This window comes from Bombus huntii, unplaced genomic scaffold, assembly GCF_024542735.1.
Source record: "Bombus huntii isolate Logan2020A unplaced genomic scaffold, iyBomHunt1.1 ctg00000074.1, whole genome shotgun sequence".
Lineage (NCBI taxonomy): Eukaryota > Metazoa > Arthropoda > Insecta > Hymenoptera > Apidae > Bombus > Bombus huntii.
The window spans coordinates 180,953-325,131 of record NW_026099332.1 but is presented as its reverse complement, the minus strand read 5'-3'; the positions used below and the strand labels follow the sequence as shown (position 1 = coordinate 325,131).

Below are 144,179 nucleotides of genomic sequence, written 5' to 3'. Positions count from 1 at the left end.
AAAAGAATTACGTTTAGATTTCATAAGCATATCGCAAAGTGACCGATTTAACCAGCGATCGTACAGAGGTCCCACATGTAGTCCTGAAGTATAACCAATCAGCAAACAACGCTACCTCGTCGTCGACATTATATCATGCTAGCGCATCATCATAGAGTTCAGTACTGTTTAATCTGTTGAGATAAATGTCATGTTGGTATGATCACTAGTTCCTACATGCGAAGTTGGTACGACTTCTAACGACGCCCTTTTGTTTTGGCTTCTGCCACGTGTTAATTATCTGAGAGTATCCGGTGTGTTCATATGGCTGTACATGGTGGTGAAATACAGAATATAAAAACTGAATCTGTGTGAATCAATTAAATATCGAACTCCAAAGCTATTTAATAACAGGGGTAGTGCAGTAACCGAAATGGAAATTATTCTACATGCAAAAGTAAGTCGTAATAACAAATACAGTTTTCTTCTTTTATATTTTTTGTATTTTTACTGCATTTTTGATTTTCATATACATAACCGTCTTTCATTAAAAGAAGAATTTAATTTCTGAAGGATTTTTCATACAAATTTGAATAATAACTGCTATTTTTGTTGTCTTATTTCAACCTTTGTCCTTGTTTGGGCTACTGTATCGCTTATTTCTTTTTAATGTTTGCATTGTTCATAGGCTGTACTAATTTTGTGTAAGTAATTTAGAAATATATGAGGTCTTGCAAATCAAATAATTTGATGTAGGAAATTCTTGATTTTCATAAAATAGTTCTGAACTGCTATGACTGCGTGGAAACGAAGAAGTTCGGAAATGAAATATAGAGTAAGTAAACTTCTTCGCAATCGTATGTTGAGAGAATACGGTACATGTTTCATTTCTCCTTTCGTATGATCTTCTTGTAGACTAATCATGTTTCTTCTAATAATCTTTTATTTCACGTATCTGATTGGCCACAATTTTTTAAGAATAAATTTTTATAAATTTCTTTTTTGTTAAAGTTATTTTTTCTTTTTTAATTTATCTTTTATTACAGACTGTCACATTTCAATAAGAAAAGTTCTATTTATTTAATATTATTTATGTTTATTTCTACATAGAATTATTTATGGCATATTTATACTTAGGCTAAGTCTTTAAATTTGTTGGTTACTGCAAAACAAACATAACAAAGTATTTAAGTTGTTCTTAGATTATTATAATTTGTGAATTTGTCTGAATTGCTATTCTTCTATGATAAAATGATCTTAGCTTAATGCTGCTTTTGCTTTTTAATAAAATTTGTCAGTCCTTGTAACTATTTTTCTTTGTCAGAAAAAAAATCACCATCCTATTGTTGTTTTTTAATGAATTTTGTTGTAAATTCTTAATATTATCCAATATATTTTTCTTACACATATTATACATTTTGTTTTCATCTGTTTTGTATTTTATGCTATTTTCTGCATTCACTGATCGTTCCTGTCTCCCAGCTACTCTAACTTTGATTATCCTTTTAGTTATTAATAGCAGTTTCATATGCAAGAAACTTTAATTATTTTTTTCTATATTTTTAGCATATTTATATACTTCACTATAAGTAGATTATTCTATTCTTTCTTTCTTTTATCCAGCAAGTATTTGTGTTATTTCTTCTATTATTGTTCAGTTTAAATTTATTATTATTTCTGTACCATCGGCTTCATAACTCTATTTGAGTTTATTATGTGTGTATTACTTTTTGCAATGTTTTCCTGTCTAATTATGAGTTCTCCCATGTTTGCCAGTTTTAACATGTAGTTTATGCCTCATTTTATTATTTTGTGTTCCAAGACTATTCCTATTGCTTTTAATCACATAATCTGGCATTACATGGTATTTCAGTATGTATAATATTCTTTTTAGGAAATGTGTTTGTGTTTTATCTATTCTTGTTGAGTAGTGGAGAACCCATATTCTTATACCATATACCTACACTGTGTATGGTTGACTTTGTCTTTATGTCAGATTACCATTAAAGCATTAATTTCTGTCCATAACATGAATGTTTTCGCTATAATATAAGTTGGGCTATATATATTTTTCCACTCGTACAAAATACCAAAAGTTGCCTTTGCCAAATCAATTTATATATTGATCACTACTTGTGAAACAATTGATCACTAAACTCAAAACTGTTATTTTTCGTTCTCATATTCATTTTCATATTCATGAAATAACATTAGAGGATACAAACAATGACCAGAAAAGAGTGATGCCCTCAAACAAAGTTTAATCTATTTATGTTCAATTTCATTTTGGGTTCTTCTACTTTATCTCTTATTTACAACCTTTTTATAATAATAGTTTTTCCTCTCTTTTCTTCTTTTAATTTTGTCTGACTCTTCTATTACCTCACTTTTTTTTGTTAGTTTGCTTCTTTCTTCTGCCCATTTTGCTTTGTTCATCTGCTCATTTTCTTTTCTTTTCTCCTACCTTTTTCTATATTCTGGTATCTTTCTATTATAATATAAAATCTCTCTTAATTAATGATAAATTTTTCTTACCTTCTTTAATTTGTCTTTCATATTCTTTGTTCCCTTCAACATTATATGTACTTTCTGTAGGATTTAAGGTTTGATTTAAAATCATTTCTTCATTTCCTTTTTTGTATAACTTATTTTCCTTGCTCCTACTTGTTATTTGTTTTTTGTCTTCTACTGCTATTTTACACTTTGTAATTTATTTTAGTGACCTTTCTCTTGTGTTTCTTTCTTATTGTTATGGTTACCGCTGCCCTCTCGAGCTTCTTTTATTTTGCTATAGTTTCCTAACGTCTGTTTTACTTTTTCTTGATTTTTTACTAAATTCACTGTCAGAATTTGTATTTTCTTGTTTTCCTTTTATTACACTCTATATTGTTTCCTTAATGTCAATGGCATGAATTTTGCAATTTGGCCAATTGTGGAAATTTACAACTAAACATGAAAAGCAATTAAATAACTCCGGAAATCAATGTATCTGAAATTTTCTTTCAAACCTTACTTTTCATACCATATTCAAGTGTAATTGTGAAATCAATTTTAATTTTTATATCCTTATTTTGCATTATACATCATATATATATATATAATTCTTTGTATCATAATAATATAAAGAAATGACATTTTGATAAATAAACTAAGGAAAATGACTACTATTTTTGATATTTATATATGAATATATATTATTTTGTCATGAAATTCAATGCACACCTCAATTTAAACAAAAAAAGAAAAGGATGTAGAATTTGTTACAAAAGCGGAAATTTTTCACATTTATGCTCCAGGCATGAAACCCATGATATTTTCTCTTCACTTTTTAATTATATTTCCAATTATTTCGATTTTTCTAAATGCCCTTTCACGCATTTTTGCACACGCTATCTTTCCCTTGTTACTATTTCTGTTAGAATGTTAAATTATCTGTTAAAATATTACATTGCCTGTTAAAATTTAAAAAATTGAAAAAAAAGTCTGTTAAAATTCATTTTTTAGGAAATTTGAAGAGTTCTCGTTGCCAGAAATTTAAGGTGAATGGATTTTGTGATATTCAGGCAAACTGACTCCCGAGTAAGATAAAACTTCATAAATTCTTTCCTATGGTGCTTTGGTAAGTTCGTTTCTTTATTCGCTTTTAATTATGGAATGCATTATACCATTTAAAGAAGGTGATAAACTCCATGTATGCGTTATGTTTTCTATGCGTTATTTAAAATTACAAATGAAAAGAATACGTTTCATTTTTGTTTTGTTATATACATATTTGTATTAATGGGATCATAATTCTTGGGATCATACGATACCAATATTCTGTTTTGAGTGAACCCAAAAAGAAAACAGTTTACCTCACGACGTTTATGAGGTTGAAATTCTGAAGGTAGGTCTCTTTTATCTTTTCTTGTGGTTCTTACAGCTGAGACCTTTGGATTTTAACTCGTAAACAAGTTCGCTTAATGTGCGATTTATAAATATTTACATAGAACTGTCCAGTCAATAAAGTTGTTTTCTTCCTGAAAGGATAAACTGGCACGGTCGAATTACGATTAAATTCTTAGCTCGCGTGCTAACGTCGAAATATCTGCACACGCGAGGTTTTTGAATAATTTCTATCGAATTCATTTTCTTTGAAGATTCTCCACCGGTACAACATTTTGGGACCAACATTTATATTTGATAAAATATTACCAACGCTACCGTATAACATGGCTAAGCGCAAAGCAAAGATAACTTTTATATTATCATTGTTTGAATTGTATGTATTGGGAGAAAGATTATTTATTTCCATTATTACCTTCTTCCCTAACCAATGCCTCATTTTCTTTCATAAATACAAATTTAATAGATCGGCAATAAAATATTGACGAGGGTTCAGATTTTGACCACAGCACTTAATTATATTCATCTAAAAAGCAAATACAAACAAAAGCAATTACAAACAAAAGTTCTGTTTCAGATGAACTTTGTGTAAAGTGACTTGGAATCCAGCTTTAACTGGTTTAAAACATGCATGGATTATACTCTTCGCTATTCCTAGGACATTTACAAATTATTGTGTTTGTCCTTCTCAAGTTAGAAATTCCACTTTTTGTGAAAACGCTATTGTAATTATCCGAAAACAGTTTATTTAACATTATTTGGCGTCCTTTAGCCTTGTGCCTATTCGTTTCTATACATGACCAACATATTCTTTCTTTTAAACAACAATGTCTTCGTATGGATTAATGTCTTTATGTGTTTCGCTATCTCCATCTCCAATACATGTACTATACTTGGCATGATGTTTCTTTCCTGATCTCATAAACATTTCTGTGATGACATAAGTTTCCACTTTATCAGCACTGATATGGTTTATAGTGCAATTATCTTTGTCACCTTCATACTAATCATTGTACTGTTCTGTGCCCGTTTTATTCTCCCATGCAACGCTGCAAGATTGGGAAACCTAGATTTTACAATTATATCAAGCACATTCTTACTGTGTTTCCCGAGGAGTGTAGCAAACCCGAACGAAAAATTCAATTCTCTCATTTTCCTGGCGTTCTCTCTTCCGAAACGCTAACTTTTATTCTGTCTTTTTCGGTAGCTCTCGAAATTGGACGATTAGATACCCGTAAGACAACAGAATGTAAATTTTCCGGACAGCCATAGTATCTATTGATAGCCGATCCCTGAAAAATATCCATTAGCCCACAAAATAAATTTATCTTTTCCATTCCGTTCTCTAAAAGTCGCCAACACAATCCTGCGATTTATTTCAGATGACTTTTGGTATGGATTGGCATTGCCAATTAGTGGAGATGAGTTGAAAAATTTCATCCAGTACTCACACTTACTTGCAATTTTGGAACCTAAGCCGCGGTTTCTGGTTCTAGAAGATTGAATTTTCTTTTGCAATTCTTGCAAATAACACTAGTCGCTATCATCGAAAATACAGCAACAAAGTTCAAGATATATTAACTAAGATCACTTGCAAACACTTCATTGTTATCTCTATTTTACAATTTTTTAGTTGATACGCTTGTTATTCGGTTCAGCAACGTGTATCATTCGAGTTACAGTTGATGTACACGCAGAACGCCATATTAGACCTGATGCAATTTTCGTGAACCCATCTGCTGCTATATACGTACTGCAGCTAGTTCTCATTACGAACGCTATCGCTATAAGGTTCATTTCATATCAAGCATTCTGTGCAAAGCAACAGTAATGTGTAATGTTGCCAATATTGAATCGCTTCTTTAAGAGGAAGGCATTCGAGATAGATTGCTTTCATCTTTGATTCTGTTTGGTTTCAGTTTTCTTGAGAAGTACGCAACCGGGTGCAACATACCGTTATCTTGGGGTTGTTTTAAAACGGCTCCTAAACCATCACCATTTGCATCTGTATAAATGAATATTTCTTTGTTTTGCTCATATGTTGCTAGGGCCGGACTTGAACAGACATATTCCTTGATCCTCTGAAATGATTTCTCACATTCTTCATTGCAGATGAATTTGACATTTTTCCTTAATAAGTTATGAAGTGGTTCCAGGAGTTTGCAGGCATCTTCCATAAATTTATAATAAAAATTAATTTTCCCCATTAATTGTCTTACATTCTTTTTTGTTCTTTGGGCGTTCCAGTTCGCCCAAGTCAAGAAATGTTTTTTCGGCTTTCAGCCCTTTTTTTCTCTTTTCCAAATCGCTTTCTTCCTTCCTTTAAATTTTTTAATCCTTTTTTCTCTTTTTCTCTTTTTCTAGCTATCTGCACGATAGGCTAATCATGTCCACACATAGTTTGCTTCTACAATGTTTAATATAAAGAGAATGTCCCGCGAATGTGTACGAGAACATATGCCCAGCGAAGTGCACTGGTACCGATTCTCTAAACTGATAGATTCAAACGGACTTGAAGTGACTTGACGACTAGGCAGATAGAAAGGAGCACGGTGTTATCGTTCGACGCTCTCTTAAAGTAGGCCGCGGGACGACCATGCAATTTCAAAAACTCGTCGTTCTGTCGATCACCCAATGCAATCCATGTCTTCATGACTTCAGCAGTGAGTGTTGGAGTAAGACGCCTTATCAGTGCATCGGTTGGCAAAACAGTTAAAAGACGCTTTATGAGAGATCCAAACATTCTGTTGATGGTGTGCATGAATATATAGGCTCCAAGACAGACGACAACGATACGAACTACAATAAGCTAAGTCTATGAAGGGAAGCTAAACGCCACGATTAAATTTTACAGATAACTCACACTTCATGGACATAACCGGAATAAGTTGCGATACGACGTAAGAGATCATATAATTAATCTAATGAGCAGTGCTAGTTAGTTAAACCATCAGTCCTCAACATTTATGCAAATTTCATGTACCCATGTTCTCGTTCGACCTGGCTTTTACATTGTTCCGAGATGATTGTTACAGTGTTCCCTCTTTTCTTTGTTTTTTTCTTTACTCTTTCCTTTGCTTGGCAGATAGATTTGATTATTATTTGATTATATAAATATAAATGCTGAAGGCTTTGCATCCTTAGACATCACTGATAGCGTTCCTACGTCCTTAGAAGTGAATAGTAGCGTTTCTACCTCTTATGATAATAGGGCTTACTACACAATGTTGATCGCCTGTTGGTCTGTTGGATCCTCTTGTATTATTCTTTTATTTTATTATTGCTTAGTTCGTGCCTTTCGGCTTTGAATGAACTTTCGGTTTTACATCTCTTACATCTCTTTTCCACTCTATTCTATTGCACTACCTTGCTAATTTTACCTCTAAAAACTAAAAATAGAAACTACAAATTAGCAACTAACGACTAAAAAACTATTGCAACTTTGGTCTTTAGCCTCCTTGCTGTGCATCCTTCCTGTCGTTTGCCCTTCTCTTCTCTATTATTGCCTTCAGTTCTGTTAAACCTTCTCCAGTCTCATTTAGCGTTTTTCCTATGTCCTTTGGTCCTCCCGTTATTTCACATTCTTCTATTACATGCCTCAGGTCTTCTTTCCTTCTACATAGTCTGCATCTTTATCTCCCTCTTCTTTCTAGTATTCCCTTGCTTTGATCTCGTTTCCGCATCTGAATCTTGCCAGTATTTTTCTGTCCTTCCACTTCATCCTCCCTTCTAAGTATTTTGGTAATTTTTCTTTGGTTATGTTTCTGTAGTGTATATTATACTTGGATTCCTTTATCTTTTTCTCCCTCTCTTCTGCTTCTTCCTTTCTTCTTTCTTCTATAATTTGGTCTGCTGTCATCTTTTCTTATTCCTCTCCTGTTTCTATCTGTATCCTTCCCATTCTCACATCTTCTAGTCCCTTCTTTCTCTTTCTTGTTCTTTTCCCTTCATGGCCATGAGGTGGGATGTCGTGATAGGTGCGGAAGAAATACTCAGATGTATTCAACAATCAATATTTATTAACAGTAATATTTTTCATATATTCGTCGAAACATTCATACCAAGCTCTTGAACTTTCACGCAATCCATATAACGCTTTTGATAATTTACATACTTTCCCGCTTTTATCGTCGTAACCTATAGGTTGTTTTACAAATACTTCCGATTTTATAGTTCCGTTTAAGAAAGCTGTTTCTACATCCATTTGCATAATCGTCAAACCATATTGACAACAATAAGATAGTAATAACTTCAACGTTTGCATTTTTGCTACTGGAGAGTATAAATCTTCCAGTACTTCTTTTTGTTGGAAGCCTCGAACAACTAGTCGCGCTTTCTTACGATTATCAGATTTATTCGTATATATCCATTTCAAGTCTAATACTTTTTTGTCTTTTGGTTTTTCTACTAATTGCCAGGTCTTATTTTTCATTAAACTATTCATTTCTCGATCCATTGCTTCTTTACATGAACCGCTGTCATCTCCACTTAAAGCTTCTTCATAGGTTTCATAGGACTGTGTGCACTAACTATATTCACATAAATGAAATATGAGCTCGTTTGACCATATCTTTGAGGTTTCTTTCTTTCCCGTCCTGACCTTCTCAAATTACTTTCTGTGTCCTCAAGTTTTTCTTCTGATTCGTTACTTAAATTTCTCTCCTTTTTTATTGCAACCTGCTCGACCTTTTCGTTTACATCCGAATGTTCGTCAAAAACCTTTTCTGTCTCATTGCCTGGTCCATCTTCTCCTCGAAATCCTACTAAATTATCATCTTCACCTATAAATTCTACGTGTCTTGCAATTACAATTTTATTATTAACTAGTATCCTATATCCATTGTTTTCATAATCTACAAGTATCCCAGTGTCTGCTTTTTTGTCCCATTTCGAATTTCTTTTAACTTCGGGTATTCTTACGAAAACTCTACTTCCGTACAATCTTAAATTATTTATATTCGGTTTCCTTTTTAAAAATATTTCAAATGGTGTTTTATTTTCATATGTGTTTGTAACGGTTCTATTTTTTAAGTACGCCGCGGCTCTAACTATTTCCGGCCAATATTTAATATTCAGCTTTGAATCATGTAATAAGCATCTAGCGGAATTCATGATTGTTCTATTGTAGCGCTCAGCTGTTCTATTTAACTCGTGAACATAAGGTGGGCATGGTTCTACGACAATTCCCTTTTCCCTAGTTAGATTGTACATGCTTTTGTTCATATATTCTTTTCCATTATCGTATCTTAATCTCTTTATCTTTTTACCAGTAAGATTTTCGACTTTGTTTATGTAATCAAGGAAGCAATTGTAAACTTCACCTTTTGATTTCAAAGTATAAATCAATGCACACTTACTGTAGTCATCTATAAATGTCAAGAAATATTTGGATCCATCAAACCCGGTATTATTATGAGGTCCATTTAAATCGGTATGTACTAATTCTAAAATCTCGCGTGCTCTTCTACGGTTATTTTGGAAGGGTACATTTCTACATTTTTAGCATGAGATTCTTGCCTTTCAATGTAACTACTTATCTTATATAAACCATGATCTTTGAATGCTATCCCTATCAACTTTCTGTATTTGTTATATATCTTTAAAGTATTTCCTGCTGAGACTATCTTATTTTCATTCGTTACTCTCGCATAGCTAATTAAGTTATTATCCATTTCTTTCACGTAAAATACATTAGACATTGTAATTTTAATCCTCCTTTTGTTTACTTCAAAGTAAGTTAAAATTTTTCCGACTTTTGTTTCTTTTAGAATTCTACCGTCTCCTAACTTCACATTTATCGGGTTTTTTAAATTTTCGTACTCAACAAAATAAGAGTCATTATTTATAATGTGATCTGAACATCCACTATCCAATATCCAATCTATTTTTCGCGTATCGCTAGTACATACCGTAATTTCATTTTTATTATTTTCGCGCTCTACTCTCGTTAGGAAAGATCCAATTTCTTTGTCGTCGTAGCCCTCGTTGTGTGAATAATTTGCGTCGTGTTGACTTGCCTCGTAGTAGCGTTGTTGCCGGCCTCTGCTTTGTCCTCGTTGGCCAAATCCTCGTTGGCCGTATCCTCGTCTTCTTTGGCCAAAACTTCGTCCGCCGCGACCCCTATTCTACTGCGGCTGATACGCACCTCCTTGCTGTTGTGTTCTTCCATTGTTTGCGCCATTGTTTCCGCCTCTATACGTGTTTGTGCAATTTTTTGCCATGTGACCGTACTTTCCACAGCCATAGCACTTTATGTCCTTTTTTTCGGCTGTAAATACATTTGACTTTGTTCTATCACTTTCTTTCTTGCTACGCGTTTCCCACATTATAATTTTATTTTTCAAAAATTCACAAGTCCGATCACTTTCTTTCACTGAGTCGATTAAGTCACCAACATAGCTCAATGATTCTGCTAGTGCTTTCAGCATGTAGTCGAGTTTTTCACGTTCGTTTGCATTTGCACCGGCACTCTTTAATTCATTGATAGTTTTTTCAAATTCCGTGAAAAATGAATTTGATTCTTCAAAGTCTTTCAACCTCATCATGCCTAGTCTACTTCTTATACAAATTTGCACTGCTGTTGATTCCTTCATATACATCTCATCAAACTTTTGCATTATTTTTAAAGCAGTGTCTTGATCACCAACAAATTCTAATTGCTCATTCGTTATACTACTATAGATGTAGTTCATCGCCCATTGATTCTTTTCATCCCACTTATCTTGCGCATCCGTGTCCATTTTCTCTCGTGTAGCCGGTTCATAACATTTTTTACACTTTAGATACATTAATATTCTTTTCTTCCACATTCTGTAATCGCGTCCATCGAATATTTGAACCTTAATTTCGTCGTCCCTTGGCATCTTGATTCGTTTTCTATATTCACACCTTTTTTTTTTTTCAAAAAATAATTCTCTTTATTATCCAAAATCTTTTTATTTGTTCTACTAATAGCCTTTTTATCTCTTCAGAACTTATTTCCAATTTTTTATTCCTTTTTATAAATCGACTTTTATACATTCACTCCCGGTTACACGTGGTTCCATAACCTTAAATCTCGGCAACCACGATCTTCTACCATGTTGAGAATTGTGGATCTTTGAAGCCGAAATAATGTTATAGGAACATTAAATGTATATTGACAGTTATTACTAAAATAATGATATATTTATTACATGAACGATTCTATATATATTTATCGATACACACTTGCACGCGTCTCAGAACCTTCTACACCCGACTCTTCATCGACGACTCTTAACCGACTGACTGTTTACATTCCTTTGTTTCGAGACGCTGCGCACACACACATACTTCCACACACTGATATATACATATAAGTATTTCTACTACTTAACTCAGTCCAGCACAGAAAATTACACATATCTCAACAGCCTTATATTTTGATCTATATCCCGTCTTAGCCGCCCATCGAGGATTGATGAGAAAATGCGGCCTAGAATTGGGCCGATCGTAATTGGTCGCCAGTTCTCGACCATATTTCCATCTTTATTAGCCTTTGGTATTAAGGCTGTCCTATTTTCCTTCCACGCGGTCGGAAAATAGGAACTATACCATAATATATTTGTCGGAGATGAAAGAACACCGGAGCCTTTGGAATTTTGGATAATCCCACAACATTGTAACCTAGAGTCTACTATAGCTGTAATTGAACAATTGTAGTTATTCAATCCGATTGTAATTGTTCGAGAGTTGTGATAATGAGCTTGGGCTCGAGGCGACAGTCAGTCGCCGAACGTAGCCGCGGTCACAGGATGAACGCTTTGTCTAACAAAGGCATGGAATAATTCTATAGCTCTCCTTAAGAAGGAAATAGTTGTAACACTCGACAGTAAACGTTCCAACGGTCCCTGCCCCGTAGCTCGCCACACGCAGACCCTGTTCTTCGAGTAAGATGATCGAGTAAGATCGATCGTATATATATATGTAACTATGCACTAAATTTGAAACGTATGCGATGTATTGAAAGTTTTAAAAGTTTCTTTCAAGTTTCAGATATTTAATCTAAATTAGAGATATATTAGTAAAACATGAAATGAAATATATATATTTACATTATAATTTTTAAACATATTCGTATTTTTAAACATCATTAAGTAAATTTCTAAATAATTAAGAATATACTGCTTCTTATTAAATAGGTACGAAATGTTTTTATTAGCGAGAAGCTATTAAAAGTGATGGTTGACAAATTGTATCGATATACCACAAGTTGACGAAGTATACCAGTAATAATTTAACAAAGCAAATTCTTCACTGCGATCTTCGAGAGAAATTCCTTGGAATTGGAATTGTTGTAACGAACGCAGCTGCATTTATAACATGCGACATAAGTAAACTCTTTTATATACTAAGCTATTTGATTAATGCTAAGTATGTAAGAAATCTAAAAAGCTTTTAAAATCGTATATTTATCATTGTACTATTGATTTTCCTACCATTTCGAAATGTACAACTTTGAGAGTAATTACTATATCTTCGTTCTTAAATAATGGAGCAGCTAGCGAAAAAAATGAAGGAAAGGCGGAGAAACGATGCAGAATATTCATAACGTGCACGTGATTCATCTGCATGTTTCAGTTTTGTTGTATATTTCACAATCGAACATTTTCTTTTCTCTTCTATCGTACTCTTGTATCTTGTGACGTGACTGTTTCTCGTGGGAGATAAGAGCAAGACGAAATGCGGTTTCTAGCATTTCGCAAACAAAAAAGGACGAAACTGTTCGCTTTTCTTCTGTTTTCTTGTTTTTAAATAGAGATGAAAGATAAAAAGACATATCTACAGAATTTATTCTATTTCCATTACACTATTTTCATCTGAATCAATTGGCTTGCTGAATAAATTCTTCTTGTTTACAGGCATAGCTAATAGAGATTTGGATAGTCTAATATGGCTTATTTTCATTCTTTTTCTTAGCTCTAATACTTTCTTTAAATCTTTCTCGCCAAACCTTATAAATTTAAAATTATTCGCACACTGTAATTCATTATTCCAATTCAATAACATTTCACACTGAGTTGCATTTAAAATATCAGAAATTTCTGAAAAATAAAGGAGGGTTTGTACATCAGGATATATTGAAAATAAATTTGGCTGTAATTCTTTACCTATTCCACGTGTATGATATTCTCCTAGTTCTTTCTACTCTAATTATATGTTCCCTCCTAGCATGCTGTCTACTCCTGTTGCTACCTATAGACCTTTTAATAGTAATTTCTTCCATTTCTTCATCATTTCTTGCTACATACCTTTGGATCAAATATAGAACTATAACTAATCACATCTTTAATGTACAATCTCTGTATCATCATGTGTATACATTTTTGTTTTACCTCCGTTTCTAACAAACTTGCAGTTATCTCTGGAGTATAGGGTCACACGCCTGGAATCATATTGTTTCTGATCCACGATATTTTCTCTCCTATTGAATTCTGTTTTATCAAGCAGGACATTTCTGCCTTCTGTCTATTTGATATTCTGAAACAAAACACATTGTCCATTTCCTTCTTTATTACACAAAAGTATTATATAATCATATAAAATAAATGAAATGTACATAACAAAATCACATAATTTAATAGTAATTGTATTTACTTTTTGGCTTTTTTCGTAATAGCGATAGACTTTCTGCTATTTGGGTGTATCATTTTCTTTGGCTTCAGGAATTCTTTTCTCATTGCAGTGGCCTATAAAAGACAACAAAATAAATTAGTTAAAATATTACCATGGCTATGAATTATTTCGATTATCCTAATCATCAAAACTCCAACTCAGGCTATCCGTTTACTCAATGTATAATCATGCACAGGCGAATCGTCGACAGTATCACACGCTTAGAAGCACTAATAGAGTAGACAAAACATCCTACATGCCACAGCTATCGAAACAATAACCAGATAGCAACGGATAGGCGCCTCTGATATACACCCGACGATAACCGCTTCAGAGGGACTAAAACCTCAGTACAAGAAGTCTCCCAAATCAGCGTTCTATACCTCTTTGTTATAACACCCTGAACCGTCACTCTGTTGGATTCATACAATAAATTTTACCACTATATCTAAAGTTTAATTCTTTAACTTATTTGTGAAACGTTCGAACTGCGACTCGAGGAGATCACCGGTGATTTGTCAATTTCGTGATTTGTTGTGTCTCGTATATGATAACAGCAACGACGGCGACGCCTATCGATAGTAAAAGTAATATCGAAGTATACCTTCCTACCATGACATTTCCGGGCTAACAAACTTCAAAATTGGTTTCTTTTGTTTCAAGATATTTTTAGCTATTTTTTTTTTAATCTTATAATGATAACCTATTTTAAAATGTGCAATGTTTGATAAATGTACATTAGTAAAATTTCATACGAAGAAAGTTTTTGGGAATCCGTATTATATTCAGCGAGCAGAAAACGAAGACTTGACGGAAGTTGACAACAATGGAGATAAAAGTCTTTATCGTAATATTGTTTTTATTGATTTTAACGTCAGATGGAACGGGTTTCGACAGAAAACGATCCACCAAATTTCAAAGAGGTAACGAGCAAACTTCAAGTAAAAACGAGCAGAAGTCAACACCCGATTATTATTATTACTGCGACTCAACAGAGTTTGGAGTAGTATTATACAAAAGATTCCGTATTTGCGTTCTTATTTGCCGTGCGACATGATAGAAATTGATTTCTCTTCCGCTTGTATCAGATGCGGGATGTTGGTTGATCCTTTTTCACCGGTCTCGATTATCCTATTTCTCTTTATTCGCCTATTTTTTAAACACAAATATAGATTTTTTACGATTATTTATATTGTTCATGACATCATTTGACGAATTCTTCGAGAACTTCGCAAGGGAACCAAGACATAAATGATATTTAAAATGTTTATAGCAGTTCTGAAGTAAAGAGAAGCGATATTAGTTTGAAATGATGGATCATTTCAATGACTTTATTATTTATTGCCTTAATAGCTATCTACATATTATTTTAGTTGCGTTTTTCTTTTGGATCGGAAATGACTATCCTGTGTTTCGTCAATAATTTGTCTTGCTTCTCTTGGTGCATTTCTAAAAGTAGTATTGACATAAATGAATTTTTTACTGCAAGAGTTAACATCACTTTTTTTCGACTTCTCTTTTAGGTTACAAGAGTACAAAGCTATATATAGGCCAAAACATGTATGTATCTTGCGATAAAAGATAAATTTTTATTCAAAACCTACGAGACTGCACGCAGATATTTCAAATTGCAGCGAATATTATCACGAATACTTCGCGTTAAACATGTTATATCTTTTAACATTTTCAGAGACGCGTAAACATCTGCAAGCTATTTATCACTTTATTCGATTGCATATTGTAGCGGCATATGAGTCATAGGACGATGCGAATCGAGAGTAACTCATGTTGTTGTTTTGCCTCGGGGCATTGATACCGTCTCGAGGTACGAAACTTGATAATAAACAAACTCCGGACAGAACAATATCGCCGCTACGCGCAACCGTCAACCGAAGTCGAATTTAAATTCGTTAGAGGGAGATCGTTAGAAGAGTACTGCCGATAGTTTTAAATACATTTGACTACACCAAATATCAACTCGTCTCATCACTATATACACCAACGCGTTTAATCAACCTCCACATAATCGAGAAATGATTTCAAATTTGACCCACGTTTCTATCGACTTCGCTTTCTTCTTTATTTTGGAAGAAATGCACATTCACTATTTATCAGCTAAGCTAACTCGAAACGAATGAAAATTCCCAACCACCACGTAGACCAAAGCCTATCAGCCTTTTCCGAACCTGTAGGTTACAACGAGATTCTTAATTAATTAATTCGTTTCTTACAGGCTACAGAGTCTGAGAATAAAGAATTTTTTTGACCGTTTTGTTACGACCTATGTTAAAACCACATCATAGGAATAAGATAATAATACAGATCGTAATCATTATATATCGGTACATACTATCAATTTGATTGTGCAATTAAATAACATAATATCAAAAGTAATCAAATGTTGGGATACTTTTGCGCGATAGTGTATATGTGTAAAATAATATGATTCTATAAATTCATTCACAATAAATCAAAAACAATGTTGTGTTGCTTATTCTAGTAAACAATCCAACCATTTAACTGTAAGATATTTGGAAAGTTCATGCAACAAGCATACAATATGCCACCCGGAAGGTACCAACTACGTTCCTCTATGAAATTAGTACAAATGTTTCAAGACTTATATATTATTAACATTTCACGCAACGTTTTTATAAGATACGTTAATCCGTAGAAATGACCCGTCGCAGTAAATTTATACATAGATCAGAGTTAGAAAATACAAAAGAACGATATTTTCTCTGAGTATACGAAGTTAAAATGGTGTTGGACGCAAATTAATTGGTTGGAAAGAGGCGCCTTGAAGCGTACTAAAAGAGGTAGCTTACCTCGTTGAAATACCATGGAACGAAACCCTGTTGGGCAATGGGCATTCTGCTGTAGCCTGGAATTCCTTTTGCTCCCGTATTCTTCTTCTGTTTTCCGTGGTTTTTGTTACAACACTCGCGACGTTTTCATTCAAACGAACACACAACGCATAAACGGAGAAAAACAAACGTTGAAGGTTGCGTCGCGTCACGCGAATCACTGACGCTACACTTATACGTTGGAAACAGGAACGAAACCGACGCAGGTGCAACACGGGGCCCGTGAAATGTAAACTATCGAACTACGTATAATAGCACACGAAAGTATTTCTATTGTTTGTATATATATATGTGTGTGTGTGTTTGTATATTTGTGTGTATATATATATATTTGTGTGTGTGTGTGTGTGTGTGTGTGTGTGTGTGTGTGTGTGTGTGTGTGTGTGTGTGTGTGTGTGTGTGTGTGTGTGTGTGTGTTCATATATATATTATAAATTGGTTATATATGTCGGGTCACGATTCGAATTTTGGGCGCGCGACGACTCTTCGTGTGGACTAGCCATCGTTTCACAAAGCCGAGATTTTATTTACACGTATATACAGGTCTATCACTAAGCTTAACAAATAATAAGTACAACTAATAATAAGTCTAACAAACACTAAGCCTAATGAATAATACGATCTACGAATAATTAAATTAAATAATACTATTAGCAATGTTTGAGTTCAAACGAATCCACGGTCACCGGGATAACTCCTTACTAAGCGAAACTAACTTAGACGCAAATGCGATCGTCGAAAATGCTCGATGTATCACTGCGCCAAATACGATAAGGATAGGTTCGACAAAAACAAAGCTAAAATAGTTAGGTTCAACCTTGGCGATTTCGTGTTACGTAAAAACGAGGAAAGAAACCAGACGAAGTTAGATCCGAAATTCAGGGGTCCATTCGTAATAGCCGAGATTTTGGAAGGAGATAGATATACCCTAAAAACCTTAGACGGCAAACGATCATATAAGGACAGACACGACAGACTGAGAAAAATGCCAGAAGGTTGCGTCCCTGCTGAGTTAGACGTCTGCGGTGATGACAACGGCGGTGATAATAACGATGCAAGTACACTGACCTCAGAGGATCATTAACACTGCGTTGTGGTCATAGTAATACACCGAGTGGTTTTATGTGCTTTTGTTGTAACCCGTTGAGTGGGTTGATGTGTTTTTGTTGTAACCCGTTGAGTGGGTTGATGTGTTTTTGTTGTAACCCGTTGAGTGGGTTGATGTGTTTTTGTTGTAACCCGTTGAGTGGGTTGATGTGCTTTTTGTTGTAACCCGTTGAGTGGGGTTACGTGCTTTTGTTGTAATCCGTTGAGTGGGGTTACGTGCTTTTGTTGTAACCCGTTGAGTGGGCTTACGTGCTTTCTGGGTGTAATGCACCCAACGTGGCAATATGATCCAACAAACTGAGGTTCACCGGTGTACGAAATCGAAAATGATCTGTTGTGTCATTACGGTCTGGCTGGCGACTCACAGAACGCACCTAACACTTTGAATACAAATTATAACATTACAAATTCCTATTCTCTTTTATTTTTCTGTTGTCAAACCTCCGAACGAAACTTTGTTATTGCACTGGACCCTTGACTTACTTGGACATTTAGTTAAATCGCAAATAATGTCAGTTGTATCGAATCTAATGTAAGAAATACGATATTTTAGTTACACACGAGGACGTGTGATAGTCAGGATGGCCGTGTCAGAGATGAAAGAACACCGGAGCCTTTGGAATTTTGGATAATCCCGCAACATTGTAACCTAGAGTCTACTATAGCTGTAATTGAACAATTGTAGTTATTCAACCCGATTGTAATTATTCGAGAATTGTGATAATGAGCTTGGGTTCGAGGCGACAGTCAGTCGCCGAACGTAGCCGCGGTCACGGGATGAACGCTTTGCCTAACAAAGGTATGAAGTAATTCTATAGCTCTCCTTAAAAGAAATATTTGTGGCGACACGCGACAGTAAACATTCCAACGGTTTCTGTCCCGTGGCTCGCCACGTGCAGACCCTATTCTTCGAGTAAGATGATTGCCAGATGTCGATGCGTCTCCGCAGTACATGTTCGGCTAGCCCGAGGGCCCGTTATAAATCTTAAGGTTTAGTTAACTAAAGTCCTTCAAACAGACAAACAGTCTTTGTCCCAACTACGGGAAGATAGGGAAGACATATTTTTCAACGAGCGGCGTCTCCCACTAGCAACTTTCCCTCGAGGGCGGCTAGCATCCTTTTCTAACCACCGATATGGAGATTAACCAATTAGCAGCAACACTTTCTGAACGAAGGCTTTTCTCGACGAATCCGATGATCTCGTATCCTTAGACACACCCCGTTATAGTTTTCCTGTGTGGCATCATCGGGACGGGAAAGGCTTTCTCGCTCGCGATCTCATCGATCCAAGAGTAACGCCTTCGCGATATGTATATATATATATATATATATATATATATATATGTCGGGTTTACATTAGAATTAGGGTTAGGGGCGTGAAACGAATCTTCGTTTGGGTTACACGTTGTCGTTATGCAATAGAGAAGACATTGACTAGTGCAAATACGATTATTATAGAACCGGACAAGTAACCGCGGTAGTTAGGTGCTCGAGATACTAATGACAATGATCCTAGGTTCAATAACGAATCCGCGGTCAACGGGATGACAACAGAACGTACTCACAAAGTCTAAGTCTGAGAGAATAATCACTGATCGCGAAGGCGTTACTCTTGGATCGATGAGATCGCGGGCGAGAATGCCTTTTCCGTCCCGATGATGCCACACAGGAAAACTATAACGGGGTGTGTCTAAGGATACGAGATCATCGGATTCGTCGAGAAAAGCCTTCGTTCAGAAAGTGTTGCTGCTAATTGGTTAATCTCCATATCGGTGGTTAGAAAAGGATGCTAGCCGCCCTCGAGGGAAAGTTGCTAGTGGGAGACGCCGCTCGTTGAAAAATATGTCTTCCCTATCTTCCCGTAGTTGGGACAAAGACTGTTTGTCTGTTTGAAGGACTTTAGTTAACTAAACCTTAAGATTTATAACGGGCCCTCGGGCTAGCCGAACATGTACTGCGGAGACGCATCGACATCTGGCAATCATCTTACTCGAAGAATAGGGTCTGCACGTGGCGAGCCACGGGACAGAAACCGTTGGAATGTTTACTGTCGCGTGTCGCCACAAATATTTCTTTTAAGGAGAGCTATAGAATTACTTCATACCTTTGTTAGGCAAAGCGTTCATCCCGTGACCGCGGCTACGTTCGGCGACTGACTGTCGCCTCGAACCCAAGCTCATTATCACAATTCTCGAATAATTACAATCGGGTTGAATAACTACAATTGTTCAATTACAGCTATAGTAGACTCTAGGTTACAATGTTGCGGGATTATCCAAAATTCCAAAGGCTCCGGTGTTCTTTCATCTCTGACACGGCCATCCTGACTATCACACGTCCTCGTGTGTAACTAAAATATCGTATTTCTTACATTAGATTCGATACAACTGACATTATTTGCGATTTAGCTAAATGTCCAAGTAAGTCAAGGGTCCAGTGCAATAACAAAGTTTCGTTCGGAGGTTTGACAACGGAAAAATAAAAGAGAATAGGAATTTGTAATGTTATAATTTGTATTCAAAGTGTTAGGTGCGTTCTGTGAGTCGCCAGTCAGACCGTAATGACACAACAGATCATTTTCGATTTCGTACACCGGCGAACCTCAGTTTGTTGGATCATATTGCCACGTTGGGTGCATTACACCCAGAAAGCACGTAAGCCCACTCAACGGGTTACAACAAAAGCACGTAACCCCACTCAACGGGTTACAACAAAAAGTACATCAACCCACTCAACGGGTTACAACAAAAACACATCAACCCTCTCAACGGGTTACAACAAAAACACATCAACCCTCTCAACGGGTTACAACAAAAACACATCAACCCTCTCAACGGGTTACAACAAAAACACATCAACCCTCTCAACGGGTTACAACAAAAACACATCAACCCTCTCAACGGGTTACAACAAAAACGCATCAACCCTCTCAACGGGTTACAACAAAAACACATCATCCCTCTCAACGGGTTACAACAAAAACACATCAACCCTCTCAACGGGTTACAACAAAAACACATCAACCCTCTCAACGGGTTACAACAAAAACACATCAACCCTCTCAACGGGTTACAACAAAAACACATCAACCCTCTCAACGGGTTACAACAAAAACACATCAACCCTCTCAACGGGTTACAACAAAAGCACATAAAACCACTCGGTGTACTACTATGACCACAACGCAGTGTTAATGATCCTCTGAGGTCAGTGTACTTGCATCGTTATTATCACCGCCGTTGTCATCACCGCAGACGTCTAACTCAGCAGGGACGCAACCTTCTGGCATTTTTCTCAGTCTGTCGTGTCTGTCCTTATATGATCGTTTGCCGTCTAAGGTTTTTAGGGTATATCTATCTCCTTCCAAAATCTCGGCTATTACGAATGGACCCCTGAATTTCGGATCTAACTTCGTCTGGTTTCTTTCCTCGTTTTTACGTAACACGAAATCGCCAAGGTTGAACCTAACTATTTTAGCTTTGTTTTTGTCGAACCTATCCTTATCGTATTTGGCGCTTGCTTCTATATTCTTTATCGCCTGCTGTCTTACATGGGAGATATTTACCTCTCTTTCTTCGATACTGTCGGGTAGGGATAAGCCGTAGGGTCTCGCTGTTTTACCGATTAGTAGTTCCAACGGGCTTGACTTAGTCACGCGGTTGGTGGTACAATTTAAGGCCAGTTGTGTTTCCCCGATCGCGTCTTGCCAGGACCGCCCGGTGGTTTCTATTGTTGTGAACATGTTTTTTAGCGTACTCATAATACGCTCTACCTGCCCGTTGGCCCTACTAGCTCCGGTCGCAATTAAATGGAGTTTAATGTATTTATCTTGACAAAAGTCTGGAAATTCTTTGCCCGTAAAACATCTTCCCTGATCCGCTATTATCCGGCAGGGACTGTCGAATAAAAATATAGTACTTAAGTGCTTTAACGGTACTAAGGAAATCTACTTTACAAGTATGATGCAGATATGCGAATTTAGTGAAGACGTCGACCAAAACAATGACATACTCTTTCGAACCACTTTTACCGCTTAGTTTGCCCGTTATGTCCACGTGAACTGTATGCCAAAGTATGCTGGTCTTAGGTATAGGATGTAATTCAGCTTGTATTTTACCTGAACTGGCCTTCGAAACTTGACAAGCGTGACAGTTCTCTACGAATTGGCGAACATACTCCGCCATTCCTTCGAACCAGTAACACTCGCACAGTTTCTCAAGCGTTTTATCCCAACCTAAGTGCATAATTGACTGTTGCACATGGTTAATAACAGATCATCTAAAACCTCTGGGGACAATGGACAAGCAGAGAGTTCTGCCTTTTCTCTGTATTTTACGATGAAGGGTACCGAACCGTAACTCATACGTATTCGCGACGTCTTCCGCGAGCTCTTCGTTCTGTAATTTATTGACGATCCTAGAAATTTGGGAGTCGCGACGTTATTCCACTAATAGCTAGTCTTCGGAGATTTCGGTCAGATTGATTTCCTTCTCTATGACTTCGTTGATCGTAAGGTGATCCAAGTCTACGGGATTTCGCGAGACAAAATTTACGTGGGCTATTCGTTTACCTTCCCGGTACAGAATGTCAAAAGTAAAAGTTTGTAAGTAAGCCCACCACCTGTAAACCCTGTCATTTAAATTTACCTTACCACTGGATGCCTTCAAAGGATTACAATCGGAGACGACAAGAAATTCTCGTCCGTGGAGATAATGACGGAAATGCTTGACGGCGTTCACAACTGCTAACGTTTCTAGTTCGTAAGAATGATACCTAGATTCCGCAGGGTTACTTCTTATACTGTAATATTCTATTACTCTATTTTTACCTTCAATTTTTGTGCATTAAAATAACCTCATATCCATCCGAACTAGCGTCGATACGAAGTTCTATCGGGTAGTTCGGGTCAAATACCATTAATACCGGCGCGTAGGTCAGGGCGGAAATTACCTTTTGCCTTATTTTTCCATACCTATCTGTCCAAGTCATGTTTTTATTATCGGAAGTAAGCGCATACAAGGGTTTCATTACCCGTGAAAATTTAGGGACGAATTTTCGGAAATAAAAGGCTAAACCTATGAACTGCCTAAGCTGTGTGACGGTCGTTGACGCAGGTAAAGAACTCAAGGCGTGCATTATACCCGGGTTGGGACAAACTTCTAGGTCGTAAATTACATATTCCAAATAGAGTACCGATGCCTTTAGAAAAGAACATTTTGCAAAGTTAAAGGAGAATCCGACTTTTACAAGGGTATCTAGTACGGTGTGCAATCCTGTTAGGGCTTGATCTATCGCGTCGGCAATAATTAGGACATCGTCCAAATAGGCGACAACGTACGAATGGCACGTCGGCTGTTATACGTGTTTTCAAAGGAATCTCAAGAATGATCTCTCGTTTTGTTTGTTCGCAACATCGAAGTCAGCAGCCGCTGCTGAATACAATGAAGGAAAGTGTAGTACAGATCACTTCGACCAAATGATTTCTTATGTCACCATAATTAAAAAGGGTCAAATGCTACAGAAGACTTGGCATGCCACTACTCCTGAGGATTTCCGTAGTAAACGCTTTGATGGTTTACACAAAATGGTAGCAAGGAAGAACATAAATATTAGAATATTTAGACAAGTATGAGTTGCAAAATTATTAGGGTTGTCCGAAAATATAAGAATCCCCATTTTCGACGGAGTCAGCATAGTATCGCCGTCCCGAAAATGACTTCCGGAAGAAACATTAAACGCGCACGCACTTATGTTATGCAAATAAAGGACATCGAATGGATCGAACAAAGGCACAAAAGAATTCGAAGAAAACAACAACTTATTATCCAAATTGATCATCGAGGGTAATCAAGGCTGTATACTTCCTAGAATTAGGATGAATAGGGGTTTGGAGAAACCCACCGGCCATGTCCAGAATAATAAAATATCTCGCTTTTGCAATCTCGCGACTTGATCCGCCATGAGGGGTAAACGATACCGATCCGCGACCGTGTATTTATTTAGTTCTCGAAAATCTACCTATCATCTATCTGAACCATTGTTCGTCTTCACGAGTAACGCAGGGCTCGCGAACGGTGAATTACTAGGCTTTATGATTTTTGGCTGTAATTAAATCGCTTGTTCTCTCACGTACTATTCCGCGCTCGCGAAGTTTATTAGGACTCCTTGTACGGCGATGTCAGGATCAATTAATTGTACTTCTAACTGGTCTGTATTTTTTTTGTACGAGTACGTAGGGAACCCGTAACGGATGAATCTCTGAATTTTCGAAAAGAAAGATTAATCTACCCTTATCACTACCACGTACCTCATTGTCAACTTCATTAACATCGATCTCGTTTTCGGCGGTTTTATTACAGGCATTAATTATTTTTGTTTTACACATAGCGAGGCTATTTTGTGTAATATTACGTCAAAATCTTGGCTTAAAATTTAACGAGTAATCGCGATATCGTATTGTTAAATAACTATCAGCGAGGACATGAAAAATTTATCTCTAACCACTAACACCTGCAACGGACAAGATTTGAGCGATACGTTTAGTACCAATATCTCTTGTTCCTCGCATTACTACTATATCAATCGTTCTTTTGCCAGAAATTCTCAAGACTACGGATTCTTTGATTAGCGAACACTCGGCTCCGAAATCGGGGTAAAATGGAAACGACTCACCCGGATGGCTTGATCTACCAGTTAGCGCCTCCACTACGTAGAAGTCAATTCGACACTCGGTATTGAAATTATATTCAGGGCACTGCTTTGTAAAGGATCTTCCTCCATAATCAGATTGGAAGCTGCGCACCAGGCAGCGGAGTCGAAAACTTGATAGATTCCACACTCGATTTTTTGTACTAGCAACGGAATTAACTCGCGCACGATGGTCGTAAGCTCTTGCACTGTTATAACCGGCACTGATCCCACTTCTGATGTCGGGTTTACATTAGAATTAGGGTTAGGGGCGTGAAACGAATCTTCGTTTGGGTTACACGTTGTCGTTATGCAATAGAGAAGACATTGACTAGTGCAAATACGATTATTATAGAACCGGACAAGTAACCGCGGTAGTTAGGTGCTCGAGATACTAATGACAATGATCCTAGGTTCAATAACGAATCCGCGGTCAACGGGATGACAACAGAACGTACTCACAAAGTCTAAGTCTGAGAGAATAATCACTGATCGCGAAGGCGTTACTCTTGGATCGATGAGATCGCGGGCGAGAATGCCTTTTCCGTCCCGATGATGCCACACAGGAAAACTATAACGGGGTGTGTCTAAGGATACGAGATCATCGGATTCGTCGAGAAAAGCCTTCGTTCAGAAAGTGTTGCTGCTAATTGGTTAATCTCCATATCGGTGGTTAGAAAAGGATGCTAGCCGCCCTCGAGGGAAAGTTGCTAGTGGGAGACGCCGCTCGTTGAAAAATGTCTCCCCTATCTTCCCGTAGTTGGGACAAAGACTGTTTGTCTGTTTGAAGGACTTTAGTTAACTAAACCTTAAGATTTATAACGGGCCCTCGGGCTAGCCGAACATGTACTGCGGAGACGCATCGACATCTGGCAATCATCTTACTCGAAGAATAGGGTCTGCACGTGGCGAGCCACGGGACAGAAACCGTTGGAATGTTTACTGTCGCGTGTCGCCACAAATATTTCTTTTAAGGAGAGCTATAGAATTACTTCATACCTTTGTTAGGCAAAGCGTTCATCCCGTGACCGCGGCTACGTTCGGCGACTGACTGTCGCCTCGAGCCCAAGCTCATTATCACAATTCTCGAATAATTACAATCGGGTTGAATAACTACAATTGTTCAATTACAGCTATAGTAGACTCTAGGTTACAATGTTGCGGGGTTATCCAAAATTCCAAAGGCTCCGGTGTTCTTTCATCTCCGACATATATATATATATATATATATATATATATATATATATATATATATATATATATATATATATATATATATATATGTATGTATAAGATTTATAAAATGAATGCTCGGTAAAATGTCTGTGATAAATAATAGCAATTAAAATGGAAAAATTTTTAATTGCATTGCTTCGACTATACATATACATATACTTAATGTGACTTACTTTGTATGAGAAAAATTCTGTTTGTCAATTCGATATCGAGAGCTGATAATGCTAACATACGATGAAACGATAACAGAAGAATCCGAATATTCAGAACTTTTCACGATATATGTTAAATAATATTATGAAATAAATTAAATAATTACCCCGCATTGCTTCCAGCGTACGTGTTCACGATTCTCGGCGAAACCGAATATGGCAGCAGGAAATCAACCAATCACAACTTCGGAAGAAAGTAAAGCGCGGGAAGAAATGGCGGCATCCAGCTTCCTGCGAATCTATTCTCGATCTCGATGTAAGCAGTAATCTTTCGATAATCGTTTTGCAAAATGGCGTGTCTTAAACGAAGTGTATAGTAAAATTCGTATTTGAGAGACGCATAAATAAACGATATCAGGCTATTTCCCGCGAGAAATTCACGTTCGGTTGCAACATAACATGTCACGTATGTATTTTCGTCGAAAACTGATTTCGAGGGACGTGTATATGTGCGTATCAAGTTACTTGGCGAAAGTTCAACGACAGACTGTGACTTTAAAACAGTATGTATGCCTATGTTTGTTGTCCGAGAATTGGAAGAATCTGTCATGTTTTGTTTACGTCGGCTGTAATGGAGTGGTGTTTTTGTCTTGTGGTAACTGAATGTCTCAAACAACAAACTCGAGATTTCAATCGATCTTCGAAAAGAAGTCATACCCATTGGCCTTGGGTGAGTTGTGATTTCATTAACTTTTTAATTCATAATTGATAACATAAGGTTATTGTAAGACCGATGAAAATATGGATAGCAACCAATTGCAATTGAATATCTGGCCTGTCTTGCACTATTGAAATTTTGCAAGTCACTAAAGTTACCAGCATTAATATGTTCCCTTGCACAAGTTTGACGATAAAACAAATGAAATTTTACTATTTGCAAGTTATTTGATTATTCTATTTAACGAAAAATTATAAAATCATAAAATAGAATTCTATATAACCTGTAAATCGTAACTTGTCAATCTACTAGTACATATATTATAAATTGGTAAACTTTTGTGTGTGGGGGAGGGGGTGCTAGATGTAACACTGATACGACATTTTGAAAAAATATTTAATTATAATCATGAAAGGCGTTATTGAAATATTGAGTTTTTATTAATGTTCCTTGCAACTTCGAGTTTGCGTACTATATTTAAAATGTACATAAGATATAAAGTATATTGACAAGTAACAGTCACAAAATTGTTTCAAATGAGGATAATCATCCTAATATCAACTTATCAATTGTGATCTGATAAACAAGAATTCAAAATACAGTTAAACTGTGTTCTACATACAATAATCTTTTTCGGAGGAGATTTAAATATATGAACATATTGTGATATTTTGTCCATAATAACATGAATAATATAAAGTTTCGTATTACATATACTCTATTTTTTAATATATTCTGCATATCTCATTTTATGACAACAGACAAGCAAACTATATTCCCATTATAAGCTTCGCTCTAATTTCGCATCGTTTCACCTGAATATATCGTGAAATTTCATCCCGTCAAAATTTTGCGTCAATCTTTTTTATCTTAAAGGATTAAAGACAGTTGCAAAACGCCACGGTGTTTCGGGGTTTGTTTAAATTTCCGCCAAATGAAAAAGAAGTTTCGCGAAAGATGGTAGTTACTAACGGCACGTCTGGTTACAATTTTCGTTTACAATTCTTTTGGCGAGTAAATATGACGTACTGGGTCGATACTAAGTAGTCGGTTGTCCCTGAAATTTGAACTGTTGAGAACGAGGTAATAACAGGGCGACTGGTTTGTTGCTGTGTAACGTATACACGTTTCTGAATAGTTTTCTACTTTAAATGAAATTAACTGCTACCCGACGGAGTTTCGACGTAGCGATAAACACGCCACTGAAAAAAGCGACGAATGGGAATGGAAAATACGTAAAGATTTTTTTGACAAAATAAAGAATCATTTTGTCAGATTTCAAGAAGAGTTTGGGTAAATTCAATTTATGCTCTTTGCTACTTGACTTATGTTTATAACACTAAAAGTTATCTTTACAAGCAGCGAAGTGATTTAGTTTCATCCGTAGTTCGGTTGCTTCCAATTTTTTCATTTTCACATTGTGTAAATTTCGACCAATTGCGGGGAGACGTAATCGCGAGGAGAGACGTCAACGGGGGTCGTAAATCCCCGTTACGATTATAACAATCGACACCACGAATTGATCGATCCCCTGATTTCCGTTGAGATAATAGGGGTGATTGAGTTTGTATAACACTGTGATTCACAGAATTATAAATTATATATTTCCAACACTTAGATTACACTGACGTAGAGAAATAAATAGTTAACAACTTGTCGCACGAAGATGCGATAGATATGTACGCTAGAGCAGGGCTCTTATAATGGAAATTAATGTATTAATGGACTTAGCACTATAATATATTTAGGAGAGAAGATGTGTGTTCGACAACACCGAGAACCGACAAAAGATTTGCGTGAAGTATGCGACTCTCGCGCTATGTGTAGACTGCCGCGTTAGGCGTTAGTTTTTAGACTGTCTGTCGCTCTTTTTCTAATACGGAAGAAAAGTTCGGTGTGGGTGTGCCCCTGTGCCTAAAGAACGCGGATTCGTTGTTCCCACTTTCGTTAGAAAAAGTGAGGGCCACGAACCGCGGTGTCGATTGGTCATGACCTGCACTACTGCTCGAAGGGATGAGTATCGAGTCTCCTACCATCGTGGTGGATAGATGACTGTGTGCGTGAGAAAAACCTAGCTTGTTTTATTACAGGGCTATTCGGATTTTCCTAATGGGTGCATACCCGCTTTCTCCGTGTTTTAAGTGCGACTAATAAACCCAAGGACCTCTCTAAAAACCGACTGTGTTTCGAGAATATTTTTAAGCGTTAGAAATTCTTCAAGACAAACGGATTGAAGACACATGGCGAAACAATACAGGGAAGTGAAAGTTATGGTGGGTCCTTAGGTTTATTGAGGGTCGAAGTGACGTTACGCAGGTCGGTTGTTGTCCGGTCGCGCGGGCTGGCGTGCAGATGTTTTAGGCGGCGTAACACATTGCGTATTACAATATTGATGTTAAAATATTATTATAGAAAAACATGTTAGCAACTTAATTTTCTATTTGTTCGTTTCTCTGTTTTCCTTATTCTGTTTTTGGATTTGTGGTGGATGATTTAAATAATGACGTGACGAGTTGATACTTGATATTGTCAAATATATTTAAAATTATTCTAAATACAGAATTAATCGCACGGGAGACAAAGATTTTGTAACGAATCCTAGCGGCTGCCATTTGTCGTTCACTCGCTGTTGCCGATACCGGATGCGCTAATGTCACGTAAAATAACAAAATAAAAAAAGAAATTTGAGGTGTAAATAAAAAAAGAAACTTTATTTTTTTTCTAACAACAATTCACTTTACAATCCACTTCCAAACTCTAGGCGTGACTTTCCAAGACTGAAGCTCTTATGATTTGACTTTCGATCGAATCCGATTACTTTCTTTTGTCATCCCTCAACATCCCCACCATGCATTTGCATTTGCTAGGCGTCCGCGACCGTTGCCACGTGCTCTTTCTTCTAGAACCTTCGGCGGAAGGACCGTTGGGATGTTGATGGTTCATTAGACACTTCAGCGATATTGCCGCCGATTGTCGCCGAGTGCCGCCACATCTTTATCTCCATCGTCAGTCCATCGGATTTGAAGTATGCCGGTCGTGACACTAACATTGTGGCGTCAGAGACGATGCGTTTTGACTCGCGAAAGGCGTTTTCGGTTTGCTTCGACCACTCGATTCGCCGCGAACAGCTCGTACGTATCTTTGTTCGCGGATCCGCGTAGTTTGTTGCACGAGTATACGTTTATATTGACACCGGTGTTCACAAGAAAAGAGATCCTTGGTGCCCTGTCCGTCACGAAAATGCGATGGGATACTAAAGCCATCGCCACATGCCGCGTTTACGGACGGCTGGTCTCGTTTCACTGGGTCCAGTTGCAAGGGGCCCGGCACTTCCTTGCGCGGTCTCGAAAGGTCTCGTGGTAATAGCAGAGACCAGACTTCTGCGGTCTGTCCTTCGAACTTGATATCAATCTTGCCTTCCGTATGTAGAATAACGATGTGAGGTGGATAGTGGGTGAAGGTGCCCACAAGAAATACTCTTGATGTTCAACAAAAAAGTTAATTAAATTATTAACAATCAACAGTCAACAATTTATGATCAACAATTAACGACTAACGATTAACTGTCAACAACAATTAACGATTAACGATGAACGATCAAAAACAATTAACGATTAACGATGAACAACGATTAACGATTAACTATCAAGAGTCAATAATCACGTATCTCTAATTGTGTTTGCTTCGCTATGACGCTTAACCTTTCGCACTCCGCAGCTCGGGGCAGAATGAATCTTTGATTCGAAACCAAATGGATTCTTTTCTTTGTTGCCCCTCGATATCTCCACTACGCACGCGTTTATTAGATGTCCGCAACGGTTGCCGCGTATGCATTCTTCCGAATATTCGGCGAAAGAACTGTAGGGATATCAATGGTACATTAGGCGTGTCGGCCTTACGCTTTGAAAGTATAGCGCTTTGTGTCGCGAAGCCGTTGGAAAGTTCCATGGTCGAGTGCCACCACAGATGCATGACGATTAGATACAAACGCTTCAAGTATTACAATTAATAGCTGATACAATTGCAACAAAACAGATGTCCTTTATGCAAGACTACTGAAATTACACAGCTACAATAAAATAAGGAATACGTCTGTACTATGGGAAACATAAATAAATATACACATAGTAGCTTATACAACATGTATGTGGAGGACGATTAAACGCGTTGTTGATTAATGACCAGACGAGTTGATACTTAGTGTAGTCAAATGTATTTAAAATTATTTGCAGTACAGAATTAGTCGTCGTTCGCTTAGTGTTGCTCGATATGTGTATACAAGGTAATGCTTACGTTCGTTCGATATTAATTCGCTATAAGAATGTTCGATACTAACTGTCTTAACGATCGTGTTCTTTTATTTATACTCGGGGGAGTATCGAAAACTTTAAATTCAACCTCGGTTGACGATTGCACGTAGCGGCAACATTGTTTTGCCCGGAGTTTGTTTATCGTTACGCTTTGCTTGTCACGTAAAAGTAATGGGAAAATAATAATAAAAAAATGTTGGGTTCTTGAACCAGAGTTCGAGATACCTCTATTCTATAATAGGATTACAAGTGTGCGATTAAACTGTTACCGAAAGACTAAAGCCTCGATCAAGAACCAGCCCTTCTAGATGTTCGTTTATCTTATGCCTACGTGCCGAATTCATAATCCTTTATTTTGGGAGTCGGTGTCGTGTGCAAGGCGGTTCAGGTTTCCTGAGTCGGTTGGAGATATTTGTTGACGTTACATTCCCCCAGTGTTAGAGTGCGGCTGGTCCTCCAGACTCTTATTTTCGGTGTAGTGCCTCCTTTTGTATGCCCTTTTGGAATCTTACATGCCTTGCTTCGAGGATGACTGAATTGGTGTCTTCAGGTAATTCTCGTAATGGTTGTATTTCAGGTGTGGAATATGTGTTTAAAGGTGCGCTCTATTGGTCTAGAGATATTGCTTATACCTGTGTCTTTTTTTTTCTTTGGTTTTACAACATAATACGCGAATACATAATTTGGAAGGTAGGCATTTCCTTATAATATCGAATAATCCTATTTTGTTAAATATACATATGTTCCTAGTAATGCTAGATCAATATAACTAATAATTTATAAGACACTTAGTTCCTATTTCTTAAGACTTCTAATTCTATGTTCATAATTAAGAGAGTTTACTTCGTTGGAAATTTGATTGAGGTGCATTCTATACGATTATACATTATTAATGATTTTTGGAGCGTTTTCAATTTTTGTTAGGATTTCTTCTAGACTGTCAGTTAAGGGTAAAGCTATAGTTTTGAAATTTGTTTTGTAAGTTATATTGGTTTTTAAGTTATTGTTTTCATCAAAAAATTTATCTATATTTTTATTCATTAATTCTAAATTATCGTTATCCAGAGTTACAAATAGACTTCTAGAAATGGATCCAACAAAATTCAATGAGCCTCTTCGGTAACAAGTGTGTGTCATAAATTTAATATGCATGATTACATTGTCTAAATTTCTTTTGCGAGCGCGTGTAATCATTTCATTGGAATACGGGCATTCACTTTTAAAATGTTCTGTTAACATTAGTCTAAATCTTTTAATTTCGCTGAGTTTTGCATATATATCCTTAATGTCTAAACCTATAATTACGTTTACGGATTCGCTATATAAGTATGCATGAGCTAATTTTTCTTGATATATAGAACTACCATTAAGGGGTATAACGTTTAGCTTAGCTAACTATGAAGAAGGTGAAGATCGTCCTGGAAAGTAAGGTTTAATACGGTTACCATGTATTTTCCTAATCGAGTGATTTACTATTATTTCATAATAAGGGGTTTTTCACTTTTTCAATGGTGTATGGCCCTGGCCATTCAGTATCTATCTTGTGTTCTTTATGATCGTTATGAATTAATACTAAATGTCCTTCTTTAAAAATAGATTGAGGTTTGGCAATTTTAGAGAAGTTTCTAATAAATTTTCTATAGTATCCAGCTAGCCCAAGGAATGATTTTACATCTGTAGGATTTTTTGGTAGTTTGAAATTCTTTACTGCTTCTATCTTTTTAGGGTTAGGTTTTACTCCATCTGCTGTCACTACATGTCCTAGATATTCTAATTCGGGCTTTAAGATTTCACATTTATCTGGTTGTATTCTTAGACCTACTTTCCCGAGTCTTTGGAATATAATGACTAAGTTTTTAGTATGTTCTTCTATCGATTGCCCGAATATAATGATATCATCGAGATAAACGAAACAATGATTATTAATCAAACCTCTTAACGTGGTATCCATCATTCTTTGAAAGGTAGCAGGTGCGTTCTTGAGCCCGAATGGCATTCTATTATAGTGGAAGTGTTCTTGTGGTGTGCTAAATGTAGTGTATTTCTTTGAATTTTCGTCCATGGGTATTTGATGGAACCCTGAGGATAAGTCTAAAGAGGAGAAATATTTCTTATTTCCTAGCTGTGATAGTATATCGTCAATGTCAGGTAGTGGATACGCGTCTTGGTCTGTTAGTTCGTTTAACTTCCTAAAGTCAATCACTACTCGCCACTTTTGTTTCCCTGATGCGTCGATTTTCTTTGGAACGACCCAGACAGGAGAGTTATAGGGAGAGTCGGAGGGTTCTATAATCTCTTTGTTTAACATTTCAGTCATCTGTTTATTTATTTCGGTTTTATGATGTTCGGGAGGACGGTAGGATTTTACGTTGATGATCTTGTTAGGTAGATGATACATTTACACTGTACACGTGAATGTGTGTGTAAGCGTCAGAGGGCGTCCAGGTCTCAGTAGAGACAAAAGACGATTGGAGGCTGTTAGGAGAATCTAGAGGAGGTGGTTGACAACAAGCGTGCGTGCAAGAAGGTTATCGAAGTCTTCAGAGTGTAATATATATATGTATAGCTGTTGTGTGCGAAATAAAGTAAACTATTTGTATTTTCGAATCCTCTCTATACCTTAACATGGTAGCAGAGCGTGGTTACTAGTTTTGCAAGCTATTTAGTGCGTGGTTTTTAGTCTTGCGAGTTTAGTAAGGGAAGAAACGTTCAAAGAATATAAAATAAAAGAAAAAATACTTCAAGCACGTAGGAACGCTTGAGTAAAGAATAGGAAATCAATTAAAATGGAGAGATCGGAAATTATGCTATCGATATTCGATGGTGAGGGTTACGGTATGTGGAAGAAAAGAATAACAATGTTTCTGAGATATAAAGAATGTGATATTGTTATAACTAGAGTGAAGACTGAAACAGACAATCCAGACTGGGATAAAAAGGATCTGAAGGCGATAAATATAATTTACAGTGCCTTCTCAAATAGACAATTAGAATATATTAGGGAAGAAAAAACAGCGTATGAAATAATGAAAAAGTTCGACGAAGTGTACTTGAAAGAATCGACGGCACTAGATCGTGTGCAGAAGGAGATTGGAGAAGATAAGTCTTGATAAATACAGTGATTCAGCATCGTTTTTTAGCGATCTTGAAAAATTAATAAATGAATTAAAAGGTGCAGGCGCAAAAGTGAGTGAGAGGGAAAAGCTGAATTACATGATAAATACGTGTTACGTCGCGTAACTCTACCTAGCCCAGGCCACACACCGCGGGCAAGATGGCAACCAGATGTCTTCGGATACTCACTGCGTACCCTCAATAGTCTCAAGTATCTTCCATAAATCTTAGGAATTTCCTAGTCGAGGTCCTTCAAACTGAACAAACGTCTGTTTCCAAAGCATTTCTAAAGACCTTTGTCTACTACGGCTTGACAAGGGAAAGTTGGTTTTTCTCACGTATGATGCAACTTTCCTCCCACGAACCACTTTCTCTCGAGGGCGCTTAAGACCCTTCGTTTAACCAATTAACAACGAAGACTATTTCCCTCACTCCCTTAGTCAAAATCGTCACCAACAAATCCGATGGTCCCGTGCGCTAGACACACCCATCCTTAGCTTTCCTCCGCCACAGCATCGTCTCCGAACATCACTGACTTTACATCCTTCGAACAGTCAACATCCTTCGACCGGGTTTACACCCGAAGATCAGTCAGTCTCAATCAAGCATCTCGTCAAGCGGTCAGCAATTCGAATACAATGAGTCGACAAATCCATCAGTATACGCGATAATCCGTCTAGAGACTCAGGTCGCACTCATTCGTAGTCATCTCATAACAAATATTCATTTTGTGTTACACCGAAGTTGTTGGTTTGTGAAAATATATAATAACCTGTTAGCAACAGCGTTATCCTTCATTTAACTACCCTTATTATCCTAAACGAAATAAGGGATCGAGCGATTCGCGGCGTCGATTAGCAAATCGTAACGGGAATTTACGACTCCCGTTGACGCGCTTCTTCGAGATCGCGTCTCCCAGCGAACGTGCGAAAACAATACGTTACCCGAAGAGTATAGCTACATAGCGGATATAATAGATGCAGTGAAAGAAGAGAAACAAACGGTAGCGTGCGTGAAGAATAAAATAGAAATAGCGGAAAAGAAAGATAAGTCTAATCGAGGAGAAATGAAAACTAATGCCTTTGCTGCAAAAAAGGAAGGATGCTTCAAATGTGGAAGAGTGGGATATTTTGCATGAGAGTGTCAAAATGGCGTCCAAGCGGGAAGCAGTAACAGTTATCGGCGTGGGTCAACACGTGGTCGCAGCAGAGGAAGAGGAAACAAAGGCAATACGAACAGGGGGCGTGGAAACTTCCATCGTCAATCAGCAGCCGGCACGAGCGAATATGGCAACTCAGGAGCAGGCATATGGATGGCAACAGCGCACGCAGCACACAGCAGCGAGATGAACGAGATAAGTGGTAACGAAATAACATACTTATTTGTTAGGGAAGTGATACATTTACACTGTACATGAGAGTGTGTGTGTAAGGGTTAGAGGGCGTCAAGGTCTTAGTGGAGACAAAAGACTGTTGCCAGATGTTAGAAGAATCTAGGATAGTCGGTTGGCGACCAGCGTGCGTGCAAGACGTTCTTCAGAGAGTAATATAGATGTATAACTGTTGTGTGGGAAATATAGTCAATTATTTGTATTCCCAAATCCTCGAATTTCCTTAACATGGTAGCAGAGCGTGGTTACTAGTTTTGCAAGATATTTAGTGCGTGGTTACGATCTTGCGAGTGAGTTTTCAGTAAAGAAAAAAAAACTTTCAGAGAAAAAAAATATACTTCGAGCACGTAGGAACGCTTGAGTAAGAAAAGAAAAAAAAAGAAGAATCAATTAAAATGGAGAGATCGGAAATCATGATACCTATATTCGATGGTGAGGATTATGGAATGTGGAAGCAAAGAATCACGATGTTTCTCAAATATAAGGAATGCGAGGTTGTTACAACTAGAATGAAGAACGAAAGAGACGATGAAGACTGGGACAAAAAGGATTTGAAGGCGATAAATATAATTTATAGTGCAATATCGAACAGACAATTGGAGTATGTTAGGGAAGGAAAAACGGCGTATGATATAATAAAAAGGTTCGATGAAATGTACTTGAAAGAGTCGACGGCACTGCAGATCGTATGCAGAAGGAGATTGGAAAACATAAGACTGGAGAACTACAGTGATTCAGCATCATTCTTTAACGATTTCGAAAAATTAATAAATGAATTAAAAAGTGCGGACGCACAAGTAAGTGAGAGGGAAAAGCTGAATTACATGCTGAATACGTTACCCGAAGAATACAGCTACATAGCGGACATAATAGACGCATTGAAAGAAGAGGATCAAACGGTAGCGTATGTAAAAAATAAAATAGAGATAGCAGAGAAGAAAAATAAATCCAATCGAGGAGAAAGGCAAACCAACGCCTTTTCTGCAAAAAAGGAAGGATGCTTCAGATGTGGAAGATTAGGACACTTTGCGAGAGAGTGTCAAAATGGCGTCCAAGCGGGAAGCAGTAACGGCTATTGGCATGGGCCAACACCTGGTCGAAACAGAGGCAGAGAGAACAAAGGCAATACGAGCAGAGGACGTGGAAACTTTCATCATCAATCAAGAACCGGCACGGGCGAGCATGGAAACTCAAGAGCAGGCATATGGACAGCAACGGCGCACGCAGCAAACAGCAGTGAGACGAATGAAATAAGTAAGAACGAAATAGTGTGGCTATTAGATAGCGGTTGTACCGATCACATAATTAATAATATAAATTATTTCGATAAATCTATCGACCTAAAAGAACCGGTAAATATATATTTAGGCGATAATAGACCGATAAAAGCGACAAAAGTTGGGAATGTTATAAGTTATTTTGAAGCATTCGGAAAACAAAATAAAATAAATATGAGGAAAGTATTTTACGCGAAAGAAATGTCCGCAAATTTGATTAGTTTAGGTAAACCAGCAGACAATAAGAATACGGTTATTTCCAAACGAAATATTGCGAAAGTAATAGATGAGGATAATATACTTACAGCTGTAGCGTTCAAAGAGAATGGGACATATAGAATAAAAAGTATATTGAAAGGGAAGAAGCACTTAGTAAACAGCGCCGAACGTAGTGGTATGAGTAAAAAGGAAAGATGGCATAGGATGCTAGGACACGTAAATTTTAAATATTTAGAGATTTTGGGTAAAGAGCAGCTAGTGACTGGCATACCGAATGAATTTGAAAAGGAACTTTTGAAAAGTAGGGTGTGTATAGAAAGCAAAATGCATAACTTACCTTTCAAAAATAATCGAACTAAGGCTAGGGGAATAATGGAAATTATTCATACGGACGTATGTGGTCCCTTTAAGACTACCGGATTCAATGGAGAAAAATATTTCATTTCATTTATCGATGATTATAGTAAAATAGCTAGGATCTATTGTATAAAATCAAAAGATGAGGTCTTTGATTCTTTCGTACAGTTCGTAAATGAAGCCGAAAATTTAACGGGCAAGAGGTTAAAAATATTAAGATGCGATAATGGTAAAGAATATTTAAATAATCGAATTTATAAATTTGCTAGGGATAAAAGTATAAGAATAAATAATTGCCCAACATACGTACATGAATTAAACGGGACAGCGGAAAGGTATAATAGAACAGTGATGGACATGGCGCGTTGCTTGTTAGCGGAAGCGAAAGTACATAAAAGGTACTGGCCGGAAATAGTTTGTACAGCGGCATACTTGAAAAATCGAATATTAGCGAATACTATAGAAAGAAAGACACCTTTTGAAATATTCTTCGGGAGAAAACCAAGTGTTAAAAATCTACATCTATATGGAAGTAAAGTTTTTGTAAGAAGGCCAGAACAAAAAAGAGTTTCCAAATGGGATAAGAAGGCAGATATGGGAATTCTGTTAGGATATAGTGAAGTAGGTTAGAGAGTCCTATTAGGTGTAAAAATAACAGTAGCGACATGTAGAGGTCGTAGAAACAGACAAAAAATGTATCGGTTTTGAGGAGAATTCATTCGATGCAGTTAGCGATGATAGTAAAGATAATTATTTATTGGACAGCATGAATAAGGAAGAGTTAGAAAGTAGAGAAGATGAAAATGATAATAGTTCTGAAAGCGTAAAGATTCCTAGGAGATCTACACGTAATAAGAAAACTCCAGTAAGGTATCCAGAAAAGGAAAACAGTAGTGAGATTCACGCAAATTATTGTAGAGTAGATATCTTTTGCACATTTGAGGAGGCGATTTGTTGTGAAAATAGTGAAGTTTGGAAACAGGCTATGGATAAGGAAATAGAATGTCTCTATAAGAATAAAACTTGGAAATTGGTAGAAAGGGTAAAAGGCAAAGAAGTATTAGATGTAAAATGGGTTTACACGAAAAAATCAGAGGACAGGTATAAGGCTAGATTAGTGGTAAGGGGATTTCAACAAAGAAACGTAGCCGATGACATATATTCTCCAGTGGCGAGTAATCAGACCTTTAAGATATTGCTATCATATTGTTGTCAAAATGGAGTAATAATTGAGCAAATGGATGTAGAAACTGCCTTTTTAAATGGTGAAGTAACCTCGGAGGTATATGTAAATCAACCAAAGGGATATGCGGACGGAACGAATAGAGTTTGTAAATTATCGAAAGCGCTTTATGGGTTAAAAGAAAGTCCGAGGGATTGGTATGAGTGTTTTGATAGGTATGTGACGACATTGGATTTTAAGAAGAATAACATAGAGTTGTGCCTATATACTCATGGAGAGGGGGAAAATGTTGTTTATTTGCTAATATATGTAGACGATTTGTTAATCTGTAGTAAAAACAAAAAAAGGATACAAAATGTAAAGAAGCTATTACCTGATAAATTTAAAATGAAAGATTTAAGTGAAGTAAAAGAATATTTTGGAATAAATATAGAGTATGATTATATAAAAAATGAAATGAAACTAAGCCAAACGAAATACATTGAATCATTAGCGAACAAATATAAATTACAAAACAGCAAATTGTACTGTACACCAACGGAAACAAATTTAAAAATTGAAAACGCTGAGATAAATAGAAATGACATTGGATACAAGAATTTAATTGGCGCATTGCTGTATATTAGTACAAATACCAGACCCAATATAAGTTATAGTGTGAATTATCTTAAGTAGATTTCAAGATTGTTGTAGCGAGACACATTTTAAATATGCTTTGCGAATATTGAAATATTTGTACCGAAATATTGAAATATTTAATATTAAAGATTTAAGGTTACATTAGAAAAGGAATGAAAAATGTGAAACGATAGATTGTTATGTGGACGCTGATTGGGCAGGAGATCATTTAGATAGAAAATCTACTTCTGGATATGTAATTAAATTGTATGGAAATGTAATCGGTTGGAAATCTAAAAAACAAAGGTGTGTGACAAAAGCCTGGACGTATGCAGAGTATGTAGCTCTATCGGAAGCGGTGAGTGAATTAATGTCTATTAGAGAAATTATGAAGGTCTTCAATGTAAATCTAGACAATAACCCTGTAAAAATTTATGACGATAACTCTGGAGTGATAAGTATAGCAAAGTACGGAAATTTCACAAAAAATTCTAAACACATTGAAGTTCATTACCACTACGTTCACGAATGCTTAAAGGAAAATAAGATAAATATAATTTAAGTAGGTACAGACGAAAATACTACATAGGTTCTCTAAGAGGTTTTTCTATGTGCGATAGTCGAATCAAAGATTTGAATTTTTCGATTTGATCTACAGTGTTTATATTTTTAATAATGTTAGAAATTTGGACTGAAAACTTACCACCATTGATAAAGCATACTGGCGTTGGCTTTCCGTCGAAGTATACAATTTTTTGAACGATTTCTCCCGATGCGAGGGGTGGTTCTTGCTGCAGCAGAAGAGTATTATTATCTAATTTTAATGTTTTATTGGAGAGTTCGAATCGATATTGATTTAAACCGGGTAAGCCTAATATGCCGTCTTCTATGATAGGGAAATTATCATCTACTAAGGAAAATTCTATCTCTTTGTTGAATAAATTTAGTTTAATTTTGGAATTGGATTCGTATTTGGAATGTTCCATGGAGAATTTCTATGTGTCTGGTATTATTGTCCTTCCTGGGTAGCATCCTCGTTTAAGCAAGTTGATTCCTGCTCCCGAGTCAACGAAAAATCGCAATCCTCGTCGTCCTGGTAATTGTAGTCGTATTGTGGATAATCTTCCTGAGGTAGCATTGTTAATTCTGATTGTTCTTGAATGTGGTTTATTCCTGGAGGGGCTTTTGTTTGAGGCGGTATTCGAAAATTTTGGCATTGATTGGCAAGGTGTCCCAATCGATCGCATTTGAAACATTTCGTTTGTGGCCTTTCGTTTAATGGTCGATTTTCAAGCTTTGTAAAATTATTCATTCTTGGTAGAATGTTTTGTGTGGGTGGAGTTTTGTTATTCATGTTACTTGTAATCGTGAAGCGGTTACCTACTGGACGAGACGTCTGGTTACGATAAGATGGTGGAGTGGTTGTTTGTCGTGTCATCCGTCTGCGAGCGTTGTCTTCGCGAAAGTATTTTTCCACGTCCATTGCCTTTTTTTCTGCATCGATGATGTTTGGGGGGGGGGGGGATTAGCCAATAGCACGTGTCCTATTTCTGAATGAAGGCCTCTTACATAGTCAATCACAGAAACCATGTATAGTCGATCGTTCATCGCTCATCGAGTTAGTTCGTCTTTATATTCATTGGTAATGCTGTATTGAAGTTTGTTGAAAACACGTCGAAATCTAATGTTATAATTTTGCACGCTTTCGGTTATTCCTTGCTTTATCACTCTTAACTGATCTTGGTGTTCTCTTACTGATGCTTGAGTAGCTACGTTACGTCTTAATCCTTCGTACAGAGTTTCGAATTCGTTAATATGGATATTGCGGATTGTCATTGCGGCTTTTCCTACAATTTTCTCTATTTTGATCATTTTTAATAATAACGTTTGTTCGCTACACATCATTCTCATTTCTTTTATTTCACGAATAAAATCTTCTACACTTATATCGTTTTCTCCGTTTAGTATCGGAGATACTAAACAGCTTTTAGATTTCCAGAGTTTCCAGCTGTTGGATTGGATGGTTGGACATATGTTGGTGGCTTTTGTGGCATAGGTGGAGGTGGATTAGTATCGTGTTTTAATACTGATATATTATCGTCATCGTCAGTCATCATAGAACCGAATTCAGTTGATTTTACGTTTATTTGTGGTAGTTTAACACGAGAGAGGTTTCTACTTAATATTTCCATTTCGTTAGCGCGTTTTCTATTTTCTTCGTTCGCTAATTTTAAAGCATTCTTTATTTCGTTAAATTGTTGTCGAAATTCTTCGTTCTGTCTCTGTATTAAGTCTAAAATTGCTCTGGTAGAGGAATCGAGTGATCCCGTTTTATTTTGAACTCCACTTGTAGAGGGTAAACTTGTCTCGGCTTTTGTGTCTTTCTTGTTCATATTGTCTCTTCGCTAGAGCTACTAGAGAAACTAACTTTTCGCGTTCTATATTGTTTAAAAGAATTCCGACTTTTCTCACCTTGATACGTAAGTTCGTAGAATGAGGTTCCCTTGCGGTGTTTTCCTCTGTGGCGCGTTCAAATGTGTTGTTTGAGTGTCAAACTCGTTCTGTTGATTTGTTCTATGCTGACAGTGGCCCCGTTGATTTGGTCCACCGTGGTAAATTATTGACAGCAAAGTTCATAACACAAGTAGTTCGAATCCTTCGATCTTCAATAATGTCCGTAGACCGAAATCGTAACTTCGTTTACACTGAAGCGAATGGATCCTGGCAGGATCGCCAAAATGTCACGTAAAAATAATGGGAAAATAATAATAAAAAAATGTTGGGTTCTTGAACCAGAGTTCGAGGTACCTTTATTTTATAATAGGATTACAAGTGTGCGATTTGACCGTTACCGAAAGACTGAAAGACTCGATCAAGACACAGCCCTTCTAGATGTTCGTTTATCTTATGCCTATGTGCCGAATTCATATTCCTTTGTTTTGGGAGTCGGTGTCGTGTGCAAGGCTGTTCAGGTTTCCTGAGTCTGTTGGAGATATTTGTTGACGTTACATGTACGTCAAGACTGTGTAAGTGTCACGAGGCAAAACAATAATATGAGTCGCTCTCGATTTGCATCGTTCTCTAACTCATGCGCCGCTACATACTTATATAGCTATTATTTCTTACAACCTAGCGTATGCAGTTGTGTATGGGGCCTTAAGTTCACTGTTTATAGATACTGCTAGGAATTAATCGAACGAATTCAACGCAGTCGCGTTTACAGAGTTCCGTATTATCGGAAATGCCGAATTCGCGTGGTTTCGCTTTGACGTTCATCCACGTTGACGATTGTTCAAAGAACAACCGAGAGGCCTCCGCGTCGCAGCTACGAAAGACATCGAAGCCGCGACACCCTTCAGTGACTTCCCTATCTTTTCCTAAAACCAAGGATGACGCAACTCAGGCAATCGTTACAAGCGTTCGAACTTCACATTTTCTTACCATACTATCAACAAAAAATGAAAGCTGGTTTTCAATGAGTCATTATATAATTATATGTCGGAGATGAAAGAACACCGGAGCCTTTGGAATTTTAGATAATCCCGCAACATTGTAACCTAGAGTCTACTATAGCTGTAATTGAACAATTGTAGTTATTCAATCCGATTGTAATTGTTCTAGATTAGTGACGGTGAGCTTTGGCTCGAGGTGACAGTCTGTCGCCCAACGTAGCCGCGGTCAAGGGATAAACGCTTTGCCTAACAAAGGTATGGAGTAATTCTATAGCTCTCCTTAAAAGAAATATTCGTGGCGACACGCGACAGTAAACATTCCAACGGTTTCTGTCCCGTGGCTCGCCACACGCAGACCCTATTCTTCGAGTAAGATGATTGCCAGATGTCGATGCGTCTCTGCAGTACATGTTCGGCTAGCCCGAGGGCCCGTTATAAATCTTAAGGTTTAGTTAACTAAAGTCCTTCAAACAGACAAACAGTCTTTGTCCCAACTACGGGAAGATAGGGGAGACATATTTTTCAACGAGCGGCGTCTCCCACTAGCAACTTTCCCTCGAGGGCGGCTAACATCTTTTTCTAACCACCGATATGGAGATTGACCAATTAGCAGCAACGTCAATTTCCCTTACTTCCTAAACGAAGGCTTTCCTCGACGAATCCGATGATCTCGTGTCCTTAGACACACCCCATTATAGTTTTCCTCTGTGACATCATCGGGACGGGACGGGCATTCTTTTACGCGCTCCCGTCGACCAAAGAGTAACGTCTTTACGCTCAGCAATTATTTTTACGAGTCAGACTTAGATTCAGCGAGAACGCCCATCTGTCATCCCGTTGGCCGCGGATTCGTTATTGAACCGGAGACCACTGTCACTAGTGTCGCGGACGTCTCACCGCCGTGGTAGATTGTCAAAACCTGTGTTATTCATACCTGTGTCAATAAATCGTATCTTCGTTACACCGCAACGATGGCTACCTTCAATGAAGACTCCTCAAACACCGACAAGCCTATCCCCAATGTCATTCCGACATATATATCCACCGAAAATGCGCTCTTGTAGACAAACGCTCGATTCGCGTCATAGCTTTTAAAGCTTGTCGCATCTCAATCCGTTGGAAAAAATTTTTCCTGTAGCATATTTTATTTTTACGAACCAACAAGGTCTTTGTTTATTTCCTTCTTTTTTTTTGCTCCAATTTCCCCATTGTTTTTTCAAGGATAGTATTTCAGAGCCACTAGTCAAGTTTATTGTAACAATAAACTTACGTTTCGGAAACATTTTGTGCTGTGAAACAGAATACACTAAAGTTTGAAGGTCACATCGATTTTCGAAAGTTTATAAATGGAGGTGTATGACAGTATCACCAGCTGTTGCTGTCCAAGTAACTCCAACATCGAAATACTACAACGATTCCAATCGAAAACGCTAAGAGCCTTAATAGACGCACCTTGGTATGTTACCAACGAAACCATCCATCGCCACCTCAAGATACCTACAGTCAAAGAGGAAATAGCAAAATATAGCGACAGATATAGCAAAAGAGTCAACAAACACCGAAACCCCCTAATCACTGGACTACTCGATACGACGGACCAGATTCGCAGGCTGAAGAGGCACTACTCGCTAGACCTAAACGTTAGATTCATTTAATTATCCAAATTAAGCATATGCACTTACTTATAATACTTATAAATTATACCTATCTATAATAAGTATTAACTTATTGTAAATAAACAGCCATGTCACTGCGCCACGCCAGAAAAATTACTGAAAATTCTCAACACGAGAATTGATTGTAATTTCAACAAATAAATAAAAACAAAAAAAAAGCTGTTGCTGTCCCCAAGCGCCAAAATACGTTCTGACTACTATTTTATGTATCTCACAGAAGTATGTCTTCATTCATCATCTCCCATGCCATCCACCAACGTGTTCTTAACATGTTATCTCCTAGTAAAATATTGATGTTGAGTCAGATATCCAACTGAATAATCTTTTCGGTGTCTACTATAAGACATTTAAAACCAAGGCTCGTACACACGTGTGCTTATACGTCAGATGTAATACTTTACAGGAAACCTGCTTATATTAATATTAAATTTATGCATAGTAGGATGTTCGACCTTTGTAAAAATGAAATTATAATACATACAGTTTCACCGTGGAAAAGTGAATCTTTCTAGCATGTCCACGCAAATGCAGCGGAGGGGAGGACTGTGCATGCACCAAACAACTTTACGTTCGTAATTTTTCACACAAATGTACAACTGTAGGGAAAAAATTATCTCTGATTTTTCGGATGTTAGGAATCGACAATATCGCATAACGCTGTGTTCTACGTATTCTATTTTTGTTACGAAAGTGGTACAAACGAAGTCCACATAAGAATAGTACAACAAAATCGGTTGAGGTTAGGTTATCGTGCAGATATCGCGGCTTTTGCATTGGAAATCACGCAACTGCCAGTCTCGTCGTTCCTTGTAAACGAAAGAAAGGTATTGTAATCGGTCGGAATTAACATAAAACTCGTCGTTTCATGATAATACTGTGCATTCTGAATATGCTATGATTTGGTTTAAAATAATAAATAGTCCATTCTTGCATACTATTGCTCCAGCTTTACTTGTATTTTCGATATTGGTATAAATAGAAAGACAATTAATGTCGTTCGAGTCTATTTTCGGATCATTTATATTACGTTTAATCCATATAGTTATCATATGAGACATAGTATCGTAAAATTTGGAAGTATAAAACGTTCGTACAGGAAGTACATTTTATAAGAACTCCAACAAATCTACGTGTGCACCTAAAATACAAACTGATAGTGATAGTGATTGTTCATAAGTTTATATACATTATCTAATGTCAATCGAAGGTATCAATTCTTTTTCTCCATAAGAGTACTTTTTCATTTATATGTGTTCAAAAATACATGTGTTCAACCGTGAAGCATATGTCACCTACAACGAAAAAGAGTTTTCCTATACTTAATATTTCCTTTATATACCTATGAAAGTCTATTCTTCGCGTAGTATGAAATTATGAATAAATCTGGAATATTGTTCAATCTGAAAAGAAAAATAACTTATTGACATCATTCATTGATACGAGATTCAGAATGTTTGTTTTGTCTTGCAGAAAAAGAAGGCAGCCCTCCCTTTCTTTTAATGTGAAATAGAAAGCGAAAATTTGAAAACAGATTTTTTGGAAATTTACTTGCAAATATCGTTTTCAATATCGTGATTTTCTTCCCAATGGTACTGTACTTTCAAATTTTCCAGTATCCCTCTAAAAACAAAAAGTCGAACCTCGTTATTGTTAACGTAGGTATTACAAGGAAGCGAAGTATTAGAAAGCAGCTCCTTTTTATTATGGATTTCTCTATAATCATGTAAATAAGAAATTCCGGAAATTTTTTCCTCAAGAATTTAATTCTTGTGTTTTGATTGATAATTATTACACTGCATACTAACTTTTCGCATACTGTTCGCGTCTAACAGTTTCCTAATAATAACTACTTCAAAATTACATATGTTCTTGCACGAATTCAAAAGTACGTATGATACAATTACAATTGATTCTAAAATAATAATTATTTAAAGATATTAAGATACTAATTAAACGTTTCACTGTATTTCAAAATCTGGAACAACAAATTTTTATTTATAAAAAATGAAACTGTCTTTATATATTCTTTGTCACGATGCTATTTCTTATTACCGTGTCGACATTTTTTAAAATTCATTTTGTTATCTCTACGCAATAGGAAAATTCATATACTGCTTAATATTTTTTGCATATTATCCATCCACCGCATGATATCTTCTGAAAAATCAAAATATTAATGTTATATTATTACAATGCTTCTTAAATATCAATTTTTGACAAATTTGAAATCCAATATATTTTGCACAATTATTATTTATCAAAAAATTCCAAGTTAGTAACTTTCTTTTCAAATGGCAAATAACATATACTTTGACTTACCTGTAAGTTTTTGTTCCTAATCATCATTTCCTCTTATAGAACATCATTATTGTTCTTATAATTACTACCAGTGTCATAGATATTGTAGTGGCTACAACTGAATTAATAGAAAATGATAAATAACTGTGTATAACACTAACACATAATTGTGTATAACAATGACACATAACTTTTACTTACATATCTGTCGATAAGGGATTACTTACTGTGATATCCTGTTGATGTTTCTTAAGGCACTTGATTAGGTGCGATACGGTATCATTCCTTATGGTATACTGTAGATAAGTATTTTAGAAAATAACAAGAATAAATCTAAATTATTCAGAGGTTCCAGTTTCGGCTTAGACATAAATACAGGACCATTTGCAAAGAAGAAAGGGTGCGTTTCTACAGCCTCGTTATAGTAACCATGAATACCAATCTCTGAATTACTGGTTACTAAACATAAATATCCTATAAAATTTAATATATTTCTTTAATTTTTAATACATACATGAGTTAGTAGTTCTAAATTATGAATCATCCTACCTGTGATATTACGCTTTTCCTTATAATATCATCACTCGAGTGAACAACATTAAGATCATGTAAACCATGTCATCCTATCTTACTGTGAAGATACTTAGTTATGTTATCTAACATTATAAAAATATCATCAAATTCAAGTCCTTTTATTCACATCACATGGCCACGACGATCTGGTTCTTCGTTATATAATGTTCTAAAATTTGTCGTATATATAGGATGTACAAACCGTGATATCAAGGTATCAGTTCTTCCTTCCCAAGGGACAGTTTCATTAAAATTCTGATAGAATTAAAAATTAATTATTAATATTCTAACAATCATATATGTTAAATACATTATAGTCAACGATATATACCTGAGCGAATGTAGGGGTGATTCCTTGATAATTATAAATGTCATCAGCCCACATCATTGTGCCACTTCTTTGTACTCCAGCCTCTAGATTAACAGCCTAAACAAACATACGAAATTTTATAGAAGCTGTACAAAATATAGTATATATGCGCAATATTGAAGCGTTCAAGGGGATATAAAGGTAATGTACATCACATACACGTGTACTCTCATGCAACAAAATACAATTAGATTTAATAGTATAAGCTCTTTTATTCATCATAATAGATTGGAAATTTAAGTGTCTTACGAGGGTGAGTAAAAAGTTACCCGCTCTGTCGGTGTAGAATTTATTTTAAGCAATTGTCAAAAAAGACATACATCATTTTTTGACATAATCACTCGATTTCTGTATACACTTTGTCCATTTGCCGAAGGACCTTTGTATTTTCTCATTAAAAAATGTTTTGGGCTGAGCTGCGAACCACGAATGCATCGTCGTCTTCACCTTTTCATCAGCTTTTTCGGCATCCATCTCGCACAAACTTTTTAAAATCCAAATCTGTCGTGCACTATTGCATAAGCAGAGCCGTGGCTGATTTGCAAATGATTTGCCACATTATCCAGTGTCACTCGTCTATTCCATAGAGCATAAGTTCATGAGCACGTTCAATGTTGTCATCGTGGATGTGGACGGGCGTCCAGCTGTTTTTTCATAACACTTGTGCGATCTTCTTTGAACTTTTGTGCCCATTCAAACACACTTCGTGACAAAACACTTTCTCCATAATGTGCATTAAATCTTTGATAAATATAGGCATCAAACATAACCTCCGACCACAAGAAACGAATCACAGCATCCTGCAATGTTTTCCTGCAAATCACCATTGCAAAGCGCCATTACTCGCGCAACGGTCACAAACGAATTGACGTAACACAAAGAAACCTGCGCAGCAGCACTGAACAGATATTGACGTCATACGAAGAGTGCAGATGGATCAATACGGTCGACAGAAGTTTTAACTATCTGGAGTGCGGATAAATTTTTACTGAGAGTCGTATAGGAATCTATAATCTGTAAGTACACCTTTGGCTGAATGGAAATTTCTCTTACATATAGTCAAAAATGCTGAAACTGTGTATTGAATTGGAAAGTGATAAAAAATAAGTGAAGTTTCGAGGTTGCATGTGATTGCATGAGTACACAGGACGTTTTTAGCGAATAAAAAATAATTTTGAAAGACACGAGACTTATCTTGTATTTTATGCACTCTCTGTGTCCGAATTTCCAGAAGCTCTCTATCTTATGAGGTGTCTTAGATTAGCCGGAAAATTTTGTACGTACATACAAGAAGTATACGATCGAAGTGGAATATTCCATTATTCTCTTGATACAACAGAAACGAAATTTACAGAACTTCTCAGAAAGTTGGTTTATTATTACCAAATTAATAGAATTAATATACGTTTATCATCTTTACATACCTAAGTTGTGGAGGTTTATCGTGCGTAAAAAATTAGTGTCGTTTCAAAGTTACATTTCGTACATTTTAAGCCTATAATTTGTAACGTACAAAACAATGTAAATTTGAGCTGTTTCTTATCTCCACAATAAGAAAATCCAACTTTACGTTTTTTACACAATGATATTTATGGAACAGTAATATCATATTATTGCATCGCTTGGAGAATGAAGTCAAGGTACGATGTGACCCTAGTGTAAACGCTGGGATACCCAGCTGTGCCGCACTTATAAGCATAAGACACAATACCTATTAAATACGAGGTTAATTCATGTTGTATCAGCAGTGGTCCGCCGCGGTCAGCCTGAAAGGATCGTTAAATTTTTAATCAAAGATACTGAAATATATCGATCGAATTGTATTGAAATTATACTTATATACAGTAATAATCTTCTATTGATTTGTGTATTGAAATACTCCAATTTATAACGTACATGTTATATGTATTTTGAGCAAAACTAAGATTAGAAGGAAATTAGATTAAATACCATAACGAGGTGTGAGAAGTGGGCAAAACTATTAAATTGTGTTTATCTATTATTTTTAATGTTTAAGACGTCGATTTGATGTTAATTCGAATCGACGTGTCTTCAGATACCGTATAGTTTGTAGTAACTCTGTAACTTAATTACCGTACAAGAATCCTCTCCACCCTGAGCATGTTCGGCGCATATTATACCATCAGTGATATCAGGTGCATTAGGAAATTTGGAATAAGCTATTTTGCATTCGGCGTTCTTAATCACTGGCATTTGTACTTCCATTAATGCATTACGTCGTGGTCGTCCTACGAAGAAAATAAGAAAGATATTTAAGACTGGAACTATTTAATTTTATTATAAAATTGATATCACTTACTATATCTTAATGCTCCCGATCCAGCAACAAGGGGGTTATAGCCGACGAAGTTGCTCTTTCGTAGGGGCTCTTTCGTACAAATGGGATATACGTACCCTGAAAAATAAAAAAATAAATGAAAATGCAGGAAACGAATGACCAAAAGTATGAGAAAGAATTATACACGCTTTATGACACAATATATGTGTACAGTAAGAAATTTCAGGATATGATACTTCAGTAATACTCAATAGCATATATATATATATATATATATATATATATATATATATATATATATATATATATTTGAGGACTTACTCGAAAATGGCACCTCCTCCACCAATCTAAGAATGACAATATTATGATTGTGTATGTTTTCTATTCCATCCATATGTGCACAATGTGCTGCGGTCAAAACATGCCTAGCCGATATCAGGGAACCTCCGCACTTCCATAGTGGTTTGTCTGGGTTTCGGGGATTACGAAAACCTAATGCAGCGATCCATGGCCAAGCGCCTAAAATGCAATAGTCATAGTTGTGAATATACATAATTTTTTCTCACATAACAGGTAACAACGATTATTACCTATTCGATATTCGATCATACAGCAGACGATAAGTACATACGTACAAATACTCTGAAATAGAGATTTGATAAAGACAGAAATTAAATTTTTATTCCAGTGGAATACAAATTATTAAATAATTCTATATAATTTCTATTTGAACTATACTGAACTATAAAGTTCAAACGTGTAATTTCTGCCCTAACAGTTTTTGTTCTCTATCCATATTATTACTCCTATATCAATTTTTTATTTCAAGCAAAAAGATACTCTTCCTAACATGAAGTAAAAGAAAGAAATAATTCAAGTTAATAAGTAAAGTTACTACCGATAAAATCATAGCATTATTATTTAGTCTAATTGAAATGTACATTGATGTGCTGTTTAATGCCTTTAAAGTTCATTCTTTGCAGTAAATGGCTTATTATTAATCGGAAAGAAAGACATAAAACGTACCAAGTTCAGCTGGTTTACCATCGACCACCCTGGTATGAGAGACGTTGCTAAAACCACAGTATGGTGGTCGCAAAGCCTTATACTTATACACAGTTTTTATTAAAATTTCTCTCTTCTCTTTGTTTGGATCGTTCGGACAGCAAACGATCGTAACATTGCCCTGGTATCTGCACACTGATCGTCTATAAAAATCGGTGGCTGTACGGTACTGTATCTGCCATATTTCTTGCAGAGGTTTACATTTTCTGTAGTCAAGGCACCTGCCTTCTTGATTGTCCGGTGTGGTACATTCTGGATCAAACAATTTTAAAACATTTATACAGTTCAAAGATGCGTAAGAAAGCGACACCGATTACTCAACTTTCGAAGTAAAAAGCCGATCAAGTCCACCGGATTGCCCTACAGACACGTATTAATCCGTAAGAGTGAGTCATCATGTTGATAATAATTATCTAAAGAAACTTTTCACGTGAAAATATAAAATTTTAATTGATTAGATATTGTGTTAGCCATACTTAAGAAAGAAAATGAAAATGAATGAAATGAAAGAAAAGGACTACCTTCAACCTCATTTTTTAAATAAACACTTTGTCAGTTTTTCGGTAAATAAATTCTTAGGAATTCAGGACAGTTTTTAGTGAATCATTTTGTTTCGACCGTTCGCGGAGAGACGCGATCGCGAGATAGCACGTCAACGAGAGTTGTAAGTTCCCATTACGATTAAATAATCGACGCCACGAACTGATCGATCCCCTTATTTCGATTATGATAATAAGGGTAGTTCAATGAAATTCCACAGAATTAACACAAATAAATTAATGTTTATTTCAACAACTTATTAACTAGAAAGATATAAATGGAACAAAAAAAATGTAACTGCGTTTTGGTTGATAAGTAATGCGCGACATACCACATGTGTTGACGGTTCGACTTCTCGAAAAGTTCTGAACGCCTTTCGATTTTTTTCGTTTTTTCTGGAAGGCGACCCCCACTACGTTCGGATCACGCCACATTCTTTTACGCGAGGTAAAATACGGGCCACGAGTCGACGTTTCTGGAAGTCGCCCTGCTTAATGCACCATGCGCTTGCCACTACAATGTTTGTTTGCCGGGCAGACACGACGATCCGTCTGCGACATTATAGTGCCGCGATCGATAGTTAAGAATATGACCTATGGTAAGCCGCATGGCGTAACATTCTCCCCCCGTTGAGAGGGTACCGATCAAACTAGGGAGGTGTGGTTGAAGTTCCCATCTTATTTCGTCTCGGTGGCTAGTTGTTCGGGTTTCTCGAGATCGGGTTGAATTGGCAGTGGGACAAGCCTTTTGACGCCCCGATCCAAAATGCTTTTTGCCGTCTGAACTGTAGCTGTCCGGATGACACTGTTACGACCGGCATACTTCAAATCCGACGGACTGACGATAGAGATAAAGCACTCGGCGACAATGTATATCGCTGAAGTGCCTAATGAACCATCAACATCCCAACGGTCCTTCCACCGAAGGTTCTAGAAGAAAGAGCACGTGGCAACGGTCGCGGACGCCTAGCAAATGCATGGACGGTGGGGATGTTGAGGGATGACAAAAGAAAGTAATCGGATCCGATCGAAAGTAAAATCATAAGAGTCAGTCTTAAAAAGTCACGCCCAGAGTTCGGAAGTAGATTGTAAAGTGTATTGATGTTAGAAAAAAAATAAAGTTTTCTTTTTTTTATTTTTTACCTCAAATTCCTTTTTTATTTTGTTATTTTACGTGACAACACCATCGGCGCCTGGATGAACTCGGCCCAGAGGCCAATGCATGGAGGGAACGTTGTCCTCTCTGAGGATGACGATTGTGCCCTTTTGGATGCTGTGTCCACCCTTGCTCCATTTATTGCGGTTGGTTAGCTCGTTCAAATACTCCTTATGCCAGCGGTTCCAAAAATGTTGTTTAAGCTGTTGGATATGCTGCCATTTGGAGAGTCGGTTCGATGGAATGTCTCTGAAATCTCGATCACGTAAGCACATTAATGAATCGCCAATGAGGAAATGTCCGGGAGTGAGGGCTAGGAGATCATTTGGATCGGTGGAGATAGGAGTTAGCGGGCGGGAATTGAGGACTGCTTCTATTTCTATGATAAGAGTATTACGGTGTTAAGCTCATATGTTTCTGTTTCTCCACTCGCGCTGCGCCATAATATCCTTTGATATTTCCGATCCTCTGGTCGTACGAGGAATTGCCGATACATTTTCTCGATCTCGCCAGTGAGTACGTACTGATGAGCGCGGAATCTAATTAATATACAAAATAAATTGTGAATTGATTCGAGAATATAGGATTTCCCCATTTTCATGATTATCGTGATTTTTGTATAAATATATTTTTTAAGATACTAATAATTAGGTACTTATAAATTAGTATTATCAATTATTTTGCATTTATAATTCCGCCTCTAGTATAAGTGTTAATTGAAAACTAACTTTATGTTTCAAAAAGTACTAGCAAAGTCGTTGAGTAACAAGCCACTGATGCTAACACAAATAGCATTGTCGTAATTAAATATTTCTAAATATTCATTTTTCATTTTGAACCTGTAGAAACAATTTATTATATATACTATTAGCTAAGTAATTGCATATTTAATTAAGTCGAAATATAAAACTTAGTTATTTTAATAATTTAAAAAATAAAAAACTGACAAACATTTCAATTTAATTTATGGTTGGAACAAAAGACAGTTATTCTTCATTAATTGAAATATTGCAATGCAGAGTACTTTCCAAAATACGCCGAGAGTATTCCTGATGGTGAAACGAGCGTTGCTTCATCGAACGCAGCTAAAGAAAACAACATCTATGTAGTTGGTGGTACGATGCCTGAAATAGAGGGCGCTAAATTGTACAATACCTGTACTATTTGGGGTCCCGATGGAACTTTGATAGCAAAACACCGAAAGGTAAGTAATATATTCCTTTATGGCTTTGAATTTGAAAATATTGGGGTGAAGAAAGTGACTCTATCTAGGAATAATTTAGGAATATACATATGTACATACGTATACTATAACCAATTCTATAATTTACGGTTTATAAAATACGTTATGATACGGGAAACGCCCATTTTTGTTGTAATGTGTTTGTTGTTGTATAAATTTTTCACATACTTAAAATATTATTATACTTATTTTTTCTCCTTTTTAAACATTATTAAATGATAAGATTTTTTAATAAAAGAAAGTGATAAAAACGCTGTCAGTTATTAAATAAAAAATAATTAAAGTTTAGGAGTTGGTAACTTTGATATTAAATTACAAAAGTTGCAGCAATAGAATTAGCGACCACATTTTTATGTTATTAGGTACATCTATTCGACATCGACATTCCTAATAAGATTACTTTTCGAGAGAGTGATTCACTCAGTCCTGGTAACTCCCTAACGACGTTCGATGTGAAGGGCTGCAAAATAGGTATTGGCATTTGCTATGATATTAGATTCGAGGAAATGGCACGCATTTATCGGAACAAAGGTACAGTAACTTAATCGATCAATACTTAACTAGCAAAAAATTAAATATCTTTCTTAAATATATTCTATATAAAATTAATATAATCTGTAACTCTGTATAAAAAGAAGCTTAATTTAAAAAAACCAGTATATTTGCTGAAAATGAAACAAATAAAAGAATTAAAAGCACAATAAGAGGACTGTCCTCGCATATTCAGAAATGATGGAATGTGAACCGTGCAACTACGAAGTTAATTGGTATTCGGTGGCTTCATATTTCCTGCTTCTCTGGGTTAGGTTGCCAAATGCTGATATATCCAGCGGCATTCAATATGACCACTGGACCACTGCACTGGTCATTACTTCAGCGTTTCAGAGCGAATGATAATCAATTATACGTTGCCTGCATATCACCGGCTCGTGTTCCTTAAGCAAGTTACGTCGCATGGGGACATACACAGTTGACCAATCCCTGGGGAAAGATTCTTTACGATTTGGAAACTCAAGAGAATATGGCAGTCACCGATATCAAAAAAAAAAAAAAAAAAAAAAAAAAAACTGGCGAACCGTGTGTTACCACAACGAGACACGCGATGCTATTTGTCGCTTTAAATTGTGCCGCAACTCGTTTTTGAGATCTTTGCCAGGGGCGCGTTAAAACATGCTGAAAATATATTTCTGGCTTTTCTGGGGTTTAACTGAAATATGACAAATAACGTTGTAAAACATATGTACTTATGACTTACAGAGTAATTGAGTGTACAAAATATATAGTATACAAAATAGCCAGCGATTTAGGGCTTTAAAAGATCAAAAGGAAAGAAAAGGAAAGAAAAGAAGAAAGATAATATGTTGTGGCAGTCTAAGTCGATCTAAGAAAATAGATAAAGGGAGGGAGGGGCAAAGCTAGTTAATCTGGAAAGAATCCAAGCGTCAATTTCAAGCATTTACAGAGAATCAAGCGGGCTGGTTAAAGTCGTGAGTTGAGCAATTATCCCGCGTTAGGTTCAATCAGGTTAGTCCCACGCGAAATTGATCCAACCATGCGAAAACGAGTGTATTCTGATTTCTGTCGCAGATACTTCTGGCTAGTGCAGTACCTACACGGTGGTTGTTGAAATAGCCGCTTCTCATCTATTTTCCGCAGCACGGACATCATCCTTTGATCCCTTACGACTAACGAAGTTTTCGAAGATGTACGGCAGTTTGAGATTCTACTTGAAAATGATCATGATTGCGGTCTGTGTGCCGTCTGCTCTTCTTTTTGTCCTTCCGTTAAAGACTGGTAAGTTGATACTGATTAATTATGCGATCGAAACCCTATATAATGGCTACAAAAATGCCGCTAATATAATATTCCTTCTTTCTTGTATCTGTCTGCCTCTCAGGTCGTTTTACTAATTACAATAAGTAATTTCGACTTCTTTGCGCTCCCTTTTAACGCATTCGAGACCGAAAGAAATTCATATCAGTCAGTAGGCAAGAGTATAATATACATATTTTATATATAACTTATGTAGTAATGTATATATCATGTTAATTTCATATTTTTTTCAATATAGAATTATTATATATATATATATATATATATATATATATATATATATATATATATATATATATATATATATATATATATATATATATATATTACATTACTACATAAGTTATATATAAAATATGTATATTATACCCTTGCCTACTGACTGATATGAATTTCTTTCGGTCTCGAATGCGTTAAAAGAGAGCGCAAAGAAGTCGAAATTACTTATTGTAATTAGTAAAACGACCTGAGAGGCAGACAGATACAAGAAAGAAGGAATATTATATTAGCGGCATTTTTGTAGCCATTATATAGGGTTTCGATCGCATAATTAATCAGTATCAACTTACCAGTCTTTAACGGAAGGACAAAAAGAAGAGCAGACGACACACAGACCGCAATCATGATCATTTTCAAGTAGAATCTCAAACTGCCGTACATCTTCGAAAACTTCGTTAGTCGTAAGGGATCAAAGGATGATGTCCGTGCTGCGGAAAATAGATGAGAAGCGGCTATTTCAACAACCACCGTGTAGGTACTGCACTAGCCAGAAGTATCTGCGACAGAAATCAGAATACACTCGTTTTCGCATGGTTGGATCAATTTCGCGTGGGACTAACCTGATTGAACCTAACGCGGGATAATTGCTCAACTCACGACTTTAACCAGCCCGCTTGATTCTCTGTAAATGCTTGAAATTGACGCTTGGATTCTTTCCAGATTAACTAGCTTTGCCCCTCCCTCCCTTTATCTATTTTCTTAGATCGACTTAGACTGCCACAACATATTATCTTTCTTCTTTTCTTTTCTTTTCTTTCCTTTTGATCTTTTAAAGCCCTAAATCGCTGGCTATTTTGTATACTATATATTTTGTACACTCAATTACTCTGTAAGTCATAAGTACATATGTTTTACAACGTTATTTGTCATATTTCAGTTAAACCCCAGAAAAGCCAGAAATATATTTTCAGCATGTTTTAACGCGCCCCTGGCAAAGATCTCAAAAACGAGTTGCAGCACAATTTAAAGCGACAAATAGCATCGCGTGTCTCGTTGTGGTAACACACGGTTCGCCAGCTTTTTAAAAGCGCTCTCCGTCTGCTTTTTCCTCTCTTCCCTGTCTCTTCGTTTTTCCTTAACAAGCGAAACCATTTTCGCGAGGACGAGAGTACGGAAATGACGTACTGGCAATTTTGTTTTGTGATAATACAAGCAGCTCGGTTTCAGTGAATTAAACTTGACCCCAAGCTTCTACTTATCTATCTTCCTTTCCTTTATTTTCTCTTCTATATCGGTTTTGCGGTTTTCCACATTTCCATCACAATAAACCATGTTTTTTCTCGATTTTACATATTAGCCAATGATTCACGGCAAAAGCGTCGACTGTAAAAATATTTGTAGTTGCAATAGCAACAAGTATGTTTTCTCAAATAGAAAATATTTGGAGCGTACACGCTGGCAAAACAATTCATGAATAGCTCGTCCTCTGCTTGTTATTTGTTTCGATACTGTTAGCAAACAAATTCATGAAACATACTGGTATAGCGTAAAATGAACATAAAAGTTTTGCGTACACTTGAGAGCTGAACTTTGGTTGTTATACGTATATTATACATATACGCATACAGTTATGTATATGTATATATATATATATAGAAAATTCCTTAGAACTTTGAGCTTAATAACATATTAAAATCATTAATATTAAGGAGGTGAACTTTACTTACCAATTACCAAAGTTTCTTCCGCCAAATAATACATAAAAATTGAATAAGATAATGTAACTAGTTTTAACTTTTTTTTGTGTTATAATTTGAATCACTCGATTTATCCGACTGAGGATGGTCGATCGCAATCTCAATTTATACGTATTCTCATCGCATGAAATAGATCACACGAGGGATTTTCAAAAGTCGATGGAATATTAATCGCGATTAATTATTTGTAGGTGTATTCTGTGCGGCTAAAGCAATCACCTAATGAATTATTGAGTACCAGGAATGTTAGCGGTAAACAGGATTGCGGCTATGAATGATTCTCTAATGTCTATATTAGAGATGAATTTGATAATTTATCCTCATAATATGCAATCCGCTTTTAAGTGGAAATCATAATTAACAATTTCTGTTTGATTAAATATGAAGAGCAGATAAATCGATACGCTTAAATCAATATTAGAATTTCTTAACATTTTTATCAAATATTTTAGCACTGTAAAAGCGTCGTAGTAGAGAAATATTAGGTTGTTTTAAAAGTTTCTTTCGTTTTATAAGATAGTAATAGATGTACAACATTTTTCGTTTTATATTATTTTATTGAATTACGTGTGATCCACCTTTTTCCAATTTAATGTAAAATAATATAGAATAACATAAAACAAAATATGTTGTGCATCTGTCATTTCTTTATAAAACGAAAGAAACTTGGGACAACCTAATAGGAATTTACTTTTATTATCCATTATAAAAATGGATTGTTAATCCTCTAGGAGATACGAACAATATAATTGCAATTAATAAGGAATAAGCTAGCATAACTTAAACCAGCTTTTGCAGAAAGCTATTAGCTGAAGATGTTTATTAAACAATGACAACATGAATTTTCTTAAGTACCCCATTTGGTACTTAATCTACTTCGTAAGTACTGTGTGTCCTAGCCTTCAAAGGATGCAATTTTAACCAGAATGTTTCACATTACTTACCCGTATTATTTCCTTGTAATATAATTTATATTTACATTATCTACGTTACGTTACATTCTACGCGTTAATGTAATGTGATTTTTATTTCTAATCGAAGTTATTCAAAATTTGTAGTATCTCAATAAAAAATTAACAGCCTGCAAAAACTTCACAGAAGCATTAGTATCTTCGAAACTATTTAATTCAAATGGCTAATATTCTTTAACAATATGCACTCGACGACGTTTATCGAGAGAAGTATGTGGCGTAATAGTTAAACTTTCAATTCATATACATATATCGTTTATGAAAAAGTAGTCATTCTGCTTTTGTGATCTGTGACACACTATAAATTCTCATAAGCTAACTAACGCGTAATCTTCTGTAACGTATTAATATAATATAGGTATGTATATCTCGACTTTGAGCAACCAATTGGTGCTAAATAAGCTTTAGTACATACTTCTTACACGTAACAAAAGACCAGTTAACATCTCTGCTCTTAAAAGAAAAACGAAAGAAGCTCTGAAAAGCTGCAGAGTTCAGGTCGAATAACACCAGCTCAGATAAATGACCCTCTAACTTACCTTTGTCCTCATCGACGTCAGCGATTTTAAAGCTAGTTATAAAGTGCACTTCTCAGCCAGCGTCCACGGCAGTCAATATTATTTAACGGGTCTTAACGCGATGTAAAAAGGGAAAAAGGAGGAAAGAGGGAACAGGGAAGCAAAGAGAAGAAACGAATTTTTCATTTTCTCGAAACTGGATCAAGTTTCAGGCTGCTCGCCAAAGAGTCTGTAGCTAACGAGACAAGATTAGACAAACCACGCTTTAAAATTGCCACAGAACTATAATAATCCTCGAAATCAATACGATTCGTCGATCCATCGCCTGATTAAAAAATGAGATAGGATGAAGCTCACTAGTCGGCCTTTGAACTTTCAATAGCGCTTACGGCTCGTATACTCTAGTTTGAATGCTACAATGTAAGCCAAGTCAGCTGTAACTAGCGTTCGCGTGATTGTCGCTATCTATTATTCACGCGTTACACGTTCACCAGACAAACGCGTCTACCGGTTGACATTGTTTTCTGTCCTGAGTTTCAAAGCAATTATGTTGCTTCGTGTAATCAAATCTCGCCAAACTAACGATAAGTTCTTGTTTGATCTTACACAGTTATTAAAACTATACAAGTTAAACCAATCTAGCCTAAACAAGTAATGTCGTTATATATTCTTTTTTAAATCTATATATTGTTTAATAAATCCTGGTTAGGATATAGTAGCTGACAAAAATATTCGGACAAATATATTTGTAGAAACATTTTAGGAGTGTATTATGCATAGTGGCACTATTTAATACTGTACTGTGACTATCATGGTCGTGTTGGTATTATTCGAAACTAATCTGAAAATCTGTATGGAATTTGTAAGATATTTAGTACGAGTACTGTGCATTACTGATATGTACACAGCCGAGACGAGATAACGAAGGTACTGCTCTCCATCGTTCATCGCTACGCGTTGCTAATAGCAACATATAATGCATATATATCTCGCAAAGACCATAAAAGTACCCAATGGAACCACGTTTAATATTTGATAATAATGTCCCATTACAGTTTCGTCATTTTCAATTAATTAAACACGACCCTCTCTTTAAAAATTAGAAGATAAAATACGTAATACAAATCTACTCGAAATCTTTTAAACCTTACGGACGACCTTACGGACCTTACTTATGGTCTTTAAAAGCAGCAGGGATTAGCAGAATATTAACTGCGGATTTTTCTTGGACCGCAGCATGCAATATGAAATATGGTTATTAAAATGTACACTGAAAATTTCATATCCATAAGATACTCGTGCTTGTAGAACCTTGAAAATGAATTCTTAACCCAAATAGTCGACCGCGATACTCGAGAAATTTTGTGAAGCTGACGTCAATACCAATATGTACCGTCGTTGTGCTATTATTTCGTGATAAACCGTATTGATTGCACTTCCATTTCACGGAATTAATTTTTCCACACAAAAAGTGATAACGATAATCGAAAAAAGAAAAATATACTACCACATTTCGTATCAGCATACACAAGCGCACTCGATTTTACACGAGTATACAATTTGCAAATTCGACAGAACGATCGGATTTAATTATTTTTTCGATATTTCAGGCATCAAGTTCTATTTACATATCGAACGTTGAAATACGGCGAAATACAAAATGTACAAACCACTCTGGACATTAATTAACTTTAAACGTTATTGATTAATTAAAGAAACCAACCATTGTGTTGATTTTTACATTTTGAAAAATTGTTATCCACTTTTGCTTTGTTTAAAAATTGAAAAAAAATACTTTTATTGTAAGTCACGAGTATCTCTTTTATTTATTTAAACTTTAGATCAAATATTACAATTTATAAATATATCATTTATTTAGATATACTTGTAATATCTGTTTTATAAGTTTGTACAACCATTTATCTATTTATCTATTTTATTTGCACATAATCTTTATAGACTGATTTTGTAAAGAATAAAAAATTGTGATTCTATTTAAAAACGATCGTGTCAGACTCAAGTGATAAGCGATATATATTTCAGCGATATATATATATTCAGATTTCACTATCACATAAACGGTGCTATTGGAAACGTTTCACAATAGACGTCTTATAAGCGCCTGCGATGTCCGTCATATGTAAAGCTATACCACTGAATCACGGCCGCCATTTAGTGATTAAGGTCGATCACTTAGAGTTGTTAATCCGACATAATGGCGAGCAATACATCGAAGACATTATTGAAAACACAGTTACAGTTTAATTTCATTGAGCTTATTTGCAAATAAATGTGTACAATATATTTTAGAGGTTTTAAATATTATTGCTGACTAAACTTCGCATCTACGCATCATCTTTCTTTAACTTTTTTTGCATTTTCTTATCGACGCATGAAGACGAAATGCGTAAATTTTATTATTTATTTAAACATTACTATATTGTGCTCAAAGTAGCGGAATATCGTTCTATTATCAATATATGAAGAACTAAAAGAATTAAAAAAGAATTAAAAAAATATGTAGTTCAATCAATACTTCGTGTATTTTTCTATCTCCACAAGACAATATCCGGACCAGTTACGCTTACAGTATCAACAAAGATTTGTCCAGCCATACGGAATAAGTCGTACTCAGTAGTTTAAAAGTATTAACCGCACAAACTCCAGAAACACTTTTGAAGTAACTTTCGAACCAATAAATCCCCGAACTAAGAACTGTCATATTTCGTCTCTATTTATCGAATATTGTGAGAAAATGCAAAAAAAAAAGAAGTTAAATAGAAAAAGTACTTGGAAACTTAAAAGAAAAAATCTCGAAAAATCTCTTAATACTTTTTACTGTCGTCTTGAGACGCACCATATGTTAAGCTTCTTCGTAGTTACAACTTTTACCGCAGATGTAACGAACTGACAAATGCTTCGAATGGCGCGCGCGCGTCAACGCCTACACTTAAATTTTAAATAAATGTTTTTAAATAAATGTTTAAAATAATACATTAAATGTATTAACTTTCTTGCGCAATTTCATTTAATTTCTTACGATATGGAGGGTTTAATTACGTTTAAGATATCTATTTGAATCTTTTAAATTCGAAGTTTTTTAAAAAATTACCTTAAACTTTATAAAATTAAATCGTTTTTCCACTTTGTTGTATCATAAAATAGTTACTTAAATTCAAACCTTACCGTCGTCTTGAAATATTCTATATTTTCCTCGTCTTAAAAAATTTCCCTACAGAAAGAATAAAGAAGAATAAAATCCCATACGTTAAATTTCGCGTGATTGATGGAATACATAACGATAACGAGAACTAACTAGCGACAACAAGCAACCATTAGCAAGGACAACTGGCGACTATAACCGTCGTCTCTACGATGTATGGCGACTAAGGAGAACAGCCAGCAACTACGGATGACATGTAACAACCAACTGCCCCACTTCTAAAAGGCAACTAACTTGCAAACCCTTTGATGGTTTCTGTAGCGTGATATACCCCTTGAACGTGGTTAAAGAATGTGGTCGCCGCTGGACGGCGGTTTGACAGCAAAGCGATCTCGCCAATTCAAAGCTTGACATTACAAACTACCGAGAATCATTAGGCTCGTTATCGAGCATCTAGCTTTCAGAAGGTGCTTTATCATATGATATGACTTCACGATATTTTTATAGCAAGAAGAATGGCCAACCTCTAACAAAACAAATTTTTACTAAGTGCTGCATGTGAGCTGCAGGCCGGCCTACTAGGGAAATTTGACGAATGAATAAACTAAAATATATACGAATATATTCGTTATATCATAAAATGCTCGCATTATGTTCTCTAACACCATAGAGGAAACTAAATTTATATATTAAAAAATTGGAATACCCTCGTACTTCGCAGTCCATGTGTCCGAGCGATGAATTCCCTCCAAACAAGGAAAAACCAAAGGGAGGTCTTCTTCGAAGGACGTGAGAGGGTAAGGGGAGCAATGGGAACGATGATCACGCGATATACTGGCGGTGTACGTATAGAACGGCTGTTGCGAGAGAGTTCGCAAGAAACAAGAAGAAAAAAGGAATCGTAGGCCGACGCGACTATACGCTGTCGACGGACAAACAGCGACTGAGCCTAACTGAAACGAACTCTGTCGCAGTATGAGCACAGGCTACGTTCGCGGGTCGATCGAACACGTTCTGCGCCTTTCCTCGGCACCAGCGTCAAAACCACCCTCGACGAGCGCAACGCACTGGTGCACCTGTAATATTAACCACTGGTCTTTCCTTTTTCGCGCGATATTATATCAGCACCTATGATACCATTTCAAAGACCGCAATCAAAACATTAAATACCGCATTAAAGCCATACAATAATTCGCAATATTCATTCGTAAACGTTATTGTATATGTGCTTAATTAATCGTTATTATGTTTCGAATGATTTACTACCTCATATTCCATAAGCAGATATATGGTTCATTTTCATCTCAAGTACGATATAATTTGTAACAAATATTTATAATTCACAATGTAAAATATTTATAATTCATTGGAAATATTATTCTATCACGGTATAGTGGTCAAATTTCACATAAATCACAAACATATGGTAGTCAGAAGCTATACTCACGACATGACAAATCATGATGATGTCATGAAAAATGGCGTCCGTCCATATATATTCAAACGCAACGAACAAGTTCGAACTTTTCGAGAATAAACGATTTGTTCGATAACATCTGTCGCGAGCTTCTCTTCCTTTAACGATAACAATTGACAACTAAAGCTCGAGAGGCTCGTAAGGATGAACAGCGACGAGTATCTAGAAGCTATGTACTCACCTGGACAAGGAGACTCCAACACCAAGGACGTTGGAAGTTTCAAGAAGCGAAGATGGAAACTGAAGTAGCACGTCAGGTCAACTCTGGCAAAAACTGCTAAAGAAAGAAAAATCCAACTAATTTGTTTCCAACAATAAAATGAAATTAATTTGTTTCACAAATTATTAACTGGATATTATTCAAAAATTATTCAAAATTCGCTTGATTGATTCACGGCCCGAGACACTTGGGTCATGCCATTTTGGTAATGGACGAAAATGGCAGAAGGAAGAACGACCGTTTTTTTTCATATTTCTCTTTCCCCGGGAAACGAAAGAATGCCCGAGCACCTTGTTTCATTTCTTCTCGACATCAATTTCAATCTTTTTAAACGAAATATAATCTGAACGATGAAAAGTTCATTCAAATAATGCTCCGCGCCAGACACTCACGAAAATTAAGAAGAAACACGGAAAATTCGCGAATAAAACGGATTTCTTTGTCCCAGTGAGATAATAAATCTCGTACACGTATTGGTTTTTAAAATCAATATATCCACCAATGTGCACTCGTTTAACAAGGGTGATGGAACGTGCCAAAAATCTCTCAAGAGAGTCTTGGCAACGGAAGAGTCGAAAATGTCACAATTATGAATGAAAAATTCGAATAGTTGCTGATTTTACAGTCGAAACCGATAAAGAACTCCAGATATTCCCCCAATTATTTTACAATAAATTCGCGAAAATGATCGATTGCTGACGTCATTGTATTCTAGAAAGATTGTAAAACGATAAGAATTTATTGAAAAAACTTATATTCGATGATAACACTTCTAATAAGAGTACTAAGAGGAGCGATTCTGTACTCACCTTCCTGCCTCGAAGTACCGAACGCAATTAACCGTCCGCCCAGGATGGAACCGTTCGGAACTTTTGTAAGTCACTGCACGGCCGCTGCTTATGGTGGAAATGTAATAGATATAAGTACAGAGCGCGTGAGCGAACTAAAAACGCGATAGAGAAGTAGAGAGAGGATGTTCCGTCCTTGTATAATGACGCGCACTTGTACAGGAAATATGTAACAGCGGTATACGAGCAGCGTCAGTGTCCACTAGTGTGCATGCCTGATTAAACAAGGACAGGAAGTATCTATACATGGTGTTCTCTTTCTATTTCCATGTTGCATCCATCTTACTATACAGTACACACACTCAGCTATTCTATCATTATATTTGTGCGTTGCTTATGTGTGAACCAAACATTTCCATGACAACAAATCGTTTGTCTCTTGTTTGATGCTCGGTTTTCAACAGAGTTGAAAGAATTTTTTAAGAGAAACGCAATGGACGGGTTGTTTTTAAAGTAATAAACGGAAATTCTCGTATCCATTGAGAAACGATAGGCGATTTGAAAGTGTCACTATGAACGGTGATTTATCGATGCAAGGTAGTATGAATAAGATATTTTATAATCTGCGAAAAAAGGTAAGGAATATTCTAGATTTTAGATTTTAGAATTTCCACGTCACAGACGAGTGTGTTTTGTTATTTGATTTGTAATATTGCTGCAGTTCTCTTAATAGCTGTTCGTTTCATGCGATACTCGCACATAGTATCTATGACTTTTGCTTCTAACAATTTTTATAATTAGGCTGTATCAAATATTTTTAACGTTCGTGTTTCATGAAAAATCATGTGTAACTCGTTGAATTCGCAAATGTAACAAAAAATTACATGAAAAACCTTATATTATTGTAATGAAAAAATAATTATATTAGGAGGAGAGTCGTATTTCGGAACGTCATCGGAACATATTACACCTTGTATGTGATTATTTGGAACACAATGGGTGAGTATATTATAATTAAAATATATTCCTAGTTCCAATTCTTTTGAATAGTGTCAGTGACCAATCGAAATAGAAATCAGTGGACATCATGGAGAGAGAAGGCGAAACCAAATTTGAAAATTCGACATCGGTAATTCAGTAGTTAAGAATAACTCAATCGATTATGTAGATTAACTAGTTATAAACAAATATATGAAGTATAAATTCAAATTATTCTTATCCATCTAAAAATTGGAAATTAAAAAGCAGAAGACAAGAAATTATCTTCGAGGATTTATATAGTAAATACATTCTTTTGCCTGTCTTACCTAGAGATAAAATAGTTGTTTGATGGTTATCTTATAGTGTTCAGTCATTGCGAAAAATATTTTTAATTAGTTAAAAACTATAATTAATTAAAAACTACATTTTTTTATGTATATAGACGTTAGCGATGTATTATTCCGGGAAGCTCGTCTATCTCCCGAACATCGGGTTTGCGACAACATCGATTTGGAAATTATCGTTGCAGAGTATGAAAATTATTACAAGATGAAATTTCAAAAATATCCCATATTGTGTAAGAAAATAACTGGAAGGGAAATGACGAGGGAAGTGACAAATGCAAGCAAAACGTAAGAATTTAAATTATTTAACGATATTAAACGGTATTCAACGTATTCAACGTATCGTATTCAACGTATCGTATTACAATATGATCCAGTGTTTGTAGAAGTATTGAGACAAAAGCCAAATCTGTTAGTAAACAAGCGAGAAGTGAGCCTGTGAAAGAGACGAATCTACAGCAGAAGATAACTGATGACAATACGAATCATATTAATCTCGCAATGACAGTGACGTCAATATTCCCCAATGAGAATGATGGACGTTCATCAGAAGAGCTATTTAACGTCCCAATGGAACAATCCATGCAATCGAAGATATTGAAATGCGTTGAAAAGCTTTATTCAGATAATCCGGAATTACGAAAGATTGCTGAGGACATCTCATGCGTAAGTTATTTTCGATTAATATACGTATCGTAAAGCTTTTAAACGATAAAATTCCCGTCGATAAACCGTCCAACGTATATCGACGATGACGTGATTTCAGTAACGCTTCAAATATCAAATTACGTAACACTTACTTAATATAGAGAAGACGCCATTTTATCTTTGTATCGTCACAGGAGATCATAGTAAACAAATTAAATGTACATTGGGATGACGTTATAGGCCTAGAGGAATGTAAAACCGCTGTTAAGGAGGCCGTTGTGTATCCCCTTAAGTATCCTATCTTTTTTGATGGCCCGTTTTCCCCCTGGAAAGGTATTTTGCTGTACGGCCCACCTGGTACAGGTAAGATACTCGTATTCTTTTCATTTCTGTACGTGTTTACAAGAAATATACAAAACAGGGAAAACGAAGTTAGCGAAGGCAGTCGCGACAGAATGCCATTGCACCTTTTTTAACATAACTGCCAGCTCATTGGTCAGCAAATGGAGAGGCGATTCCGAGAAGTATATACGTGTAAGTTGCTTTGTCTATGTAAGTTTCTTTGTTCCTTTGTCTATGAAGGAGAGATTCTAGGTATAAAAAGATTTGATTTTATTTTTCGTCATTTATATATAAATAGAATAGTTGTTTGGAAAACGAAATGATATCATATTCGTGATGAGGCAATGAATTTAAGGAATTTCGAATATAATATTTAATGAATAATACATTTGTTAAACTGAACAGGTTTTATTTGAACTTGCCTATAGTCATTCGCCTACAATTATTTTTATCGACGAGATTGGCTGGATCGCCACAAATAAAGGAGACTGTATATTGTCTGAACCTGCAAAGAGATTCAGATCAGAACTTCTTTCTAGATTGGATGGATTAGTGTCTAATGAGAATTCTAATGTAGTTCTTCTGGCTACAACTAATTCCCCTTGGTACGTATATCACGTTATTTCAATGTTTTCTAAGTAGAAAATATCGTAATATTTCTCCAAATTCCAAATATGTTATTGTGTTGTTTGAAGTATTCCTTCATTATTATTAGTATAATAGAACGATAATATTTATTGTAAATATGTTATTAGGGGCATTGATGCAGCTTTACTCAGGCGTCTCGAAAAGCAAATATACGTATCATTACCCAATGAAGTTGCTCGACTTGGTATATTCAAATTATACCTTAGCAACCACTTATTAGAAAATACAGATATTGTAAACCACATAGTAAAATGTACTGAAAGATATTCTTGTGCAGATATAAAATTGCTTTGTAAGCAAGCGTGGCTACTAGAAATAAGCCCGATATGGAGGAGACTTGAAAAGAAAGAAACACCTGTTACCACTTTGAAATATGAATTAAAAAGTTATGAAATATTAGCAAAATTGTTAAAAAAAATGTCACCTACAGTTATGCAAATAGATAAATATGATACGTGGAACAAATAAATACGCAATCGTAAGGACAGATATTGAAAAATATAAATAAATGGATTATCGTTCGAGAAATCATTCGTATGTGTGTGCATGTGTGTGCGCGCGCGCGCTATAGGCTAAGTTTAAAATGTTCGGTTGTATTATATCCTTGTATTATATATGTCGGAGATGAAAGGAAAACCGGAGCCTTCCCTTTGCAATTTTGAGGAAGCCTTCTAATGCTTTAGCCTAGATTTTATCATAACTGTAATTAAGCAATTGTCATTTGTAATTGTTTGATATTTGTGAAAGCGAAAGTGGGTTCGAGGTGACAACTGGTCGCCGAACGTAGCCACGGTCACGGGATAAACGTTTTGCCTGACGAAGGTGTGGATCGGTTGTATTGTTCTCCCTAGAAATCACATAGAATTGTACTTTAGAGATGTCGATATAATGGGACACACGTTGTATTAGGAATCAATCTCCAGACAGAAACTGCCTAGTAACGGCGTTTGAATCTTTCTCGATGTTTCCAAAGAGTATACAACAAACTTTTGACAGAAATTGCCTAGCAACAACGATTGGAACCTTCTCGATGTTTCCAGCGAGCATATAACAAACAAATGCAATCGTATAGCGAAAAAGATTTTCATCAGATATTCATTCGTGTGATCACCTTGGAAAGTGATACATCGAGCAATTTACCGAGTGTCTCAGCAATTGTAGTTTGTGTTTAAAATTATTCTACACATAGTAAAGAGTTATCCTGTTGACCGTGGATTCGTTTGAACCCCGGAACATTGTTAATAGCGTTAATTAAATTCATTATTCGTGAAACTTATCAATCGTTAATCTCATTATACGTTAAATTCATTATTCGTAAGACATATTATTCGTTCCTCTTATTGTTCGTTAAACTTATTAATCTTTAATCTAATTATTAGTTAAACTTATCGTTTGTTAATCTTATTATTTATTAAACTCATTATTCATAATATTTTGTAAAACCTTGTTTATTCGCGTAAATATATTCTCTGTTTCGTAAAACAATGGCTAATTCAAACGAAGGATCATTACGCGCCTTAAATCCTAATGATAACCCGACATATATATGTGAGTGTATTTTATCAAAAATATGTTTTTTATGTTTTCTTATCTTAGTAATTATTTTTAAAAAAGTCTTAAAGTCTTATATGAAAATAAAGCTGTTCTTTATTTCAAATAATTGAAGTAAATAAATACAATGAGTTTTATATTTTATTATATCTTATATTATTGTTATATTGTTATTGAAAAAATTGATATAATCAACAGTTCTTCCTGTTCTCTTGATTGTTTCTTGCTTGTTTCAAACCATGGTAATAACCTACAAAAGAAATAACATAGTCCATTGAAAATTTAATATACAATAAAATACTTATATGAAATAATTACCTGTGTAATATACCATGCAACCACTAATATACCATGACATCAACATACTTGAAAGTGCGTCTGTATCATTATCTGGTAATCTAGTACATTTTATTAAAATTTCGTATTTTTTTTCCAAATAAAATGTTAAACTTATTCCAAATTACTTATTAATATTAGAAGTATTCAGCATTCCATTAGAATTTTTAAATTGTACTTACTTGGCCATTAATTGTGGTGGTAAAGGAGGTGCAGGTGGCATTATATCAGTCATCGAATTGAAAGATGGTCCCGGTATGAAGTGATGTTTATACGCATTTGCTTCTTCAGAGTCACAATCCATTTTTTCTACATTATATTTTTTCGAATTTACATTTGTAGAAAAATTAGTCTCACAAGTCTCATCGTTCTCTTCATTGAATTTCTCTTCCAAAGCTTTCTTTTGTTGTGCTATTTGACTTTGCAAACCTTCTGATTCTAAAAGAGAACTCAATTCGACTTTCTGTGTATTACCATAGCCTAAACACAGAGTAAAAGAAATTTTTGTCATTTAATAGAATGACTGAGTGCCATTCGGTTACTGTCCTTACAGGCAATGTATTAGAATTTCCCGTGCATAAATGTATATGTATAAATGTTTGCCTTGATATATGTAGTAATAATCACTCGTCTAATGAGGAGAATTATATTCCAAGCAGCTAATAATGAACAATAAGTAACATGCATGTTTATGGTTCATGACCCTATATCCCACGGGTCTCCCCATAGACATTGACAGGTACTCCTGCCCAGTTAAGGACCTGCTGAATGACACTGTGATAGACTATGCGAAAGCCTTTACTTCATATATATATGTATTTTTAGTACATTTCTTAATTGACATAACCATCATGCTAAAGGTATTACCTACAAATTTTACAACACACGTGCTGTTGAGGTTATTCGGTGTGTAAACAGAGAAAACACGTGGATAAATTGTAAGGTAGAAAATATATTTAAATAGAAGTGTAATAAGTAAAAATACAATTTGAGCTGGTCCAGATCCGCACGCTAGCTGTGTTACCTAATAACTGAAAAACCCCGAAGCCAACGTCGCCTGTCTACTGTTTATGGCCTGACTTCGTCGCAGTCTTTTGTCTACACGCTGTCGATGGCTTCAGTGCTTGAGAAAACTAAAAAAGACCAGATGTAGAGTTTTCTTAGAAGTGAACTTCAACACCCTCCCTAAAACTCTACATCCCTACAAACAATTATCTCAAATTTACAAATTATCTCTTAATATTTTCTAACTCTTGTCGTAAATATCTGAAAATTAATTTGTCAATGCCTTCTCAAGTACATTTGCCAGCCGCCTTTCTCTTTTCCATACAAATTAATTTATTACACAAAAAAAAAAAAAAAAAAAAACTAGAAGACTAAACAGATCATGTAGAGTTTTTCCTCTTTTTGTTTGAGAAGTAATAATCACTTCGACACCCTCCCTAAAAACTCTACATGTTTACAAACAATTACATCTTAATATCTTTTTTACTTTTCAAACCTAACTTTTTCCTTAAATATTCAAATCTCGGTTTTGGCAATGCCTTTGTACATATATCCGCCAATTGCTCTTCGCTTGTTACATACGTTATATCAATTTCGCCTCTATTGTATAAATCTCGCAAGAAATGATATCTTACGTCAATATGCTTACTTCTTTGATGGAATTCTGGATTCTTAATTAATTTCACGGCACTAGTATTGTCTACACATAGCATATACTTAAGGATCTCTAATTTACATTCAAGAAATATTTTCTTTAGCCACATAATTTCTTTCGCTCCTGAGGCTGCACTGACATATTCAGCTTCGGTCGTAGATAAAGCTATACATTGTTGTCGCTTACATTGCCATGTGATGGCCGCATTCGCATACTTACATACAACGCCTGATGTCGACTTTTTTGTTTCTTTGTCGCCTGCATAGTCAGCGTCGCTAAAGGTTTCGAGACTGCCTGCTTTTGTATATAAGAGTCCCATGTCTGCGGTCCCTTTTATGTAGCGCAAAATTCGTTTGACTAATTTCCATTGATACTGGTTTGGATTCTCTAAGTGTCTCGCCGCTATATTTATTGCAAAACTAATATCTGGCCTACTTACGGTTTGTAAAAACATTAAGTTCCCTACGGCTTCTCTGTATGGTGCGTTACAATCATTATCGCCTATGTTACTTTCGTTCCAATTAGTCTCGATAGGTGTAGAAACACTGTTTGCCTCATTCATATTAAATTTTTCCAATATGTTTTCGATATACCTACTCTGATGAATGAATATTGAACCATCTTCTAATCTATTAATTTCAAGTCCAAGAAAACTCTTTACTTCTTTCGAACTCGTAATTTTGAATTCTTTATTTAAATCATCGAAGAATTTATCAATTAAAGATTCGTCTGAAGCTGCTACCAGTCCATCGTCTACGTATATGGTCATCAACATTAATTTGTCGTCTTCTGTATAAATATAAAAACAAGGATCTGCGTTACTCTGATAAAATTTTAAGTTCGAGATAAATTTTGTGAAACGTTCCGTCCAACATCTTGGAGACTGCTTTAAGCCATATAGGCTTTTTAGCAATTTACAAACCCGATTTGTACCATCATCATAACCTTTAGGTTGTTTCATATAAATATCTTCTTTCAGACTTCCATATAAGAATGCGGTTTTAATGTCGAACTGTCCGAGGTGTAAATTATTTTTGGCTGCAATACTGAGCATTAATCTAATTGTGTCAAACCGAGCAACGGGACTATATGTTTCATTATAATCTATGCCTTCTTTCTGTGAACACCCTCTTATTACAAGTCGCGCTTTGTATCGTTCCGAGTTGTCCGGATTTAGCTTTATCGTTAAAACCCACCTATTGCTAAGTACCTTCTGATCTTTAGGTTTTTCTACAAGTATCCACGTCTTATTTTCATGGTGCGATTTCATTTCATCATTCATAGCTGTTTCCCATAACTCTTTCTTTTCGGATCTCATCGCTTCGTTAAAATCCACCGGTAATTTTTCCGCCACGTACGTTACTGGGTTACCATAAAAATCGGTTCGTTTGATCTTATCTCTATCTCTCAATTGTCTCATATTGTCGCTAGTTCCATGAGGTTGTTTTTCATGTTCACTCTCTGCACTTTCATACGTACATGCTCTATCGCTCTGCGCACTCACATCTTCGCGCTCGACAATTTTCGGTAAACTTAATTTTACGAATTTCGCATTTTCTAGTTCAGGCTTAAATATTACGTCACGGCTTAATATTACATTTTTTACTGTTGGCACGTACACTCGATACCCTCGTCCGTCATCTAAATAGCCTACCAAATATCCTTTGTTAGCCTTTTTGTCAAGTTTTGTCCTTTTCTCCGCAGGTATGTGAGCAAAGCACTCAGTACCGAAAACCCTAAACTTTTCTAAATTCGGCGGTTTCCCGTACCACAGTTCATATGGTGTTTTCTTATCTTGTCTTGTCGGCCCCGTCTTATTTATGACATGTACTGCTGTGTTCATGGCTTCGGCCCATAAGAACAGCGGTAGATTTGGTTTCGAATATAGCATCGACCGACCTGCCTCTACTATTGTTCTATTTTCCCTTTCTGCGACACCATTCTGTTCAGGAGTGTATGGGACGTTAATCGTGTGCCTAATTCCCTGACTTCTTAAAAATTCTTTGACTTCTTTATTTTGGAATTCTTTCCCTCCATCACTATGAATTTCTTTAATTTTATCCTTAAATTGATTTTCAACTTCTAGGCAAAAGGTTTTTAGTTTTTCAATTACTTCTGACTTACGTCGTAAGAAGTAAATCTTTGTGAATTTCGAAAAATCATCTTTAAATGTCAGAAAATGCAGTTTCTTGCCTAATGACTCGACTTCCATAGGTCCACATACATCCATATAAATAATTTCGCGAGGTTTAGTCGCCCGATTGATTTTCTCGTGAAAACTCGATCTATGCTGTTTCCCGTACTCGCAACCTTCACAGAAAAAGTTATTATCCTCTACAACTTTCATATTTGAATTCTTTAAGAATTCTTTAACATGTCTGATGTTCTGATGACATAGCCGTTCGTGCCATAACTGCAATGTGTCCGCGTTTGACTCCGCTCTATTGCTAAAATTACAAACTGACGGTATGATAACTCGCATATCTACTTTATACAAATTTCCGATAACAGAACCTCTTGCTATTATTTTCTGATTTTGTAAAAATATGCAATTGGTCCCTTCCTTTGAAATACAAAAATCTATGCCCCTTCTTGCGACAGATCTAATCGAAAACAGATTTCTTTTCATACCTGGTACGTATAGAACATCGTTCATTGTACATGTTACCCATTTGCCGTCCACAAAAGTCTCTACTCTGATTTTTCCTTTGCCGCACGCATCCATGAACGGACCATCGCCGATCTCTATCTTCACCGTGTTATCGAATTCTTCGAAAACGCTGAACCATTCCCGTCGTCCTGTCATGTGATCCGTAGCTCCTGAGTCGATTATCCAAACATCAGCGTTTGCCGTTTGTATCGCTGAGGTACTTCCTAATAGACCAATTCCGCTGTGATCCCGATTTTGGTTTCTAGGTTCCTGGTTGTCTCTATTGTTGCTTCTTTTGTTATTTTTAAAACAGTTTTTGCTGGTGTGGCCTTTCCTTTTGCATATAAAGCATCTAAAGCAATCCTTCTTTAGATGGCCAACTTTTTCACAGTTAAAGCAACTTGGTCCTTGTTTCTCGTATTCACGTTTACTTGACTGCTTCTGCTGTTCCCTTTTATAATTATTACCTTTTGTTACCAGTGCCACCGATGTTTCCTGGTCGTCTTTCTTCCATCTAATTTCTTCCGTCATCAGCCTGGTACTAAGCCTGTCTAAGGTCTTCTTTTCTTCTTCCACGGAATCCCACGCACTGTGAAAATGATCGAATTTGTTTGGTAACACCGATAAAATGCGTGTTATCAGCATTTTCTCGCCAATTTCACTCCCAAGGACTTTCATCTTCGCCGCTATGAGTTCCAACTTTGATAGGTTGTAAGAGACATTTTCAGATTCTTCCCATTTAAAATCGAAGAACTGCTTCTGGACCATATTTAAATTCTCATCCGACTTCATGTCATATACTGTATTCAGCTTTTTCCACATTTCATGTGCCGTCGTGCAACATAAAAGAAGATCCAACGGTTTCTTTCCTACTGAGGTCACGATTAATTTTCTCGCTAATCGATCTGCTTTCAAAAATCTTCCACGAGCGATTTCTTTCTCCGCGCTGTTACCTGGATGACAGAAATTCCCTTCACACACGTTGATCAGGTCGTCATCTTCCTCCAAAAGTGTACGCATAACAAAACGCCACTGGAGCCAATTTCCTTCGCCGCCTAATATCTCGACCTTCGCACTTGCTGATTCCATTTTAGCACTATCCCTTATTTTACTAAGCACAACACTTTAACAATTTATTCATTTCACGTTGCTACCTTGCAATTTACAGCCCTGGGCCCATAACCTGTTGAGGTTATTCGGTGTGTAAACAGAGAAAACACGTGGATAAATTGTAAGGTAGAAAATATATTTAAATAGAAGTGTAATAAGTAAAAATACAATTTGAGCTGGTCCAGATCCGCACGCTAGCTGTGTTACCTAATAACTGAAAAACCCCGAAGCCAACGTCGCCTGTCTACTGTTTATGGCCTGACTTCGTCGCAGTCTTTTGTCTACACGCTGTCGATGGCTTCAGTGCTTGAGAAAACTAAAAAAGACCAGATGTAGAGTTTTCTTAGAAGTGGTAACCACTTCAACACGTGCCATTGTTTTCGTAAATTTTTGATATTATAGCTTCATAAGTTTCTCCATCCTCTGAGTATATTGCACGAGAAGGTGCTCCTATGATCCATTTCTATAGAGAGAAGATGTGTATACAAATAAATATAAGTAAATAGCAAAATAAAATAATTTGCTTCTTAATCAATATATTTAATAATATTCTGTATCAAATTTGTAATATTCTATCAAAATCACAACCTTGTGTAATTTACTTGCGTGTTTAGGCTGCTTAAGATTTTGTAGGTTTTCTTTCGGTTGAGAATTTCCAACATCCATTCCCATTCGCTTGATAACTTCTTCTTTTGCTAAATATATTGCTTTATCATATGCTTCTATTAATGCACTATCATCCCAAACATTATCATTGGCTGAGTCTGTATCTTTTTGAGATAGCAAATTATACGTTATTAATATTGATACAAGTATTTTATTATCAAACTATTGCAAATTATCATATATGTCATTTTTCAAAAATTGACTAAAAGGTAGTGGATACTGTTAATTACTATTATGCTAAGATCTTGTACTAAAATAATGTTAAAACCATTACGTTTCCATTACCATACATACGTTTCCATTTCCTCGTATAAAAAGAACATTCATATCATCTGCCATTTTAAAATAACATCATTTAAATATTGAATTTGCTTCTGAAATATTAATTTGTCTCATTTCTTTAACTCTAACACATTGTAAACAATGATGACATTATACCAACTATAATACTAAAAATCTATTCCCCATTCATTCGAAAGATTATTTTTTGAAGCAAGGTTAACATTGAATGTTCCCAAACTTCAATAACTGTACTTTACTTTCTTTACAATATCTAACAATATATTAGAATACTATAAAAAAATATTGTATGCACAAGAAACTGTTTATAGCGAAATAGCAAAAGAATTAATCACATATTATAACTAAAACGAGATTGTTAAGTAGATTATATTATACTGCATATGCGTTAGTGTTTCAGCTGGTAAATATAGTTTTTATATCTGAAGATAAATAAGATTTAATTCTATAAAATTGCATAATGAATTATACATCTATCTATTACTATTCGTATTTCCCCTTAGTTGTATGTTGTCAATAGCATCAATCACGAACATATAAATAAATATAGAAGAAACCGTTCGGAAATGGAAAGGGAAAAATGAACATGGAAGACAAGAAAGTTTTCTTCAGGTTTAGCGTATGCGTGATACGCTTTGAATGTCTCAGATAAAGATAAAGATACTCTGCTCATTTCTATTTGTTCCGCAGAACGAGAAATTTGTTGTCTTTCATATTGGTTTTTACGATTCAATTTTTGGGCAGTTTTCCCTAGCGAGTGTCGGTTCCTGTTTGATATAACCAGACCGTAATTTATACAGATATGTATTATAGATATATATTTGTAAAACTGAAATCAGATGAAATAAATGTTGCCTGAGGTTTTAAACGTTTAATAAAAACAATATTTCATTTGAAAAAAATGTAAGATATGTAAAATTACACATTGATCATTTTGCTGGTCTTGTATCATAAAACGTGTGGCCCGAAGAGCACGTGTCCGGTAGAGATACGTCACTTGTGTTAGGAATCGTTTTATAACCTATCACAGTAAAGGAACGTCCCAGTATAGCAGCCGAAGAATGCAGTGGAAGTTTTTGTACAAAGTACAATTGATCTACAATTGATATTTTCCGCAATACTTATCTGGTGTTCGGTCAGGGTGTCCCATACTCATGATATTTATGACAGTGGAATGGCGTTAGTAAATCAATTACAAAAATTTTCGAGATCAATTCTCGGTATTGCATCAAATTATTCAAAATATACAAGCAACACAACGTTGCCCTTTTTGCAGGCAACAAGAGGAATATCGACCACGCAACCACTTTCAGAAAAACAAGAGTAAGTGATACAAATTTTCTTGTGCTTTCCTTCTTTTTTTAATAGAATTTCAGTACTTGCCTTCCAATATAAAATTGGTGTCAAAATAATAATGCTAATAATAATGTCTAAGAAATTTTTCTCTTTGTAGGAGTATAACATCTAGAAAAATAACATAGTATTAATAGAATAGTATTAATAAGAACAACATTGACAGTGAACAACTAAAAATATAACACTGTTATAAATATATGATATACGAATTTTATTTATGTATTATTAAGACAAGTATATCTTATTTTTAAATTATTTCTATTATCATAAGTGATACATACAATTAAGGTATAATTAAGAGAAGATTAATTGAAGAAACACAAAAAATAAAGAAAATAATTATATTGAAATAATTTTTATCTTTCATAAATATTATTTTCAGAGTAAATATAACGTTTGTTAAAGCAAGTGGAGAGAGAATCAAAGCAAAAGGGAAAGTAGGAGATACTATATTAGACATAGTAGTAAATAATGAAATTGATTTAGGTGGATATGGTATGTTTTAAAGAAGCATAATTTACTTAATTTAAAATAAATAATTTTGAGGTAGAAAATATTTGAAAAGTTTCATTTTTATCAAGTTTAATATTCTTATTATTTTTAACTTTTGATACTTTATTATATAAGTATGTTGTAATCTTAAAATATAATTGATATAGGTGCTTGTGAAGGAACATTAACTTGTTTAATATTTTCGAAAGAAGTTTATGATGCACTTCCTGACAAACCAACAGATGAAGAATTAGACATGTTGGATTTAGCATATGAATTAACAGATACGTTATAATCAGTAATATTAATAATCAGTATCAAATCATTCACATTATTAATTCTATTACCTTTTAATATTTTATAAAGTGAATTTTTCTATTCAAATTTATGTAAAAACAGGTTAGTATTGGGTATTTCGAAATCTGCATCTCAATGTAGAATTTCAAATCGCTATCTCTGAATACTACGAAACTGAAATTATAATAAATTTTCATAGTTTTTTATTTATGACCCTATAATCATTACAAATCTATGTTGGAATTAGCATATTTACAATGTTGATTTTCAAATGGATAAATAGAAATCTTATTGTGTATTAGTATTAATTTGTATAGCAATAAATATATTTATTGACATATTCAGTTATATAATATTTAATTTCAGGTCACGGCTAGGCTGTCAAATAGTAATGTCTAAGGAACTAGATGGAATTGAGGTAAGAGTTCCATCAACAATTAATGATGCAAGAGCATAACTGAAATTATCTATAGGTTTTTGAAAATTTGTATACAATGTTATACATCTCTTGTTAAAAAACCCTTGTTATAATTATTAAAATATTGGTATTAAAAAAATATAATAAAGAATCTTGTGTTTAAATGTGAAGCTTATATATATACATATGTTATAGTATAATTGCAATTTTGATATTTGTACATTGCCATTGTAAAAAGCCTATCCAATTATGAAGAAAATATATCTTTTATTTTTAATATACAGGGTGTCAATTTTAAAACGTTCATCTAAATTATTTTCGTTACTATTAAAGATAAGAAGAAATTACTAAGGAAGACTTAAATGGTTTTAAGATGTGTACTTGGTTATGATAAAAAAGACTCTTGTGGAATAAATTTTGCAACTTCTGAAAGATTAGATAAAAGCTTAGAACCTAAAAAATAATTTGAAATTAATTTCGTTTAGATATACTGTTTGATTTCTTAGCTATGGGCAAGTTTAAAAGATCATCAAACTCATGGTCAACAAAACAACAGAAATGTACATGCAATGCTTTTTCGTTTCACAACAAGTTATCTGACACTATCATCATTTTCCTGGCACATGCAACATTATCGATTCAGTATAGTAATGTTTTGGATTAAAACAAATGTCTCGACATTGGAGCAAAATATTTCAACTTTTAAGGACTAAAATTAAAACTTATGAGTTTGTTTATAATTTTAATAGATTTTATTAATATTGTGTTTACTGGTTTATTAATTACAAGAAAGTTTGTAAAAGACTAAAGTTTTACGTAAAAAGTACAAATATTCTTTCAACAAAATTAGTCAAATCACATCATTATTTATACATATTGTATATAAATAAAATATGCGGATATATTACTTTACCCTAGAATTAAAATTCAATAATATTGAAGAATCTTATTTATTCAGATTTTGTACATTATCGCTTCTAACCTCGGATAATAGAACAACAAATTAAATATTTTTAAACAAAAAAACTTTGTTCCTTTGTTTGATATCCCTTGCTCGCGTTTCTTAACTACTTAGATATAAAATACTTACGTTTTCGAAAATTCATACTTCACAAGCTACTAAACGCTTTATCTGTTCAGAATAATTTATTGTTTTCTTAACTAGGTACATACCAAATACATCTATTAAGTTGGTATTTCTCATAATTACCAGTACATAAAGCTAAAACACTTTTGTACTATGCTTGTTATACATGGATCTAACAAATAATTTAACTTGTGTATTGTCGTTTGTATATTTTGTTACGTGTAAAATATTCTATTTCTACACTACTTACAAGTTCGATAAAGTGTACATTACACATCGTGAAATTTACATATTTTCACTTGGTTACCCTGCCCAATTCGAATATAATTCAGAACGTATGTGCTATATTTATATATTCTGCATTTGTTTTGTATATTATGTACACTGATCTGATCTTTGTAAACGCGAGTTTTACGATATTAATGAGAAATTTGCCAATTTAATGGAAGTTGTTAATTTTTTCTGGCACGTTTCACGTTAGCAGACATGTTTCTTAAGTTACAGTCGAAAAGTGTTTTTATGTAAAAGAATAGGAATGATCAAGTTATTTTAAGATGACAAGATATTTCACGTCTTCTATTTAAATATAGCGTTAAATTTTAATTCCGTCAATTCGTATATACTCATACATCGAATTTCCTTTTCTCATGTCATTTCTTTTCTTTCATTTCACATTTAATTACAAAGATAAAGTGTAAGTACGTTCCTCATAAAATTAATATCAAATGTCGCAAAATATACAAAAGTAAACTAAGAAGAGGGGTACATATTATTACACAAACTGTCGTTCATATTGCATATGTACATATGCAGTATAAAAACAATACTTTTTAGTTTTTAATCTCTTGTTTAAATAATCCTAATATCTAAATTTGTATCGGTCATTGATTCGATATAACTGCGTTTATTGGAAGTAATTAAGCTATAGCCTGCGCACAAGAGAAGAAGGAACAAACACGTATAGTATACACGCTTAAATAACAAAATTAAGTCAGTTTACGTTCAATGTGAACTTGATCAAAGTTCCAGTCTCGAATTATAGAGTTTCTTACTATCAGTTTACAAAATTCGATATTACGATTATGTACCGTATTTGAAAAACATAAAATGCTTTGTTCAATTTTAAATAAAACTAATATTTACCAAAGCGAATACGAAAAAAATGTTATCATCAAACTCAATTTTCAATTATCAAACTTAATCCAGCACAAATACAAATGTTATTCGTGCTTTTTTACTTTTACTACTTTTCAACTCTCTATAGTTCGAGATTTGAGTTCCGCTAACTTTCTTTCTACTGCGCATGCGCAACAGGAAAACTTGAATTACACGTAATAGTAAAAAATTCGAAAATCTTATCCTTTCGTGGCAGCGAAAGTAACCTAGGACTAGAGGTTCCATAACATTAATAATAATAAGGCAATAATATTAATATTAATAATAATGTAATCGAGTACTACTAACAATATTAATAATAATAATAATAGTATGGTAATGGCAAGATACACGCGGGTATAAATTAATCATTCCTTTCGTAATATCTACGACGTCTTCGGGATATTCTTTAGAAATTACTTTATTTCTGGTCAATATTCATTAACGAGCAACTTTTCTCTCTGTTTCTTATCACGATTTTTTTCACTTCATCACAATTGTACCGTTAGAAATTATTCAAAACATTGTTAAAATGTCCATGAAATATATGCAATTGCCGTATTGAATAAGCGAGTAATGAAGTTGCTGTTTCACTGAATAAAAGTGAAATCTCCAATGCGTGTGCTCAAGTAAAGATTGGTACATCAATGCCTATTATTCTTAATCAATATTCATCATTTAACAATTAGGACCGAATTTTTACAAACCAACTCTAAACCACGACCCAATTTACAAATAAAAAGATCGATGTGTAAATTAACTATCAACTATTAATCTCCAATCCTATGTGAAGATATAATGTTCGGACCAAATTTCTAAACTAACGTGGACAATTCATGCGGACTATTGGTGGTTGCTGCGCTACTTAGATCCAATGTGGCAGCCGGAAGACCAGGACTGACGCTGCCGGTTGCTTCCCGTGGCAAATGCTGCGATCTATTTAGCTTATTTCCAGGACTCGGTGGCGATCTATCTGCTGGTGTATCCGGTGGCGTAACCACGTTTCTGTGTCCGCTCACGTTCAGATGATTGTGCGTCGCCGCGATCGGAGCTGGCGATGAGAGCAACAAGAGCGGTGGAGACATTGACACGTGTCGATGATGATGATGGTGATGATAGTGTTGGTACTGTGCAGCTCGGCCGTGCGTTGCGTGGCTGGTATTTAGTTGGTTCGTCACGGGCCCGACTTTCGTTGGGCAGCCAGCATGGTGGATGGTTAACGGGCCACGTAGTTGTTGTTGCTGTTGTAGCTGGTGCTGGTTCTGGTGCTGTTGCAGCTGCTGCTGACGCTGCAGCTGTACCGCCGCTTCGCACTGTTCGCGCGCTAACGCCTTCACGGCATTCGTCTTCTCCTACGAAATAAGAATGATAGGTTAGGTTGTAGTCAGGGGCCATAACAAATTAAAAAAGTTATAATATAAGAATTTACATTTTAGTTGAAATGATTCTAGTTACGAATAAGTATTAAAGATGATTCAAATCTTTTTCGTTACCGATAACCATGGTGAAAACTCTTTTGGATTACTTTCAGCCATTGTCAATCTTATTGTCAATACTACATGCTTGAAGTAGAAGGAGGGGTACAGAGAAAAAGACTTTTTCTCAGCAAATATAATCGTTACTCAATTATTTTGTTCAACAGTTTTACAAATCTCCCAAAAATAAACGAGAATACGAAAATACACTGAATATCGTGTGTATGGTTATTTATAAAATCCCCTTGAAATAGTTGCGATCGCGGATCACATAAACAAACGAACCTGTCATTCTACAGAGTATCTTTTTCGGTGAAATTATGCAAACGTAAATGTAACTTCGGTAGAACTCCTCGAGAACTTGTAAGCTTATATCACTCTGACCCAACCAGTCCACTCTAAAGTGTATAATTTATAAAAGGGGATTATATTAATACGCGGAGGATGTGGTAGGTGGTAAGTTTTGCATATGAATGTTCGTTGATACAACGAATGGTTAAATGGAGGTTTTCATGAATGTGATAAGGACTAGATCGAATGTTTTAACACTTATAACTAGAATGCGTATTTTTATACAAGTTTGTAGTTTTACGAACATAATCAAGGAAATAAAATTTTAATCGAGATTTGTTTTCTTATATACGTATATTTTAGCGCATTTTATGCATTTTGCGCCATTTGCGTACTTTTCAATTTCGCACGAATAAAATAAAGATCAGCAATATAATTATAACGCTTCTTAAAAATGTGAAAAATCCTGGTTTCCTAAAAGCTTGCAATTGATTTCAGAAAAATTTTTATGAACTCTACCAGATAAATTATGGTAACTCTGAAAACAAAATTTCACGATAAAATGATTTCCGAGTAAAATACACATAAAAGATGATTTAGACGTGTTTTAACGTGTTCGTTTTCTTTTTTAATAGCGATATGTTCTTACCCTCTGCCACACGAAGACGTTATGGACCATTGCGCATCCACAAAACACGATGCCAAGGCCTATGAAAACGGACGTAACGATTGCCGGTGTGACACCAATTACCTCTCAGAGAAAAGACATCGACTCCCGACTGTCGGACGCCAACGCCGCGACGCATCTTAGTCCCCATCAGAGATAAGGCCCCAACCCCGACTTTCGGACTCCTTGGAATCCACACCAAACCCCCCAACATCCCCAAGCCAGGGTGTATATAAGCCGAGACTTCACCCAGCCCGGGGAGTTCTCGTTCTAGTTGCTGTTCTTGTACAACACCCCTTTCTCTGTTCAACGTTATTCTACTGTAAGTGCCAAAGTCATAATAAAGTTCGATAAAAGAGAATTAATAGTTGGACTACGACTCAGCTTTCTTTTCTCTCGCAACCCAAGTATCCATTTTACGTGACACCGGCGTCGAATAAAACTGGATGAATGTATACAATATCATACCTGAAAGCATTGTTAGAGGATCATTATAACACGTATGCCATAACAAGCGGGACAAAGAATCAGCGCAAATACATATTCTCAATACATATAATTCTCGAAGCGTAAACTATATACATATGCTTTTCATTGAAATTTTCAATACTAGTCGCAAATTATTTTTCAATTAATTTATTATTTAAGTCTTTATATATCAATTCTCGACGAATAAATTACTTAAATTATAGAGAATCTATCTTCAGACAATAGAGAATTCAATATTTTTGGTCGTTAAGTAATTTACAAATTTCTAAAACGATTACGTTCGAAGTTTTGGACAGTATTTGAAGTTTCTAACATGACATTAAAAAAAAAATAAATAAATTTTATGATATAATTAAAAAAACGTTGTAGTCTATCATAATTTCTATTCCGTCAAATTTATTAAAACGCAGTTTTCTTCTGAACAGAGTCAAAATGTCCGTCTTGAATCGAGTTCAACAGCTTAACGATCGATCGAGCGAATGATAGCTGTGTAAACTAGCATGACACAACGTAAACTTTAGATTAGATCTCGATCCATCCACCAGCCGTATTCATGCATGACATGAATATTCTGTTTCAGCTCTTTATAAATTAATCTGTTAAAACTTCCCTAAAAGACGATCATTTTTATTTTTCTAAGAAAAATAATGACTATTCGGCGTTAAAATTAACTTTATTTCCATTGGATTTCTAAACTGATTTCATACACTCAGAGATAGTTCACAGTATCTTTTAGATTCATGCCTGAATTCAAGAAAAATTAAACGTATAACTTATGTACTAGTATCTTTCAAAAGGTTAAAGTTGACAGAATTGAAGGAATTGGTTCTTACCAGTTAGAAAGACGGGAATGCTAATGAAAAACCCTCCGACAGCACATATCCGGCTGATGGATGATTTTTGCAGGTACTTGTTACTCCTGAAACAGACAAAATTTGAAGTGAAAGTCAGTTTCACGATTCTATGATAATTGAGCGAAATATAAATGTTAAGGAAATTCGAGGATTTGGGAATACAAATTATTGACTATATTTCCCACACAACAGTTATACATCTATATTACTCTCTGAAGAACGTCTTGCACGCACGCTGGTCGCCAACCGACTATCCTAGATTCTTCTAACATCTGGCAACAGTCTTTTGTCCCCACTAAGTCCTTGACGCCCTCTAACCCTTACACACACACTCTCATGTACAGTGTAAATGTATCACTTCCCTAACAATAAAGGAACCAGTTTTTTGTTTAACAGCCAAGAATCTTTCAAAAATTCTACTGTAATTGATACTTCAAATATATTTAGTCAGACAAAGGATAATCATAATCGCAACGTTAATCTTAACTTTAATTCAAGGATCAAACAGTATCATTATACATATAAAAGTAAACATAAAGTCTATCCACATTATTATTATTATTATTATTATTATTATTATTATTATTATTATATGTTATTCTATAATTGATTTTTATTTCTTTATTATAAATATTATTCTATTTTCTATAATGATTCAATTATATATCTTATTTTTTGTCAATCATATTTCACTGAAAAGATCACTTTGAAAATAATCTAATGGTAAAAAATGAAAAATAATCTTTTTCTACCTTGTCTTCATTTTTTACAAACTCTGTCCACCGCCGTAAACCTATTAAATGCATGAAACGACAAAGCAAAGCTGCTTCACATAATTCCCCGCTCACGCAGTGTCAATCAGCTCACGACCGCAAACGATACTGCCAATTTCCAGCGACCACGAACGATTTCACCGTAATTGCCGGTGTGAAATTTACCAATACGTGCTCGAATTGGTCAATAATGGATAGAGCGCTCTTGCACACACTAATCTACCAACAAATAATATTGACTCAATTGAACAACAGCGCCTAGATTAACGGACAAACCGCATGTTCCAAACAGATTTACAATCACGGCAGAAAATACATGCCGTTATAGATGTTTCCTGGTCAAGACTAATTTCCACGCGTTAAGAACATTGTAACCGGAATCTAGCAAGAACTAGCACTTCCTGGAATAATACTATTGTGTCCTCGATTAATCTTTTCCCACTCATTTTCATCTCTAATTTCTCATGAGGCTAAGATTCCTGCATCTTTTATCATAATAATTTATTAATACTATTAATAAATTGAGACAATTTTACACGTCGCATTTTGCGTTATAAGATGACTTGTAATTTGTAAAATTTACCTGTAAAATTCCTTTGTTTGTTTTACCAAAGCAATAGTTGGCATTTCTATACGACAATAAGAATTTGTTAATACTAATAATTTGTAAGGTTATCAGGTTATCATTCTTCTAATGGATAGTATATTATTGAAACTTTTTTAATATTGAAACGCGATATTTTTTTGGAGAAGAAGTGCATAGTAGTAAAGAGTTGAATTCTACGGATGTAAAAAGTGGACATAACATTTTCTGTACATGGAGTCGCCTGGCCTAAACATTTTATGATTTCCGGGCAAAATACAGACGAATCCAGCGCTGATTTTAAAGCAGCTTCATCCAAATAAGCCACAATAAGAAATTCCCACGAAACAGTTGCGTTCATCCCCTTTCGAGGTCGCCGACCTCTTTGAATGCGTTTCAAGAGCGTCGTACCAATGAAACTTCGAGTTCTAAACTAATTTCTCAGCCTTTTGCGTTAAATTTAACCTTCCGCGTTAGTGTATTTCGGACGAGTTCCTATTTTACGCTTTCGTCGACTTCACCAACGTAACATGCAGCATCCGCAAGTAAAACTGTCTCTTAAATTTGATGTGACACCAATACACGACGAGAAGAATCACAATGCCATTTTTATTCCACTTCGTTAATTTTTCGTCGTAAGGTTTAGCTGTAAATAGGATTAAAAAAATTTAGATTAACGAGGAATTTAAAATTGATCTGTTAAATCAACAATTTCCATTAGTTGTCAATAGATTTTATAAGCTTCAGATTACTGAGAAATTATACTCATTGCAAAATATTTACCATTGGTTACCCACGCTACACGTAAATTTGATCAATCTACCAATGCACTAACACTGCAATAAATTTCTATTGCAACATTCCACGCTCCTTTGCCGCACCTTAAACTCCTCGCTAGATTTATTCCACCTTATAGTGTCACATAACTCCTACGACACCGATATCAAATCTTAAACCCCATCAAATTCCAGAGAAACTTGATTTCGTCGAAAGTAAGAGATTAAACTTAAAAAGCAATTTATTTCATCTTTAAACTATCCCAAACTTCTTAAATATAATTTATATATGTCGGAGATAAGAGGACACCGGTGCCTTCCCTCTGAAACCTCGGGAAAATCCATAAAAACATTGTAATTAAAATCTACAGTTGTAACTAAACGATTTGCCGTCATTCTAACCAATTGTATTTGTTTGAGACTTGTGACAATGAGCTTGGGCTCAAGGCGACAATTAGTCGCCGAACGTAGCCGCGGTCAACGGGACGAACTCTCCATCTAACAAAGGCATTGAGTAATCCTATAGCTCTCATTAAAAGAAAGATTTGTAGCGGCACGTGGCAGTAAACATTCCAACGGTTTCTGTCCCGTAGCTTGCCACACGCAGATCCTATTCTCCGGGCAGGATGTTTACCAAATGTCGACGCGTCTCCACAGTACGTGATCGGCTAGCCCGAGGACCGTCATAAACACTAATATCTAGTTACCTAAAATCCTTCAACAGATACACAGTCTTTGTCCCAGTTACGGGAAGACAGGAGAGACCTATTTTTCCACGAACGACGTCTCCCACTAGCAACCCTCCCTCAAGGGCAGCTAGCATCCTTTTCTAACTACCGATATGGAGATTGGCCAATTAGCAGCAACGTCAATTTCTCTTACTTTCCGAACGTAGGATGTCCCCGACGAATCCGATGATCTCGTGTCCTTAGACACACCCCGTCATAGTTTTCCTCTGGGGTATCACCGGGTCGGAAAGTCATTCTCTCTTGCGGTCTCATCGACAAAAAAAGAGATTAACGCCAGCGACTATTAACACAGAATCCGACTTAGATCTTTGCGAGTGCGTACGGCTACCGTCCCGTTGTCCGCGGGTTCGTTATTGAACCTAGGATCATTGTCATTAGTTTCTCGAGTATCTAATTACCACGGTTACTTGTCCGGTTCTATGGTAATCGTATTTGCACTAGCCAATGTCTTCTCTATTGCATAACGACGATGTGTAATCCAAACGAAGATTCGCTTTACGCCCCTAACCCTAATTCTAATGTAAACCCGACATATATATATGTCGAAGATGAAAGAACACCAGAGCCTTTGGAATTTTGGATAATCCCGCAACATTGTAACCTAGAATCTACTATAGCTGTAATTGAACAATTGTAGTTATTCAACCCGATTGTAATTGTTCGAGAGTCGTGATAATGAGCTTGGGCTCGAGGCGACAGTCAGTCGCCGAACGTAGCCGCGGTCACGGGATGAACGCTTTGTCTAACAAAGGTATGGAGTAATTCTATAGCTCTCCTTAAAAGAAATATTCGTGGCGACACGCGACAGTAAACATTCCAACGGTTTCTGTTCCGTGGCTCGCCACACGCAGACCCTATTCTTCGAGTAAGATGATTGCCAGATGTCGACGCGTCTCCGCAGTACATGTTCGGCTAGCCCGAGGGCCCGTTATAAATCTTAAGGTTTAGTTAACTAAAGTCCTTCAAACAGACAAACAGTCTCTGTCCCAACTACGGGAAGATAGGGGAGACATATTTTTCAACGAGCGGCGTCTCCCACTAGCAACTTTCCCTCGAGGGCGGCTAGCAACTTTCCCTCGAGGGCGGCTAGCATCTTTTTCTAACCACCAATATCGAGATTGACCAATTAGCAGCAACGCCAATTTCCCTTACTTTCTGAACGAAGGCTTTTCTCGACGAATCCGATGATCTCGTATCCTTAGACACACCCCATTATAGTTTTCCTCTGTGGCATCATCGGGACGGGAAAGGCATTCTCGCTCGCGATCTCATCGATAAAAGAGTAACGTCTTCGCGATCAGTGGTTATTTCACGTTTTAACCAGACTTAGACTTTGTGAGTACGTTCTGTTGTCATCCCATTGGCCGCGGATTCGTTATTGAGCCCGAGAGCATCGTCACTCGTGTCGCGAGTGCCGAACCGCCGTGATCAATTGTCGAGACTGTACTAATTCTATCATTGCAATAAACTACACCTGTGTGTACCGTATCAATGGCTAATCCTCGAGAAGATTCCTTTGACGCTCACAACCCCACTCCCAGTGCCAATCCGACATCAGAAGTGGGATCGGAACGGCTTCGAGCGCTGGAAGGGCAGGTCGCTGTCATGAACAACCTAATTCATACGCTAATGCAAAGGCCAAATGCGGGAACCACCAAATTACCACATTTTAACCCAGAAGTCGCAGGCGCCGACCCAGCCGCGTCGTGCGCGGCTGTTAGTAGGGCCATGAAGAACAACCCCCTACGAGATGACGCGCTATACTCTGCCTTAAGTGACTCTCTACAGGGTTCTGCAGCACATTGGCTGGCACGAATGACGGGAGACGGAGAGGTTACTTGGTCTACCGTTAAGGAACGATTCCTTATACATTTCGGTGGCCGAGAGACGACGTCCTCATCGTTAATCAAGGTATCCAGGGAACCGCGGGGAGTGGGCGAATCCACGGGGGCGTTTGCCGGCCGTGTCCGTTCCCTCCTGCAGACGCGGTGGCAACATTCTACGCTAGACGAAATACTTAACGCTGTCACTCTCTACATATTAATTCCACACGACCAACGTCTTAAACGATTGGCCCTCACGAGCGATATCAGAACGGAGGACCAATTTCTGAGCGAAATGCGACCCTTTTGTTACGAAGAAGAGTCGACATTTTCGCCGAGAGATGCACCGGCGGAACCCGAAGCTAAGCGACGCAAGTTATCGGGCCACCAGACGAGGTGTCATTACTGTGGTACTCTCGGACACAGAATAAAGGACTGCCGCAAGAGGATGCAGAACGAACAGCAGAGGGATGCACGACGCCAGGAAGGAAGCCGACCGGCCGCACCGTCCAAGGCGGTTTGCTACAGGTGTCATGCGGAAGGCCATATCACACCTAACTGCCCGGCACGACGGGACGGTAGACCAAGCCCCAAGGATGAGCGTAAAGTCAACTCCTGCGTGGTGGAGTCCCCAGCCGGTAGTTTAAGTCATCTGGGTGAGTCGTTCCCATTTTACTTCGATTCCGGAGCCGAGTGCTCATTAATTAGAGAATCTGTCGCTCCGAAATTCTCCGGTAGGAGAACGACAGATATAGTAGTTATGCGAGGAATAGGAAACACCTGCGTTAAGAGTACATCCCAGATCTTATCTACGGTACGCATTAACTGTTTTACATTGGAGATAACCTTTCACGTTCTGGCCGATAGTCACTTGCATTATGATATCATGATTGGCCGCGAGATCTTAAGCCAGGGTTTTGATGTAACTATTACACGAAATAGTGTCGATATTTGTAAAACGAAGACTATTAATGCCTGTAGTAAAACCTCCAAAAACGAGATCAATATCAATGCGGTTGACACTGACGTGGTTGGTAACGATAAAAGTCGGTTAATTTCTGTCCTCGAGAAATTCAAAAATTCATTCATTACGGGCTTCCCACGTACTCGCGTAAGCACGGGCCAGTTAGAAATACGGTTAATCGATCCTAATGTCACCGTGCAAAGAAGTCCTTACCGACTTAGCGAAGAAGAGCGTAGGATAGTACGTGAGAGAATAGACGAGTTAATTAGAGCAAAAATCGTGAGGCCGAGCAACTCACCGTTCGCGAGCCCTATCTTACTTGTAAAGAAGAAAGACGGCTCAGACAGACTGTGCGTAGATTTTCGGGCATTAAATAAAAATACGGTCGCGAACCGGTATTCCCTACCCCTCATCGCGGATCAAATCGCGAGATTGCAGAAGGCGAGATACTTCATTAGCCTGGACATGGCCAGCGGATTCCACCAAATTCCCATTCATCCTAATTCGACGGAATATACGGCGTTCGTTACACCCGACGGGCAATACGAGTACGTGACTATGCCGTTCGGATTGAAAAATGCACCATCCGTTTTCCAGAGGGCCATTCTCAACGCCTTAGGCGACCTCGCGTATTCGTTCGTTGTTGTTTACTTGGACAACGTCCTAATTATTGCCGACTCAGTAGATCAAGCCCTAGAAAGGTTGAGCACCGTATTAGATACCCTCGTGAAAGCCGGATTCTCCTTTAACTTTTCAAAATGCTCCTCTTTAAAGACATCGGTACTCTACTTGGGATATGTAATTCGTAACGGAGAAGTCCGTCCAAACCCGGGTAAAATACAAGCCTTGAGTTCTTTACCTGCACCGTCGACCGTCACACAACTTAGGCAATTCATAGGTTTGGCCTCTTATTTCCGAAACTTCATTCCCAAATTTTCACAAGTAATGAAACCCCTGTATGCACTTACCTCGAATAACAAGAATATACCTTGGACGGATAGGCACGAACAGATAAGACAAAAGGTAATTTCCGTCCTGACTGACGCGCCGGTGCTAATGATATTTGACCCCAATTACCCCATAGAACTACATACGGACGCTAGCTCGGAAGGATATGGAGCCATTTTAATGCACAGGGTCGAAGGTAAAAATCGAGTAGTGGAATATTACAGCAAAAGAACTGGCCCTGCGGAGTCTAGGTATCATTCCTACGAATTGGAAACGTTAGCAGTTGTAAACGTCGTCAAGCACTTCCGTCATTACTTACACGGACGAGAATTTCTCGTTGTCACCGATTGCAACTCCCTGAAAGCATCCAGTAATAAGGTACACTTGAACGACAGGGTTTACAGATGGTGGGCTTACCTGCAAACTTTTACCTTTGACATTATGTACCGGGAAGGTAAACGAATGGCCCACGTAGATTTCTTTTCGCGAAATCCCGTAGACTTGGATCGCAGTACGTTCAGCAAAATTGTAGAGAAAGAAATTAACCTAACCGAAATCTTCGACGATTGGCTACTAGCGGAACAACGTCGCGACCCACAAATTTCTGAGATCGTCGATAAATTACAGAACGAAGAGCTCGCGGAAGACGTCGCGAATACGTATGAGTTACGGTCCGGCACCCTTCATCGTAAAATACAGAGAAAAGGTAGAACTCTCTGCCTGCCCATCGTTTCGAGAGGGTTTAGGTGGTCTGTTATTAACCATGTGCACCAGTCCATTATGCACTTAGGTTGGGATAAAACGCTTGCGAAACTGTACGAGTATTACTGGTTCGAAGGAATGGCGAAGTATGTTCGCAAATTCGTAGAGAACTGTCATGCTTGTCGAGTTTCAAAGGCAAGTTCGGGTAGAGTACAAGCCGAATTACACCCCATACATAAGACCAGTATACATTGGCATACGGTTCATATGGACATAACGGGCAAATTAAGCGGTAAAAACGATTCGAAGGAATACGTCATTGTGTTGGTCGACGCCTTTACTAAGTTCGTATACTTGCACTATACCCGTAAGATAGAATCCGTTAACACCATTAAAGCGCTTAAGTCCGCTATATTTTTGTTCGGCACTCCCTGCCGGATAATAGCGGATCAGGGAAGATGTTTTACGGGCAAAGAATTTCGAGACTTTTGGCAAAATAAATACATTAAACTCCATTTAATTGCGACCGGAGCTAGTAGGGCCAACGGACAGGTGGAGCGTATTATGAGTACGCTAAAAAACACAACAATAGAAACCACTGGCAAGACGCGATCGGGGAAATACAACTGGCCCTAAATTGTACCACCAACCGCGTGACTAAGTCAAGCCCGTTGGAACTACTAATCGGTAAAACAGCGAGACCCTACGGCTTATCCCTACGCGACAATATCGAAGAAAGAGAAGTAAATATCTCCCATGTAAGACAGCAGGCGATAAAGAATATAGAAGCAAGCGCCAAATACGATAAGGACAGGTTCGACGAAAACAAAGCTAAAATAGTTAGGTTCAACCTTGGCGATTTCGTATTACGTTCTAACGTCATACCATATAACGTAATACGTTATAACGCCATACCATATAACGTAATACGTTATACCGTCATCCCATATAACGTAATACGTTCTAACGTCATACCATATAACGTAATACGTTATAACGTTATACCATATAACGTAATACGTTATAACGTCATACCATTTAACATAATACGTTATAACGGCATACCATATGAGGTATTACGATATAACGTCATCCCATATAACGTAATACTTTATAACGTCATACCATATAACGTATTACGTTATAACGTCATAACATATAACGTAATACGTTATAACGTTATGCCATATAACGTAATACGTTATAAAGTCGTCCCATATAACGTAATACGTTCTAACGTCATACCATATAACGTGATACGTTATAACGTTATACCATATAACGTATTACGTTATAAAGTTATAGCATATAACGTATTACGTTATAACGTCATACCATATAACGTATTACGTTATAAAGTTATAGCATATAACGTTATACGTTATAACGTCATAGCATACAACGTATTACGTTATAACGTTATAAAATATAACGTAATACGTTATAACGTCATACCATATAACGTAATACGTTCTAATGTCATACCATATAACGTAATACGTTATAACGTCATACCATATAACGTATTACGTTATGAAGTTATAGCATATAACGTATGACGTTATAACGTTATAAAATATAACGTGATACGTTATAACGTTATACCATATAACGTAGTACGTCATAACATCGTCCCATATAACGTAACACGTTATAACGTCATACCATATAACGTAATACGTTATAACGTTATACCATATAACGTAATACGTTATAACGTCATACCATTTAACATAATACGTTATAACGGCATACCATATGAGGTATTACGATATAACGTCATCCCATATAACGTAATACTTTATAACGTCATACCATATAACGTATTACGTTATAACGTTATAACATATAACGTAATACGTTATAACGTTATGCCATATAACGTAATACGTTATAAAGTCGTCCCATATAACGTAATACGTTCTAACGTCATACCATATAACGTGATACGTTATAACGTTATACCATATAACGTATTACGTTATAAAGTTATAGCATATAACGTATTACGTTATAACGTCATACCATATAACGTATTACGTTATAAAGTTATAGCATATAACGTTATACGTTATAACGTCATAGCATACAACGTATTACGTTATAACGTTATAAAATATAACGTAATACGTTATAACGTCATACCATATAACATAATACGTTATATCGTCATACCATATAACGTAATACGTTATAACGTCATACCACATAACGTATTACGTTATAAAGTTATAGCATATAACGATATACGTTATAAAGTTATAGCATATAACGTTATACGTTATAACGTCATAGCATACAACGTATGACGTTGTAACGTTATTGAATATAACGTAATACGTTATAACGTCATCCCATATAACGTAATACGTTCTAACGTCATACCATATAACGTGATACGTTATAACGTTATACCATATAACGTATTACGTTATAAAGTTATAGCATATAACGTATTACGTTATAACGTTATAAGATATAACGTGATACGTTATAACGTTATATCATAAAACGTAATATCATAAAACGTAATACGTCATAACGTCGTCCCATATAACGTAATACGTTATAACGTCATACCATAAAACGTAATACGTTATAAAGTTATATCATGTAAAGTAATACGTTATAACGTTATACCATATATCGTTACATACATCGACACTCTGTGTTACCACAGATTTTATACGAAATAGTGAAATTGGAAATTGAATACTGTATTCAGAGTTAAATGTTATAAATTAATGGCTTAAATGTATAAAATAATAGTTCAAATATTGTAAATTAATGGCTAAGATGTTGTAAATTAATAGCCTAAATGTTATAAATTAATAACTTACATGTATAAAATGACAGTTCAAATGTTGTAAATTAATGGCTTAGATGTTGTAAATTAATAGCTTAAATGTTATAAATTAATAGCACAAATGTTTTTGACAATTGTGGATCTTTGAAGCCGAAATAATGTTATAAGAACACTAAATTTATACTGAGGATTAATATTAAAATAGTAATCTATTTATTTCATGGACGATTTCTTATATATTCATCGATACACACTTGCGCGCGTCTCAGCACTTTCTTCTATACCCGACTGTTAAACGACTGAACAGTTTACATTCATCTGTTTTCGAGACGCCGCGCACACACATACATCCACACGCTGATATTCACATACAAGTATCTCTACTACACACTTAACCCAGTCCAACACAGAAAATTATACATATCTCAACAAATGTTATAAATTAATAGTTTAGACGTTATAAATTAATTGCTTATATGTTATATATTAATGGCTTAAATGTTATAAATTAATAGCTTAAATATTATAAATTAATTTCTCAAGTATTGTAAATTAATGACTTAGACGTTATAAATTACTAGTTACAATGTTGTTATTTGATATTTTTTTTTATTTACCTTATATTTAAATTCTTCTTGGATGTTCACTGTCCGGAATTTCAGGCACGAAAGAGCTCGCGCGCGACTTCTCGCGTTCCTTATATATCTTGACAAGGTGTCGAGATGTCAATCAAACGTTAACGATCTCTTGACATAGCAAAGGACGGGTTTTCCATTATAACAAAATCAAATTGAACAATTTCTTAATTTTTATCGTAAATTGGCGCCTTCGACGATTTAATACGGTATCCATTTTTATCATTTTAATAGTTTCTACAAACTAAGACTAAATTCACACCTCCTTGATACTAGTTTTCGACTATCAATTAGTTTGAACAAAAAGGGAAAAGAGCCTAACGGCAGTCGATGACGTTACTGTGAAATATGTTATGGTATTTAAATAATCAGCCAGATAAAATTCATATTAATCATTATATTATATTATCGATATTCGTTCATTTACTCGTGCTAATTACAAAATAAAATGTTCTCTTTTCTTGAATAACACCTACATCACCGTCTGCGATATTTAAATTTCTTATTTAATGCTTATTTAAAAGTCAGGTACCTTTTTAATTCCTCTCAAGTTAAACGAGTAAATTTACTCGTTATAGTTGTAACGTAAAATGGCTATTTTCTTCAATACCACTTGCATCGCTGTACGTGATACAAATATTAATTATGTATCGAATAATATGTACCAATTGGCTGTAATCGCGGTTAGGTATTTCTTCGTTTGATCTATCAAGAGATCTATTAGGCTATTAGCGAAACACTTATTGATTCCTCAAAGATGTATCTTAACTTAAATCTTAAAGATTAACTAAATGATTATATTTGATTAGTATTCGACAGTGTCTATCACATTCAGCCATCTTCTTTTATAATTGATACTGCTCGGATCAATTATTTTATAATAAATTGCAGATTATGCCACGGTATATTATAAGATATTTGTCTATAGCTCTTTTTTTCTAATTCATTGATTTTATTATTAGTCTCGTTGGTTTTTCCTGTGAGTATCTGCTGTACGTACATTTCCATTATGCTCAGATTTTTAACATCGTTGTACGAATATGTGCGTGTTCTAGTAGTAAACATTGGTTTCGTTAAAATGAATGTAAGTAAACTTGGAATTATAATTGTAATTGACAACGATAACGATTAAGAGCGTGGTTACACTTAATCGTGTGCATGATATTATCAGAAATTGTGATTGTAATTAACAATAATTCAAACAAAATTCAAAGAATTGAAATTGTTAGGGAAGAGATACATTTACACTGTACATGAGAGTGTGTGTGTAAGGGTTAGAGGGCGTCAAGGTCTTAGTGGAGACAAAAGACTGTTGCCAGATGTTAGAAGAATCTAGGATAGTCGGTTGGCGACCAGCGTGCGTGCAAGACGTTTTTCAGAGTGGAATATAGATGTATAACTGTTGTGTGGGAAATATAGTCAATTATTTGTATTCCCAAATCCTCGAATTTCCTTAACATGGTAGCAGAGCGTGGTTACTAGTTTTGCAAGATATTTAGTGCGTGGTTACGATCTTGCGAGTGAGTTTTCAGTAAAGAAAAAAAAACTTTCAGAGGAAAAAATATACTTCGAGCACGTAGGAACGCTTGAGTAAGAAAAGAAAAAAAAGAAGAATCAATTAAAATGGAGAGATCGGAAATCATGATACTTATATTCGATGGTGAGGATTATGGAATGTGGAAGCAAAGAATCACGATGTTTCTCGAATATAAGGAATGCGAGGTTGTTACAACTAGAATGAAGAACGAAAGAGACGATGAAGACTGGGACAAAAAGGACTTGAAGGCAATTAATATAATTTATAGTGCAATATCGAACAGACAATTGGAGTATGTTAGGGAAGGAAAAACGGCGTATGATATAATAAAAAGGTCCGATGAAATGTACTTGAAAGAGTCGACGGCACTGCAGATCGTATGCAGAAGGAGATTGGAAAACATAAGACTGGAGAACTACAGTGATTCAGCATCATTCTTTAACGATTTCGAAAAATTAATAAATGAATTAAAAAGTGCGGACGCACAAGTAAGTGAGAGGGAAAAGCTGAATTACATGCTGAATACGTTACCCGAAGAATACAGCTACATAGCGGACATAATAGACGCATTGAAAGAAGAGAATCAAACGGTAGCGTATGTGAAAAATAAAATAGAAATAGCAGAGAAGAAAAATAAATCCAATCGAGGAGAAAGGCAAACCAACGCCTTTTCTGCAAAAAAGGAAGGATGCTTCAGATGTGGAAGATTAGGACACTTTGCGAGAGAGTGTCAAAATGGCGTCCAAGCGGGAAGCAGTAACGGCTATTGGCATGGGCCAACACGTGGTCGAAACAGAGGAAGAGAGAACAAAGGCAATACGAGCAGAGGACGTGGAAACTTTCATCGTCAATCAAGAACCGGCACGGGCGAGCATGGAAACTCAAGAGCAGGCATATGGACAGCAACGGCGCACGCAGCAAACAGCAGTGAGACGAATGAAATAAGTAAGAACGAAATAGTGTGGCTATTAGATAGCGGTTGTAGCGATCACATAATTAATAATATAAATTATTTCGATAAATCTATCGACCTAAAAGAACCGGTAAATATATATTTAGGCGATAATAGACCGATAAAAGCGACAAAAGTTGGGAATGTTATAAGTTATTTTGAAGCATTCGGAAAACAAAATAAAATAAATATGAGGAAAGTATTTTACGCGAAAGAAATGTCCGCAAATTTGATTAGTTTAGGTAAACTAACAGACAATAAGAATACGGTTATTTCCAAACGAACTATTGCGAAAGTAATAGATGAGGATAATATACTTACAGCTGTAGCGTTCAAAGAGAATGGGACATATAGAATAAAAAGTATATTGAAAGGGAAGAAGCACTTAGTAAACAGCGCCGAACGTAGTGGTATGAGTAAAAAGGAAAGATGGCATAGGATGCTAGGACACGTAAATTTTAAATATTTAGAGATTTTGGGTAAAGAGCAGCTAGTGACTGGCATACCGAATGAATTTGAAAAGGAACTTTTGAAATGTAGGGTGTGTATAGAAAGCAAAATGCATAACTTACCTTTCAAAAATAATCGAACTAAGGCTAGGGAAATAATGGAAATTATTCATACGGACGTATGTGGTCCCTTTAAGACTACCGGATTCAATGGAGAAAAATATTTCATTTCATTTATCGATGATTATAGTAAAATAGCTAGGATCTATTGTATAAAATCAAAAGATGAGGTCTTTGATTCTTTCGTACAGTTCGTAAATGAAGCCGAAAATTTAACGGGCAAGAGGTTAAAAATATTAAGATGCGATAATGGCAAAGAATATTTAAATAATCGAATTTATAAATTTGCTAGGGATAAAGGTATAAGAATAAATAATTGCCCAACATACGTACATGAATTAAACGGGACAGCGGAAAGGTATAATAGAACAGTGATGGACATAGCGCGTTGCTTGTTAGCGGAAGCGAAAGTACATAAAAGGTACTGGCCGGAAATAGTTTGTACAGCGGCATACTTGAAAAATCGAATATTAGCGAATACTATAGAAAGAAAGACACCTTTTGAAATATTCTTCGGGAGAAAACCAAGTGTTAAAAATCTACATCTATATGGAAGTAAAGTTTTTGTAAGAAGGCCAGAACAAAAAAGAGTTTCCAAATGGGATAAGAAGGCAGATATGGGAATTCTGTTAGGATATAGTGAAGTAGGTTAGAGAGTCCTATTATGTGTAAAAATAACAGTAGCGACATGTAGAGGTCGTAGAAACAGACAAAAAATGTATCGGTTTTGAGGAGAATTCATTCGATGCAGTTAGCGATGATAGTAAAGATAATTATTTATTGGACAGCATGAATAAGGAAGAGTTAGAAAGTAGAGAAGATGAAAATGATAATAGTTCTGAAAGCGTAAAGATTCCTAGGAGATCTACACGTAATAAGAAAACTCCAGTAAGGTATCCAGAAAAGGAAAACAGTAGTGAGATTCACGCAAATTATTGTAGAGTAGATATCCTTTGCACATTTGAGGAGGCGATTTGTTGTGAAAATAGTGAAGTTTGGAAACAGGCTATGGATAAGGAAATAGAATGTCTCTATAAGAATAAAACTTGGAAATTGGTAGAAAGGGTAAAAGGCAAAGAAGTATTAGATGTAAAATGGGTTTACACGAAAAAATCAGAGGACAGGTATAAGGCTAGATTAGTGGTAAGGGGATTTCAACAAAGAAACGTAGCCGATGACATATATTCTCCAGTGGCGAGTAATCAGACCTTTAAGATATTGCTATCATATTGTTGTCAAAATGGAGTAATAATTGAGCAAATGGATGTAGAAACTGCCTTTTTAAATGGTGAAGTAACCTCGGAGGTATATGTAAATCAACCAAAGGGATATGCGGACGGAACGAATAGAGTTTGTAAATTATCGAAAGCGCTTTATGGGTTAAAAGAAAGTCCGAGGGACTGGTATGAGTGTTTTGATAAGTATGTGACGAGATTAGGTTTTAAGAAGAACAATATAGAGCTGTGCCTATATACTTATGGAGAGGGAGAAAATGTTGTTTATTTGTTAATATACGTAGACGATTTGTTGATTTGTAGTAAAAACAAAGGGAAGATACAAAGTGTAAAAAAATTATTAACTGATAAATTTGAAATGAAAGATTTAGGTGAAGTAAAAGAATATCTTGGAATAAATATAGAGTATGATTATTTAAAAAATGAAATGAGATTAAGCCAAAAGAAATACATAGAATCATTAGCAAACAAATATAAATTACATAACAGCAAATTGTACTGTACACCTATGGAGACCAACTTAAAAATTGAAAAAGCTGAGATAAATAGAGAGGACATTGGATACAAGAATTTAATTGGCGCATTGCTGTATATTAGTGTAAATACCAGACCTGATATAAGTTATAGTGTGAATTATCTGAGTAGATTTCAAGATTGTTGTAACGAGACACATTTTAAATATGCCTTGCGAATATTGAAATATTTGTACCGGACTAGAGTTTTAGGGCTACATTATAAAAGAAATGAAAAGTGCGAAACGATAGATTGTTATGTGGACGCTGATTGGGCAGGAGATCATATAGATAGGAAATCGACTTCTGGGTATGTAATTAGATTGTATGGAAATGTAATTGGATGGAAGTCTAAAAAACAAAGGTGTGTGACAAAAGCCTCGACGTATGCAGAGTATGTTGCTCTATCGGAAGCGGTGAGCGAAGTAATGACTATCAGAGAACTAATGAAAATCTTCGATGTAAATGTAGACGATAACCCTGTAAAAATCTATGAGGATAACTCTGGAGTAATGAGTATAGCAAAATACGGAACTTTTACAAAAAATTCTAAACACATCGAAGTTCATTACCACTACATTCACGAGTACGTAAAGGAAAATAAGATAAACATAATAAAAGTAAGTACAGAAGAAAACACTGCGGATATTTTTACGAAGGCACTGTGTAGAGAGAAATTTGAAAGGTTTAGGTCATGGATGAATGTAAAATAAGAGAAATGTAAATAAAGCGATAAATGTTAAATATTTTGTTAATTCGACAAGTATGTAAATAAAATTAAGTGTACAGTATAAATGTAAGGAGGCGTGTTAGGGAAGTGATACATTTACACTGTACATGAGAGTGTGTGTGTAAGGGTTAGAGGGCGTCAAGGCTTAGTGGAGACAAAAGACTGTTGCCAGATGTTAGCAGAATCTAGGATAGTCGGTTGGCGACCAGCGTGCGTGCAAGACGTTCTTCAGAGAGTAATATAGATGTATAACTGTTGTGTGGGAAATATAGGCAATAATTTGTATTCCCAAATCCTCGAATTTCCTTAACAAATATATATAAATATAAAATTTTCTTTTTCTATAAAAGGTTATTACTATTTCTGATAAACTCGAGAAATGAAAACATTATACCATGATACACTGACACAAAGATACACCACACAGAAGAAACTAACAGAGAACGCTTTAAGCTTGGCAAACTTACCGCCCGACGAATTTGCATACACCATAACCAAAACCCAGGACACATGGCTCTGATCGCAGGAGAAGCGATCCATATAGTCAAATGCATTCCGGTACAAGTAAAGGTACGACATACAACAAAATGCTACTCGGAACTACCCGTTTGGCAAAGGAATCGCACCACAGGAACTCCACCCGGACGTGCGCCAAACGTGGCGATATTCAGCACCATCGTCGTTGGCCACGAGCGGAAGCCACGTCATGTTCCCGGCAGAAAATCTGCAGTCTCGAACGCATTGGCGAGAGGAGCAACAGGAAAAACAATCGTCCCTGGAACAGTAAACATCCTGGGAATGATGGACAAAACACATTAACGACAATAGCGAAAAATACCGTATCAAGCTTATGGACTGGTTTTATGGAATTTGGAACTGTCAGTGCAGCAATATTTGGAATACTCGCAATATTTAAACTAATCAAAACAATAATAGATATAGCCGCACACGGATACCAGTTACGTGAAACTTACGAATGTGGAATCGCCCTATTAGGAGCAATATGCGGCTCAGTCACCCACCCGCTACGATACCTCAAAAGAAGACGAAATATCGATGATCAAACAGCACAACCTCAAGGGATATCGATAACACCGGTAGTCACTCAACTACCAACGACATCTACGTCCGCCTTGAGCGAACTCAGAGATACCATCAGTCAAATTTCCTTTGGAAATTTGAACTTCAAGGGCGGGGGTGTCACGTCCCGCGCTCCGCACACGCCGTAACAAGAACAAGAAAACCATTCTATACAAAACACGCGAATAAGGATTTGAATGCACAAACGAACACACGGCACTACGAAACGAAAGGAAGGATTAACAAAACGAGGGCGATTAACGGATCCAACCAATAAACAAAATACATATACACACAATTCAAAATAAACCAGGAAATAAGAATAACTACAAAAGGGGAAAATAATTGAAACGCCAGGAATATATATATATATATATATATATATATATATATATATATATATATATATATATATATATATATATATATATATATATAGTTCTAATTTCATTTATAATATAGTTCTAATATATAGTAATATAGTTCTTATTTTATAATTCTTTACCGGAATGTAGGCTAGTTTTAAGTATGTATCTTAGATTATCGATTTGATAGAATTCGCACACATATATATATTTCTGACAATGTAACCTTCATTTCTTTAATAATACAATATTGTATGTTTTATGTATTCGTTAAACTATTAGTTTTTGACTTCATGTATACTTTTATTTCATAAATTGATAATATTGTATTTATTGCATAGTATTGGAAGCACTGTCTCTAATATTTACTAGGTTATTACATGTTCGGCATATATGTTTATACTTATATGTAACTGTCCAAATTGATTGATTGAAATATATTTATATATATATATATATGCGTCTAAAAAATTTATTGTAGCTGTGTATGTGGACGACATCCTCGTGTTTGGGACGAATGAGTGGATTGAGATATTCAAAACTAGGATTAAGGACAAATTAGATGTTAGAATGCTAGGCGTAGACACTCAATTTCTGTCCATCCACCTGAGTAAGCCAAACAGCACCACTGTAGTATTCGATCAATCTGTACAGATAGGTCAAATGCTGGATCTGTTTGACATTACTCGTGAGGTTGGGGTGGTGGGAGTGTCGACACCGCTAGCTAGAGAATGCGAGGCTGGTTTTGATATTGAACGTGATGAGCCTCTCGACAGTAAATTATATGAACAAGCTGTGGGGCACATAATGTATGTAGCTACTGTAAGTCGTCCTGATGTTGCGTGTGCAATAGGCAAACTAAGCCACAGATGCGCGAATCCGACTGTATCCGATTGGAAAGCAGCGAAGCGGGTATTCAGATATTTACTAAATACCAAAGACTTGAAGTTAGTATACCAAAGGACCGGGCAACCTCTGAAGGTGTTCTGCGACTCGGATTTTGCGGGTTGTACGGTAGACAGGAAATCCAGGAGCGGGTATGTGTTCATACTCGCTGGTGGTGCGATATCCTGGCTATCCAAAAAACAACCGATTATAGCTCAATCTACGTGCGAAGCGGAATTTGTGGCAATGCAGGAAGCAGCAAGGGAAACAGTGTGGATTTCTTTACTGTTAAAGGAATTGGGTCAACTGTCATATTGCCATCGCCCCTGCAAGATATTCTGCGATAATATCGGAGCTATTTCATGGTCAAAGGACGAAATAATTGCTGAGAGTTCTAAGCACGTCCAAGTGCGCTACTTTTACGTTAAGAACTGCGTATCGAGGGGGATACTAGATTATACTTATGTACCTAGTCCTGAGAATGTGGCTGACATTCTCACCAAAGGCCTAAATAGGATTAAGACCCAGCAATTTACCAAAGCTATGGGGCTTGTAGAAACTAGCGATCAAAGGGGAGTGTTGAGAAATGTTAAGTTGGTATGATCGCTGCTTACTACAAGCTAAGTTGGTACGACTTCTAACGACGCTCTTTTGTCTTAGAAGTCGACCACGTTGTTCTATTGACTTGGAGATTCCTGTGTGGTAAGACGTGTTATAAGACTGAAATATATTGGAGAAAACGAATCTAAGTGAATCGTTATTTTATAAACCCAAAACCTTATTAAATAACAATCAAAGCCATGTGTCCTGGGTTTTGGTTATGGTGTATGCAAATTCGTCGGGCGGTAAGTTTGCCAAGCTTAAAGCGTTCTCTATTAGTTTCTTCTGTGTGGTGTATCTTTGTGTCAGTGTATCATGGTATAATGTTTTCGTTTCTCGAGTTTATCAGAAATAGGAATAACCTTTTATAGAAAAAGAAAATTTTATATTTATATATATTATATTTTTTTTCTTTCCTTTTTTTTTCTTCTTTTTTTTTCTTCTTCCCCCTTTTTTTTGTTTTTTTTTTATTGTTAAAACCTTTGTTTTATTTTAGGTTTTACGTACTTGTTATCAGTGAAAATAAATATTATGAATACTACTTGGATTGTAACTATATACATATATGCGTACAAAATCCACTTCTACATGTTAGATATAATAATATAACAATACTACGTAGATTAATACACAATAAAATATCCTTTTACTCCGGTTATATTTATTACTAACTCTCAATTAATCTATCTTAATTATTTTCTAACCACTTTCTATATTTATCAGCTATTTTATTTCTTTTTGTTAATCTGCGAAATCCATGCATGTACACTTCCTTGTATGGTGATTGATTGTTCACGAGGTAAGTTGCACTTTCACTGTTTTCGTTATTCGTTGAACTAACACGTTTTACATTCAAACAGTGATTGGAACACTCGTAATAAACTTCTTTTCTTTTTCCAAGTTTCCGCTATCTGTGTCATTCGACGAACACTGCCACGCCTCCACAGCACCGTTATAACATTTAGCGATGCTGCTCTTTGCATTAAGGCAATTGAAGTTAATTCGTTCGTTTATTTTCAGCTGGTACATGGTGTCCCGCAAGCAGGGAGCCATATCATATTTTGCATGTAGACCTTCTTGTTTGATGATTACTTGTTTACAAGGTAACTTTCACTTCCCCTCTTTTAATTATTTATTGAATCGACACGTTGTATATTCAAACAATAATTGGAGTACACATAATAATTTTCCCTTTTTCTTTTTAGGTTTTCGCTATCTGTATTATTCGACGGACAGTGTTACACCTCCTTTTGATTTATCCATAATATAGTTATAACATTTAGTAACCTTGTATTTTGCACTGAGACAATTGAAACTAATTTATTCACTTATTTTAGGTAGCTGTCATACATTGTGTTCCACGAACAACGATCCATAACCTATACTTGCACGTACACTTTCTTGTATGTTGATCACTTGTTCACAAGGTAACTTTCACTTTCACTAGTTAATTGTTCATTAAGTTAACACGTTTTATATTTAAGCAATAATTGAAACACGTATAATAATTTTCCTTTTTCCTTTTAGGTGTTCGATATCTGTATTATTCGACGAACAGCACTATAACATATACTACCGCACTACGTTGCCCACTGAAATCGCTTTATTCATTGTTTATTTCGATTATGCGCTAGTTTTAACTTGTTTAAATGCACCGTTCGCGGAATCCCTTTTACTTCGATCTTGACGTTTTGGTTCTGCAAGATTTCTAGCACTTTGTATGGTCCAGTATATTGATCGGAGAATTTTCCTTTACTGGGTTCTTTTAGTAAATATATCGAATCTCCTATTTTAAAATCTTGGGGGTTGATTCGTCGGTCGTAATATTCTTTTGATCTTAGTTTGGATTTTATCAAATTTTCTCTCGCCATTCGTTGTACGGTGTTAATTTTATCGAACAGATCTTCGAGATATTCTGCGTAAGTTGGTTCCATGTTCTCTTCGATTATTACTTCACCAGTAGGTTCTCTGGCTAGATGTCCAAAAACTAATTCGTGCGGGGAGAATTTCGTTCCTTCGTGTACAGAGGTATTATAGGAAAACATAGCTAATTCTACCCATTCGTCCCAATTTTTGGAATTTTCAATGTATAATTTGAGATATTCTATCAGCACGTGGTGAGATCTTTCGATTGAACCGTTACTTTGTGGATGATATGCCGTCGTGGTATATTGTTTGATGCGGAATCTCTTTGCTACTTTCTTCATTAGTGAGGATGTAAAGTTCGTTCCTTGATCAGTGAGAATAGCTCTCGGTGACCCGAAACGACAAATAAATCGCTTTACAAAAACGTCCGCTAAGATAGGCCGAGAGGCTGAAGAGATTCCTCCTAGTGGAATCCCAATTGAGTATTTTGTTAATAAGTCTTGGATAGTTAATATATATTCGTTTCCCTTTTGGGTTTTTGGTAATGGACCTATAATATCCATACTAACCTTATCGAACGCTTTACCTGGTGTGTCTGTAAGTACCATTGGTTGCTTTGCTTTTATTCTTGTGAGTTTCTTCAATTGACATTCCTTACATGTTCTTACGTAATCTTGAATTTCCTTTTTCATATTTTCCCAATAGTAATGTTGTCGTATTCTTTGATAAGTTTTTGTTATTCCTTTGTGTCCTGCTACGCTTGATTCATGTTTTTCTCGTATTATGTTGTTCCACGCTTCCACAGATGGGGTAATTACTTCCCCAGTGCAAATGGTGATGGTTAAGGTTTTTTCCATAAATATTTCCTTTAATTTTCTGATTGTATATCGCCAGGGTATTGTTTCTCATTTACTGCGTCTAATAGAGATCTTAGCGAGTTTACTAAATTTTCTGGTGTTATTGGAATATTTCTATTTTCCTTTATCGGTAGGAATACAATGTATTTTCCAGAATCGTAATTCAATCTTGCTTTTTCTAACATTAAATCTTCATAACGAGGTAACTTTCCCGTTTCCTTCATTTCTAAGGCTCCTTTATCTATCGGATTGCCATGTATATCTATAAATACTACTTTATGGTCATTTACTCTCGCAATTGAGTCTCGGGTTTCTGAAATTCTTAGTTCCGCAATTATCGTAGGTCTCGTGTCCTTTTCTCGTTGTTGAATTAGTTCTGGAATTACAGTGGAGGTCTCTTTTTCGCTTGTTGTATCCGTGCCTTCTTTTTCTCGATTGGTTATTTCTCTATCTGTACTTACATCGATTTCTGCTAATGCTTGGTCTAAATATTTTATGGGGGTTTCTTCTATTGTAAAATGTTTTCGGGTAAAACCCTTTCCTTGATTTTTAGAATCACTGGATTGAGGCAAGACATGTGGTTTAGCTTCGAATATGGGAGAGTCTTCGGTTGACGTATCTATTTCGAATCTTTTTGAGACAGGATAGCGAATCGGTGAGACTTCCTCTCTCTTTCTGATTGGTAAACAAACTTCCGGAGGGTTCCTAGATAATGCGTCTGCGTTTGCGTTCGCCCTGCCTTCTTTGTATACAATATCAAATTCGAAGTCCGATAACTTTAATTTCCATTTCCAAATTCTTGAAGTAGGATCTTTGATAGAATGCATCCAAGCTAAAGGTTTATGATCGGTTACGATGGTAAACTTTCTTCCGTAAAGATACGGTCGGAAGTGCATTGCGCTGTAAACAATTGCCAGACACTCCTTTTCTATGGTAGAGTAGTTTCGTTCGGCGGGATTTAATAGCCTTGAGGCATACGCAATCGGCAAATCCTTTCCGATTGGCCCTTGACTCAGTACACCGCTTATTGCATATCCTGATGCGTCTGTAGTAAGGTTAAAGGGTTTAGAAAAGTCTGGATATTGCAGGATGGGTTTCGTCACTAACGCTGTCTTTAAATTATTGAATGCGTTTTCTTGATTTTCTGTCCATTTAAAGGGAGTATCTTTCTTTAATAGTTGTGTCAATGGTTTCGCGACCTTGGGGAAATCGGGTATAAATCTTCTGTAATATCCTGCTAGTCCCAGAAATCGTTTGATATTTTTCGCCCTCTTTGGTCGTGGAAATTTTGATACGGCTTCGACTTTCTTTGGGTCGGGTTTCACGCCATCCTCACTAATTATATGTCCTAAATAATTCACCTCGTGTCGTAAAAATTCGCACTTATCAGGTTGTAATCGTAATTTAGCTTTCCTCAGTCTTTCCATTAATTTATTAAATTTAATTTCGCGTTCCTGGAGAGACGTGGAATAAATCACTATGTCATCCAGATAGACGAATAGTTCTATTCCTTGCAGACCAGATAATATTGAATTCATCAAACGTTGAAATGTTGCTGGGGCATCTTTTAATCCAAAGGGCATTCTTTTGAATTGAAAATGCCCGTATGGTGTCGAAAATGCAGTTTTGTGGGCATCTTCCTGTGACATACGGATCTGGTGAAAGCCCGATGCCAAGTCAAACGTGGAAAAATATTTTGCACTTCCTAATTGATCCAATATTTCTGTAATGTTGGGTAGTGGGAAGGCATCGCCAATCGTTTTATCGTTCAATTTTCTATAATCGATGACTAATCTCCAGCGCTTATTTCCTTGCGAATCGGGTTTTTGAGCACAATCCATAACGGGGAGTTATATGGAGATATTGATGGTTCCACTACGTCCGTATCTAGTAGTTCTTGGACCTGTCGATTTATTTCTTCTCGATGTATTGGTGGATATCGATACTGTTTAGTATTGATGGGTATATTATCCGTTGTAATTATCCTATGTTCCAGAACTTCGGTTGCTTCCAATGTATCTCCTGGAATATGAAACCTATCTTGATTATTACGAATCAATTTTTTAGCGTTTTCCTTTTCTTCTTCGTTCAAATGTTCGAGTCGTAGTAACTCATTTATTTTATCGTATCTACTTTCCTCCGATCTTAGAACTGTATTGCACGCTGTCCTAGGAAGCGGGGTGGGGGGCGGGGGGGATTTTCAAATTCTTTAATTACCATCGTTGGTGTTGTAAATACGTAATCTCTCGAAGTAGTATTTATTACTCTTATGTAACCTTTTCCTTTATGATTCCTCACAACTGCATTACCAAAATAGATTCCCTTGTTCGGCTCGATTCTTGGAATAAATCCCTCTTTTATCTCTGGATTAGCGATATTAACTGAACACGTTATTGAACTTCGCTTCGGTATAATTATTTTTTCTTTACTATCGAAGGGAATATAAATATTTCCCCATCTGATATGTTTTCCCTCATAATCTAAACGAGCCTTACAACCTGCAAAAAATTCGGATCCTAGGATTCCGTCTTGATCGATTAGCAATGAATCATCGACTATGATGAAAACCAACCGGATGGCCCGCAACCTGTATTACCGTCTGCCCTAGGGAGACCAGGCTCGTTGCCGTAATTCCTCGCACTTCGATTGATTCCTTTTCGTCTATGATGGCTGAATCGAGTAAAGCAGGTTTCTTGATAATGTTGATTTCCGATCCAGAGTCTAATAATAAACTCGTCTTAGTCTTTAGATCTGGGGAAACTATTCGTGCAGTTGGGTTCGTTGGGGAATCGTTAAATTTTATTGAAATAATTCGGAGAGGTCGCCTTCCGAATCTGAATTCAACTCCTGATGATTTTCCTTCGCCGGTTGCTTGTGCTTCACTCTTTTCCTTTTGCCTTGAGATTCTGGATTCTCTGTCTGTGACCTCGTTTGGTTGTGGGATGACTCCCCCACAATATTTAGTGGTTGTTCGTTCGATCTTATGGTCGGCATTGCGTTCGCTCTGTCTCTCGTTATGGGTGGTGGAGTCGATCTCGCGGGGGTGGCTGTCCTTGTTCTGTTTGTTGCCGTCGGCGCCGGTCGCCTGGTTGCCGCCTGTACTCTTGGGCGATTCGGCGTATCGTTCCTTCGTGGCTCGCCCCATTCTCCCGAAGGACGTGTTTGGTTTCCCGATGGTCTCGAAGCATAGGGTACGATTAATCCGGCATCTACTCGGGCTTTAAATTTGTAACAGTCTTTCACTAGATGCCCGGGTTTTTTGCAATAGTTACACGTGATATTTTGTCTTGTAGAATTCAAAAAATTCTGCGATGGAGGTAGCGATCTTCGATCTTGGCGGTTGTTCCTGATATTGTTGTTAGTGTTCGAAGGATGTGCGTTGTCGCGTCTGTAATAGTTCGAGGGTGTCGGTCGTTGGGGTCGCGTTCTATCGGTTATTTGTTTCAATTCGTGTGTTGCTTTGACGGCTTGACGATACGCATCTTCTAAAGTATGGTACCCTGCTATTTTTACTCGCACATATACCTCGTTCGGAAGTCCTTTAACGAAAGCTTCTTTCGTTTCCCAATCTATAGTATCTTGGATATCGGGGGATATGATGCCGTAGTCGCCTCTTTCTCCGTCCATTATTGCCAATCTAAGATTTCTAACGCGATCCATATAATCTAATATGTCTTCCCCGGGTCGTTGAAATATCGTTCCTAATTCCCCTTTATATTCGTTAAGAGATTTCTTTGGGCCGAATAGATCCTTTAATTTGTTTCCGAAATCGTTTAGACTCGTTAATTCTGTGTCTTCGATGGCGAGGAGCGCGTGTCCACGGAGCTTATTTACTAACAATTTTACCAATTGAGGTTCTTGATATCTGGAAATCATATTTCGCGCGCGCTCACAAGCTCTTAAAAAGTGGAATACCGATGGTCGATATCCGTCAAACACTGGCACCGATTCGATCGCATCTTTTAGCTTAATTGGCTGGGTATGTCCACTCGGCTGGACCGTCTCTTGTTGCGTTGTCGGCGGCGATACGGGTGTTTTAGGTTCTTGTTTTGTTTTAAGTTCGAATAAGCCGCTTTGTAATTCGGCGAGTTTTGCACTCATATCGCGAAAGTTCGCATCCCATGCTTTAAGCTTTTCCGACAATGTCAAAACCATTTCTTCGTCCAACGATTCCACTACACTCGCCATTGTTTCTTAAATATTTGTTAAATATATATATTAATCAAGATAGACTAACTAAATATTAACGACAAGACATAACTGACCTCGGAGCGAAGGAATAAAGTTATGCTACACGAAATAACTGGTAACACAATACACAAAACATTAACTAAATTAAACGAGACTTACATAAATGCAAGTCACGTATAATCAAAACAATGACTATTGAAATTCGGTAACAATACAATCCATGCTATCACATTAAAGTAGCACACGGTATTGACACACACAATATCATGAAACACAAAACAATATTACAAAACACTACTAAATAAAATTATAGTGATTAACAATTAATTAGTTATTTCAACAACACGTTACTGTTGACATTAAACCAACGCCATACCAAAGAGACACGCGAGCGACCATGTTGAAAAATTCGTCGCGCGCACATACAAATAACAGCCAATGCAATACAATACAGCATCATAATAGCAATGTTAGGTACTAATAAAAAAAAAAAAAAAAAAAAAAAAAAAAAAAAAAAAAAAAAACAAGGAAAAGGGGGAGAGAGTTAAGGAAAATATATATAATAAATAACAACTAACATAATTATAACATATTATATATATTATATTATATACAGGGATACAGTATTCGTACAAAGGAACAGATCCAAACGAAAATTATATATATAAAAAAAAATAAATAATATATATATGTAATATCGTGATATAATATATTTACAAGGAATGGATGATACAGATGTTAATCGGACAGAAAAAGACGATTGTTGTTCAACCTGAACTATTCACACCAAACGTACAGAAAACAGCACAACTAAATAATTAGATAACGACTCGACTTTCACAAAATGCAATCAACACTCTCTCGGCAACGCCACTCGCAAACTCTGTTTGTTGATTCCTTTTCTCCCGTCCCTTGGCAACCGCTCGTGGCCAAGATCACGTAGGTCTCCTCTTTCCAAAACTACGCGATCAAAAACAAACGCCTCGGCTCTCGCGACATTCCACGCGGATCACCCGCCAACTCCCAGGCCTCTCACTCACGATACTACATATATACATTAACTATTTTTATATGTGTGTACAGAACTGATGGCGAACTCATCAACCATTTTCTGAACGACGGATGGAACAACATGAATAGCAATTCACACAGTGGAACTGTAAAGTATTTGTACGAAACCAAATACTGATGCTATCCACCTGTAAACAAACAATATTTATAACTATGCATATAATTTTCACTTATGTTCACCACTATATATATATATATATGTATATATATATATATATATATATATATATACTCGAAGACAAGGTACATTTGTGATATTTATTCCTATTGATGATATATACTTATATATTTATAACAATAAAACAAATCTCATTTATACTACTTACCAATACGTACGCATATATGTATGTCGGATCACGATTCGAATTTTGGGCGCGCGACGACTCTTCGTGTGGACTAGCCATCGTTTCACAAAGCCGAGATTTTATTTACACGTATATACAGGTCTATCACTAAGCTTAACAAATAATAAGTACAACTAATAATAAGTCTAACAAACACTAAGACTAATGAATAATACGATCTACGAATAATTAAATTAAATTAAATAATACTATTAGCAATGTTTGAGTTCAAACGAATCCACGGTCACCGGGATAACTCCTTACTAAGCGAAACTAACTTAGACGCAAATGCGATCGTCGAAAATGCTCGATGTATCACTCTCCAAGGCAATCGCAAGAATGCCAGCCTCGTGGTGATTTTTCTCCCTGTACGATTGCATTTTGTTTTCTATACCCGTTTGGAAGCATCGAGAAGGTTCCAAACGCCGTTGCTAGGCACACTCGTTGGAAGCATCGAGAAAGTTCCAAACGCCGTTGCTAGGCAGTTTCTGCCTGGAGTTTTGATTACTAATACAATGTATGTCCCATTGCATCGGCACCTCCGAGGCAACATCACACGTGGCTAGGCCCGCTCTTGAGGCCGCATGCCGCCACAACCACATTTCTCGGAAAACACATACAACCACTCCAGACCTCCGTTAGATAAAACATCCATCCCGTGACCGTGGCTACGTTCAGCGACCGATTGTCACCTCGAACCCAATCTCGCTTATTACAAATCTTAAGCAATTACAACTATAATAAAATCTAGGCTAAGGTACTAGAGGATGTTCCCAAAATTTCCAAGGAAAGGCTTCGGCTTTCCTTTCATCTCCGACATGTATATAATTACAAGCCAAGTAGTATTCATAATATTTATTTTCACTGATAACAAGTACGTAAAACCTAAAATAAATCAAAGGTTTTAACAATAAAAAAAAAACAAAAAAAAGAAAGAAAAAGGGGAAGAAGAAAAATAAAGAAGAGAAAAAAGGAAAGAAAAAAAATATAATATTGTTAGGGAAGTGATACATTTACACTGTACATGAGAGTGTGTGTGTAAGGGTTAGAGGGCGTCAAGGCTTAGTGGAGACAAAAGACTGTTGCCAGATGTTAGCAGAATCTAGGATAGTCGGTTGGCGACCAGCGTGCGTGCAAGACGTTCTTCAGAGAGTAATATAGATGTATAACTGTTGTGTGGAAAATATAGGCAATAATTTGTATTCCCAAATCCTCGAATTTCCTTAACAAATATATATAAATATAAAATTTTCTTTTTCTATAAAAGGTTATTACTATTTCTGATAAACTCGAGAAATGAAAACATTATACCATGATACACTGACACAAAGATACACCACACAGAAGAAACTAACAGAGAACGCTTTAAGCTTGGCAAACTTACCGCCCGACGAATTTGCATACACCATAACCAAAACCCAGGACACATGGCTCTGATCGCAGGAGAAGCGATCCATATAGTCAAATGCATTCCGGTACAAGTAAAGGTACGACATACAACAAAATGCTACTCGGAACTACCCGTTTGGCAAAGGAATCGCACCACAGGAACTCCACCCGGACGTGCGCCAAACGTGGCGATATTCAGCACCATCGTCGTTGGCCACGAGCGGAAGCCACGTCATGTTCCCGGCAGAAAATCTGCAGTCTCGAACGCATTGGCGAGAGGAGCAACAGGAAAAACAATCGTCCCTGGAACAGTAAACATCCTGGGAATGATGGACAAAACACATTAACGACAATAGCGAAAAATACCGTATCAAGCTTATGGACTGGTTTTATGGAATTTGGAACTGTCAGTGCAGCAATATTTGGAATACTCGCAATATTTAAACTAATCAAAACAATAATAGATATAGCCGCACACGGATACCAGTTACGTGAAACTTACGAATGTGGAATCGCCCTATTAGGAGCAATATGCGGCTCAGTCACCCACCCGCTACGATACCTCAAAAGAAGACGAAATATCGATGATCAAACAGCACAACCTCAAGGGATATCGATAACACCGGTAGTCACTCAACTACCAACGACATCTACGTCCGCCTTGAGCGAACTCAGAGATACCATCAGTCAAATTTCCTTTGGAAATTTGAACTTCAAGGGCGGGGGTGTCACGTCCCGCGCTCCGCACACGCCGTAACAAGAACAAGAAAACCATTCTATACAAAACAAGCGAATAAGGATTTGAATGCACAAACGAACACACGGCACTACGAAACGAAAGGAAGGATTAACAAAACGAGGGCGATTAACGGATCCAACCAATAAACAAAATACATATACACACAATTCAAAATAAACCAGGAAATAAGAATAACTACAAAAGGGGAAAATAATTGAAACGCCAGGAATATATATATATATATATATATATATATATATATTTCAATCAATCAATTTGGAGAGTTACATATAAGTATAAACATATATGCCGAACATGTAATAACCTAGTAAATATTAGAGACAGTGCTTCCAATACTATGCAATAAATACAATATTATCAATTTATGAAATAAAAGTATACATGAAGTCAAAAACTAATAGTTTAACGAATACATAAAACATACAATATTGTATTATTAAAGAAATGAAGGTTACATTGTCAGAAACATATATATATATATATATATGTGTGTGCGCATTCTATCAAATCGATAATCTAAGATACATACTTAAAACTAGCCTACATTCCGGTAAAGAATTATAAAATAAGAACTATATTACGGAACATGCATGTTTATATATAAATATATAAATTATATTCTAAACTAAACTACTATTAATGTATGCGCATTCTACATTATTGATTCAAATCGATCATCTAAGATACATACTTATAACTAGCCTACATTCCGGTAAAGGATTAATAAGTAATTGACATTTCATTTCGTATGAATACTACACTGCCAGGAGAAATATGCATATGAATACGTATATATATATATATATATATATATATATATATATATATATATATATATATATATATATATGTCGGGTTTACATTAGAATTAGGGTTAGGGGCGTGAAACGAATCTTCGTTTGGGTTACACGTTGTCGTTATGCAATAGAGAAGACATTGACTAGTGCAAATACGATTATTATAGAACCGGACAGGTAACCGCGGTAGTTAGGTGCTCGAGATACTAATGACAATGATCCTAGGTTCAATAACGAATCCGCGGTCAACGGGATGACAACAGAACGTACTCACAAAGTCTAAGTCTGAGAATAATCACTGATCGCGAAGGCGTTACTCTTGGATCGATGAGATCGCGAGCGAGAATGCCTTTTCCGTCCCGATGATGCCACACAGGAAAACTATAACGGGGTGTGTCTAAGGATACGAGATCATCGGATTCGTCGAGAAAAGCCTTCGTTCAGAAAGTGTTGCTGCTAATTGGTTAATCTCCATATCGGTGGTTAGAAAAGGATGCTAGCCGCCCTCGAGGGAAAGTTGCTAGTGGGAGACGCCGCTCGTTGAAAAATATGTCTCCCCTATCTTCCCGTAGTTGGGACAAAGACTGTTTGTCTGTTTGAAGGACTTTAGTTAACTAAACCTTAAGATTTATAACGGGCCCTCGGGCTAGCCGAACATGTACTGCGGAGACGCATCGACATCTGGCAATCATCTTACTCGAAGAATAGGGTCTGCACGTGGCGAGCCACGGGACAGAAACCGTTGGAATGTTTACTGTCGCGTGTCGCCACAAATATTTCTTTTAAGGAGAGCTATAGAATTACTTCATACCTTTGTTAGGCAAAGCGTTCATCCCGTGACCGCGGCTACGTTCGGCGACTGACTGTCGCCTCGAGCCAAAGCTCATTATCACTATTCTCGAATAATTACAATCGGGTTGAATAACTACAATTGTTCAATTACAGCTATAGTAGACTCTAGGTTACAATGTTGCGGGGTTATCCAAAATTCCAAAGGCTCCGGTGTTCTCTCATCTCCGACATATATATATATATATATATGTTTCTGACAATGTAACCTTCATTTCTTTAATAATACAATATTGTATGTTTTATGTATTCGTTAAACTATTAGTTTTTGACTTCATGTATACTTTTATTTCATAAATTGATAATATTGTATTTATTGCATAGTATTGGAAGCACTGTCTCTAATATTTACTAGGTTATTACATGTTCGGCATATATGTTTATACTTATATGTAACTGTCCAAATTGATTGATTGAAATATATTTATATATATATATATGCGTCTAAAAAATTTATTGTAGCTGTGTATGTGGACGACATCCTCGTGTTTGGGACGAATGAGTGGATTGAGATATTCAAAACTAGGATTAAGGACAAATTAGATGTTAGAATGCTAGGCGTAGACACTCAATTTCTGTCCATCCACCTGAGTAAGCCAAACAGCACCACTGTAGTATTCGATCAATCTGTACAGATAGGTCAAATGCTGGATCTGTTTGACATTACTCGTGAGGTTGGGGTGGTGGGAGTGTCGACACCGCTAGCTAGAGAATGCGAGGCTGGTTTTGATATTGAACGTGATGAGCCTCTCGACAGTAAATTATATGAACAAGCTGTGGGGCACATAATGTATGTAGCTACTGTAAGTCGTCCTGATGTTGCGTGTGCAATAGGGAAACTAAGCCAAAGATGCGCGAATCCGACTGTATCCGATTGGAAAGCAGCGAAGCGGGTATTCAGATATTTACTAAATACCAAAGACTTGAAGTTAGTATACCAAAGGACCGGGCAACCTCTGAAGGTGTTTTGCGACTCGGATTTTGCGGGTTGTACGGTAGACAGGAAATCCAGGAGCGGGTATGTGTTCATACTCGCTGGTGGTGCGATATCCTGGCTATCCAAAAAACAACCGATTATAGCTCAATCTACGTGCGAAGCGGAATTTGTGGCAATGCAGGAAGCAGCAAGGGAAACAGTGTGGATTTCTTTACTGTTAAAGGAATTGGGTCAACTGTCATATTGCCATCGCCCCTGCAAGATATTCTGCGATAATATCGGAGCTATTTCATGGTCAAAGGACGAAATAGTTGCTGAGAGTTCTAAGCACGTCCAAGTGCGCTACTTTTACGTTAAGAACTGCGTATCAAAGGGGATACTAGATTATACTTATGTACCTAGTCCTGAGAATGTGGCTGACATTCTCACCAAAGGCCTAAATAGGATTAAGACCCAGCAATTTACCAAAGCTATGGGGCTTGTAGAAACTAGCGATCAAAGGGGAGTGTTGAGAAATGTTAAGTTGGTATGATCGCTGCATACTACAAGCTAAGTTGGTACGACTTCTAACGACGCTCTTTTGTCTTAGAAGTCGACCACGTTGTTCTATTGACTTGGAGATTCCTGTGTGGTAAGACGTGTTATAAGACTGAAATATATTGGAGAAAACGAATCTAAGTGAATCGTTATTTTATAAACCCAAAACCTTATTAAATAACAATCAAAGCCATGTGTCCTGGGTTTTGGTTATGGTGTATGCAAATTCGTCGGGCGGTAAGTTTGCCAAGCTTAAAGCGTTCTCTGTTAGTTTCTTCTGTGTGGTGTATCTTTGTGTCAGTGTACATTGGTATAATGTTTTCATTTCTCGAGTTTATCAGAAATAGTAATAACCTTTTATAGAAAAAGAAAATTTTATATTTATATATATTTGTTAAGGAAATTCGAGGATTTGGGAATACAAATTATTGCCTATATTTTCCACACAACAGTTATACATCTATATTACTCTCTGAAGAACGTCTTGCACGCACGCTGGTCGCCAACCGACTATCCTAGATTCTGCTAACATCTGGCAACAGTCTTTTGTCTCCACTAAGCCTTGACGCCCTCTGGCCCTTACACACACACTCTCATGTACAGTGTAAATGTATCACTTTCCTAACAATATTATATTTTTTTTCTTTCCTTTTTTCTCTTCTTTATTTTTCTTCTTCCCCTTTCTCTTTCTTTTTTTTGTTTTTTTTTTATTGTTAAAACCTTTGATTTATTTTAGGTTTTACGTACTTGTTATCAGTGAAAATAAATATTATGAATACTACTTGGCTTGTAATTATATACATGTCGGAGATGAAAGGAAAGCCGAAGCCTTTCCTTGGAAATTTTGGGAACATCCTCTAGTACCTTAGCCTAGATTTTATTATAGTTGTAATTGCTTAAGATTTGTAATAAGCGAGATTGGGTTCGAGGTGACAATCGGTCGCTGAACGTAGCCACGGTCACGGGATGGATGTTTTATCTAACGGAGGTCTGGAGTGGTTGTATGTGTTTTCCGAGAAATGTGGTTGTGGCGGCATGCGGCCTCGAGAGCGGGCCTAGCCACGTGTGATGTTGCCTCGGAGGTGCCGATGCAATGGGACATACATTGTATTAGTAATCAAAACTCCAGGCAGAAACTGCCTAGCAACGGCGTTTGGAACTTTCTCGATGCTTCCAACGAGTGTGCCTAGCAACGGCGTTTGGAACCTTCTCGATGCTTCCAAACGGGTATAGAAAACAAAATGCAATCGTACAGGGAGAAAAATCACCACGAGGCTGGCATTCTTGCGATTGCCTTGGAGAGTGATACATCGAGCATTTTCGACGATCGCATTTGCGTCTAAGTCAGTTTCGCTTAGTAAGGAGTTATCCCGGTGACCGTGGATTCGTTTGAACTCAAACATTGCTAATAGTATTATTTAATTTAATTATTCGTAGATCGTATTATTCATTAGTCTTAGTGTTTGTTAGACTTATTATTAGTTGTACTTATTATTTGTTAAGCTTAGTGATAGACCTGTATATACGTGTAAATAAAATCTCGGCTTTGTGAAACGATGGCTAGTCCACATGAAGAGTCGTCGCGCGCCCAAAACTCGAATCGTGATCCGACATACATATATGCGTACGTATTGGTAAGTAGTATAAATGAGATTTGTTTTATTGTTATAAATATATAAGTATATATCATCAATAGGAATAAATATCACAAATGTACCTTGTCTTCGAGTATATATATATATAGTGGTGAACATAAGTGAAAATTATATGCATAGTTATAAATATAATTTATAATATTTAGTTATTATATTATAATAAATTATAATAAATTATATTATAATTTAGTTATAAATATAATAATAAACAGGTGGATAGCATCAGTATTTGGTTTCGTACAAATACTTTACAGTTCCACTGTGTGAATTGCTATTCATGTTGTTCCATCCGTCGTTCAGAAAATGGTTGATGAGTTCGCCATCAGTTCTGTACACACATATAAAAATAGTTAATGTATATATGTAGTATCGTGAGTGAGAGGCCTGGGAGTTGGCGGGTGATCCGCGTGGAATGTCGCGAGAGCCGCGGCGTTTGTTTTTGATCGCGTAGTTTTGGAAAGAGGAGACCTACGTGATCTTGGCCACGAGCGGTTGCCAAGGGACGGGAGAAAAGGAATCAACAAACAGAGTTTGCGAGTGGCGTTGCCGAGAGAGTGTTGATTGCATTTTGTGAAAGTCGAGTCGTTATCTAATTATTTAGTTGTGCTGTTTTCTGTACGTTTGGTGTGAATAGTTCAGGTTGAACAACAATCGTCTTTTTCTGTCCGATTAACATCTGTATCATCCATTCCTTGTAAATATATTATATCACTATATTACATATATATATTATTTATTTTTTTTTATAGATATAATTTTCGTTTGGATCTGTTCCTTTGTACGAATACTGTATCCCTGTATATAATATAATATATATAATATGTTATAATTATGTTAGTTGTTATTTATTATATATATTTTCCTTAACTCTCTCCCCCTTTTCCTTGTTTTTTTTTTTTTTTTTTTTTTTTTTTTTTTTTTTTTTTTTTTTATTAGTACCTAACATTGCTATTATGATGCTGTATTGTATTGCATTGGCTGTTATTTGTATGTGCGCGCGACGAATTTTTCAACATGGTCGCTCGCGTGTCTCTTTGGTATGGCGTTGGTTTAATGTCAACAGTAACGTGTTGTTGAAATAACTAATTAATTGTTAATCACTATAATTTTATTTAGTAGTGTTTTGTAATATTGTTTTGTGTTTCATGATATTGTGTGTGTCAATACCGTGTGCTACTTTAATGTGATAGCATGGATTGTATTGTTACCGAATTTCAATAGTCATTGTTTTGATTATACGTGACTTGCATTTATGTAAGTCTCGTTTAATTTAGTTAATGTTTTGTGTATTGTGTTACCAGTTATTTCGTGTAGCATAACTTTATTCCTTCGCTCCGAGGTCAGTTATGTCTTGTCGTTAATATTTAGTTAGTCTATCTTGATTAATATATATATTTAACAAATATTTAAGAAACAATGGCGAGTGTAGTGGAATCGTTGGACGAAGAAATGGTTTTGACATTGTCGGAAAAGCTTAAAGCATGGGATGCGAACTTTCGCGATATGAGTGCAAAACTCGCCGAATTACAAAGCGGCTTATTCGAACTTAAAACAAAACAAGAACCTAAAACACCCGTATCGCCGCCGACAACGCAACAAGAGACGGTCCAGCCGAGTGGACATACCCAGCCAATTAAGCTAAAAGATGCGATCGAATCGGTGCCAGTGTTTGACGGATATCGACCATCGGTATTCCACTTTTTAAGAGCTTGTGAGCGCGCGCGAAATATGATTTCCAGATATCAAGAACCTCAATTGGTAAAATTGTTAGTAAATAAGCTCCGTGGACACGCGCTCCTCGCCATCGAAGACACAGAATTAACGAGTCTAAACGATTTCGGAAACAAATTAAAGGATCTATTCGGCCCAAAGAAATCTCTTAACGAATATAAAGGGGAATTAGGAACGATATTTCAACGACCCGGGGAAGACATATTAGATTATATGGATCGCGTTAGAAATCTTAGATTGGCAATAATGGACGGAGAAAGAGGCGACTACGGCATCATATCCCCCGATATCCAAGATACTATAGATTGGGAAACGAAAGAAGCTTTCGTTAAAGGACTTCCGAACGAGGTATATGTGCGAGTAAAAATAGCAGGGTACCATACTTTAGAAGATGCGTATCGTCAAGCCGTCAAAGCAACACACGAATTGAAACAAATAACCGATAGAACGCGACCCCAACGACCGACACCCTCGAACTATTACAGACGCGACAACGCACATCCTTCGAACACTAACAACAATATCAGGAACAACCGCCAAGATCGAAGATCGCTACCTCCATCGCAGAATTTTTTGAATTCTACAAGACAAAATATCACGTGTAACTATTGCAAAAAACCCGGGCATCTAGTGAAAGACTGTTACAAATTTAAAGCCCGAGTAGATGCCGGATTAATCGTACCCTATGCTTCGAGACCATCGGGAAACCAAACACGTCCTTCGGGAGAATGGGGCGAGCCACGAAGGAACGATACGCCGAATCGCCCAAGAGTACAGGCGGCAACCAGGCGACCGGCGCCGACGGCAACAAACAGAACAAGGACAGCCACACCCGCGAGATCGACTCCACCACCCATAACGAGAGACAGAGCGAACGCAATGCCGACCATAAGATCGAACGAACAACCACTAAATATTGTGGGGGAGTCATCCCACAACCAAACGAGGTCACAGACAGAGAATCCAGAATCTCAAGGCAAAAGGAAAAGAGTGAAGCACAAGCAACCGGCGAAGGAAAATCATCAGGAGTTGAATTCAGATTCGGAAGGCGACCTCTCCGAATTATTTCAATAAAATTTAACGATTCCCCAACGAACCCAACTGCACGAATAGTTTCCCCAGATCTAAAGACTAAGACGAGTTTATTATTAGACTCTGGATCGGAAATCAACATTATCAAGAAACCTGCTTTACTCGATTCAGCCATCATCGACGAAAAGGAATCAATCGAAGTGCGAGGAATTACGGCAACGAGCCTGGTCTCCCTAGGGCAGACGGTAATACAGGTTGCGGGCCATCCGGTTGGTTTTCATCATAGTCGATGATTCATTGCTAATCGATCAAGACGGAATCCTAGGATCCGAATTTTTTGCAGGTTGTAAGGCTCGTTTAGATTATGAGGGAAAACATATCAGATGGGGAAATATTTATATTCCCTTCGATAGTAAAGAAAAAATAATTATACCGAAGCGAAGTTCAATAACGTGTTCAGTTAATATCGCTAATCCAGAGATAAAAGAGGGATTTATTCCAAGAATCGAGCCGAACAAGGGAATCTATTTTGGTAATGCAGTTGTGAGGAATCATAAAGGAAAAGGTTACATAAGAGTAATAAATACTACTTCGGGAGATTACGTATTTACAACACCAACGATGGTAATTAAAGAATTTGAAAATCCCCCCCGCCCCCCACCCCGCTTCCTAGGACAGCGTGCAATACAGTTCTAAGATCGGAGGAAAGTAGATACGATAAAATAAATGAGTTACTACGACTCGAACATTTGAACGAAGAAGAAAAGGAAAATGCTAAAAAATTGATTCGTAATAATCAAGATAGGTTTCATATTCCAGGAGATACATTGGAAGCAACCGAAGTTCTGGAACATAGGATAATTACAACGGATAATATACCCATCAATACTAAACAGTATCGATATCCACCAATACATCGAGAAGAAATAAATCGACAGGTCCAAGAACTACTAGATACGGACGTAGTGGAACCATCAATATCTCCATATAACTCCCCGTTATGGATTGTGCTCAAAAACCCGATTCGCAAGGAAATAAGCGCTGGAGATTAGTCATCGATTATAGAAAATTGAACGATAAAACGATTGGCGATGCCTTCCCACTACCCAACATTACAGAAATATTGGATCAATTAGGAAGTGCAAAATATTTTTCCACGTTTGACTTGGCATCGGGCTTTCACCAGATCCGTATGTCACAGGAAGATGCCCACAAAACTGCATTTTCGACACCATACGGGCATTTTCAATTCAAAAGAATGCCCTTTGGATTAAAAGATGCCCCAGCAACATTTCAACGTTTGATGAATTCAATATTATCTGGTCTGCAAGGAATAGAACTATTTGTCTATCTGGATGACATAGTGATTTATTCCACGTCTCTCCAAGAACGCGAAATTAAATTTAATAAATTAATGGAAAGACTGAGGAAAGCTAAATTACGATTACAACCTGATAAGTGCGACACGAGGTGAATTATTTAGGACATATAATTAGTGAGGATGGCGTGAAACCCGACCCAAAGAAAGTCGAAGCCGTATCAAAATTTCCACGACCAAAGAGGGCGAAAAATATCAAACGATTTCTGGGACTAGCAGGATATTACAGAAGATTTATACCCGATTTCCCCAAGGTCGCGAAACCATTGACACAACTATTAAAGAAAGATACTCCCTTTAAATGGACAGAAAATCAAGAAAACGCATTCAATAATTTAAAGACAGCGTTAGTGACGAAACCCATCCTGCAATATCCAGACTTTTCTAAACCCTTTAACCTTACTACAGACGCATCAGGATATGCAATAAGCGGTGTACTGAGTCAAGGGCCAATCGGAAAGGATTTGCCGATTGCGTATGCCTCAAGGCTATTAAATCCCGCCGAACGAAACTACTCTACCATAGAAAAGGAGTGTCTGGCAATTGTTTACAGCGCAATGCACTTCCGACCGTATCTTTACGGAAGAAAGTTTACCATCGTAACCGATCATAAACCTTTAGCGTGGATGCATTCTATCAAAGATCCTACTTCAAGAATTTGGAAATGGAAATTAAAGATATCGGACTTCGAATTTGATATTGTATACAAAGAAGGCAGGGCGAACGCAAACGCAGACGCATTATCTAGGAACCCTCCGGAAGTTTGTTTACCAATCAGAAAGAGAGAGGAAGTCTCACCGATTCGCTATCCTGTCTCAAAAAGATTCGAAATAGATACGTCAACCGAAGACTCTCCCATATTCGAAGCTAAACCACACGTCTTGCCTCAATCCAGTGATTCTAAAAATCAAGGAAAGGGTTTTACCCGAAAACATTTTACAATAGAAGAAACCCCCATAAAATATTTAGACCAAGCATTAGCAGAAATCGATGTAAGTACAGATAGAGAAATAACCAATCGAGAAAAAGAAGGCACGGATACAACAAGCGAAAAAGAGACCTCCACTGTAATTCCAGAACTAATTCAACAACGAGAAAAGGACACGAGACCTACGATAATTGCGGAACTAAGAATTTCAGAAACCCGAGACTCAATTGCGAGAGTAAATGACCATAAAGTAGTATTTATAGATATACATGGCAATCCGATAGATAAAGGAGCCTTAGAAATGAAGGAAACGGGAAAGTTACCTCGTTATGAAGATTTAATGTTAGAAAAAGCAAGATTGAATTACGATTCTGGAAAATACATTGTATTCCTACCGATAAAGGAAAATAGAAATATTCCAATAACACCAGAAAATTTAGTAAACTCGCTAAGATCTCTATTAGACGCAGTAAATGAGAAACAATACCCTGGCGATATACAATCAGAAAATTAAAGGAAATATTTATGGAAAAAACCTTAACCATCACCATTTGCACTGGGGAAGTAATTACCCCATCTGTGGAAGCGCGGAACAACATAATACGAGAAAAACATGAATCAAGCGTAGCAGGACACAAAGGAATAACAAAAACTTATCAAAGAATACGACAACATTACTATTGGGAAAATATGAAAAAGGAAATTCAAGATTACGTAAGAACATGTAAGGAATGTCAATTGAAGAAACTCACAAGAATAAAAGCAAAGCAACCAATGGTACTTACAGACACACCAGGTAAAGCGTTCGATAAGGTTAGTATGGATATTATAGGTCCATTACCAAAAACCCAAAAGGGAAACGAATATATATTAACTATCCAAGACTTATTAACAAAATACTCAATTGGGATTCCACTAGGAGGAATCTCTTCAGCCTCTCGGCCTATCTTAGCGGACGTTTTTGTAAAGCGATTTATTTGTCGTTTCGGGTCACCGAGAGCTATTCTCACTGATCAAGGAACGAACTTTACATCCTCACTAATGAAGAAAGTAGCAAAGAGATTCCGCATCAAACAATATACCACGACGGCATATCATCCACAAAGTAACGGTTCAATCGAAAGATCTCACCACGTGCTGATAGAATATCTCAAATTATACATTGAAAATTCCAAAAATTGGGACGAATGGGTAGAATTAGCTATGTTTTCCTATAATACCTCTGTACACGAAGGAACGAAATTCTCCCCGCACGAATTAGTTTTTGGACATCTAGCCAGAGAACCTACTGGTGAAGTAATAATCGAAGAGAACATGGAACCAACTTACGCAGAATATCTCGAAGATCTGTTCGATAAAATTAACACCGTACAACGAATGGCGAGAGAAAATTTGATAAAATCCAAACTAAGATCAAAAGAATATTACGACCGACGAATCAACCCCCAAGATTTTAAAATAGGAGATTCGATATATTTACTAAAAGAACCCAGTAAAGGAAAATTCTCCGATCAATATACTGGACCATACAAAGTGCTAGAAATCTTGCAGAACCAAAACGTCAAGATCGAAGTAAAAGGGATTCCGCGAACGGTGCATTTAAACAAGTTAAAACTAGCGCATAATCGAAATAAGCAATGAATAAAGCGATTTCAGTGGGCAACGTAGTGCGGTAGTATATGTTATAGTGCTGTTCGTCGAATAATACAGATATCGAACACCTAAAAGGAAAAAGGAAAATTATTATACGTGATTCAATTATTGCTTAAATATAAAACGTGTTAACTTAATGAACAATTAACTAGTGAAAGTGAAAGTTACCTTGTGAACAAGTGATCAACATACAAGAAAGTGTACGTGCAAGTATAGGTTATGGATCGTTGTTCGTGGAACACAATGTATGACAGCTACCTAAAATAAGTGAATAAATTAGTTTCAATTGTCTCAGTGCAAAATACAAGGTTACTAAATGTTATAACTATATTATGGATAAATCAAAAGGAGGTGTAACACTGTCCGTCGAATAATACAGATAGCGAAAACCTAAAAAGAAAAAGGGAAAATTATTATGTGTACTCCAATTATTGTTTGAATATACAACGTGTCGATTCAATAAATAATTAAAAGAGGGGAAGTGAAAGTTACCTTGTAAACAAGTAATCATCAAACAAGAAGGTCTACATGCAAAATATGATATGGCTCCCTGCTTGCGGGACACCATGTACCAGCTGAAAATAAACGAACGAATTAACTTCAATTGCCTTAATGCAAAGAGCAGCATCGCTAAATGTTATAACGGTGCTGTGGAGGCGTGGCAGTGTTCGTCGAATGACACAGATAGCGGAAACTTGGAAAAAGAAAAGAAGTTTATTACGAGTGTTCCAATTACTGTTTGAATGTAAAACGTGTTAGTTCAACGAATAACGAAAACAGTGAAAGTGCAACTTACCTCGTGAACAATCAATCACCATACAAGGAAGTGTACATGCATGGATTTCGCAGATTAACAAAAAGAAATAAAATAGCTGATAAATATAGAAAGTGGTTAGAAAATAATTAAGATAGATTAATTGAGAGTTAGTAATAAATATAACCGGAGTAAAAGGATATTTTATTGTGTATTAATCTACGTAGTATTGTTATATTATTATATCTAACATGTAGAAGTGGATTTTGTACGCATATATGTATATAGTTACAATCCAAGTAGTATTCATAATATTTATTTTCACTGATAACAAGTACGTAAAACCTAAAATAAAACAAAGGTTTTAACAATAAAAAAAAAAACAAAAAAAAGGGGGAAGAAGAAAAAAAAAGAAGAAAAAAAAAGGAAAGAAAAAAAATATAATATATATAAATATAAAATTTTCTTTTTCTATAAAAGGTTATTCCTATTTCTGATAAACTCGAGAAACGAAAACATTATACCATGATACACTGACACAAAGATACACCACACAGAAGAAACTAATAGAGAACGCTTTAAGCTTGGCAAACTTACCGCCCGACGAATTAGCATACACCATAACCAAAACCCAGGACACATGGCTTTGATTGTTATTTAATAAGGTTTTGGGTTTATAAAATAACGATTCACTTAGATTCGTTTTCTCCAATATATTTCAGTCTTATAACACGTCTTACCACACAGGAATCTCCAAGTCAATAGAACAACGTGGTCGACTTCTAAGACAAAAGAGCGTCGTTAGAAGTCGTACCAACTTAGCTTGTAGTAAGCAGCGATCATACCAACTTAACATTTCTCAACACTCCCCTTTGATCGCTAGTTTCTACAAGCCCCATAGCTTTGGTAAATTGCTGGGTCTTAATCCTAGTTAGGCCTTTGGTGAGAATGTCAGCCACATTCTCAGGACTAGGTACATAAGTATAATCTAGTATCCCCCTCGATACGCAGTTCTTAACGTAAAAGTAGCGCACTTGGACGTGCTTAGAACTCTCAGCAACTATTTCGTCCTTTGACCATGAAATAGCTCCGATATTATCGCAGAATATCTTGCAGGGGCGATGGCAATATGACAGTTGACCCAATTCCTTTAACAGTAAAGAAATCCACACTGTTTCCCTTGCTGCTTCCTGCATTGCCACAAATTCCGCTTCGCACGTCGATTGAGCTATAATCGGTTGTTTTTTGGATAGCCAGGATATCGCACCACCAGCGAGTATGAACACATACCCGCTCCTGGATTTCCTGTCTACCGTACAACCCGCAAAATCCGAGTCGCAAAACACCTTCAGAGGTTGCCCGGTCCTTTGGTATACTAACTTCAAGTCTTTGGTCTTTAGTAAATATCTGAATACCCGCTTCGCTGCTTTCCAATCGGATACAGTCGGATTCGCGCATCTTTGGCTTAGTTTCCCTATTGCACACGCAACATCAGGACGACTTACAGTAGCTACATACATTATGTGCCCCACAGCTTGTTCATATAATTTACTGTCGAGAGGCTCATCACGTTCAATATCAAAACCAGCCTCGCATTCTCTAGCTAGCGGTGTCGACACTCCCACCACCCCAACCTCACGAGTAATGTCAAACAGATCCAGCATTTGACCTATCTGTACAGATTGATCGAATACTACAGTGGTGCTGTTTGGCTTACTCAGGTGGATGGACAGAAATTGAGTGTCTACGCCTAGCATTCTAACATCTAATTTGTCCTTAATCCTAGTTTTGAATATCTCAATCCACTCATTCGTCCCAAACACGAGGATGTCGTCCACATACACAGCTACAATAAATTTTTTAGACGCATATATATATATATATAAATATATTTCAATCAATCAATTTGGACAGTTACATATAAGTATAAACATATATGCCGAACATGTAATAACCTAGTAAATATTAGAGACAGTGCTTCCAATACTATGCAATAAATACAATATTATCAATTTATGAAATAAAAGTATACATGAAGTCAAAAACTAATAGTTTAACTAATAGTTTAATATATATATATATATATATATATATATATATATATATATATTCCTGGCGTTTCAATTATTTTCCCCTTTTGTAGTTATTCTTATTTCCTGGTTTATTTTGAATTGTGTGTATATGTATTTTGTTTATTGGTTGGATCCGTTAATCGCCCTCGTTTTGTTAATCCTTCCTTTCGTTTCGTAGTGCCGTGTGTTCGTTTGTGCATTCAAATCCTTATTCGCGTGTTTTGTATAGAATGGTTTTCTTGTTCTTGTTACGGCGTGTGCGGAGCGCGGGACGTGACACCCCCGCCCTTGAAGTTCAAATTTCCAAAGGAAATTTGACTGATGGTATCTCTGAGTTCGCTCAAGGCGGACGTAGATGTCGTTGGTAGTTGAGTGACTACCGGTGTTATCGATATCCCTTGAGGTTGTGCTGTTTGATCATCGATATTTCGTCTTCTTTTGAGGTATCGTAGCGGGTGGGTGACTGAGCCGCATATTGCTCCTAATAGGGCGATTCCACATTCGTAAGTTTCACGTAACTGGTATCCGTGTGCGGCTATATCTATTATTGTTTTGATTAGTTTAAATATTGCGAGTATTCCAAATATTGCTGCACTGACAGTTCCAAATTCCATAAAACCAGTCCATAAGCTTGATACGGTATTTTTCGCTATTGTCGTTAATGTGTTTTGTCCATCATTCCCAGGATGTTTACTGTTCCAGGGACGATTGTTTTTCCTGTTGCTCCTCTCGCCAATGCGTTCGAGACTGCAGATTTTCTGCCGGGAACATGACGTGGCTTCCGCTCGTGGCCAACGACGATGGTGCTGAATATCGCCACGTTTGGCGCACGTCCGGGTGGAGTTCCTGTGGTGCGATTCCTTTGCCAAACGGGTAGTTCCGAGTAGCATTTTGTTGTATGTCGTACCTTTACTTGTACCGGAATGCATTTGACTATATGGATCGCTTCTCCTGCGATCAGAGCCATGTGTCCTGGGTTTTGGTTATGGTGTATGCAAATTCGTCGGGCGGTAAGTTTGCCAAGCTTAAAGCGTTCTCTGTTAGTTTCTTCTGTGTGGTGTATCTTTGTGTCAGTGTATCATGGTATAATGTTTTCATTTCTCGAGTTTATCAGAAATAGTAATAACCTTTTATAGAAAAAGAAAATTTTATATTTATATATATTTGTTAAGGAAATTCGAGGATTTGGGAATACGAATTATTGCCTATATTTCCCACACAACAGTTATACATCTATATTACTCTCTGAAGAACGTCTTGCACGCACGCTGGTCGCCAACCGACTATCCTAGATTCTGCTAACATCTGGCAACAGTCTTTTGTCTCCACTAAGCCTTGACGCCCTCTGGCCCTTACACACACACTCTCATGTACAGTGTAAATGTATCACTTCCCTAACAATATTATATTTTTTTTCTTTCCTTCTTTTTCTTCTTTATTTTTCTTCTTCCCCTTTTTCTTTCTTTTTTTTTTGTTTTTTTTTTATTGTTAAAACCTTTGATTTATTTTAGGTTTTACGTACTTGTTATCAGTGAAAATAAATATTATGAATACTACTTGGCTTGTAATTATATACATGTCGGAGATGAAAGGAAAGCCGAAGCCTTTCCTTGGAAATTTTGGGAACATCCTCTAGTACCTTAGCCTAGATTTTATTATAGTTGTAATTGCTTAAGATTTGTAATAAGCGAGATTGGGTTCGAGGTGACAATCGGTCGCTGAACGTAGCCACGGTCACGGGATGGATGTTTTATCTAACGGAGGTCTGGAGTGGTTGTATGTGTTTTCCGAGAAATGTGGTTGTGGCGGCATGCGGCCTCGAGAGCGGGCCTAGCCACGTGTGATGTTGCCTCGGAGGTGCCGATGCAATGGGACATACATTGTATTAGTAATCAAAACTCCAGGCAGAAACTGCCTAGCAACGGCGTTTGGAACTTTCTCGATGCTTCCAACGAGTGTGCCTAGCAACGGCGTTTGGAACCTTCTCGATGCTTCCAAACGGGTATAGAAAACAAAATGCAATCGTACAGGGAGAAAAATCACCACGAGGCTGGCATTCTTGCGATTGCCTTGGAGAGTGATACATCGAGCATTTTCGACGATCGCATTTGCGTCTAAGTTAGTTTCGCTTAGTAAGGAGTTATCCCGGTGACCGTGGATTCGTTTGAACTCAAACATTGCTAATAGTATTATTTAATTTAATTTAATTATTCGTAGATCGTATTATTCATTAGTCTTAGTGTTTGTTAGACTTATTATTAGTTGTACTTATTATTTGTTAAGCTTAGTGATAGACCTGTATATACGTGTAAATAAAATCTCGGCTTTGTGAAACGATGGCTAGTCCACATGAAGAGTCGTCGCGCGCCCAAAATTCGAATCGTGATCCGACATACATATATGCGTACGTATTGGTAAGTAGTATAAATGAGATTTGTTTTATTGTTATAAATATATAAGTATATATCATCAATAGGAATAAATATCACAAATGTACCTTGTCTTCGAGTATATATATATATATAGTGGTGAACATAAGTGAAAATTATATGCATAGTTATAAATATTGTTTGTTTACAGGTGGATAGCATCAGTATTTGGTTTCGTACAAATACTTTACAGTTCCACTGTGTGAATTGCTATTCATGTTGTTCCATCCGTCGTTCAGAAAATGGTTGATGAGTTCGCCATCAGTTCTGTACACACATATAAAAATAGTTAATGTATATATGTAGTATCGTGAGTGAGAGGCCTGGGAGTTGGCGGGTGATCCGCGTGGAATGTCGCGAGAGCCGAGGCGTTTGTTTTTGATCGCGTAGTTTTGGAAAGAGGAGACCTACGTGATCTTGGCCACGAGCGGTTGCCAAGGGACGGGAGAAAAGGAATCAACAAACAGAGTTTGCGAGTGGCGTTGCCGAGAGAGTGTTGATTGCATTTTGTGAAAGTCGAGTCGTTATCTAATTATTTAGTTGTGCTGTTTTCTGTACGTTTGGTGTGAATAGTTCAGGTTGAACAACAATCGTCTTTTTCTGTCCGATTAACATCTGTATCATCCATTCCTTGTAAATATATTATATCACGATATTACATATATATATTATTTATTTTTTTTTATATATATAATTTTCGTTTGGATCTGTTCCTTTGTACGAATACTGTATCCCTGTATATAATATAATATATATAATATGTTATAATTATGTTAGTTGTTATTTATTATATATATTTTCCTTAACTCTCTCCCCCTTTTCCTTGTTTTTTTTTTTTTTTTTTTTTTTTTATTAGTACCTAACATTCCTATTATGATGCTGTATTGTATTGCATTGGCTGTTATTTGTATGTGCGCGCGACGAATTTTTCAACATGGTCGCTCGCGTGTCTCTTTGGTATGGCGTTGGTTTAATGTCAACAGTAACGTGTTGTTGAAATAACTAATTAATTGTTAATCACTATAATTTTATTCAGTAGTGTTTTGTAATATTGTTTTGTGTTTCATGATATTTTGTGTGTCAATACCGTGTGCTACTTTAATGTGATAGCATGGATTGTATTGTTACCGAATTTCAATAGTCATTGTTTTGATTATACGTGACTTGCATTTATGTAAGTCTCGTTTAATTTAGTTAATGTTTTGTGTATTGTGTTACCAGTTATTTCGTGTAGCATAACTTTATTCCTTCGCACCGAGGTCAGTTATGTCTTGTCGTTAATATTTAGTTAGTCTATCTTGATTAATATATATATTTAACAAATATTTAAGAAACAATGGCGAGTGTAGTGGAATCGTTGGACGAAGAAATGGTTTTGACATTGTCGGAAAAGCTTAAAGCATGGGATGCGAACTTTCGCGATATGAGTGCAAAACTCGCCGAATTACAAAGCGGCTTATTCGAACTTAAAACAAAACAAGAACCTAAAACACCCGTATCGCCGCCGACAACGCAACAAGAGACGGTCCAGCCGAGTGGACATACCCAGCCAATTAAGCTAAAAGATGCGATCGAATCGGTGCCAGTGTTTGACGGATATCGACCATCGGTATTCCACTTTTTAAGAGCTTGTGAGCGCGCGCGAAATATGATTTCCAGATATCAAGAACCTCAATTGGTAAAATTGTTAGTAAATAAGCTCCGTGGACACGCGCTCCTCGCCATCGAAGACACAGAATTAACGAGTCTAAACGATTTCGGAAACAAATTAAAGGATCTATTCGGCCCAAAGAAATCTCTTAACGAATATAAAGGGGAATTAGGAACGATATTTCAACGACCCGGGGAAGACATATTAGATTATATGGATCGCGTTAGAAATCTTAGATTGGCAATAATGGACGGAGAAAGAGGCGACTACGGCATCATATCCCCCGATATCCAAGATACTATAGATTGGGAAACGAAAGAAGCTTTCGTTAAAGGACTTCCGAACGAGGTATATGTGCGAGTAAAAATAGCAGGGTACCATACTTTAGAAGATGCGTATCGTCAAGCCGTCAAAGCAACACACGAATTGAAACAAATAACCGATAGAACGCGACCCCAACGACCGACACCCTCGAACTATTACAGACGCGACAACGCACATCCTTCGAACACTAACAACAATATCAGGAACAACCGCCAAGATCGAAGATCGCTACCTCCATCGCAGAATTTTTTGAATTCTACAAGACAAAATATCACGTGTAACTATTGCAAAAAACCCGGGCATCTAGTGAAAGACTGTTACAAATTTAAAGCCCGAGTAGATGCCGGATTAATCGTACCCTATGCTTCGAGACCATCGGGAAACCAAACACGTCCTTCGGGAGAATGGGGCGAGATACGCCGAATCGCCCAAGAGTACAGGCGGCAACCAGGCGACCGGCGCCGACGGCAACAAACAGAACAAGGACAGCCACACCCGCGAGATCGACTCCACCACCCATAACGAGAGACAGAGCGAACGCAATGCCGACCATAAGATCGAACGAACAACCACTAAATATTGTGGGGGAGTCATCCCACAACCAAACGAGGTCACAGACAGAGAATCCAGAATCTCAAGGCAAAAGGAAAAGAGTGAAGCACAAGCAACCGGCGAAGGAAAATCATCAGGAGTTGAATTCAGATTCGGAAGGCGACCTCTCCGAATTATTTCAATAAAATTTAACGATTCCCCAACGAACCCAACTGCACGAATAGTTTCCCCAGATCTAAAGACTAAGACGAGTTTATTATTAGACTCTGGATCGGAAATCAACATTATCAAGAAACCTGCTTTACTCGATTCAGCCATCATCGACGAAAAGGAATCAATCGAAGTGCGAGGAATTACGGCAACGAGCCTGGTCTCCCTAGGGCAGACGGTAATACAGGTTGCGGGCCATCCGGTTGGTTTTCATCACAGTCGATGATTCATTGCTAATCGATCAAGACGGAATCCTAGGATCCGAATTTTTTGCAGGTTGTAAGGCTCGTTTAGATTATGAGGGAAAACATATCAGATGGGGAAATATTTATATTCCCTTCGATAGTAAAGAAAAAATAATTATACCGAAGCGAAGTTCAATAACGTGTTCAGTTAATATCGCTAATCCAGAGATAAAAGAGGGATTTATTCCAAGAATCGAGCCGAACAAGGGAATCTATTTTGGTAATGCAGTTGTGAGGAATCATAAAGGAAAAGGTTACATAAGAGTAATAAATACTACTTCGGGAGATTACGTATTTACAACACCAACGATGGTAATTAAAGAATTTGAAAATCCCCCCCGCCCCCCACCCCGCTTCCTAGGACAGCGTGCAATACAGTTCTAAGATCGGAGGAAAGTAGATACGATAAAATAAATGAGTTACTACGACTCGAACATTTGAACGAAGAAGAAAAGGAAAATGCTAAAAAATTGATTCGTAATAATCAAGATAGGTTTCATATTCCAGGAGATACATTGGAAGCAACCGAAGTTCTGGAACATAGGATAATTACAACGGATAATATACCCATCAATACTAAACAGTATCGATATCCACCAATACATCGAGAAGAAATAAATCGACAGGTCCAAGAACTACTAGATACGGACGTAGTGGAACCATCAATATCTCCATATAACTCCCCGTTATGGATTATGCTCAAAAACCCGATTCGCAAGGAAATAAGCGCTGGAGATTAGTCATCGATTATAGAAAATTGAACGATAAAACGATTGGCGATGCCTTCCCACTACCCAACATTACAGAAATATTGGATCAATTAGGAAGTGCAAAATATTTTTCCACGTTTGACTTGGCATCGGGCTTTCACCAGATCCGTATGTCACAGGAAGATGCCCACAAAACTGCATTTTCGACACCATACGGGCATTTTCAATTCAAAAGAATGCCCTTTGGATTAAAAGATGCCCCAGCAACATTTCAACGTTTGATGAATTCAATATTATCTGGTCTGCAAGGAATAGAACTATTCGTCTATCTGGATGACATAGTGATTTATTCCACGTCTCTCCAAGAACGCGAAATTAAATTTAATAAATTAATGGAAAGACTGAGGAAAGCTAAATTACGATTACAACCTGATAAGTGCGACACGAGGTGAATTATTTAGGACATATAATTAGTGAGGATGGCGTGAAACCCGACCCAAAGAAAGTCGAAGCCGTATCAAAATTTCCACGACCAAAGAGGGCGAAAAATATCAAACGATTTCTGGGACTAGCAGGATATTACAGAAGATTTATACCCGATTTCCCCAAGGTCGCGAAACCATTGACACAACTATTAAAGAAAGACACTCCCTTTAAATGGACAGAAAATCAAGAAAACGCATTCAATAATTTAAAGACAGCGTTAGTGACGAAACCCATCCTGCAATATCCAGACTTTTCTAAACCCTTTAACCTTACTACAGACGCATCAGGATATGCAATAAGCGGTGTACTGAGTCAAGGGCCAATCGGAAAGGATTTGCCGATTGCGTATGCCTCAAGGCTATTAAATCCCGCCGAACGAAACTACTCTACCATAGAAAAGAAGTGTCTGGCAATTGTTTACAGCGCAATGCACTTCCGACCGTATCTTTACGGAAGAAAGTTTACCATCGTAACCGATCATAAACCTTTAGCGTGGATGCATTCTATCAAAGATCCTACTTCAAGAATTTGGAAATGGAAATTAAAGTTATCGGACTTCGAATTTGATATTGTATACAAAGAAGGCAGGGCGAACGCAAACGCAGACGCATTATCTAGGAACCCTCCGGAAGTTTGTTTACCAATCAGAAAGAGAGAGGAAGTCTCACCGATTCGCTATCCTGTCTCAAAAAGATTCGAAATAGATACGTCAACCGAAGACTCTCCCATATTCGAAGCTAAACCACACGTCTTGCCTCAATCCAGTGATTCTAAAAATCAAGGAAAGGGTTTTACCCGAAAACATTTTACAATAGAAGAAACCCCCATAAAATATTTAGACCAAGCATTAGCAGAAATCGATGTAAGTACAGATAGAGCAATAACCAATCGAGAAAAAGAAGGCACGGATACAACAAGCGAAAAAGAGACCTCCACTGTAATTCCAGAACTAATTCAACAACGAGAAAAGGACACGAGACCTACGATAATTGCGGAACTAAGAATTTCAGAAACCCGAGACTCAATTGCGAGAGTAAATGACCATAAAGTAGTATTTATAGATATACATGGCAATCCGATAGATAAAGGAGCCTTAGAAATGAAGGAAACGGGAAAGTTACCTCGTTATGAAGATTTAATGTTAGAAAAAGCAAGATTGAATTACGATTCTGGAAAATACATTGTATTCCTACCGATAAAGGAAAATAGAAATATTCCAATAACACCAGAAAATTTATTAAACTCGCTAAGATCTCTATTAGACGCAGTAAATGAGAAACAATACCCTGGCGATATACAATCAGAAAATTAAAGGAAATATTTATGGAAAAAACCTTAACCATCACCATTTGCACTGGGGAAGTAATTACCCCATCTGTGGAAGCGCGGAACAACATAATACGAGAAAAACATGAATCAAGCGTAGCAGGACACAAAGGAATAACAAAAACTTATCAAAGAATACGACAACATTACTATTGGGAAAATATGAAAAAGGAAATTCAAGATTACGTAAGAACATGTAAGGAATGTCAATTGAAGAAACTCACAAGAATAAAAGCAAAGCAACCAATGGTACTTACAGACACACCAGGTAAAGCGTTCGATAAGGTTAGTATGGATATTATAGGTCCATTACCAAAAACCCAAAAGGGAAACGAATATATATTAACTATCCAAGACTTATTAACAAAATACTCAATTGGGATTCCACTAGGAGGAATCTCTTCAGCCTCTCGGCCTATCTTAGCGGACGTTTTTGTAAAGCGATTTATTTGTCGTTTCGGGTCACCGAGAGCTATTCTCACTGATCAAGGAACGAACTTTACATCCTCACTAATGAAGAAAGTAGCAAAGAGATTCCGCATCAAACAATATACCACGACGGCATATCATCCACAAAGTAACGGTTCAATCGAAAGATCTCACCACGTGCTGATAGAATATCTCAAATTATACATTGAAAATTCCAAAAATTGGGACGAATGGGTAGAATTAGCTATGTTTTCCTATAATACCTCTGTACACGAAGGAACGAAATTCTCCCCGCACGAATTAGTTTTTGGACACCTAGCCAGAGAACCTACTGGTGAAGTAATAATCGAAGAGAACATGGAACCAACTTACGTAGAATATCTCGAAGATCTGTTCGATAAAATTAACACCGTACAACGAATGGCGAGAGAAAATTTGATAAAATCCAAACTAAGATCAAAAGAATATTACGACCGACGAATCAACCCCCAAGATTTTAAAATAGGAGATTCGATATATTTACTAAAAGAACCCAGTAAAGGAAAATTCTCCGATCAATATACTGTACCATACAAAGTGCTAGAAATCTTGCAGAACCAAAACGTCAAGATCGAAGTAAAAGGGATTCCGCGAACGGTGCATTTAAACAAGTTAAAACTAGCGCATAATCGAAATAAGCAATGAATAAAGCGATTTCAGTGGGCAACGTAGTGCGGTAGTATATGTTATAGTGCTGTTCGTCGAATAATACAGATATCGAACACCTAAAAGGAAAAAGGAAAATTATTATACGTGTTTCAATTATTGCTTAAATATAAAACGTGTTAACTTAATGAACAATTAACTAGTGAAAGTGAAAGTTACCTTGTGAACAAGTGATCAACATACAAGAAAGTGTACGTGCAAGTATAGGTTATGGATCGTTGTTCGTGGAACACAATGTATGACAGCTACCTAAAATAAGTGAATAAATTAGTTTCAATTGTCTCAGTGCAAAATACAAGGTTACTAAATGTTATAACTATATTATGGATAAATCAAAAGGAGGTGTAACACTGTCCGTCGAATAATACAGATAGCGAAAACCTAAAAAGGGAAAGGGAAAATTATTATGTGTACTCCAATTATTGTTTGAATATACAACGTGTCGATTCAATAAATAATTAAAAGAGGGGAAGTGAAAGTTACCTTGTAAACAAGTAATCATCAAACAAGAAGGTCTACATGCAAAATATGATATGGCTCCCTGCTTGCGGGACACCATGTACCAGCTGAAAATAAACGAACGAATTAACTTCAATTGCCTTAATGCAAAGAGCAGCATCGCTAAATGTTATAACGGTGCTGTGGAGGCGTGGCAGTGTTGGTCGAATGACACAGATAGCGGAAACTTGGAAAAAGAAAAGAAGTTTATTACGAGTGTTCCAATTACTGTTTGAATGTAAAACGTGTTAGTTCAACGAATAACGAAAACAGTGAAAGTGCAACTTACCTCGTGAACAATCAATCACCATACAAGGAAGTGTACATGCATGGATTTCGCAGATTAACAAAAAGAAATAAAATAGCTGATAAATATAGAAAGTGGTTAGAAAATAATTAAGATAGATTAATTGAGAGTTAGTAATAAATATAACCGGAGTAAAAGGATATTTTATTGTGTATTAATCTACGTAGTATTGTTATATTATTATATCTAACATGTAGAAGTGGATTTTGTACGCATATATGTATATAGTTACAATCCAAGTAGTATTCATAATATTTATTTTCACTGATAACAAGTACGTAAAACCTAAAATAAAACAAAGGTTTTAACAATAAAAAAAAAAAACAAAAAAAAGGGGGAAGAAGAAAAAAAAAGAAGAAAAAAAAAGGAAAGAAAAAAAATATAATATATATAAATATAAAATTTTCTTTTTCTATAAAAGGTTATTCCTATTTCTGATAAACTCGAGAAACGAAAACATTATACCATGATACACTGACACAAAGATACACCACACAGAAGAAACTAATAGAGAACGCTTTAAGCTTGGCAAACTTACCGCCCGACGAATTAGCATACACCATAACCAAAACCCAGGACACATGGCTTTGATTGTTATTTAATAAGGTTTTGGGTTTATAAAATAACGATTCACTTAGATTCGTTTTCTCCAATATATTTCAGTCTTATAACACGTCTTACCACACAGGAATCTCCAAGTCAATAGAACAACGTGGTCGACTTCTAAGACAAAAGAGCGTCGTTAGAAGTCGTACCAACTTAGCTTGTAGTAAGCAGCGATCATACCAACTTAACATTTCTCAACACTCCCCTTTGATCGCTAGTTTCTACAAGCCCCATAGCTTTGGTAAATTGCTGGGTCTTAATCCTAGTTAGGCCTTTGGTGAGAATGTCAGCCACATTCTCAGGACTAGGTACATAAGTATAATCTAGTATCCCCCTCGATACGCAGTTCTTAACGTAAAAGTAGCGCACTTGGACGTGCTTAGAACTCTCAGCAACTATTTCGTCCTTTGACCATGAAATAGCTCCGATATTATCGCAGAATATCTTGCAGGGGCGATGGCAATATGACAGTTGACCCAATTCCTTTAACAGTAAAGAAATCCACACTGTTTCCCTTGCTGCTTCCTGCATTGCCACAAATTCCGCTTCGCACGTCGATTGAGCTATAATCGGTTGTTTTTTGGATAGCCAGGATATCGCACCACCAGCGAGTATGAACACATACCCGCTCCTGGATTTCCTGTCTACCGTACAACCCGCAAAATCCGAGTCGCAAAACACCTTCAGAGGTTGCCCGGTCCTTTGGTATACTAACTTCAAGTCTTTGGTCTTTAGTAAATATCTGAATACCCGCTTCGCTGCTTTCCAATCGGATACAGTCGGATTCGCGCATCTTTGGCTTAGTTTCCCTATTGCACACGCAACATCAGGACGACTTACAGTAGCTACATACATTATGTGCCCCACAGCTTGTTCATATAATTTACTGTCGAGAGGCTCATCACGTTCAATATCAAAACCAGCCTCGCATTCTCTAGCTAGCGGTGTCGACACTCCCACCACCCCAACCTCACGAGTAATGTCAAACAGATCCAGCATTTGACCTATCTGTACAGATTGATCGAATACTACAGTGGTGCTGTTTGGCTTACTCAGGTGGATGGACAGAAATTGAGTGTCTACGCCTAGCATTCTAACATCTAATTTGTCCTTAATCCTAGTTTTGAATATCTCAATCCACTCATTCGTCCCAAACACGAGGATGTCGTCCACATACACAGCTACAATAAATTTTTTAGACGCATATATATATATATATAAATATATTTCAATCAATCAATTTGGACAGTTACATATAAGTATAAACATATATGCCGAACATGTAATAACCTAGTAAATATTAGAGACAGTGCTTCCAATACTATGCAATAAATACAATATTATCAATTTATGAAATAAAAGTATACATGAAGTCAAAAACTAATAGTTTAACTAATAGTTTAATATATATATATATATATATATATATATATTCCTGGCGTTTCAATTATTTTCCCCTTTTGTAGTTATTCTTATTTCCTGGTTTATTTTGAATTGTGTGTATATGTATTTTGTTTATTGGTTGGATCCGTTAATCGCCCTCGTTTTGTTAATCCTTCCTTTCGTTTCGTAGTGCCGTGTGTTCGTTTGTGCATTCAAATCCTTATTCGCGTGTTTTGTATAGAATGGTTTTCTTGTTCTTGTTACGGCGTGTGCGGAGCGCGGGACGTGACACCCCCGCCCTTGAAGTTCAAATTTCCAAAGGAAATTTGACTGATGGTATCTCTGAGTTCGCTCAAGGCGGACGTAGATGTCGTTGGTAGTTGAGTGACTACCGGTGTTATCGATATCCCTTGAGGTTGTGCTGTTTGATCATCGATATTTCGTCTTCTTTTGAGGTATCGTAGCGGGTGGGTGACTGAGCCGCATATTGCTCCTAATAGGGCGATTCCACATTCGTAAGTTTCACGTAACTGGTATCCGTGTGCGGCTATATCTATTATTGTTTTGATTAGTTTAAATATTGCGAGTATTCCAAATATTGCTGCACTGACAGTTCCAAATTCCATAAAACCAGTCCATAAGCTTGATACGGTATTTTTCGCTATTGTCGTTAATGTGTTTTGTCCATCATTCCCAGGATGTTTACTGTTCCAGGGACGATTGTTTTTCCTGTTGCTCCTCTGGCCAATGCGTTCGAGACTGCAGATTTTCTGCCGGGAACATGACGTGGCTTCCGCTCGTGGCCAACGACGATGGTGCTGAATATCGCCACGTTTGGCGCACGTCCGGGTGGAGTTCCTGTGGTGCGATTCCTTTGCCAAACGGGTAGTTCCGAGTAGCATTTTGTTGTATGTCGTACCTTTACTTGTACCGGAATGCATTTGACTATATGGATCGCTTCTCCTGCGATCAGAGCCATGTGTCCTGGGTTTTGGTTATGGTGTATGCAAATTCGTCGGGCGGTAAGTTTGCCAAGCTTAAAGCGTTCTCTGTTAGTTTCTTCTGTGTGGTGTATCTTTGTGTCAGTGTATCATGGTATAATGTTTTCATTTCTCGAGTTTATCAGAAATAGTAATAACCTTTTATAGAAAAAGAAAATTTTATATTTATATATATTTGTTAAGGAAATTCGAGGATTTGGGAATACAAATTATTGCCTATATTTCCCACACAACAGTTATACATCTATATTACTCTCTGAAGAACGTCTTGCACGCACGCTGGTCGCCAACCGACTATCCTAGATTCTGCTAACATCTGGCAACAGTCTTTTGTCTCCACTAAGCCTTGACGCCCTCTGGCCCTTACACACACACTCTCATGTACAGTGTAAATGTATCACTTCCCTAACAATATTATATTTTTTTTCTTTCCTTTTTTTTCTTCTTTATTTTTCTTCTTCCCCTTTTTCTTTCTTTTTTTTTTGTTTTTTTTTTATTGTTAAAACCTTTGATTTATTTTAGGTTTTACGTACTTGTTATCAGTGAAAATAAATATTATGAATACTACTTGGCTTGTAATTATATACATGTCGGAGATGAAAGGAAAGCCGAAGCCTTTCCTTGGAAATTTTGGGAACATCCTCTAGTACCTTAGCCTAGATTTTATTATAGTTGTAATTGCTTAAGATTTGTAATAAGCGAGATTGGGTTCGAGGTGAGAATCGGTCGCTGAACGTAGCCACGGTCACGGGATGGATGTTTTATCTAACGGAGGTCTGGAGTGGTTGTATGTGTTTTCCGAGAAATGTGGTTGTGGCGGCATGCGGCCTCGAGAGCGGGCCTAGCCACGTGTGATGTTGCCTCGGAGGTGCCGATGCAATGGGACATACATTGTATTAGTAATCAAAACTCCAGGCAGAAACTGCCTAGCAACGGCGTTTGGAACTTTCTCGATGCTTCCAACGAGTGTGCCTAGCAACGGCGTTTGGAACCTTCTCGATGCTTCCAAACGGGTATAGAAAACAAAATGCAATCGTACAGGGAGAAAAATCACCACGAGGCTGGCATTCTTGCGATTGCCTTGGAGAGTGATACATCGAGCATTTTCGACGATCGCATTTGCGTCTAAGTTAGTTTCGCTTAGTAAGGAGTTATCCCGGTGACCGTGGATTCGTTTGAACTCAAACATTGCTAATAGTATTATTTAATTTAATTTAATTATTCGTAGATCGTATTATTCATTAGTCTTAGTGTTTGTTAGACTTATTATTAGTTGTACTTATTATTTGTTAAGCTTAGTGATAGACCTGTATATACGTGTAAATAAAATCTCGGCTTTGTGAAACGATGGCTAGTCCACACGAAGAGTCGTCGCGCGCCCAAAATTCGAATCGTGATCCGACATACATATATGCGTACGTATTGGTAAGTAGTATAAATGAGATTTGTTTTATTGTTATAAATATATAAGTATATATCATCAATAGGAATAAATATCACAAATGTACCTTGTCTTCGAGTATATATATATATATATATATATATAGTGGTGAACATAAGTGAAAATTATATGCATAGTTATAAATATTGTTTGTTTACAGGTGGATAGCATCAGTATTTGGTTTCGTACAAATACTTTACAGTTCCACTGTGTGAATTGCTATTCATGTTGTTCCATCCGTCGTTCAGAAAATGGTTGATGAGTTCGCCATCAGTTCTGTACACACATATAAAAATAGTTAATGTATATATGTAGTATCGTGAGTGAGAGGCCTGGGAGTTGGCGGGTGATCCGCGTGGAATGTCGCGAGAGCCGAGGCGTTTGTTTTTGATCGCGTAGTTTTGGAAAGAGGAGACCTACGTGATCTTGGCCACGAGCGGTTGCCAAGGGACGGGAGAAAAGGAATCAACAAACAGAGTTTGCGAGTGGCGTTGCCGAGAGAGTGTTGATTGCATTTTGTGAAAGTCGAGTCGTTATCTAATTATTTAGTTGTGCTGTTTTCTGTACGTTTGGTGTGAATAGTTCAGGTTGAACAACAATCGTCTTTTTCTGTCCGATTAACATCTGTATCATCCATTCCTTGTAAATATATTATATCACGATATTACATATATATATTATTTATTTTTTTTTATATATATAATTTTCGTTTGGATCTGTTCCTTTGTACGAATACTGTATCCCTGTATATAATATAATATATATAATATGTTATAATTATGTTAGTTGTTATTTATTATATATATTTTCCTTAACTCTCTCCCCCTTTTCCTTGTTTTTTTTTTTTTTTTTTTTTTTTTTTATTAGTACCTAACATTCCTATTATGATGCTGTATTGTATTGCATTGGCTGTTATTTGTATGTGCGCGCGACGAATTTTTCAACATGGTCGCTCGCGTGTCTCTTTGGTATGGCGTTGGTTTAATGTCAACAGTAACGTGTTGTTGAAATAACTAATTAATTGTTAATCACTATAATTTTATTCAGTAGTGTTTTGTAATATTGTTTTGTGTTTCATGATATTTTGTGTGTCAATACCGTGTGCTACTTTAATGTGATAGCATGGATTGTATTGTTACCGAATTTCAATAGTCATTGTTTTGATTATACGTGACTTGCATTTATGTAAGTCTCGTTTAATTTAGTTAATGTTTTGTGTATTGTGTTACCAGTTATTTCGTGTAGCATAACTTTATTCCTTCGCACCGAGGTCAGTTATGTCTTGTCGTTAATATTTAGTTAGTCTATCTTGATTAATATATATATTTAACAAATATTTAAGAAACAATGGCGAGTGTAGTGGAATCGTTGGACGAAGAAATGGTTTTGACATTGTCGGAAAAGCTTAAAGCATGGGATGCGAACTTTCGCGATATGAGTGCAAAACTCGCCGAGTTACAAAGCGGCTTATTCGAACTTAAAACAAAACAAGAACCTAAAACACCCGTATCGCCGCCGACAACGCAACAAGAGACGGTCCAGCCGAGTGGGCATACCCAGCCAATTAAGCTAAAAGATGCGATCGAATCGGTGCCAGTGTTTGACGGATATCGACCATCGGTATTCCACTTTTTAAGAGCTTGTGAGCGCGCGCGAAATATGATTTCCAGATATCAAGAAC

General features: G+C 36.5%; 6 protein-coding genes and 2 long non-coding RNA genes across 19 annotated transcripts; 3 read left to right on the top strand and 5 right to left on the bottom strand.

Moving 5' to 3' along the window:
• Positions 1-2,349: 2,349 nt before the first annotated feature.
• On the bottom strand, positions 2,350-3,982 carry LOC126876422 (uncharacterized). The gene is made up of 2 exons (XR_007694187.1): positions 3,666-3,982; positions 2,350-3,593 (listed from the first exon to the last, which is right to left on the bottom strand). It is a non-coding gene; the product is annotated as an uncharacterized LOC126876422 (long non-coding RNA).
• An 8,677-nt stretch (positions 3,983-12,659) lies between these two features.
• LOC126876417 (uncharacterized) lies at positions 12,660-16,494 on the bottom strand. Of its 3 annotated transcripts, none has more exons than XR_007694179.1 (5): positions 16,329-16,494; positions 13,483-13,574; positions 13,221-13,365; positions 12,996-13,161; positions 12,660-12,929 (listed from the first exon to the last, which is right to left on the bottom strand). It is a non-coding gene; the product is annotated as an uncharacterized LOC126876417 (long non-coding RNA). The 3 variants fall into 3 exon arrangements; XR_007694180.1 differs by having other exon boundaries at positions 12,996-13,136; positions 13,208-13,365; positions 16,329-16,493; XR_007694178.1 differs by having other exon boundaries at positions 12,996-13,136; positions 16,329-16,491.
• A 30,265-nt stretch (positions 16,495-46,759) lies between these two features.
• On the bottom strand, positions 46,760-51,808 carry LOC126876413 (venom serine protease Bi-VSP-like). Of its 2 annotated transcripts, XM_050639267.1 has the most exons (9): positions 51,341-51,808; positions 49,726-49,923; positions 49,426-49,521; positions 49,200-49,354; positions 48,817-48,871; positions 47,996-48,119; positions 47,375-47,911; positions 47,067-47,162; positions 46,760-46,990 (listed from the first exon to the last, which is right to left on the bottom strand). In XM_050639267.1, the coding sequence occupies exons 1-6, from the start codon at positions 51,441-51,443 to the stop codon at positions 48,091-48,093; spliced, it is 636 nt and encodes a 211-aa protein (XP_050495224.1). In that variant the 5' UTR covers positions 51,444-51,808; the 3' UTR covers positions 46,760-46,990; positions 47,067-47,162; positions 47,375-47,911; positions 47,996-48,090. The 2 variants fall into 2 exon arrangements, with proteins under 2 accessions (XP_050495224.1, XP_050495223.1); XM_050639266.1 differs by lacking the exons at positions 46,760-46,990; positions 47,067-47,162; positions 47,375-47,911 and having other exon boundaries at positions 48,530-48,871.
• Positions 51,809-53,188: 1,380 nt separating this feature from the next.
• Positions 53,189-118,870, top strand: LOC126876414 (omega-amidase NIT2-A-like). Its single transcript, XM_050639268.1, has 4 exons — positions 53,189-53,368; positions 53,770-53,938; positions 54,214-55,201; positions 118,860-118,870. Exons 1-3 carry the CDS (start codon positions 53,285-53,287, stop codon positions 54,345-54,347), a joined length of 387 nt encoding a protein of 128 aa, XP_050495225.1. The 5' UTR covers positions 53,189-53,284; the 3' UTR covers positions 54,348-55,201; positions 118,860-118,870.
• On the top strand, positions 63,556-69,011 carry LOC126876412 (katanin p60 ATPase-containing subunit A-like 2). 9 transcript variants are annotated; one of them, XM_050639257.1, is made up of 7 exons: positions 63,556-65,352; positions 65,777-65,966; positions 66,056-66,344; positions 66,488-66,689; positions 66,748-66,878; positions 67,074-67,273; positions 67,424-69,011. In XM_050639257.1, exons 1-7 carry the CDS (start codon positions 65,349-65,351, stop codon positions 67,782-67,784), a joined length of 1,377 nt encoding a protein of 458 aa, XP_050495214.1. In that variant the 5' UTR covers positions 63,556-65,348; the 3' UTR covers positions 67,785-69,011. The 9 variants fall into 9 exon arrangements, with proteins under 9 accessions (XP_050495214.1, XP_050495213.1, XP_050495222.1 ...); XM_050639256.1 differs by having other exon boundaries at positions 64,560-65,352; positions 65,426-65,966; XM_050639265.1 differs by having other exon boundaries at positions 64,560-65,482.
• On the bottom strand, positions 68,941-70,221 carry LOC126876416 (survival motor neuron protein-like; the record flags this gene model as incomplete). The annotated part of the gene is made up of 4 exons (XM_050639271.1): positions 68,941-69,117; positions 69,186-69,265; positions 69,386-69,683; positions 70,071-70,221. Coding segments are annotated over 4 exons (588 nt in total), but the record flags the coding sequence as incomplete, so codon positions are not given.
• On the top strand, positions 76,394-78,433 carry LOC126876415 (adrenodoxin-like protein 2, mitochondrial). Its single transcript, XM_050639269.1, has 3 exons — positions 76,394-76,912; positions 77,328-77,440; positions 78,101-78,433. The coding sequence occupies exons 1-3, from the start codon at positions 76,764-76,766 to the stop codon at positions 78,109-78,111; spliced, it is 273 nt and encodes a 90-aa protein (XP_050495226.1). The 5' UTR covers positions 76,394-76,763; the 3' UTR covers positions 78,112-78,433.
• On the bottom strand, positions 81,210-82,456 carry LOC126876409 (protein odd-skipped-like). Its single transcript, XM_050639253.1, has 2 exons — positions 81,888-82,456; positions 81,210-81,746 (listed from the first exon to the last, which is right to left on the bottom strand). The coding sequence occupies exons 1-2, from the start codon at positions 81,927-81,929 to the stop codon at positions 81,210-81,212; spliced, it is 579 nt and encodes a 192-aa protein (XP_050495210.1). The 5' UTR covers positions 81,930-82,456.
• Positions 118,871-144,179: the final 25,309 nt, after the last annotated feature.

Bases quoted from the DNA above. Each gene is read 5' to 3' on its own strand.
- LOC126876413 (XM_050639266.1), bottom strand. From the start codon at position 51,443: ATGTGGCGTGATCCGAACGTAGTGGGGGTCGCCTTCCAGAAAAAACGA. The intron at 49,355-49,425 runs GTAAGTGATATC...TTTTCTTCGTAG, and splicing joins ATCGGGAGCATTAAGATATA to GACGACCACGACGTAATGCA. The intron at 48,872-49,199 runs GTAATTAAGTTA...CGATCCTTTCAG, and splicing joins GTGGAGAGGATTCTTGTACG to GCTGACCGCGGCGGACCACT.
- LOC126876414 (XM_050639268.1), top strand. From the start codon at position 53,285: ATGCCTGAAATAGAGGGCGCTAAATTGTACAATACCTGTACTATTTGG. The intron at 53,369-53,769 runs GTAAGTAATATA...TTATGTTATTAG, and splicing joins TGATAGCAAAACACCGAAAG to GTACATCTATTCGACATCGA. The intron at 53,939-54,213 runs GTACAGTAACTT...TCTCTGGGTTAG, and splicing joins ACGCATTTATCGGAACAAAG to GTTGCCAAATGCTGATATAT.
- LOC126876412 (XM_050639256.1), top strand. From the start codon at position 65,767: ATGTATATAGACGTTAGCGATGTATTATTCCGGGAAGCTCGTCTATCT. The intron at 66,690-66,747 runs GTAAGATACTCG...TATACAAAACAG, and splicing joins GTACGGCCCACCTGGTACAG to GGAAAACGAAGTTAGCGAAG. The intron at 67,274-67,423 runs GTACGTATATCA...ATATGTTATTAG, and splicing joins GCTACAACTAATTCCCCTTG to GGGCATTGATGCAGCTTTAC.
- LOC126876415 (XM_050639269.1), top strand. From the start codon at position 76,764: ATGGCGTTAGTAAATCAATTACAAAAATTTTCGAGATCAATTCTCGGT. The intron at 76,913-77,327 runs GTAAGTGATACA...TATTATTTTCAG, and splicing joins CCACTTTCAGAAAAACAAGA to AGTAAATATAACGTTTGTTA.
- LOC126876409 (XM_050639253.1), bottom strand. From the start codon at position 81,929: ATGGCTGAAAGTAATCCAAAAGAGTTTTCACCATGGTTATCG. The intron at 81,747-81,887 runs GTAACGAAAAAG...CTTATTTCGTAG, and splicing joins AGTTTTCACCATGGTTATCG to GAGAAGACGAATGCCGTGAA.